The sequence below is a fragment of the Mirounga angustirostris genome, unplaced genomic scaffold (assembly GCF_029215605.1).
Source record: "Mirounga angustirostris isolate CCGP_5_RB_7025 unplaced genomic scaffold, mMirAng1.0.hap1 SCAF_2, whole genome shotgun sequence".
NCBI classification, from domain to species: Eukaryota; Metazoa; Chordata; class Mammalia; order Carnivora; family Phocidae; genus Mirounga; species Mirounga angustirostris.
Window position 1 is genome coordinate 133,519,527 of NW_026991710.1, and position 144,179 is coordinate 133,663,705.

General features: G+C 37.9%; 1 protein-coding gene and 1 pseudogene across 7 annotated transcripts; both read left to right on the forward strand.

Moving 5' to 3' along the window:
- The first annotated feature begins 40,181 nt into the window (after positions 1 to 40,181).
- Positions 40,182 to 97,209, forward strand: TMEM144 (transmembrane protein 144). Of its 7 annotated transcripts, XR_010409599.1 has the most exons (15): positions 40,183 to 40,734; positions 44,906 to 45,077; positions 47,248 to 47,370; positions 49,570 to 49,720; positions 51,022 to 51,102; positions 57,264 to 57,345; positions 59,253 to 59,329; positions 61,311 to 61,429; positions 63,828 to 63,947; positions 65,035 to 65,132; positions 68,409 to 68,462; positions 91,421 to 91,495; positions 93,109 to 93,158; positions 94,383 to 95,163; positions 96,062 to 96,195. XR_010409599.1 is itself a non-coding variant. In XM_064585210.1 (13 exons), the coding sequence occupies exons 2-13, from the start codon at positions 44,969 to 44,971 to the stop codon at positions 96,179 to 96,181; spliced, it is 1,209 nt and encodes a 402-aa protein (XP_064441280.1). In that variant the 5' UTR covers positions 40,182 to 40,734; positions 44,906 to 44,968; the 3' UTR covers positions 96,182 to 97,209. The 7 variants fall into 7 exon arrangements, 5 of the variants coding, with proteins under 5 accessions (XP_064441280.1, XP_064441282.1, XP_064441283.1 ...); XM_064585210.1 differs by lacking the exons at positions 93,109 to 93,158; positions 94,383 to 95,163 and having other exon boundaries at positions 40,182 to 40,734; positions 96,062 to 97,209; XR_010409600.1 differs by lacking the exons at positions 91,421 to 91,495; positions 93,109 to 93,158 and having other exon boundaries at positions 40,184 to 40,734.
- Positions 52,770 to 57,255, forward strand: LOC123847697 (eukaryotic peptide chain release factor subunit 1-like; annotated as a pseudogene).
- Positions 97,210 to 144,179: the final 46,970 nt, after the last annotated feature.

Here is a 144,179-nt window from a genome sequence, read left to right on the forward strand (position 1 = left end):
TCTCTCACTCACTTTCTCTCTCTCAAATAAATGAATAAAATCTTTTAAAAAATATATATTATAATGATATTATTCTTTTCACATATCAAGAAGAATAACTGACCTGACTCTAAAAATTAAAAGTACATCTTAAATTAAAAGCAGAAGCCAGGTTATAACAAGCAGAAGCCTCTGCTGGCTGTTTCTAAAGCAACTTCTTTAGAAGAAATGTTTTGGAAATTGATGAGTGATGTGTGAGTTGGCAAATTTGCTTGACTGCCCCTCACCCCAGTGAAGGTCTCTTTATTAGAAGACCAGCACATTGCCTCTTCTCACAGCTGCAAGAGGGATTAGTAGAGGCTAAAGGGTAGGATATTTAGAGAATGGGCTCCAGAGGGAGAAAGCCTGGCTCCTAATCCTCCTTTGCTTTCTAGCTGTGGTCCCTTGTGACAAGTAGCCTTACCTCTCTAGCCTCAGTTTCCCTCTCTAAGAGACAACTAATAATAGCACTTACCCCATCAGTTTCTTGTGATGGTTAAATGAGATAGCGGTGACAGAATGATAATTTGAAAGATTAGTCAATATTTTTTATTCCCCGAGCACCTTATTGAACTTCTCAGAGGCCTTTCTCCCAGCCCAGGCAGCTTGACAGGGCATCATCACTGCATCAAAGGGAAACTATCATCATATAATTAGGAACACGCTCATTGAATTATTGGTGTAGTCAATATATGGATATAACCAACACAGTGGACAAGAATAAATAAACCTAAATTCCTTGAATGAGTGATGGCTTGAAAGTTTGTTGTCACGATATGACATTCACATATAACATGTGAGCACACATATAATACTCCAAATATTTGATGTTGGTATTAATATTTGATCAGAGAGATCAAATCCTCATACCTAAAGTGCTTTCTCTCCATTAAAAAAAAAAAAATCCACGAGGAAAACAAAGCGGGAAGGTAGACAATAAAACAATGATATGGCTCATTAAAATTGTATGGTGACTAACATAAAAAGAAATAAAAGTAAATAAAAAGCAAATAAAAGAAATTTGAAAATTTTGACTATTTGGATCAAACATTTTGATTAGTTTTTGTGCAAACTGTGTGTGTGTGTGACTAAAATGAGTGGAGGCATTTTAAAAATTCTAAGTATGAGGGGAAAATCATGTGTGGGTTTTTATCCAAGGGAGTTGGAAAGTGTTACTAGGCCACAGAGCAGGTTTGAATAGGCAGTGGGGAGAATAATGAAAATTCTTTTTTCTTTTCTTTTCTTTTCTTTTTTTTAGAGAAGGAGAGAAAGAGAGAACAAGTGAGTGAGTGCGGGGGTGGGGATGTGGGGAGTTGGGAGTGGGAGAGGGGCAGAGGGAGAGGGCGAGAGAATCTTAAGCAGACTCCCCACTGAATGCGGAGCTGGACCCAGGGCTCAATCTCATGACCCTGAGATCATGACCTGAGCCAAAATCAAGAGTCCAATGCTTAACTGGCTGAGCCACCCAGGAACCCCAGTGAAAATTGTTTTCTGATCACATCAGATTACATTACAGCAACATAAGCAGGGTCAGGAGCCTCTGGTAACATGCAATTTCTTGAACTACATAGTATTTATGAAAGGATGTTTATTTTGGGACATTTTGTGGGCTATACGTTTATGATTTATGAAAGAGTTGGTAGGTAAATAAATATTCTTTTTATATTCTTTCTATCTTGCATATGTTCTACCTCTATATAGAAAGGGAGTAGAAATAATAATTTTTTACTTATTTTTATTTACAATGAAGAGTTCGTTATGTTTTCATCATTTAAAATTAAATTTAAAAAGCTAAAGAAAAATAAAATCATTGAAAATTTTTAAAATATATAGATACCTAAGCCCCATCCACCTCTCCAGGGATTCTAATTTAATCGGTCTGAGGTAGAGCCCGGCAATCCATACTTGGAAAAACTTCCAATGTGCAGAGTTATAATTCACTCTTCTAAAAGTTAAATGGCTAGTTTCAGAGCAAATTAACACCTTCTTGCAGTCAAGTGGTAAGTCTTAGGTTTCACTGGCAGTAAAATAATCTTTAAATCCTCCAAGGCTTCCAACTGTAAGTAAGCCCCGAGGGCAGTAAAGGCTGCTTCTCCTTCGGGCTGGGAGAACTCCAGGACCAGATTGGACAGTGTGTAGGGCTCCAGATTTGCCATTCACATGACTCAGATTTCTCGTTTCTCCACTCCTGTCAGGTGTACCTGTTGCTGCTACCGTGGGTTCAAGCTCAGCCACCGCCTCAGAGCCATTCAGAAAGTGAAGAGGAGGAGTATCTAAGGACTCCAGTCACTGAAACACTAAGTATCCAGCTTTTCCTTGCTGTTATGGACCCATGCTCGTTACATAGATTACAGACCTACAAATGAACACTTTGTTCCTGGCTCTGTGCTGACCAGACCCTTCCACTGGGTCCCTGATCTTTGCTCACAACCTTCCCCAGCCTGTAGGACCTCTAGCACTTCTAGAGCTATAATGCTGGCTTTAGCCTAGGTTCTTAGGTACCACCCCTGTCCTGCTTGTGATAGGGAATTTGCTGATATTTTTGCTATCCATTCTAATACCAGGCCTGGGCAGCCCCAAGCTGGCCTGTCCTGACACTGAAGAATTGTCTTATAATCTTTGAAATGTTGTCATAAAAGTGTTTGATTGGGGCACCTGGGTGGCTCAGTCAGTTGAGCGTCCAATTCTTGGTTTCGGCTCAGGTTATGATCTCAGGGTCGTTAGATTGAGCCCCGCGTCGGGCTCCGCAGTCAGTGTGGAGTCTGCTTGAGATTCTCTCTCTCCTGCCTCTGCCCCTCCCCCTGCTTGCATGCTCTCTCTCTCAAGATAAATAAAATCTTAAAAAAAAAAAAAAAGGTGTTTGATTGGTACCAAGAAGTTTGCAGTTCCTTAAATAGTGATCCAAATTATACATGTCTTCAAAAGAAGTTACAGTGTTCCATTATATTAAAAAAATGTGTGCACTTCCATCTGACACTTGATTATTCAGTCACTCTTAAGGACATCTTCCCTGTTGACCTACACCACTACATCTACTTGCCATAGATAGGAGAAGCACTTTAAAAGAAAACTAGCTGTCTTCTCAGAGCTAGCCTTACAAATCTAGGAAGTGATGCTTCATGCCAGCTCTTGATCTCTCATGTGTGACCAGAAGGGCACCAAATAGGCATATTTCCAGGGGACACAATGCCTGACACTTCATTGCGTTGGGTGTCCTCCTTTCTATTTCCTGTTATACCTGGCAGAGAGGAACACGAGCCTCCGTGCCTTTTCCCAGTATGGAAATCTCCTGCAATCATCCAGTTAGCCTCATTTCCCTGCAACTGTTTGTTCCATTTATATAAAAGGTGTGTTTGGGTCAGGATGCTTCTGCCGCATGACCAGAAACTGCGCAATGTTTGTATGCACGGAGCGTAATACAGGAAAGAAATACAATGTATGATAGCCAATTTGACGTATGTTTGAAATAGAATATTTATGGGTTGTTATTTCACTTTGGGATACTTAGATCATTTCTGCCTCTTAAAATAACCAGCATTTGTTGGTGATTAACATAACAATAAAATTTTTTTTAAAAAAGAACCAGCATTTGTTTTGTAGTTCTGAAACCCAAGAATGCATAGAGTCCTCATGGAGTAAGAGAAGACATAGGTAAGTCAGAGGCCACCTGAGTTCCCTTTAAAAGCCCCCGGAGTGCCTGGCGCCTGGGTGGCTCAGTTGGTTAAGCGACTGCCTTCGGCTCAGGTCATGATCCTGGAGTCCTGGGATCGAGTCCCGCATCGGGCTCCCTGCTCGGCAGGGAGTCTGCTTCTCCCTCTGACCCTCCTCCCTCTCATGCCCTCTGTCTCTCATTCTCTCTCTCTCAAATAAATAAATAAAAAAAATTTAAAAAAAAATCTTTAAAAGCCCCCGGACAATCTAGACAATAAAGCTCCTCTACCTCAGCCCTGGGCGCTGAAGGCCTCGATGCTCTGCCTCCCACCTCCACCCCCAGGCCACACACACATAAACGAGGCCAAACGCACTGGCCCTCGGTCATTCTTGGCTTAGGATAGGAAACCCAAGCAGCAGTGGTTTGGGGCCCATGTAAAGGCGTAAAGATTGGATAAAGCTGTCTTAATCCTTAGGCTCCTTGCAGCAAATCATGCAGAGCTACAAATTGTCTCTTTTCTCCTCACCTAAGGCATCGTTTGCATGAAAGAAAGAAGTTGCAGAGTACAGTTAAAGGGAGGAAGGCACCCTGGCTAGACTAGATTGTTTGGCATATTAGAAATGCAACAGGATTATAAACAAACACTTTCAAAGTGCAGGAGGAGAGGTAGAGAGAAATTGGGGTCCTTTTTTCCTCTGTATCTAGTAGTTTTGAGGCTTAGCTGTGTCTCCCACTGTGATTCAGGCATGCGTGGCATATCTGAGAAGTTGCCGGGTGTGAAAACTGCACATGCATGTTCATGCACTTTTAAAGAAGCTGGATTCAAAAAGACAGAAAGGGTTACTATCACATTCCCTGCCCATCCACCCATTCCCACCTTCCCAGCTCTAGACATTCAAGCCCCAGGAAATAACAACAGGCAAACCCAGATGGAGATATTTTCACGTCTTGTCCTGTAAGATATCGAGGCATCAGCAGCCCACTTTGGTTTCCAGGCAAGGAAATGTGATGCAGAGTCAGGGAGCATCCCCCTGTCCCCACCGTTCCAATCTCAGGCACACTGTCAGGCAGTGCCCCTGGCATGGACCTGATGCTTCTCATGGAAGGCAGCGGCGGCGGCAGGCTCAGCCATGAGGCGCCCTTAAGTAGCTGCACAGTCGGAAAACATCCAGGAGGAGCTAGAACATGGTAACCAGAATTGACTGGGTGACAAGCCCTGGCGTCCTGTGACACAGTTGCATACTTGTCTTAGAGGTGCTGGAGATCTTATTTTATGCAGGAGAGGGTAAGAGTCAGTGCAATTTGAATCACTCCCACTAAAGAGTGCTTGGTACCCATAGGCTGCTGAGACTCAGGGAAACGCACAGCCACTTAACGTTTATTAAAGACCCACTAAATGCCAGTAATGTCCCAATAAATATTGAATGAATGATGAGTGAATGAATGAAATAATGAATAAATGAATGAAACTATTAAGATAATAAAGCACAGTCTCTAGACCATGGTCTCTCAAAGTGTGGGCCCGGACCATCAGCATCAATTTCCCCTGGGAATTTATAAGAAATGTAAATCCCCAAACCTACTGGATTAGAGACTCTGGAGACGAGGCTCTGCAGTCTGTATTGTGACAAGCCCTCCAGGTAATCTGAGGCGTGCTAAAGTTTGGCAACCATTGCTCTGGTTGAGGAACCCCAAAAAGAATGGGGCAGGCCAGGAAGAAGATAGGACAATGCCAAAAGAGAAGGGATAAAACAAAGCAAAAAGTTGTAAGAAGATTCAAAACAGGGGCGCCTGGGTGGCTCAGTTGGTTAAGCGACTGCCTTCGGCTCAGGTCATGATCCTGGAGTCCCAGGATCGAGTCCCACGTCGGGCTCCCTCCTCAGCAGGGGGTCTGCTTCTCCCTCTGATCCCCTTCCTTCTCGAGCTGTCTCTCATTCTCTCTCTCGCAAATAAATAAAATCTTAAAAAAAAAAAAAAGAAGATTCAAAACAGCATTTGCAATTTATGTAAAGTTATCTCTACCTTTTCCTTCTTTATGAGAGTTCATTTCCTCCTTAGCACTTCATCCATTGGTTGGGAAAAGACAGAATACGCTAATATCACATGTTCTGCCCAGCTAAGCACTCTCACCTACCCGACCCTATTGATTCTAGCCCCTTTCTCAAAGCAGGGTCATAGCCTGTAGATTCTGGGAAACCAGGAAAACTCCTGGGTATGGAGGGACTTCTACAGAAAATTATAGGAAGAAATCAAATCCTCTACAGGCCATCACCAGCTCTATACCCATAAAGAAACCTTTTATAGGAAAATCACACTCTTTTCCAAAAGGCGGTTAGAGGGTTCCCATGGCCACATAATGTGTAACATAGTCAACAATTATAAGCCAAAAAGCTTTGATGAGAAGCCTGGAATGGGTTCCAAAATGTAAAAAGCAAGCAGATACAAAGCAGTATAACACATAGAAGAAAATTAAATATTTGTGTAAGAATGAACATGTCATTTCCCTAAATATAACATACCTCAATCATTTTTCCACAGGAAATAACCAGTGCTTTGGTTAAGAATGCACATTATTTTGGAGTTCTTTGGGGAATAAAGTAAACTTGATTGAGGTAGTCACCAGCTCAGAAGCAATACTCCTTTTTTTTTTTTAAACTTTGTCCTAACTGCTTATAATATAGAAATAGCCAGAAATACAGTTTCTGACAATAAATCTACATTTAATTCCATTGATTTGAGGAATTTGTAAACAAAACATTCTTAGCTGGGTGCTTTTGGCAAGTGCTGTGACCTGAATGTTTGTGCCCCCTCAAAATTCATATGTTGGAACTCTAATTACCAACGTGAGGTAAATGTGAGGTAAATGGAGGCGGGGCCTCTGGGAAGTAACCAGGTCATGAAGGTAGAGCCCTCATGATGGAAACATTGCCCCTGTTAGAAGAGACAAAAGAGAGCCTGCTTCCTCTCTCTGGTCTCTGCCATGTGAGGACACAGCAAGAAAGTAGTCACCTGCGAACCATGGAGAAGGTTCTCACCAGAACCCAACCATGCTAGCACTTTGATCTCAGATTTCCCAGCCTTCAGAACTGTGAGAAATAAATTTCCGTTCTTTAATCCAATCTAGTCCAGGGTAATTTGTTCTTGCAGCCCAAACTAAGACACCAAAATATTTCACTTTGCTCAGTTTCCTCACTGGAAAAACGTATTATATCTAGCTCATGGGGCTATTCTAAAATATGTTATACATAAAGCACTTAGCACAGTGCTTGTACACAATAAGAGGTAATGGCTCATTCACGCGCTCTTTTTTCTTGCAAGGATGATACTAGTGACTAAGCACTCTCTAAAGGGACCCCAAGAAAACACTGATGGATAAAACGTTGATCAATACATAATTTCAGGTTCAAGAAATAGTTGGCAGTCTTACCAAGTTACCAATGCAGCATATTATCCAGAATTTGCTCACTATCTCCTTCTCTACTTAACAAAGGACTTAAAATTAATCAGGAATATATTCGGCATGCTACTTTGGATTCAAATCTTTGGTCATTTTTGCCATTGGTATTTAGAATTAGTCCATGGTAACCATGGAGGCTCTAGTAAGGTGGGTTCTTGGCAATGTAATCGGAATCATGGGACATTTGTCATACAAGGTATTTAGTGTAGATCACACTTTGAAGAATTTGACCTCAGGCAATTTGACACTTTCAGCCTGGTTAGACACACTCCCTCTAGGCTTCTAACAATATTCCCAGAAAAATAATAACTGATGGTAATAGTAGTATAATAGTTTAATAATAGCACCTCATAGAGTTGGTGTGAGGATTAGATGAATCCATAAATAAAAGCCATTAGCATACAACAACAACAAAAAGTTAACTTTGTCACTACTGGGACACTGTGATAGGGAAAATAGACCTTAGAAATATTCACTTATTATGGGCAAAGAGAGATTCAGAGATCATAATGCCCACTTACCTACTGATCTGGGGAGGCCATTCAATTCTTGGCTCACTTAATCTCACCAGTTCTCCTGGCAGATATCTCCCTATTATGGAGAAACGTCTAATTTTCAGAGACTGAGTCTAATTTTCTTTAGACTCCTACATCATTCTTTTGGGGTTTTTTATTTAAAATCTTTTTGGTGCAACTACTATGTGACAGGCATTGTCAAGTCACTTTGGATGTAGCAACAAAAAAGATACTCAGTGGGCTAGCAGTGAGGAGTGTATAGGATCTGACCTTCCAGCTGGATTGCCTTCCGAAACTGTCAGCTCTGTCAGTTCTTCACCTTTTTGCCCATCTGCCACCCTTAGAACATGCCCACACCCAACAGGCACATCATCAAAGTTCAGATTTCAAGTCTTCCCATTGTTTTATAGATCACGCCTACACACAGCGTCAAATATGACAATTCTAATCTGACCAAATTTGTCATCTGCCAAATAATGGTACTAGACTGGCTTGATTAGTTTTATAGATTATTCATTTTCATTTAATGAATAATTCACCTACCAATCCATCATAAATTTCAAACTGAACCAAAGCTTATTTTCACTTATTCCCTTATTGGATCCTAGGGGGAAAAAAAGGCATTTTTCTTTTCCTTAAGTAAGAAGAGACTCCTTTAAAATTAGTTGAATTTCGGCTAACAAGTTAGTAATTTTCCCTCTCAAATACATATTTTTTTAAATAAATAAGTTTAATAAGATGGGTTTGGAATTCCTGCAGCTAAAACTTTTAAATGTCCACAAAGTTGGTGAATCTAAGTATATCATAAAACAATTGTATTGCTTTTCTAAGTTTTCCATGGAGAGCATAATTTGAGATCAAAATACATAACTTCTGCCTCAACAGTATGTCAGGCTGGTTACTCTCAAAGGCCTTCTTTCTTTAAACCTAGACCCAGGATAAATAAGAAAAAACATATAATCCACTGTTTACAAGTTTTCTAAAATGGAAGGACTCTCAAATTTATAACTTTCACAAATTGTTATCAGTTTATGAGGTGAATATAAAAAAATCACCAAGCATACAAAGAAGAAAAAAGAAAACTGAGAAATTTTAAAATTATCAGAATCTAAATATAAATTTAGTATATACAAAAAATGTTTAAAGGAAGACAAAGTGAGCATGCAACAAAAAAGAATTTAAAATAATGAGGACATATTAAAAAGAAATTTAAAACAATAGCATTTGGAGATGATAAATTGTTGAAATTAAAATTTAATGGATAGGGGCACCCGGGTGGCTCAGTCGGTTAAGCATCTTCTTTCAGCTCAGGTCATGATCCCAGGGTCCTGGGATGGAGTCCTGCATCGACTTCTTTCTCAGCAGGGAGCCTGCTTCTCCCTCTGCCTGCCACTCCCCCTGCTTATGCTCTCTCTCTCTCTCTCTCTGTCAAATAAATAAATAAAATTTAAAGAAAAATTAATGGATAAAAATTTTGGCCCTGGACCCAACAACGTAGCTTATGTTGAACTAAATCTTGTACCAAAAATAACTTTAAAACTTGGAAAAACATGTAAACAATGCTTTGAAAGCATTGGAAAACCAGTTCAAGTAACAGTGAGCATCTAGAATTCTTGAGAAAGGAAAGCACACAAGGTGCACTGCACAGTCACCCCAGAATTCTCCTGAGGGCATGCTCCCAATTGTGGCAAGAGTAGAAAGAGTTCAAGAAGAAAGCAACAGGCTCCTAGGTCTGAGGAGTCAGAGAATGAGTGTGGGGATGCCAAAGGAGATGGGATATCTCCTATTGGAGGGAAAGGAACTTCAGGAGTGTCCAAAATTCTGCATTCAAATTTCCCACGAATGGCTGGTCCGTTTCTGAGCTGTGAATGTGCAAGACAATCCTAAGGAAATACAGTAAACAGCAGACAGGAAGCTCAAGAATGGAGGTGGATTTCAGCAACCAGAGAGCACCAGGGTGTTAAAAGATTGCTATTGAAGTTGGAGGAGACTTCAGGCCTGAGACTTACCCCTATGAGTAAAGGCAGAACCAAAACAGGCATAACAGAGCTGAAAAACAAGATTTGACTGGATCAAGGTCATTAACTGTAACTCTTTGACTAAAAATCTTAGCACTTTTTGGAAGAATATCATGTAAAGCTTCTACAGTTCATCATCCATAATCTGGAAAGCAACTGAAAATTATAAGCATACTAAAAATAAAAGCAAATGACCAAAGAGAAAAGGCAAGAAATAAAGAGATATAGGCTCTATCCACATGGCTACCACAGAAGCAGGTGTGCTACTGGCCCTGGCCACCTGGAGAAACCCAGTCCAATGCTATTGGGCCACATTTGGCACCTGGGAGCACACCTCACTGCACACCAGACTTCCCTTAGCCCAGGCTACTACCTGGCCAGTCTTCTCCTCATGCAACTGTGCAAGTCAGTGCCCTCTTGCACCAAAATGGCCCCTATGGTAGGTTGCCAGTGGCATCTCCCTCAACTGAAAATTTCTTGTCAGAAGAAATTTCGCTAGCATAAATAAGTAAGTTCTGTAAAATAAGACTTGAAAACCTTGTCGGATACAATAAGATTGTATAAACTTTGTTTGGATCGGACATTAGAAGGCAGGGGGAAAATGGCTGTCCATCACACTTTTTTTTATTTTATTTTATTATGTTATGTTAATCACCATGCATTACATCATTAGTTTTTGACGTAGTGTTCCATGATTCATTGTTTGCGTATAACACCCAGTGCTCCATTCAATATATGCCCTCTTTAATACCCATCACCAGACTAACCCATCCCCCCACCCCCTCCCCTCTAGAACCCTCAGTTTGTTTCTCAGAGTCCATAGTCTCTCATGGTTCATCTCCCCATCCGATTTCCCTCTCTTCATTTTTCCCTTCCTACTATCTTCTTTTTTTTTTTTTAACATATAATGTAGTATTGGTTTCAGAGGTACAGGTCTGTGATTCATCAGTCTTATACAATTCACAGCACTCACCGTAGCACATACTTTCCCCAATATCCATCACCCAGCTACCCCGTCCCTCCCACCCCCCACCACTCCAGCAACCCTCAGTTTGTTTCCTGATATTAAGAATTCCTTGTATCAGTGAGATCATACGATGCATGTCCTTCTCTGATTGACTTATTTCACTTAGCATAATACCCCTCTAGTTCCACCCACGTGGTTGCAAAAGACAAGATTTCGGGGTTTTTTGATGGCTGCATAATATTCCATGGTATATATATACCACATCTTCTTTATCCATTCCTCTGTTGATGGACATCTTGGCTCTTTCCATAGTTTGGCTATTGCGGACATTGCTGCTATAAACATTGGGGTGCACATACTCCTTCGGATCCCTACATTTGTATCTTTGAGGTAAATACCCAATAGTGCAATTGCTGGGTCATACAGTAGCTCTATTTTCAACTTTTTGAGGAACCTCCACACTGTTTTCCAGAGTGGTTGCACCAGCTTGCATTCCCACCAACAGTGTAGGAGGGTTCCCCTTTCTCCGCATCCTCACCAACATCTGTCGTTTCCTGACTTGTTAATTTTAGCCATTCTGACTGGTGTGAGGTGGTATCTCATTGAGGTTTTGATTTGGATTTCCCTGATGCCAAGCGATGTTCAGCACTCTTTCATGCGTCTGTTGGCCATTTGGATGTCTTCTTTGGAAAAATATCTGTTCATGTCTTCTGCCCATTTCTTGATTGGATCATTGTTCTTTGAGTGTTGAGTTTGATAAGTTCTTTATGGGTTTTGGATACTAGCCATTTATCTGACACATCATTTGCAAATATCTTCTCCCATTCTGTTAGTTGTCTTTTGGTTTTGTTGACTGTTTCCTTTGCTATGCAAAAGCTTTTTATCTTGATAAAGTCCCAATAGTTCATTTTTGCCCTTGCTTCCCTTGCCTTTGGTGATGTTTCTAGGAAGAAGTTGCTGCAGCTGAGGTCAAAGAGGTTGCTGCCTGGGTTCTCCTCTAGGATTTCGATGGACTCCCGTCTCACATTTAGGTCTTTCATCCATTTTTAGTCTATTTTTGTGTGTGGTGTAAGGAAATGGTCATTTCATTCTTCTGCATGTGGCTGTCCAATTTTCCCAACACCATTTGTTGAAGAGACTGTCTTTTTTCCATTGGACATTCTTTCCTGCTTTGTCAAAGATGAGTTGACCATAGAGTGGAGGGTGCATTTCTGGGTTCTCTATTCTGTTCCATTGATCTATGTGTCTGTTTTTGTGCCAGTACCATACTGTCTTGATGATTACAGCTTTGTAATAGAGCTTGAAGTCTGGAATTGTGATGCCACCAGCTTTGCTTTTCTTTTTCAACATTCCTCTGGCTATTTGGACTCTTTTCTGGTTCCATTCAAATTTTATGATTATTTGTTCCATTTCTTTGAGAAAAGTTGATGGTATTAAACCTAAACCCAGCAGGAGAAGAGAAATAGTAAAGATTAGAGCAGAAATCAATGAAATAGAAACCAAAAGAACAGTAGAACAGATCAACGAAACTAGGAGCTGGTTCTTTGAAAGAATTAATAAGATTGATAAACCCCCGCCCAGACTTATCCAAAAGAAAAGAGAAATGACCCAAATAAATAAAATCATGAATGAAAGAGGAGAGATCACAACCAACACCAAAGAAATACAAACAATTATAAGAACATATTATGAGCAACTATATGCCAGCAAATTAGATAATCTGGAAGAAATGGATGCATTCCTAGAGATGCATAAACTACCAAAACTGAACCAGGAAGAAATAGAAAACCTGAACAGACCCATAACTACTAAGGAAATTGAAGCAGTAATCAAAAATTTCCCAACAAACAAGAGCCGAGGGCCAGATGGCTCCCTGGGGAATTCTACTAAACATTTAAAGAAGAATTAATACCTATTCTTCTGAAACTGCTCTAAGAAATAGAAATGGAAGGAAAACTTCCAAACTCATCTTATGAGGCCAGCATTACCTTGAACCCAAAAACAGACAAAGACCCCATCAAAACGGAGAATTACCGACCAATATCCCTGATGAACATGGATGCAAAAATTCTCATCAAAATACTAGCCAATAGGATCCAACAGTACATTGAAAGGATTATTCACCATGACCAAGTGGGATTTATCCCTGGGCTGCAAGGTTGGTTCAACATCTGCAAATCAAACAATGTGATACAATACATTAATAAAAGAAAGAACAAGAACCATATGATCCTCTCAATAGATGCAGAAAAAGCATTTGACAAAATACAGCATCCTTTCTTGATCAAAACTCTTCAGAGTATAGGCATAGAGGGTACATACCTCAATATCATAAAAGCCATCTATGGAAAACCCACAGTAAATATCATTCTCAATGGGGAAAAACTGAGAGCTTTCCCCCTAAGGTCAGGAACATGGCAGGGATGTCCACTATCACCACTGCTATTCAACATAGTTCTAGAAGTCCTAGCCACAGCAATCAGACAACAAAAAGAAATCAAAGGCCTCTGAATCGGCAAAGAATTCAAACTCTCACTCTTTGCAGATGATATGATACTTTATGTGGAAAACCCAAAAGACTCCACCCCAAAACTGCTATAACTCATACAGGAATTCAGTAAAGTGGCAGGATATAAAATCAATGCACAGAAATCAGTGGCATTTCTATACTCCAACAACAAGATAGAAGAAAGAGAAATTAAGGAGTCAATCCCATTTACAATTGCACCCAAAACCATAAGATACCTAGGAATAAATCTAACCAAAGAGGCAAAGAATCTGTACTCAGAAAACTATAAAATACTCATGAAAGAAATTGAAGAAGACACAAAGAAATGGAAAAACGTTCCATGCTCATGGATTGGAAGAACAAATATTGTGAAGATGTCAATGCTACCTAGAGCAATCTACACATTTAATGCCCATCACATTTTTAACTGCTGTGAGGTGCTCCAGCTTTAACCAGGAGATGACCCATACTTACAAGATCCAGATGTTTTAGAAGATTATTTGTTCACTGTAAAAAGAGATTAAAGAAATTATGAGGGAAGGCAAGAAATCTCACCAAGTATAGTAATCTTTATAGTATCCACATGACTGTTCAAAGTATAAACACATTTATCCTAAGACTTACGCAGTAGGTAAGAGCCTTTTGTAAAGTGTTGCTTATTTGTAAGATGGCATATATGAAATAGTCCTAATAAATAATGAGGGTTACTAGATGTGCTTGAAATGGGAACTTTGTGCCTATGAAAGTTATAGCAGTCTTTTTTATTTCAAGTGTATTATGGTGCTCACTTGCTTATTTTATTCTTTCAACATTAAAATATGCCATATTATAAAGGATTATAATCTTGTTACTGACCAAGAAAAAATTTTCATAACAATTCCCACTTCTATGTAAAATAAGATGTTCTACTGCCATTGTTCTTTCTAACTGTCCAGTGTATTAGTGATTCCCTGATATGCTGTGGGACAAGTCCATGAACTAGCAGACTTTCTGTGGAATTAATTTAAGAGTGATTCGAAAGTGAACAGTAGGCTGAAGCAAACATCAAGTGATAATGTCGTTATTTTTTTTCTATGGCTTTAGCTTGATAATTAAGGTATATTTCTGTTTAAAACCACATGCCATTAGTTTTTAATCTGCTTTCAAAATTGGAAATCTTTTTCAGTCAATATTTTAAAGAAATAGGAAACCATAATTATTTTTACTCTGGAGTGCTAGTTAATGAATGCAAAGAGGTTAGAGAGATTTAGAGTTACTCATCATTTAATAGTGTTTAATGTTTATTTTCAGTGTGTTTAATATGTGTAACTTTTTTGGGAAGAGGAATAATGTTTATTGATTAAATTTGGGAAATGAAAGGGGCCCCTGGATGGCTCAGTTAAGTGGTTCACTCTTGATTTTGGCTCAGGTCATTATCTCAGGGTCATGGGATGGAGCCCTGCATCAGGCTCCACTCTCAGCAAAAGTCTGCTTGAGATTCTTTCTCCCTCTGCCCCTCCTCTCTCTCTCTCTAAAATAAATAAATCTTTTTAAAAATGTGGGAAATGATGGTTAAGACAACAAATTCTATTTCAAGACCTGAACTAAGACCTATAATAACTATATTACATGTTATACAGTGGATTTCATTTTTTGTGACATGTCTTATTTTCCTGAGCTAGAAAATAGAGATAATGATTTAAAAAAAAAGGGGGGGGAGATATAAAGAATCCACAGGTGATTCAGACTTTATAATACTGAGATTAGTAATTTAAAAAAGCAAAAGATGAACAAAAAAGATGAGTGAGAAAATTTCAACAGGAAATTGGGACCTATAAAAAGGAATCAAATGGACATTCTTAATCTGAAATGTAGATAGATAGATGATGATAGATAGATAGATAGATAGATAGATAGATAGATAGATAGATAGATAGATATAAAGAATTTATTTGGGTTTAAAGGGCAGATTGGACAAAGTAAAATGCAAGGTTTGTAAAATCAGAAACAGGTCCCTAGGAAATATAAAAAAAACTAAGTGTCAGAGAGGAAAATGAGGAAAAATAAAAACAGTGTTTAAGAGATACATTGGACACAGCTCAAAGATCTAATGTATACTGGATGTCCAGAAGAAAAGAGAAAGACAATGTGGCAGAAACAATACTGGAAGAGATAACGACAGAGAATTTCCAAACTGGCAAAAACAGCAATTCAAAGCTCCAGAAAAACTCACTGAAATCAAGAAAAGATATGTCAAAGAAAACTATAAGTAAACACCTCATAGTCAACTTACCAAAACCAAAATAGATGCAGCTGAGAATTTGTAAACTGAAAGGTGGGTCAGAAAAGGACGAACTGAAGCACAGACAGTTAAAAGGATAGAAAATACAGAAAGAAGCATAAGAGACGCATTAGACATGGTGATGTGAAAGGATTTAAACTAAGAATAATCTGAGGTGTAAAAAGAAAGGAGAGAGAATCTGACTAAAGCAGTATTTGAAGAAAAAAAAACAATGGCCGTGATTTTTCAGATTCAAGAAATGCTGTAAACCTCAGGAAGGATTATTACAAACAAACGTTTTATATGAAGGAAGCAATATAAAGTTTGAACAGTTGAAGCATAGTTGTATTTTACAGTGGAATCTTAGAACTGGGAGAGGTCAGAGAGATAAACTATATAACACACTGATTTTAGAGAGGAAGCAGATCGACACCTGCCCAAGCAAATGACCTAAGAAAGGCACAGATAAGACATGGCCAGAATCAGAATTCTTGAATTCGGATTACGTGATGTTTTTACTATACAAGACTTTCTGTCTTATTTAACTTTATATGTCAGCAGCATTATCCAAAGATATAGATCATTCTATCATTTTAAAATTATATTTTCTTAGTTAAACTATGTTTAAATCTTTCTTGCTGACTTCCGTATTGCCAAATAGATTGACAATGTAAAAAAGGAATTCGAGATTTATCACTTGCCCAGGCTTCTTAATGTTAGAGGTAGAGCAGGGCAGAGATTCAGATTATTGAACTTTCAATCACAGAGCATTTTTCACATCCAGCTTGTTGTTGGTGTTGCTGGTTTTCAATAGAACTAGTGCACTGCATCTAAGATCATCAAGCTCCTGTGCTTTTACCTCTACGTTAGCAATTATTATTTTGTGATTCATACAGTTTCTGGTTTTTTTAGTGCCTTTTTCTCCAACTATATTGAGGTATAATTGACAAAACTCTACATATTTAAAGTAAACAATGTGATAATTTGGTATATGCATACACTGTGAAATAATTTGCCCACGCGTGCACATGCGCACACACGGCTTCTGCAGCAGCTGGTCTATCTAGCTCAGCCAGATTTCGCCTATTTTCTGCACTCTTTCAGGCTGGGGAGGTGCTGTGCTAAGTAGCCATGAATCCTAGTTCTTAGTTTTTAAGGCAGCGATGAGAACGGGGAGTTGTTCATACCCTTATCGTCAGGGTCAAATATAAGATCCAGGTACTTGATGGGGTTTACCAGGGCTTAACTGGAAGCCAGAAAAATAGAGAAATACTACAATAGTGCCATTAGCCCACCCTCACCCTGCCCTCAGCCCAGAGACACCGCCAGATTTTAGAGAGTGATCTTTAAGTTGGGGCAGCCAGATTGCTAATGTGCAGCTGGGGCTGCTACTCTGACCCCAGGTCCAAAGGGGCAAGTGTAAGTGAGGGGCACTTGAGCTGAAGCTTCTTTAGGCTCATGGTACATCTACATCTGCAGAGAAGCCTGGGCTAAGAGAGACCCATTTGCCAGTAGGCAGCAGTCCTAGAGAGTTAGACAATGAGGCACTATGCTGACAGAAAAGTTGAACTCTACCTCATAATACAGGAAACTTGATTTTCTTGCACTCATTTCTCCAATATTAAATCAGTTGTTACCTCTTCTTCCTCCCTTGATTTATTCTTCCTCTGTACATCCAGTAATTCCCTCTACTTATTTCTATTATTTCCACTCCTCCCAATGGTATTGTCATTTGAAATTAGTTGGATGCTCTTTTTGGTTTCAGGTGACAGAAAACCCAGACACCATACTCAAGTTTCCACAAAAATAAATGTTATTGGCTGGTTTCACTCAAACATCCAGAGGAAGAGTAGGCTTCAATGCAGTTTAGTCCTATCTGGCTGAGTTTCTCTGTGGTCCTTTTGGCTGTATCCTTGGCTGACTTTCCTCCTGATCACAAGGTGGCTTCTTGATGCAACAGACTCTGCATGATCCCTCTTTCACATCTTGATAAAAAATATTACAAGCGAAATGCCTGGGTAGCTCCGTCAGTTAAGCGTCTGCCTTCAGCTCAGGTCATGATCCCTGGGTTCTGGGATCGAGCCCCCATCGGGCTCCCTGCTCAGTGAGGAGCCTGCTTCTCCCTCTCCCTCTGCCTGCCGCTCTGCATACTTGTGTTCTCTATCTTTGTAAAATAAATAAATAAAATCTTTTAAAAAAAGATTACAAGCATCTCACAGCCATCAAACAAGATTTCTCAGCTCTGTGCAGAAGACAATCACTACAGATAAATGAATGGCATATAAGTTTACACTTTGGTTATATGCTTATTGCTGAAATAATAACTGTTGTAAATGATTCTGAATTGCCCCTGGAGCTGGGTGTGATGTCCATCCCACACAAATCCTTAATCTCCTGGCTGCTACACAATGGGAAACAAAATGGCGTTAGGTAGACACTCAAAACATCCATTATAAATGTGGTGGGTTTTTTTTTTTTTTCTATTGTCTCTGTAAAACCATGACAACCTGGAAGATAGAGACAGTACTGACATATCTCTGTATCTTCAGGCCCTACCTCAGAGCTGGCATATATAATCAGTATTCAATAGTCACCTGAATGAATGAACAAGTAAAATAACTGATTCTTCTCAGAAATGTATTTGTCATCAACAATCTTCTAATTCTTAAAACATATTGTAGTTGTAATAATATTTGCACAACACCGTATTGTTCAATCCCACCCTGCATAGTTATAATTTTTACCTATTGCTTTCTGGGTGTTCCACTTTGTTTCAACACATTACTGATTATTTTTAGAGTTGCTATTAACACAGACTTCAATTCCTGTCCTGTTTTCCCCTTGAGCAGTGAAGCAGTTGCCATGGAAACAGAATCCAATACCTCTCTCTAGAGCCTCACATCAATGCAGTTTGATGTGGGGGACTAACATACTACCTCCTACCTGTATTTCATAAGTCTGGGGATATAATACCTCAAAAGATGCAAGTCATTACTGGGGTAAGGCATACTTGATGAAGTATGGGCTTGACAGCTTGTCTAAGAGATGTATCAGAGCTCTCATCTGGAAATAATCCCCTAATCAGAGCTGAAGAAAGGTTTTTATGCTTGAATTGACAAAAAATTCCAAGCTACAAGGTAAATTTTATTTCAAGATGGGAGGAAGGATCACTTTAATTGGCACAACTCATTCAGCACAAAGTCACAGACACATAACCTTTCTCGGAGAACCATGTATAGTGATTACATGGGATGCTTCCTCCCCACCTCCATCCTACACAAAAAGTGAGGTTTGGAATCAAATCCAGGTAGACTGATAGAGGAAGAGAAGAGTACTTCCCAAGTATCTCTGGCTGAGGTAGCTCCCATCAGCCAAGGGCAATTCTCTGAAAAAGTTGTAGATCTAAGCCTTAGCTTCAGTACTCTCAGCACCTGGGAGAAGGATACATTGGCTATGTGGGAAGCTATGTGGGAAACCAACAGCATCGACTGCATATGAGCTGAAATGGTTCATCACCAGGTCCTAAACTCTCAGCTGGAACCAATTTTCATAGTGTAAAACCAAGCTTTGACCCTGTCGGCACTCCAGAATCTTTTATTTGGTGGACATATGTGTTATGGAATTTTCCATCCTGCCATGAGATGTTTACACAGTCTATCTCTATGGGTATATTTCTGAGGGTAACCTGGGCTAACCCAAGGACATGGAATGGAAGAAGCCAAGATGGGGAAGATGCAGGTGACAGCAGGGAAGCAAGAGAAGATCCAGTGGTATCAACAGTACCTAAAGCATAGAGACCTAAGCAAAGTGGGTAGTGAGTAAACAAGGCACAGCCTATTAATCATAAGGGGTATTGAATCTTAGAAACAAAGAGATAACAAGGAGCACATGGATGAGAAACAAAGCAAAAAAGTACACATACCGACTGGAACAGGGCCTATAGACTGAAATCAGCACCAGAAAAGAAGAGCCAGGGGATGAGGCTAGGCTGTAAGACAACAGTCAGGATCCACCCTGATTCTGTTGCAGGATTCCAATAGATTCCTTCGTGGGATCTTTTTCTTAGTGCCATGTTTTTAAGTTGAGAAGCAAAAGATTTGTTTTTTGGATTTGTTTTGCTTTTAACTAGCTGCTTCTTTGGTTTACAGTCCTGGCCCTACCAAGATGATATTTTAAAGATGACACACAGTTTTGTCTGCTCTTGGTCTATGCCTTCTCCATCTCAGCAAAAAAAAAGAAGCCTATCCATGAGCAAGATCAAGCCTGATTCTCCCAAGTGCCCTGTTCGCCACTGTTTTGTTCTTTGCTGTGTTAACCCTTGCCCTCATCCTAGCCCCCTCCCAGCTGCTCCCAAGGAACATTCAGTTCCCATCATTTTTCTGGGAGAGAAGCAGGTCAATATTATTAGTGGAGTGTGCTCTACATACCACCAAGTTTTGAAATATTTTTTGTCAAGACATGCATAGGATTTCTCACACTGAATACTTCCACAACAAAGCTAGCCCACATTTGGCCCATTTCTACCTAGGACTCAGGGGCATTCAAGTTTGCCAGGTTCTCTGCAGGGTATTAGTTGGGGCTGTTTTCTTGGCTCCTTCATACTAGGCCCATTTCCAGGTGGCTAGGTACAGATCTTGTCCTTACTTGATTTGCTTTGGACAAAATTCCTGACTTGCTCCTACTCTACCTCTTTGTTTTTCGCTCTGTACAACTTAAACACAACCCTCCACACCTGCCCCCACTTCATCCACTATGTCCATTTTTGCTTTCTCACCCATTCTTATTTCCACAATCCTACTCTACTCCCTTCTCTTAGTCCATTATAGAATGGGTAGGAGGGCTAGACTGGATTAAGTGAGGGAATGTCATAGAAGGAGATGTCAGAGGACAGCTTAGAGTAGGGCCTATGGACCATTGTAAAGACTTTGGCTTTTACTCCTAAAGAAATGGGGAGCCATCAGAAAGTTTTCAGCTAAGGAATGGACATGGTCTAAAAATGATGGGAAATAATCACTCTGGTTGTTATTTTAGGAACAGTCTGGGGGGTTGGTGGGGGCACAAGAGTGAAAGCCAGAAAACCATCTGTAGGTCAAACAAAATAATTCAGATTAAGATGATTGAGGCTTCATCCAAGGTGGTCATGATGTAGAAAAGATGTTAGGGTTCGAAGCCAATGTCCAAGAAAGAATTCTTGAAGTGTCTTCGGTGTAAAAAAATGGTTTCATTAAAGCACAGGGACAGGACCCATGGGCAGTAAAGGTTGCCCCGGGATCGGGAGGAGTGGCCTATTATATATTTTCAAGTTGGGAGGGGGTTAGGGATAACATAAGCCTCCAGGTGGTTTGAAAACAAGGTTTCCAGGATTCTGAGGGACGTAGCTGTTGTTAGGAAAATGTCATTTATTACTGTTTAGTAAAAACTTAGTCATGAGACTCTTCAGATGTGTATCAGTGGGTCATATGCTTGGAGGATGATTGTCAACATGTATCTTGGGAGGGTAGAGGTAAAGGAAGTTTCCAAAGGAATTTTTATATGTTAAAGTAGACTTACAGGATCCTGGGGGTTGGGCTAAGATTGCCTCTTGCCCTTAGCAAAGTAGTAACATCAAGGCAGCTGAGTTGCTAGAGGACTGTCACTCTGCCCATTTCAAGGACTTGTCAATGGGCTATAAGTAGTAAAGAAATTTAATTTTTCTTTTGCCTTTGTTTCCCACATCAGTCACAGTAGAGGTAATAAGGTGAGGTCAGGTCCAAATATATGTAGTCAAGTTGAAAGAATTTCCTGACAGTTTAAATATAGGGTATGAGAGAAAGAATGGAGGCAAGGCTGATTCTATGGGTTTTGATCTGAACAATTATTTAAACACTTATATACTATTTCAGGAAATCATGATTGTGCCAGGCATTATCCTAAGCCCTTTGCCAATCACAACCCCCTTAATCCTCATAACCCTATGAGATAGATGTTATTAGCATTCCCATTTTATAGATGAGGAATTTGCTACACAGATTGCTTAAATAACTTGTGCAAGGTCCTGGTGAATGTTGTTGCCATTAACTGATATGGATCAGTGTGGGAGTAGAATGGTTTTGGAACAGCGTTAGAAGCTTACTTTTCTACTTTTTAAAGTCTAGAGACCACTAACTGTCCAGGCTCAGTCCACCTTTGCCTTCAGCTGCTATTAGTTCATGGTATATATTTTTTACCTACCAGGTACTCTAGGTCGGCACCAGGACTCCCACAGCTTGGGCTTCCACTGGAAATGGTGGTATGCCAGTAACGTTTACCAGTTCTTCAGGGGAAAAAATAAAGTAGCATTTTCTGAGCATTCGTTGATTTCTGTGATGTAAATATTCTGACCATAGCCAATTTCAAACAACACAGTTTTATTGAATATGAAATTTGGAAGATATGTACACAATTTGCCCTCAGCTATAACACACCACTAATTGGAACATTTATAATGATTTTAAAGTGCTAGTGAATATCTAGCAATGGTAATTCAGGGCTCTCAAATGAGAAGGAGAATTTATGATTGGAGACATAGCCAAACTAGCTGGGAAAAGTAATTTCCATTTGAACTAGAAGTTGAAGTATAGATGATAAAGCAAGAATAGACAGAATAAATCCAAGAATGTGGAATAATGAAGGGGCTACATAACTATAGGAGAGGTCAGTGGTTGAAATAGCTGATTCCTGGTTGATGGCACAAGGGTCCAGAGCAGAGATGATTAGGATGTAGGATTCAGCCAATCAGAAGTCTCAGGAGTAAGTAGAGGAGTCCAGTCAATGTAGAAAAGAGGAATAAAAAAAACTTCAATAGCAGGCAATAGCAAAAGAGACTCAAGCATAGTGTTTGTCAAATCAGTGCTTCTCCACACCATGTGATTCTGAATCTCCAAAAGACATTCTAAAAATATTTCTGATGCATTGTCTCTGGGTTGGGTAAGGACCTTCTTATTATACGCAGCTTCTTAAAAGCTCCATAAGTGATTTACATATAATACTGGGTTTGAGAACCTGGTAAACAATAAAGGCAGGAGGAATCAGGTTATCAAGGCATCCCAAGACCAAATAAGAGACACCTAATTATGAGATTAGAGTTTAGGGCCAGGACAGCAATACCTGAAACGAATGGGACAAAGATAATACGGCAGCCAAGTAAATGTGATCCACAAGTAAGAACTGATGCTGAGACCCAAACACCAAGGGACATATAAGGCATCCTTAGCAAAACCACACAAAAGCTCCTGTACACATCACCAAGAAGTTTTCAGCTTCTTGGCAGTGAGTGCCAAGAGAGAATTTTATTCAGGGAAATGACACCACCATTCTACTTGCACAAAAGAGTGGAGGATAAATGCAAAGAAACAAGACTGAAAGTAAAAAGACTAATTAAGGGAGCAAATTAAGCAGATGATGATAAAGGCATGAACAATGGCTGTGACAATAGGGATGGGAGAGTGATTCCTTTTTTTTTCCCCTAAGCTAGTTAGCAAAGGGTCTCTGTAATATAAAGTATAAGATTCTCCATTAAGACCTCCAGGAGGCTAGAGATACAACTGAGCCTCAGAAAAACTACATCCAGGGACTGAAATATCACTAGTCCTCCACCTTTCACCTGCCTCTCTTTGGACATTGGTTTTATTCTCTCTCACTACAGACCACTTTCTTTTACATAGTTGGAAATGTGGCCACAACAGCTCCCTAGTTTTACTTTTCATAGGTTGTATCTCTATTTTTTGAACTTGGTTCTATCTCTATTTTTAAACTAGGTTTTATCCCTATTTTTGAACTTGGAAGCTATGCTTCCAAGTGCAAAAATTCTAAGAAAGGATTCTAATTGACCCACCCAGGGTCATAGAATAATAGATCAATCAGTTGTAACTGGGTTTTGAAATACTGTGATTGGCTTAGTAGGGGCCAGGCTGACATCCCTGAACGAATCAAATTAGGCCAGTGGGGCAGATTCCTGTAAGAAAATAGCAATACTCAGGAAAGCTCAAGGAGGAGGCACAGGAACAATCCCAAGAAGAATCGAAGTACTATTCCCAGAAGAAGGGCAAACATAGCTATCAGTGTCCAGGCTGACATCCCTGAACCAGTCAGATGAGGCCAGTGGGGCAGATTCCTGTAAGAAAATAGCAACACTCAGGGAAGCTCAAGGAGGAGGCACAGGAACAATCCCAAGAAGAATCAAAGTACTATTCCCAGAAGAAGGGCAAACATAGCTATCAGCGTCCCTTACTGGAAGGATGATGTTTTAAACACGTTGAATTTGAGGCCCAGTGCAGGGCCAAAAGGAGGCCAAGGAAATGTGGCCTGTTAAAATTATCAGTCAGGTCTATCAGGGACAGTGTCTGGATATCATAGATTCTGATGAAACAGATCACTTCAGACTATAAACTACAAATTTAAACTATAACCTATATATAAATATACCCCAAGATTCCCTAGAACTCCAATGTTCAGAATAAGCATGCACAATTTAATATGGTTATGTGCTATAGTAGAGTGGCGTTGTGAGGTAAGAGAAGAGAAAAAGTTGGGAATCACAAAGGCAGGACCTTAGGAGCAAAAAATCCTGATCTATGTCTCTCCCCTGTTGGGTAAGAGACCAAGAGACATGGTCATGGACTAGCAGAGCCTCAGGACCCCAAGATTTTTGGTCTGAACACCTAGAATAATGAGATTGTCATTGACCAAGAAAGGGAAGATCATGAGGAGGGCAGAGTTGGAGTAAGTTACAGTTTTCTCTCAGACATTTAAGTGGAGACGTCAAGTAAGCTATTCAAAATGTGACTGGATTTCAGAAGAGCAATCTGGGCACCCCAATATTAAGAGGTCACGGATGAAATGAGAAACCAGATTGATGAAGGAGCCTTCGGAGGATAGGAGAAAAACCGGGAGAATGTGGTGTTCTGGAAACCACATCAATGAAAAACATCAAAAAGAAGGGGAAAATCAGCTGCGACAGATCCTGCTGAAGGGTCACATAAATAATGACAGAGAAGTAATTGTTGGATGCAGCAATGTGGCTGCCACTGGTGATTTTGACAGTTTCCATTAAGTGATGGAAGCAAAAAACAAAAGTTACACTTTAGCCATGGATGCCAGTGGAAAAGACTGAAATTAAATGGAACACAGTTCTGGAAACCAGAGGATGCATAAGACGTAACATCTCAGGACTCTGACTTTTCCATGTTCATGATGTCCTATAAGCCACACACTTCCCCCATCCACAGAGACACCATGAGAGAGAGAAAATGGGTTTGTGGAGGTTATTTGATAAACTGAGCACTATTTGTATGGCTTTTATTTTGCTAAGAGAGACTGAGTATTAGATAAAGCTTCTGTTTAAATGAACAGATCAGACTAAGCTTTAAATTAAAGTTAATGTTTTTCCTTCTTAATAGCAGTGGAGAGAAAAATCAAATCTAGTAAAGACAAAACTAAAGGAACTACATTTTATACTCATATTGGATTTGTTGTCTGTGTTAAGTTTTTCACCTTCATGGGTTCTTTCTATTATGTTTTTTCCAGGTTTACTGAAGTATCATTGACAAATAAAAATTGTATATACTTAAGGTTACAACGTGATGATTTGATATACATACACATTGTGAAATGATTACCACAATCAAGCTAATTAACATATCCATCACCATACAAACAGTTACCTTTTTGTGTGGTGAGAATTCTTAAAGGCTCTGTAGCAAATTTCAAATTTACAGTACAGTATTATTAACTAGTCACCACACTGTACATTGCATCACCAGAACTTATTCATCTTATAACTGAAAATTTGTACCCTTTGACCAACATTCTCCCATTTTCCTTACCCTCCAGGTCTTGGCAAACACCATTCTACACTGTGCTTCCCTGAGTTTGATTTTTTTTAGATTCTATATATAAGTGGGATCATGCAGGGTTTTTTTTCTTTTCTGTGACTCTCATCCACACCCCCAATGATCCTTCTCCTTTGTCATTCTGCCATAAGTATTATGTTGACTTCCACCCTGTGAAACATTATTGAGAAAAATCACATGGTCATGCCAACCAGCAAGGTATGAGAGGCCATATATGTTCATTGGAGGGCATGTTAAATATTATTTATGCAGAAGGATATATCCTGGCTAATATTGGGCTCAAGAGATTTTATATTTCTGGTGAATAAAACTAAGTAAGACCTTTTAATTGAATGTGGCACTGTAATAAGTTATTGGTCTTCTAAAGATGTAGACTTTAAATTACCTAAATGAACTGTTCCCTTGTTTTTAGAAAATCAACAGGTGAGCCCTGTATACAAATTTAAGGCAAGTCCTTTGTTCTTGAAAAATCATGATGACCTGTAGGCTAAAGTCAAGGGTTTTGGTTCGATCAGTCATTGGGTAAGGTAGAATCAGAGCTAGATCTGTAAGACTATGGATTTCATTTCTTTTATTAGTATTATTATCATTATTATTATTATTATTATTACTGGTTGACTTAGTTTCTTTGATTTTGTTTTTGTTTTCTTTTTGTTTATTATAAGTGTTGAGGATTACTTGTAAGAGATGAGGCACAGAAGACAGAAGCATCTTTCCTGAAAGATAGCATGAACAGAACGCTCCAAGATCCAGAAGATATCACAGTGAGAAGAGACATCCTCTGAGGTTCTTATAGAACCAACGATGCCCCGCTCCCTTGGTAAGTTAGAGCTCTGAGAACATGGCTATGGTGCCACATACTCATCAGTCACAGCAACAGGAGATCTTTTTTAGACTACTTGGATGGTAGTGGTTGTTAGCCTGGGGAAGCTAGAATAAGAAAGGAGGAATATGAAGATGTCACACTGGGAGTGTGAACATCTGGGAGGCTCCGTTTGGAGACTGGCAGACAAAATTGGCAAGACACTTGGATGCTGAGGTCTTGTAAACATAGTGTGGGAGGCATTGTAATTTGGGTATTAAAAATAAAAGTGGTCTGGGCACCTGGGTGGCTCAGTTGGTTAAGCAACTGCCTTCGGCTCAGGTCATGATCCTGGAGTCCCTGGATCCAGTCCTGCGTCGGGCTCCCTGCTCGGCAGGGAGTCTGCTTCTCCCTCTGACCCTCCCCCCTCTCATGTGCTCTCTCTCATTCTCTCTCTCTCAAATAAATAAATAAAATCTTTAAAAAATAAAAAAATAAATAAATAAAATAAAAGTGGTCTAATTTTATATACAAAGACTGGTGAGGATTTTTCCCAACCTCCTTATTAAGTACAAACTAAGAGTCTTGACCAAGATTACCCAGGAAGAGGCTGCGACTTGTGCATCAATATTTTCAGTTCTAGGAAATTATAATAATATCAACTAAGAAAGTAAAATAAAGCAAAAATCTTCTCTACCCTTCATCAGTCCACAGTTGGAACTGTAGATAAAGCCAAGCACAACTTTATTAGAAAACAATATTTCTCCCAAATACATGCTGCAGGTGTAAAGTACCATAAAAGTCCAATTCTTAGTATCTACTGATTTCTTACTGAGAAATCTTCTTCTCTAAAATCATAGATTATCAGAAACACTTTTGTTGGAAATGATTTTAGTAGGGGGTCTCTGCACATAACATCTGACAAGGATTACTTGTAAGAGATGAGGCTCAGAAGACAGAAGCAACTTTCCTGAAAGATAGCATGAACAGAATGCTCCAAGATCCAGAAGATATCATAATGAGAAGAGACATCCTCTGAGGTCCTTATAGAACCAATGATGCAGGGATTTGACATCTATTTTAACACTGTCTCCAAGAAAGGTCCATTTCACAGTTCAGGACTGATGTTGGCCTCTTTACATACAGCAGTACTTTGCTTTGAGCCCATCAAAACTCTACTGCACCTAAACTCCACTATTTTGCAAAATCCTTAACTCTTTTCCTTCCTTTGCTGAAACACTCCATAATTCCTTTGATGTGCAGTCCCCCACCTCACAATGAGTCAGTAAACCTGACTTATTTAGTGTACAGGTTTGTCCCACAGGGTCTCAGGCTGATTGGGCTAGGAAAAGACCATGTCTTATATTTTAGAGTTTCCTTTAAGCGCACTAAATTATCTGTATTTTATTCTATTTCATAAGCAGAAGTAAAAAAGTGATCTGATTGCAAATCAAAGTATGTTTATAGTTAAAACTTTCCATGTGATAAACATAAAAAATTCTTAAGATCAAAGAGAAAAAAAAATCAGTCTTTAAAGTTAAAACAAAACAAAATAAACAGAGTTGGTTTCCTTTCACTTTGCTAAAAATCAGGCTGTGCCTCTTAGAATACAACAATGGTCACCAAGAGGGGGTTTTCTCCTCATTTATATGATGAAGCAAGTAATATGATGTGACCACTGCATCACTTGAGAGACACTGAAAAACTTGAAATATGAACCTCCAAAAACCTCCTTCCTAGTCTTCATTCTTGACCTATGACGTTGTCTTCTATCTCGCTGAGAAGCAGAAAAAAAAAATGAAATAAAAAAAAAACAAAATGTAAGAGAATATGCTCCAACTCCCACCACCTCTTCCCACCCTCCCTGGATTGCACCTTGATACTGTTACTATGGATGACGTCTCTGTGCACCTAACAAGGGCTATCCCCTCTGTTTTCGTGCTAGATCCCATCTGCTCATGCCCATGCAAGGGCATTGTTCCAGTACTTCTCTTCTTTTTTTCGCTGGTCATCAGCATCCAGGTCAGTCCCCAGTGATCTCCACTCCTGGTATCCATGCCATTATGTAGTCTCTTCTCTCACTGAATCAGGGATGAACCGTGTGACCCATAGAATACTGCAGAAGCAATGGTGTGTGACTTCAGAAGCTACGTCATAGAGGACAATGACACTTCCATCTTTTTTAATTTCTCACCCTGGGAAAAGCTGCACCTTGTCATGAGAACATTCAAGCAGTCCCTTGGGTAAGCCCATGTGAAGAGGAACTGAACTCTTCCACCACCAGCTAGACCCAACTTGACAGTCATGTGAGTAAGGCAACCCGGAGGTAGAGCCTCTAGAACCACATCTTCAGATGACTAGAACCTCAGCCAACATCTGACCGCAACTTTATGAGAGATTCAGTGAGAGGCTGCCCAAGATGCTCCTGCATTCTTGACTCACAGAACCTGTGAGAGATAATAAATGTTTGATGTTCTTTAAGCCAGTACATTTGGGGATAATTTGTTGTGCAGCAATAGATAACTAGTACATCTCCTGTGATCAAAATACTTTAGTGGCTCCCAATTTGCCTCAGAGAAAAAAGCCAAAGTCCTCTCGAAGACTTATATCCTGTTCTCCACCATTACCTCTCCAATTTCATCTCCTACCACTTTCCTTCTTTCACCTTAGTCCCAGCTATAGTGACCTCTTTGTCATTCCTCAAATATGCCTCAGGGCCTGTACACCCCATTCCCTCACCCCTTCCTCACCTCTTTCAGACCTTTACTCAAATGTCTCTCTCTGGTGAGGCCTTTCCTGGCTACCCTTCCAAAAATACAGCTTCCCTACGTACACTCACACCCACACACATTCTCCATTATCCCTTTCTCCTCTTTTTTTTTCCCCTAGCATATATTACTATTTAATACACTATATATATTGCTTATTATCTGGCTCCCTTATTAAGGCGAAAGCTGAGTCGATGCAGGGATTTTTGTCTACTTCCAGTGCCTAGGGCAGTGCCTGATTTATTAGAGTACATACTCCACAAAGATTTGTCCAATGAGTATATGAATGTTAAGGCTGTAAGAATACTCAATTAATAGTAACATGAAAAATGCTTCAAACGTAGACCTTTTGATTTATAAAGCTGCTTCTAAAATTACTGCTAGAAAAGGCTTTTCTTTCCTGAATAATTGTTTCACAAAAAATGCAGTTAAATGGTAAACTACCCTAACCTTTTTTTGCCTTTTTTTTTTGCCTCTTTCCTTGTGAAACTCAGACCAAAATTGAAATTAAATTACAGTAATTATATGAGTCCTTAGGGTCTGTACCTTTTGTTTCATCTTGATTTTTTTCTTTCTTTTAAGTTCCTTGTTTTTTATCTTTTATTCTTATTTCATTGTATGTTCTCATCCTACACTGCTTCAAAGACGTTATGAAATTAATATAAACAAAAACAAATAAGTAAATTGTGTTTTCTTAAACTCAGAATAGATTGAAACCATCATTGGTTTACTATACTTATAGAAATGTGAACTTTTTAAGGAACAAAGCTTTAACTTTTTTGTGAGCCCTTTTAAAAAGTCAACATAAGGTAATAGTTTTATTATTCATCAAGATAAAATTTATTGTAAAATATTTTACTGACAAATATGCTATGAGTAAAGACAAGAATATTTATTTCAACATTAAGTCATCAATTCTCAGTACCGTAGTATATTTTATCCAATTTCAAATTATTCTTGGAAAACTTTGTTTTCATTATATAATAAAACTCTTAAAAAATTATTTGTGTTAAACTGATTCCTCCTTTTCCAAAGAACCCAGGAAGAGCTCTTTTAAACACTAAAGTACATGATTACACTATCTGATGAATCAGCAGTTGTTTTTTGTTTTTTGGGTTCTTTTTGCCTTCACACAATTCATAATTTCTCATCATATATAGAGACCCTCAAAATGGGGAGCAGGAGCACACACTTTGTAGGGTCCTCTAGGATCACTTAGCAACTAGGGGAAGGAGAGAAAATAACTGAGATTTTTTTTTAAAGCTGTTATATCCATACATACCCCAAAGGGTCATAAAATGATAAACACAAGTTCAGAGATTACATATGGGAAACATTGGTTTTGATTCTATAGGAAAGAATAAAATAGTACTTGACAGTAGAAGTCTCACTTTGTAAATACTTCTCATATTTAGTGAATAGTTGAAAAGACAAATAATATATAAAATATATATATCTATATCACCATATTTTAAATTTGATGTAGTTGATATGCTTCACCTGACTGAGAAAAGAGTGTAACTAACTGCTATAAAATAATCACAAACTTAAAATGATAACATTTTCATAGATTTTATTTTTTAAAAGAGTTTTGGATTTACAGAAAAAATGAGAAGATAGGACAAAGTTTCCATATACCTCCTCTCTCCCCTCTCACCTTTCCCCTATTATTAACATGTTGCATTAGTGTGTATCATTGCACATTAATGATGTGTTGCATCATTACAATCGATGAGCCAATATTGATACATTACTATGAACTAAAGTCCATAGTTATATTAGGGCTCACTCTTTAGGTTGTACAGTTCTATGGGTTCTGACAAATGTCATATATCCACCATTACAGTATCATACAGAATAGTTTTACTGCCTTTACAATCCCTGTGCTTCACATACTCATCCATCCCCTCCTCTCCTTGAACTCTTTGCAAACACAGGGCTTTTTCTATCTCCGTAGTCTTGCCTTTCTCAGAACATCATATAGTTGGACTCATATAGTGTGTCATTTTTTTCAGATTGGCTTTTTTCACTTAGCGCATATGCATTTAAAATTCCTCCATGTCTTTTTGTAATTTGATGGTTCATTTCCTTTTATTTTTAAACAATATTCTATTGTATGATGTACTATGGTTTGTTTATCCACTCACCTATTAAGAGACATCTCGGATGTTTCTAGATTTTAGAAATTATGAATAAAGCTGCTATAAACATTTGTGTAAGCATAAGTTTTAATTCATTTGGGCAAATATCTAGAAACGTGATTGCTGGATAATACGGTAAGACTATGTTTAGCTTTGTAAGAAACTGCTAAACTGTCTTCCAAAGGAACCATACCATTTTGCATTCCCACCAACAAAGAATGAGAGCTTTGGTTGCACCACAGCCTTGCCATCAGGTCATATTGTCAGATTTTTGGATTTTAGCTATTCTAGTAGATATACAATGGTTTTAAACTGCAATTTAATTTGCATTTGCTGTTTTAATTTGAAATTGCCAAATGATATATTATTTTGAGCATCTTTTCTAATGATTATTTGCCATTTTTGTATCTTCTTTAGTGAAATATCTGTTCAGATCTTTATTTCACTTTTCAAGTTGTATTGTTGAGTTTTAAGAGTCTTTTAAATATTTTTGGATGGAAGTTGTTTATCAGGTATGTATTTTGCAAGTATGTTCTCCTGTATGAGGGTTGCCTTTTCATTTTTTTAATAATGTCTTGCAGAGCAGTAGTTTTTTAATTTTAATATAAGTCCAATTCATCAATTGTTTACTTCATTGATTGTGTTTTTAGTGTTGTTTATGAAAACTCATCACCAAACCCAAGTTCACCTAGATTTTGTCCTATGTTATCTTCTACAAGCTTTTAAGTTTTGTGCTTTACATTTAGGTGTATAGGCCATATTAAGTTAATTTTTGTGAGAAGTGTAAGGTCTGCATCTAGCATTGTCTTGCACATAGATGTCCAATTGTTCCAGCATCATTTGTTGAAAAGCCAATACTTTCTCCACTGAATTGTCTGTGTTCCTTTGTCAAAGAACAGATGATTATATATGTGGGAATCTATTTCCTCAGCTCTCTATTCTGTTCCATTGATCTGTGTCTATGGTTTCACTAATACCACATTGTCTTCATTGCAATACTTATTAGTAAGCCTTTAAGTTGGGTAGTGTCATTTCTCCAACTTTGTTCTTCTTCAGTATTGTGTTGGTTATTCTGGGTATTTTGCCTTTCCTTAGAAGGCAAACCTTAGAATCCTTAGAAGGCAAACCTTAGATAAACCTTAGAATCAATTTGTCAATATTCAAATATAACTTGCTAGGATTTTTATTGGGATTGCATTGAATCGATAGACCAAGTTGGGAAGAAGTGACATCTTAACATTACTAAGTCTTCTATTCATAAACATGGGCTATCTCTTCTTTTATATAGTTTTCTCATTTCTTTTATCAGAATTTTGTATTTTTCCTCATATAGATCTTGCTAGTATTTTGTTAGATTTATACCATTTTTTTATTTTAGTGAGTGCTAATGTAAGTGGAATTGTGTTTTTAATTATAAATTTTATTGTTCATTGCTGGTATACAAGAAAACAATTGACTTTTCTATATTAAGCTGGTATCCTGCAACCTTTCTATAAGTGCTTATTAGTTCCAGGAGTTCTTTTTGGCAATTCTTAGGAATTTTCTATATATACAATCATATCATTTCTGAACAAAGACAGATTTATTTCTCTCTTCCCAGTCTGTATACATTTTATTTCTTTTTCTTGTCTTATTATATTAGTTAGGACTTTCAGGATAATGTTAAAAAGTAGTGGTGAGAGGGGTCACCTTATCTTGCTCCTGATCTTAGTGGGAAAGATCTAGTTTCTCACCATTAAGTATGTTTGCTGTAGGTTTTTGTAGATGTCCTTTATCAAGTTGAGGAAGTTCCCTCTCTTTTCCTAGTTTTTTTTAATATTTTTATCATGAATGGGTATTGGATTTTGTCAAATGCTTTTGCTGCATCTATTGATAAGATCATACAACTTTTCCTTTTTAACCTGCTAATATGATAGATTATGGAAACTGATTTCTGATTGTTGAACCAGTTTTACATAGCTGGGATAAATCCAATTTGGTCGTGGCATATAATTCTTTTTTATACATTGTTGGCTTATATTGGCTAATATTTTGTTGAAGATTTTTGCATCTATGCATCTATGAGAGATATTCATCTGTAATTTTCCTTTTTTGTAATTTCCTTATCTGGTTTTAGTATTAGGATAATGCTGGCTTCACAGAATGAGTTAGGAAGTTTTTCTGTTGCTGTTTTCTGGAAGAGATCATAGATAATTTGTACAAGTTCTTCCTTAAATATATGATTCACCAGTGAACTCATCTGGACCTGATGCTTTCCGTTTAGAAGGCTACAAATTATTGACACAATTTCTTTAATAGATATAGGCTGATTATCTATTTCTCCTGGAGTGAGTTTTGGCAGATTGTGTCTTTCAAGGAATTGGTCTATTTCATCTAGGTTATCAAATGTGTGGGCATAGAGTTGTTCATAAAATTCATTATCCTTTTAACATCCAGGGGATCAGTAGTGATGCATCTTTTTCATTTATAATAATAATAATAATTTGTGTCTTCTCTTTTCTTTTTTTAATTAGCCCAGCTAGAGGTTTATTATTTTTATTGGTCTCTTCAAATAACCAGCTTTTTGTTTCATTGATTTTCTTTATTGATTTCTGGTTTTCAGTTTTATTGAGTTCTACTCTAATCTTTTTTTTTTTTTCTCCTTATTTTGGATATAATTTGTTTTTCAGTTTCTAGTTTCCTGTTGTATACAGATTATTAATTTCAAAGCTTTCTTTTCTGACGTATGAATTCTCTAAGTTTCCCTCTAAGCACTGATTTCACTTCATCTCATAAATTTCATAAATAGTATTTTCATTTTCATTTAGTATGAACTTTATTTTGAGAGCTTTTCTTTGATCCATGACTCATTTAGGTGTGTTGCGTATAGTCCAATGTTTTGGGATTTTTCCAGCTATCTCTGTTATTTATTTCTAGTGTACTTCATTGTGGCCTGAGAGCATACTTTCTATGATACTTATTCTTTTAAACTTGTCAAAATGTATTAAATAGTCCAGAATATAGTCTATGGTGGTCAGTGTTCTATGTGAGCTTGAGGAGAATGTGCAGTCTCCTGTGGTTGGATGAAATATTACATCTGGATGATGATAGTGCTATTCAGTTCAACTATATCCTTACTGATTTTTTGCCCACTGGATCTGTCAATTATTAATGAAGGGGTGTGGCAGATTCCAACTACAACAGTGAATTTGTGTTGATTTCTTCTTGCAGGTTTAACTGTTTTTGCCTCATGTATTCTGACACTCTGCTGTGATGTGCATAGATAAGATTGTCTTGTCTTCTTGGAGAGTCAACCCCTTTATCATTATGTTATGCCTTCTCTGTCCCTGATAATTTCCTTGTTCTGAAGTCTTCTTTGTCTGAAATTAAAATAGCTATTCCCAGCTTCATTTTGGTTAATGTTAGCATGGCATATCTTTTTCCATCCCTTTTAATCTGTGTCTTTATAATTAAAGTGGGTTTCCTGTTAACAGCATGTATCTGTGTTCTGTATTTTATTTGCTCTATCTTTTAATTGCTGTATTTAGACCACTCACATTTAAAATGATTATGGATAGAGTTGGATTAATACCTACCGTATATAGTTTCCTATTCATTGTCCTGTTCTTTGTTTCCTTTGTCTGCCCCCTTTTTTCTTCTACTTTCTCTGGTTTCAATTAAGCATTTTATGTTCCATTTTCTCTTCTCTCTTGGCATATCAGCTATACTTCTTTTTACCATTTTTTAAGCAATTGCCCTAGAGTTTGCAGTATACATTTACAACCAATCTAAATCCACTTACAAATAACACCATACCTCTTCACAGATAGTGCAAGTACTTTATAGTAGACTATTCCCAGTTCTTCTCTCCTGTCCCTTCTGACATTGTTGTCATTTATTTCACTTATGCTATAAGCTATATAACCATATAAGCTATGACCACCTAATACATTGTTGCTATTATTGTTTTTGCAGTAATCTATTAGATCAATTAAGAATGAAAAATAATTTCCCTGATGCCGAGAGATGTTGAGCACTTTTTCATGTGTCTGTTGGCCATTTGGATGTCTTCTTTGGAAAAATGTCTGTTCATGTCTTCTGCCCATTTATTGATTGGATCATTTGTTCTTTGGGTGTTGAGTCGCTCGGCATCAGGGAAATCCAAATCAAAACCTCAATGAGATATCACCTCACACCAGTCAGAATTGCTAAAATTAACAAGTCGGGAAACGACAGATGTTGGCGGGGATGCGGAGAAAGGGGAACCCTCCTACATTGTTGGTGGGAATGCAAGTTGGTGCAGCCACTCTGGAAAACAGTATGGAGTTTCCTCAAAAAGTTGAAAATAGAGCTACCATATGATCCAACAATTGCACTACTGGGTATTTACCCCAAAGATACAAATGTAGGGACCCGAAGGGGTATGTGCACCCCGATGTTTATAGCCAAACTGTGGAAAGAGCCAAGATGTCCATTGACAGGTGAACAGATAAAGATGTGGTATATATACACAATGGAATATTATGCAGCCATCAAAAGGAATGAAAATCTTGCCATTTGCAACGACGTGGATGGAACTGGAGGGTGTTATGCTGAGCGAAATAAGTCAATCAGAGAAAGACATGTATCATACGACCTCACTGATATGAAGAATTCTTAATCTCAGGAAACAAACTGAGGGTTGCTAGAGTGATGGGGGGTGGGAGGGATGGGGTGGCTGGGTGATAGACATTGGGGAGAGTATGTGCTATGGTGAACTCTGTGAATTGTGCAAGACTGTTGAATCACAGATCTGTACCTCTGAAACAAATAATACATTATATGTTAAAAAAAAAGAAGAAGAAGAAGATAGCAGGAGGGGAAAAATGAAGGGGGGGAATCAGAGGGGGAGATGAACCATGAGAGATGATGGACTCTGAAAAACAAACTGAGGGTTCTAGAGGGGAGAGGGGTGGGAGGATGGGTTAGCCTGGCAATGGGTATTAAAGAGGGCACATTCTGCATGGAGCACTGGGTGTTATATGCAAACAATGAATCATGGAACACTACATCAAGAACTAATGATGTAATGTATGGTGATTAACATAACAATAAAAAAGAATGAAAAATAAAAGATCTTATTTCCCTCATTTACTTTTTTTTCTAATGTTCTTCCTTTCTTCCTCTCGATCCAACTTTCTGAACTATATTTGTTCCCTTCTCTATGAAAAACTTCTTTTAACATTTCTTCCAAGATAGGTCTACTGGTAAGAAAAAAAAAAAAACTCAGTTTTTGTCTGAGAAAGTCTGTATTTCCTCTTTACTTTTAAAAGAATAATTACACTTAATTCAGATGGCTAAATTGATGGATTTTCTTTCAATGTGAAATATTTCACTATACTCTCTTCTTGCTTGCATGGTTTCTGAAGAAAAGTCTGATAAAATTCTTATCCTTTTTCCTCTATAGATAAGGCATTCTACCCCCTGGCTCCTTTCAATATTTTTTTCTTTGTCTGATTTTCTGCAATTTGAATATGATATGCCCACATGTAGATATTTTCTGTTTTTATCCTGTTTAGCATTTGAGCTTCCTGGACCTAAGATTTGGTATCATCTGTCATTAATTTTGGAAAATTCTCAGCCATTATTACTTCAAATACTTCTCTTCCTTTCTCTTTTTTCTTTCTGGTATTCTCATTACCTCTGTGTTACACTTTTTTTGTAATTTTCCACAGTTTTTGGAGATTCTGTTGAGTTTTTCCAATACTTTGTGCTCTTTATATTTACATTTGCAAAGTTTCTATTGACATATCTTCAAGCTCACTGACTATTTCTTGGCTGTAAAAAAGCATTCTTCATTTCAGTTGCAGTGTTTTTGTTTTCTTTTCATTCTTAAAGTTTTCATCTCCCATATTACACATCTTGTCTTGTATGTTAACTTTTCCCAACAGAGCTCTTAGCATATTAATAATAGGTATTTTAAATCTGAAGTCTGATAATTCCAAAATCTCTGCAATATCTGAGTCTGGTTCTGAGGCTTGCTCTATCTCTTTAGATGTGTTTATTCTTGCCTTTTAGTATGCCTTGTAATTTTTTTTACAAGCCAGAGATGATGTATCAAATAATAGGCACTGTTATCAGCAGGCCTTTAGTGTGAGATTTTCTTTTTACCTAACCAGAAGTTAGGTTGTGTTTAATATTTGCTATAGCTGTAGGTGTCATAGGTTTCAATTTCCCCTAATGTCCTTTCTTCTGTCTCCTGTTTTGTCTTTGGGCTTTCCTAGAAACTCCTTAAACAGTGTCTGTGTCTTGCAGCTCTCTCAGTTGTAATCCAGTGTTATTGTTGGAACACTTTTAATATGGTCATAAGGCATTGTGGAATGGAAGCACTCTATACTCTTTTTTTTTTTTATGTTATGTGAGTCACCATACATTACATCATTAGTTTTTGATGTAGTGTTCCATAATTCATTGTTTGCGTATAACACCTAGTGCTCCATTCAGTACATGCCCTCTTTAATACCCATCACCAGGCTAGCCCATCCCCCTACCCTCCTCCCCTCTAGAACCCTCAGTTTGTTTCCTGGAGTCCACAGTCTCTCATGGTTCATCTCTTCCTCCAATTTCCCCCCCTTCATTCTTCCCCTCCTGCTATCTTCCTCTTCTTCTTTCTTTTTTTTTTTTTTTTAACATATAATGTATTATTTGTTTCAGAGGTACAGATCTGTGATTCAACAGTCTTGCACAATTCACAGGGCTCACCATAGCACATACCCTCCCCAGTGTCTATCCCCCAGCGCCCCCATCTACTCTTATGAGTAAATCTTCATTTTTAGTGAGCCAGGATCCCGGGACTGTACCTTCAGAGAAGTTTCATAACCCTTTCCCCCCTCCCTCCTCATGAGAGACAGGAAAACTAGAAGGGGCTCAAATCACCCAAGTGCTCTTCTTCCAAGTCTGATAAAGCTCTGATAAAGATGTTTACCTAGAAGGCTAGTCTTTATTTCAGAAAACAGAGGCTCTGGGCATGTTTCATAATGGCTACTTTTTCCCTCCCCTTTCCAGAAGCAAGAGGAAATTTTTCTCTGATCTTTACTGTGAGAACCTAGCAGGACTCCTGAAGGTAAACTCCTGAAGTTATGGGTGCTCTCTGGACACTGGGTCCTCACCATCACTGTTGAAGAGCCCTCTACCCATTACTGGCTCTTGTGGTCATAAGGTATGATTCTCTGCATTCACCTACATCTGCAGTTTTCAGGGAGATGATTTACCTTGTGACCTCAATTATCTGGTAGATCTAAGAAGAGTTGCTGATTTTCAGTGTGTTCAGCTTTCTTCTTATCCTGATGACAGGAGTGATAACTCCCAAGATCTTCAAATGTCGTAGCAAAAACCAGAATCTTAATAATATTTTTTAATACATTTTATCTTTTGACCACATAAAAGGGTGAGGTATACAGACCTTATTATGTCAATAATAATATATATAAGGAAACAGGTTTAGAGAAATTAAATGACTTTTCCAGAGATAAATGGCTAGTATATGAAACTAACTTGGATTTTCTAGTGCCTCCCCAAACTCTTCCCATATAGACTCTTATATTTAGACATGAATGCATATGAAACAACTTGAAAGAAGAATCTTAGTTTAGTTTAAGCAGAGGATCATCCATGTTTGGGTTGGATCTGTGGCATGATGTGAAAAGCACTGGACTTGGAACATCCTGTAATAAATGTCCTCAATCCCGACTCAGCCCCCAACTCACTTTAAGATTTTAGGAAATTCACAACAATGTGAGTCTCAGTTTCTCAATGTGAATCTGAAGCAAGAATGAACCACATGATCATTGAGGTCTCCTGTAATCATGAAGTGAAACAATTCTAGGTTGGATTTAGGCCCTATATTTTGGGGGGAGGGAGAGTTTGTGAGGAAAGGGGAACTTGTTTCCTCAAAATTTTTCTGAACTCTGAATTTTTTAATTAATCTCTTCCCTTAGGTGAAAAGCCTTAGCTTCCTTAATTCTTTAAATGACATGATACTTTTCCTTCCCATCTGCTGCTTACACTATTAGGTTTTTTAAAATATTTTATTTATTTATTTACTTACTTACTTACTTACTTACTTACTTACTTACTTATTTATTTAGAAAGCATGAGCAGGGAGGGGCAGAGGGAGAGAGAGAGAGAGAGACAATCTCAAGCAGGCTTCAGACTCAGCATGGAGCCCTGTGATCATATCCTGAGCCCAAATCCAGAGTCGCCTGCTTAACTGACTGAGCCACCCAGCCGCCCCTGCGTCTTTCACTGTTGTTTATGAATATGAGTAATGTTTAAAGCAGGACTTCCTTCCAGGATACCTCATCTTTGGGCAGTCCTTTATGCTTTTTTCCTCTTGTAACTCTACAGTCATTACCAACTACTGAATTGTCTCTGTTAACTGTCACTTCCTCAGAGAGGCCTTCCTTGATCCCTTAGACTAGGACAGAACCCAGCACTTCCCCTTTTCTGAACTTATTTGTTCATATCTGTGTCTCTTGCTATTCTGGAATCCATATGAAGGTAGGACTCCTATAGGTCACTGCTGTACTCCCAGGGCTCTTGAGTCCAGAACAGTGCTGTCCAACAGAACTTTCTGCAATTATAGAAATGTTCTGTAATCTGCACGTTTGACTATTGAGCACTTAAAAAGTGTCCAGTCCAAATGAACCACTGAATTTTGATTCTAATTTGAATTCGAATAGCCATATGCAGTTAATGGCTACTTACCCGACAGTGGGGGACTAGAGCAATGTTTCTCAAAATCTAAATCGAGATGTCAGGAAATCTGTATTTTAACTCATTCTCCGGGTAATTCTTCCCAGCAATAAAATTTGACTATTGATCTAGAATGTGATTCTCAAGACCGGCTACACATTAGAATCACCTGGAGGAGAAAATGATTCCTAAGCCACATTTCCAGAGATTCTATTTCAGCTGGTCGGCTGTGTGGTCCAGGTGTTTGTATTTTAAAAACTAAACAAAACAGAAAATCTCAAGTTTCAGAGGCCTAGAATATATGTTCTTACATGGTACTCAGTACCTATTAGATAAATACACAGAAAAAAGGGTCTGGGTGCATTTAGAAAGGATTAGCGATTACAAGTGAAATCCTGTGATGGCACAGAGATGTTAGTGACATTAGTAGTTCAGATCAATCTCTTGATGTTGATCACAAGTTCAGCTTTAGATAGCCTTTTATGATTGTACGAAATTCCTTGGCCTTTTGATTCATCCATCAACAGTACAAACACTACCTAGCTCTGTGACATTTAGAGGGTGGCACGCACGGAGCTCCCTGAACAAACATCTCTTCAAATACACAAAAGCCTTTCTAGTTTGCTGATTGATTGACACACGGTCTGAGGACGCCTCCTCAGGGTCACGTGAGTCACAAGACCAGGCACTCCTGCGCTGCAGCTGGAGGAAGGCGTTTCTCAACCTGCTGCCCTGGGCGGCCTCCAGGTCTCCTTTATTGTAGCGCTCCGCCTCCTCCCGCAGGTCTGTCCGTAATTGTCCCCGCAGGAAATAATGGCTTGCCGGGCAGCCAGGTCGCGCCGAGGCACGACCTGGGTCACAGGTGCTAGATAGAGCCCTCCCTTCTCCCACCCAGTCATAGGTCATTTGTCCCGGCAGGAAGTAAAGGCCGAGCGGGCTGTCCCAGCAGCTGGGGGAATAGGCGGGTGCAGGCTCCGCAGCGGCGCAGTGGAGACTGATCGAGTGGGTGCTGAGCCCGAGGAAGTTTCAGCGTCAGCCCGAGCGCAGTGAGTACAAGCAACTCAAAGGAAACCCAGTAGCTTTGCAGCGGAGTGTCTCGTGATCTTTTTCAGAATGCGCTGATGATTAAAAAGAAAAAAATCAAAGCTCAGAATAAGTATATTCAAGCACTGAGAATTTTAGCCAAGATGCTGGCAGAGGTTGCCAGCAGAGTTGAGGAAATTAACATGAAACTAAAACTGAAAGTTGCCTTAGAACAAGCATTATTGATCAGAACGTGCCAAGTACTAACAAAAAAAGTTCTACATAGAAGTTTAAATTGACAGGAAAAATTGAGAGAAAAAAACATTTACTAATAAATGAAATAAAAGTACAAAAATAAAAATGAATGAATGTAGTTTAATAAAATCTCAGAGGACACTTGAAAGCAAGCCTTTCAAAACTACTTTTATTTAAGTGATTTGAGACTTGTTAGTTCAACAAGTCCGCACTAAAAAGAATTGGGAGTGATGCGCTAAAAGTGATATTGCTTTACTTTTGCATATAAATTTTATTGATTTAGAAAGATAGATTCTTCTTTAAAGATAGTGCATAATGCCAGCTTGCCAGCCCACACTGAAATTAGATCACTTGCTTTCTGAAACATACCAGAGCTATATGCAATAAATTTCATTTATTTGCTGGTAATAACTTTAATTAACATTGATAATGTTCAGTCAGCCGGCAAAATGCAGTTCATGCACTCTGATTAGCACTTCAAATTATTACTTCAATTGGAATGAAATCTAAGAGGTTTAGGGCTGTCAATAGTCTTTAATAAAGCCATCTTTTCACTAAAATAATTTGCCACTTCTGAAAGTTAGGCATTCTCTTATCAGTGTGCTTATACAGGTTTTGTTTCACTCTGCTTATTCTAATTTAAACGAAAAAAAAAAATTTCTTAGCTATCACTAAATCATGTGTCTTCTTAGTCCAGTGATATCCTTCCCAGATAACTCCTGTTCCTCTGACCTACTATAGTTTTGATATCTTAGCACCAGTACACCCGCTTGACTCTTGAGCAATAGTCCATGTAAGCCATTGCAGGGCTAAAACTTTCTTTGCGCCTAACAGTAAGACTATTATTTTTATTGAAGTAGTAGTATTGTGTCAGCGTTTCAATATGTCTCAGAGTCTCTTCCTCAACTACATCCCCAAAGAGGATATTGTCTGACTAGCATTTGTTTTGGTTTGTTTTAAGAAAGCACATACAATTTCAAATAGATGTTTTTCGTACGAAGATTTATTGAGTAATTTTGATGTTATCCCTGTTTTCAGTTAAATTGTTCTTAATAATGCCAAAAAATATGTATTGTAGGTAGTTCTATATTTAATATTCTCTGCAAGAACACATAAGGAACAAAACATGGAAAAATGAAACACCTTTATTTTTTTAAGATTTATTTATTTATTTGAGAGAGAGAAAGTGCACCAGCGCGAGCATGGGCAGGTGCAGGGAGGGGCAGAGGAAGAGGGAGAGAGAATCTCAAGCAGACTCCCCACTGAATGTAGAGCCCCATGCAGGGCTCGATCCCAGGACCCTGAGATCATGACCTGAGCTTAAAACAAGAGTCAGACGCTTAACTGACTGAGCCACCCAGGTGCTGCAAAATACCTTTAAAGTAAATATTGCAAAATAAAATAACAAGGAAAGGTGATTTCAGATGTACTTTATTCAACACACATCCACAAGAAGTCATCACAACATTAAATTTGGAGGGAAAAAAAGACTGGATTGATTATCTTCCATTCCAGAAGGCTTAAGGAGATGAAGTGAACCTAAAAGTCAATGTACAAAATATGATTTCAAAATGGTATTGTGAAAAGACTCTGATTACCTCCTGTGATAAAATGACTCTTTAGTGTTATTTTTTTCTCATGTAGATTATACAACTAAAAGAGTGAATTTGTTCAATAGCCTTTTCTAATGTTATGAAAAATGTCTGATTCTTGGCTATTTGTGGTTTGGGTCCTTTTCTTCACAGGGAACCAGAATTTTTTAATAAGCTTAGCAGTGCTGTCCAATAGAACTTCCTGTAATGGTGGAAATGTTCTATAATCTGCACTGTTCAGATAACCACTGGCTATATGTGACTATCAAACATTTGATATTTAATTAGTTTGACTAAGGAACTGATTTTTTTTTACTTAATTTTTTTTTAAAGATTTTATTTATTTATTTGTTAGAGAGAGAGAGCATGGGCGAGAGAGAGTGAGCAAGAGTACAAGCAGGGGTAGCTGCAGGCAGAGGGAGAAGCAGGCTCCCCGCTGAGCAAGGAGCCCGATGCGGGACCCGATCCCAGAGCACTGGAATCATGACCTGAGCTGAAGGCAGCCGCTTAACTGACTGAGCCACCGAGGCGTCCCTTTTTTACTTAATTTTAATGAAAATTTAGTTATCCACATGTGGCTAGTGGCTATGAAATTGAACAGATGGCTAACTGCCTCACATTGTTCTGCTGACCAGGTGATGGTATTGTGCATCATACCCACTGTCGATCTTGTACTTTAGGAGATTCCTTTTTTTTTTTCCTTCCAAATTTTTATTTAAATTCTAGTTAGTTAACATATAGTGTAGTATTGGTTTCAGGAGTAGAATTTAGTGATTCATCACTTACATATAACACCCAGTGCTCATCATAACTAGTGCCCTCCTTAACACCCAACCCCCATCTAGCCCATCCCCCACCACCTCCCTTCATCAACCCTCAGTTTGTTCTCTATCCTCAGAGTCTAGGAGAGGGATGCCTGGGTGGTTCAGTCAGTTAAGCACCTGACTTCGGGTCAGGTCATGATCCCAGGTCCCGGGGACCAAGTCCTACATAAGGCTCCTTGCTCAGCGGGGAGCCTGCTTCTCCCTCTGCCTGCCACCCCACCCCTCTTGTGCTCTCTCTCTCTGACAAATAAATAAAATCTTTAAAAATATATATTAAAAAAAAAAAAAGTCTAGGAGATTCCTGAAGGGATACTTCAAGGACCTAAACCTTGAAGAGATTTAAAAAATTCTTGAAGAGATCTTTAATGGATTCTTCTATCTGTTCAGTTATTTTTCTTTTTAAGTCATAAAGATACAAGGTTTCACGAACTACTTAAAGTAATACACACCATGAGGGTACTACTGATGAGGAAAGTGCCTTTGCCTCTAGGTAATCCTGAGTATGTAGCAGCAATAAAATCTACATGTGCCCTTAAGCTCCTACCTGAAATTTTTAAAAAGCTTTTGCTTTTGAGGCACTGATAGTTCTTTTTTTATGTATTTATATAAAAAAGGGGTAGAGGGAGAAAGAATCTTAAGCAGTCTCCATGCCTAAGCAGAGCCCCAAGCTGGGCTCGATCTCATAACCCTGAGACCTGAGATCATGACCTAAACTGAAAGCAAAAGTCAGATGCTTAAACTGAGCTGCCCAGGTGCCCCAGACTGGAAGTTCTGAAAGTCTTCACACATGCTCTCTCATTTGATTGTCACAACAACCAATTGAAGTAAATTGAGTCCTGGTCCATAAATCTTTTCATTATACCAATCCACCTACACAGGAGAATTTTTTTATAATATAATAAGAATTATCTGCAGGGGGCCTGGGTGGCTCAGTTTGTTAAGCATCCAGCTATTGGTTTCAGCTCAGTTTGTGATCTCAGGGTCCTGGGATGGAGACCTGCGTTGGGCTCCGAGCTCAGCGGGGAGGCTGCTTAAGGATTCTCTCTCTCCCTCTCCCCCCCACCAACTTGTTCTCTCTCTCTCTCTCTCAAATCAGTGAATGAACCTTAAAAAAAAAAAAAAATTATCTCCAGATCTTGGAAGAAGTTAGGTTTTCAAGCTCTGAAGACAAAGTTTGTTTTGGGTTTTTTTAAATTGTAGATTAATGATCAAAAACTATTTGTTGGTAAAATAAAAGAAAAAACAAATGAATAAACATGGAGTGTGAACATAATACATAATTTCATAGTGTCCTAACATTTTACCTGGAAGAAGGAATCTTAGCATACTTTCAAAAAGCTCAATAAATATGTAGAAATCAGTTTGTTCACAGATTCACAACTTCTTTTTTTTAGTTTAATTATTATTTTTTAATTTTTTAATTTTACTTTTTTAATTTTATCATGTTATGTTAATCACCACACATTACATCATTAGTTTTTGATGCACAACTTCTTAATGGTTTTGTTTTTCTTTTATTTCAGAAGCTCTTGAAAGGGACATCAAGTGTAAAGTGAACCGGGTCACTCTCAGACAGTGCTGGAACCATGAGCAGTAACGGAACAGACCCAACTATTGGTTTCATCTCCTCTTCTGTAGCTGTCCTTTTGTTCGGCTCAAACTTTGTACCACTTAAAAAATACGATACTGGTGATGGTAATTATTTTTCCTTCATGGTTAACTTTAAATTACTTTTAAATGTGAAGTTCTCTTTTTTGGTGGTGGTCTTTCTTTTTTTTAATGATGGCTACAAATTTTCTTGTACCTGGCGCCAAATGAATAGAGCTTATGATAAATCATTCGATAATGCTCATGCCAGTTGATCTGAGATTTAGTCAGTATGGAATAGTCTGAAGGTGTGTTTCATGGTAAAGCTGGGAGAGTGACTGTCAGGAAAGCTTATTAGCCTTACCTGTTATGTTTACAAAGAAGAAAGTTAGTTCTACTAATACACACTTGTTTTGAAAACATGAATTTCAAACACGCTTCGTATAATAAAGAACAGTTTGAGCACAACGTGAATTTTGTGCTTATGTGGCATTTTGACTCTGATACAACACTAGGTGAGCACAGACAACCACACCCAGATGAATAAAGATGCTTGGGAAAGCACGAGATGCGCTTGCACACACGCCCCTCAACATCCCGCAGCTCCCTCAGCACCACACCTGTTCACATCTGGTGTTAGGATCCCCCCATCCACCAGCTTCACAATAGCTCACAAGCTGCCACACTTCTGATTCCCACTCCCATAAGCAACCTTCAAGTCTTTTTCAGGTTGAGGGTGCCATATTTATTGTAATGCTTGTGAATTTCTTAACCACTTAGCCAGTGTAAAACGGTACTTTTTTTTAAAAATTAGGTTCCTGTCTTTTTTTTTTATTAGGTTCCTGTCTTTTTTTTAAATATGTTGTTGATGAAATGTTTTTTGAGCGTTGTTCCCTTTTCCCCCATAAAAGCTCTGTGGTTTTTATTATGTGATTTTGCAAAGTGCGGTGCTTTTAGGAACACAAGTGACACATTATAGTTGACCTGACCATAATGTGAACTTCAGGGAAAGAGAAGCAAGAGGCTTTTTTTTTGGTTTTTGGTTTTTGGTTTTTAATCCACCTGCCTATAATACGATAGCCAGGAGAAGGAGATGTTCCAATGTTATGCTGAACACCTGGTGGGAAGCAGTTACTTTATCACCTCATTTCCTTATATCTTGCTACTACTTAAACAATAGAATTACAAATCTTTTTCTTCCAGAGCCTTTCTTCTCTTTTTCTTTGGAGTTAGGATGGAAATGGAAACTACTAAAAGAAGAACAAAATATATACTAAGGGGTAGAGGAACTGGCTTTTAGGAGTCTCTCAACAACTGTGATCTTAGACAAGTCTTATCAGCTCTTTTGTTCTCAGTTTCTCATTTGTGAAATGGAGAACTTGTAAGATGAAGTTCGCTTTCACCTCTGTGATCTTCCTTTTTTGTCCTAGAGGCTGACAGCCATTTTTTTTTCCCTCTCTTCCACCATGAGATTGAATTGAAATAGGCAAAAATCTTCCACAGGTAGAGTCAGAAGTGCTACACTGAGTATTTCTTCCTATATCGACTTTTTCTTTAATCTTTTAATCCCTAAACCCTTGATGGAACAGAAGCCTCAGGTACACATAGACCTCATATCACCATGTCATCTTCAGCTAACTGGCAAACGGCAACCCGGAGCCCAGAAAGAAGACTGCCCTGACCCAGAATGCTAATTCTCAGGTTTGTACTGTCTGGCTCATCACAGGCATTCAACTCTAAGTGTGAGAGGTCTGCATGTGCCCATAAGTGGCTTTGTTTTTATCCCGAAGGTGGCATAAATGATCCCAAAAGGCTTAAATTACTCTTGTGCTATTCTGAAGTTCTTAATGCCCCATGTTTTGGTGAGAGATGGCGCTCGGTGTGGCATTCAAATAAAAATATATAGACTTGGTCTTGCTGGTACTCTTTGGTAGAAGATTCTAGATTTGTTTAATTAGTGAAACAAACAAAAGAACTTTAACCAGGAATGCACTATGCTTGGCATGCTTTGGAGTAAACAGCATAGGTTTAAATTCCAGCTCTACAAACCGTTAGCTGTTGAGACAAGTTGCTTCATCTCACATTCATTTTCTCCATCTTTAAACTACGGTTGACTATGACGCATAGTAGTTGTAAAAATTATAGTAAGTGTGCAAAGTACCTGCATATAGGCTTTCAATAAGTTGTGACCATTCCTATAATAACTCTTTGGTACTCCTAAGCTTTAATTTACTCAAATCAGTTTGAACCACTGAAACCAATTTCTTTTTATTTCCAGGAATGTTTCTCCAGTGGGTGCTTTGTGCCGCCATATGGTTGATTGCCCTGGTGGTCAATCTGATATTACATTGCCCTAAATTTTGGCCTTTTGCAATGGTTGGGGGCTGCATTTGGGCAACAGGTAATGCATGATATAATTTATTCTGTAATCATTTAATACTATGGTCAAAATTACTGGTTCATAATAAAAGGAGATAGCACAAACAGCAATTCTGAATAATCCTTAGGCATAGATACTAGAAATTAGTTTAGTTTCTTTCATTCAGATGCTCGATAAGTATTTTGGGTACATTTCCTGACTTTTTTCTCTTAATGATTTCTTTCTTAGTTCCTGATAGAAAATTATAGCAAAAATGTTTCAGTTGCTCTCTATCTGTTCAAGCATAACTCATATATTAGTTTAAGTGCTCCAGCCTTTCTTTCTCTATGTTAATCGGAAAATATTTTTTAAATAGTAGTCTCTACTAATATAGTATTTAAGACGTGTTCTTAAAAGTAGGAAAACAGACACATTGTCATTTCAAAAGCACTGGCAAAAAAACAAAAGCAAACAAAAATCTTCCCTTTGTTGCTTTATCAATACCTTGAATTATATCACTAGAATTTATACCTTTGTTTGACTGGTCAGGATGGTTTTCCTTCTATTAATATAAATATATCCCAGGAGAATTCTGTTCTCTTTAGCAAAAAGAATTCCAAGTATCAAGGATTTTTAGAGGTTAATTTGATTAAAAGCAAATAAATTTTAAAATGTTAAAAACTTATTGGGTACCCACTTAATTTGAATCTCTGCAGAATTAAATGATTTAGTGAAGTCCTGACTTGGAGGACAAAAGAGTTCATTTTTAAATTTCCACTGGGATTTAAATTATTATACCTCACTTGGTATGATTATGTTTATCGTGTCTACTGGGGAGAGGGAAACAGAAAGCTCCATGTAGCCTAAGATCTTTATAACAATATAGTATTTATAATTACCCAGCAGACTCCGTTGGGATTCAGTGGGGGAGGGCTGTAATTTGAGAAATGTTGCTATGGATGGATGCTATAGGTCATAGTAACTGAGTGGAAATGGGGAGTAGAGGGAAGGGAGCAGCCAATGATAATGTAGGGATTTTATCATTGAGGGATGAAAATAGAGAGAAGTATGTGTCCAAAAAGAAAAATGATGAGTTCAGTTTGGGATCTTTTGAGACTGAAGTTTTTTGGAGGTCTCTTGGTGGGAACAGAGCACTAAAACTCTGGAGAAGGTCCTGGCTAGAGCAATGGCACTGGGAGCATGTGTCTCTAATTGACAGCTGAAATCCTGAAATTAGGTCAAGTGCCCAAAGAAGACTATATATAGCAAGAGGAAGAATGTGTTCAAGGGAAAAATTTAGGGGGCACCTAAAATCCGGAGAGTATGACAAGAAAGAGTAGGCCGTGAAAGAGAGAGACAGGAGGGAATCAGGAAATGAAGGCATCTTGGAAGCCACCAGAGGAAACCTTTCCGGAGAAGGTTGTAGGACTGAGGCCAGACTGCTAAGAGGTTAAGAACTATAAAAAAATAATCATGCATTTGGCCTTGAGTGACCTTTCAGAGCACAAAGCAATGAATGCAGGGTTCTAGAAGATAAGTCAATGAGCATGGAAGAGCAAAGTCTGGGGCCATATTGGGTCAAAGACGTCTGTCAGTGCTTGGCTCTGGTTCAAGTCTAAGAGGACAGTCACTACTAATTTTATCATTGACAGTTTCTGCAAAAAGTTTTAGAATAGAGACCTATGTTAAGGATAAAGAGCATTGGTGCAATTAGGCAAAGAGCTAATTCATCATTTTTCTTTGTAGGATTTTGTTTTATGCCTAGTTCTTTTAGGAATCATAAACCTGAGTTTAATACCAAAAAAAAAACGTAATTCTTTTATTTAAAAACTGAGGAATTGTGCTTTCCTAACTTTGTCCAAATCCCATAAGCTTCATTTGAAGTTAAAAATTAATTCAATTTATACATGTATTTTTGTATTAGAAATAACATATTTTTTCCTGTATGTTACATCTCCAGGGAACATTGCTGTTGTCCCAATTATCAAAACCATTGGTTTAGGCCTTGGAATCTTAATCTGGGGATCATTTAATACCTTAACTGGCTGGGCAAGCTCAAGGTAACACAAAACAATTTCAACTAAGATTCTCTACACTGATGTAAGGCAAGTCCTAGGGATTGGGTTAGCTGAGAGGAATACCCTGGTTTTTACCCTCACAGAGATTACAGCTGGTAAGACATACACGTGAAATATGCTACTTTTAATTATTATTTGCCCTAAATTCTAATATCTGATCTAGATATTTGGTTAAGATACAGTAAGGAATTATCTCCTTGGAACAGAAGAAGGAAGAGAGGAAGGGAACTGATGTGTATTTTCCCTTTTTATTGTGTGACAATTTGCTGGACCTGTTATATGCATCATTCTCCTCTCATTTTCACAAACATGAGGTAAGCACTACCTATAATTATAAGAGAGCTGAAAGACAGGGAGATTGGGTAACTTGCTGAATATCACAGAATGAATAAGCTAGGCTTCAAACACAGGTCTTCTGGTTCTAAAGCACATATTCCTCCTGGAGCCTGGGCCAGGGTCAGCAAAATATGGCTCACCTTCCCAGCCATTTTTGTAAATAAAGTTTTATTGGAACACAGCCAAACCCATCCATTTCATATTGTCTCTGGCTGCTTTTACACTACAGTGGCAGAGCTGAGTAATTGCAAGAGACCATCTGGCCCACAAAGCCTAAAATATTTACTCTCTGGCCCTTTAAGGAAAAGTGTGCCAACCCCAGCTCTAGGGGGGTCCAGCAAGTTCACCACAAGCCCCATGGTGTCCATTTATATTTAAAGTTACATGAATAAAATTTGATAAAATTAAACATTCAGTCCCACAGCTGTACTGCCCATAGATCAAGTGCTCAATAGCCATAGACGGCTAGAAACTACCCCATTACACAGTGCACCACAGAAGACCCCCATCAGCGTAGGAACTTCTGTTTGACTGTGCTGCACTTGTTCAGCATGAAAATTAACATTCAAGTTGAGTTTGGGGAAAAGGAGTGGAAGGGAGGAGGTCACTCTTACCTTACTTTTTGGGCTCCTCTTCCCTCTCAAAGCATTATAACAACCTCAGTAAGGACAAAATGAACTAACCTCCGATCTGTTCTTTCCTGGCCTTTCCCCATGCTTCCACCAGCTTCTTACAAGTGCTATTTTCTTTTGCTTTTTCTACTTGCCTCTTTCATTCTTGCCCTGAATGGTTCACAGTAATTGTTAGTAACGATTGCTACAATGTCAAGGCATGAAAAAATATATATATATTTATAAGGTGATGCCGAAAAGTGGTGATCCTTAACCAAGCAGTTACTTAAAAGTCTGTCTCAATAAATACTATGCAAAATTGCAGCCAATTAAGTAGCATTCACTTAGCCACTAATCTATTTTGTCTTCCTTCTTCCTTAATAAGAAAGGGACACTCACAAGTACTTTTACATATACTAACTCATTTAAAATATCTTCATAAAAAGGAAGGGATATATATGTATAATAGTTATACCTATCTTATAGGTACCCCATTTTAAACATGGGGAATTGAGGCATGGTAAAGAGTTAACTTGTTCAAGTCACAATTACTAAGAGAGGGATTTAGGATTTGAATCCAGGAATCTGACCCTGAGTCCATGCTCTTGAACACTACGATGAACACGTTTTCAAAAGTACCTACTTTGATGTAACTTTCTCAATTCCAGGTTTGGCTGGTTTGGAATGGATGCAGAAGAAGTATCAAAACCGGTGCTGAATTATGTTGGAGCTGGATTATCAGTAGTGAGGTACAGAGTCGTTTCTGATTTAACTGTTCTTCCAAACATTTAGAAAACCTTTTAGAGATCCCAATGTGTTTACATTTTTTTAAACCCATATTTCATAAAAGTGACATGATTTGTCCTCAGATTCTTCATTTACATGCACAGATTAGGCTTTCAAGGACAAAAAGGGCCAACTCTGGGGTCCCAAGCCCCAGCTTTAGTTCTCAAAAGCTCTGAGACCCCCGGAAGACCGTTGAGCTGCTTTGAAGCTCGCTTTCATTTATCTGTGATCTTTAGAAAAATCATAGTACCTAGCTCATAAATTAGAATCAAATGGCACATTATTTTGCAAACTAAACAATACTGTGTAAAGAAATGTTATGCTGTCTCCCCGATGCCTCTGGAATAGCCCTTGATTCTCTCCTCTTATCGCCTCTCATTACGCACTTCCTCTTTGCCCGCCAGTTTCCACATTCCTATCCCCTCATCTCTTCTTCTTATCCCAGTCAGATAACTACTCTCTCACGTATGAAAACACGTATCCACTTAAACACGTGTTTTTGGGATGTATCTGTGTCTAGCCGTATGCACCACATGAATGAGGATGAAAATGACTTTAAATCTCTATATGGCAGTGTTCAATCAATAAAACTCCAGCAGGAATTAGGTCACTTTAAATTCAGTCCCCTTTCCCTTCTAGACTCCATTTATATTCCCTGTCAGTGCTTCACATAATGGATAGCCCTGCCTGGAAAGACTTTGGTACTTTTTTATTCTGCAGGGAAAGAACACTATATTTCTCTTCCTCCTGCAATGATGGCTTTTCCCCAGCCACATTCAGGAACAATCTCTTTGTCATGGAAATGTTGCCTAAGAGAGTGGTCCTAGGCCAACTGGAGAAGAAATAACATAGATTATTCTAAAAAAGCAGATTCCTGACATTTTTGGTTCGAGGCAATTTTATGTATTTTGCACAACTGACAGGGCATCCTAGCTTTGAATAGCACTCTCAAAAACAATTTCTTTATGCCCCCAAATTGTAATGTAGCATGCCTTCTTTTTGACTTAATAGTAATTTAAGGCCAGTTTACTCAGTCCGTCAGGCATTGTTTTTCTCCATATTTCTTCTTTCTTTAGAACGTGTACATTCTCAAAAACTGCAAATTATTCATGTCCTACCCACTTCTACCCGTATGACCTTGGGCAGATTACTTAATTTCTCCAGGCCTTGGTTTCTTCATCTGGGGCTAAAGTGAGGAAAATAATTATGCCAGCCTTATAAAATATTTTGAAGATGAAATGAAAAGAAATATGCTAAGTGCTTTGTATACTGCTAGGTATATGGCTAATGCTCTATAAATTGGGTAATTTTTATTATAATAATCATTATTTGTATCAATAGCTAGTTCATGCTCAATTGCTGGTTTCCCTTTGGGTGTGTGTTGTTCAGCTCTGTGGTAAACTAGTGCACTTGAGGATCACGCAGCTTGGTTTGGAGCTCGGTCTGTGGCACAGAAATGCAATGATCTCTTCCTGTAGTGCATTCTGGCTTCCTTCTATGTTTCTTTACCAAGAGGACCTTCTGGAAACTTTTATTTCATTATTTTAACTCCGTTAAATCAGTTTGTTCAAAGGGCATTCATTGAATAAGCTTGGAGTTTCGTGGCCATTAGTATAAGGAAATTTGGAATATGGTCACATTTGTTTGGTCACCTTCTGTTGCTTTTCTTTTTAAAATTGAAATTATTGATCTTATCCTCTGTACAGTCCAGTTTTTAAAGGATAGGCGAGACTGTTTCTAGCCTTACATTTTTCCTATATATGGTATCAGTCAGTTTCTACAACTAAAATCACTCTAAGGGGGCGCCTGGGTGTCTCAGTCGTTAAATGTCTGCCTTCGGCTCAGGCCATGATCCCAGGGTCCTGGGATCGAGCCCCGCATCGGGCTCCCTGCTCTGCCAGAAGCCTGCTTCTCCCTCTCCCAGTTCCCTCTTTTGCTGTCTCTCTCTCTGTCAAACAAATAAATAAAATCTTAAAAAAAAAAAAAGAGTGAAAAAGCGACATAACTATGTTCAGAAAGTAGCTGAGCTGCTGTTCAGCTGTTTATTTCTGGGTATAAAGTGAATATGACTGGTCTTGTTTTAGCTGAATCAGCTGACTTTAAAACTGAACTAAATCAATCTGATATGTTTGATCAGAGGTTGCAATCAAAAGTTTTAAAATTAGTTGATATTTCCTATGGTTGTGAAATGGATTCAGCCAAGCTATTATCTACTGAAGTCCTCTCCGACGTGAAATTCATTCAAGAGAAGATTTTGATGAAATCAGCTAGGACACGGGCAAGTCCTATTTTGGATCGAAGACACACTAAAGACTTTAGACATGGAAGCTGTAGAGATTCTCATAGTCTATGAAAATCTGGATATAATGAGATACAGGCTTCATTGCCAAAGCATAGAAGAGGAGAAAATTATCTAACTCTAGAACAAAAGAAGGATAAATCTCATTTCACAGACAAAGAGACAGGACAAGAACACGAGCTGATTGAGAGCACACCCCTGCTGGAATGGTTTGCTAACAACTATAACAAAATTTTGGTGCTACGTTGGAAATTGTCACAGATAAGTCACAGGAAGGATCTCAGGTTGTGAAAGGATTTGGTGGAATTAGAGGTTATCTTGCGGTACCAAGTAGATTTCCAGAGAATGGACTACCAAGGAGGAGAAGATGAATTTTTTGACCTTGATGACTACTAGGTAGTCGACGTGGGTCCGGCAAACGTGCCTCACCCTACAGCATCCAACCCAAGAAGCATACCTGTGGTGGAATCCAAACAGATCCCTGCCTTAAAATTGGGACATTTCCAGAACTTAATCCATGAGCACTGGATATTGAAAAGAAAACCGAAACAACACCAGACCCAATCCTGCACTTTGATTTGTGATGGTGTCAGTGCAACAGCCTAGAACTAAGTTCCTAAAATGCCCCTTTGGACTAATTTAGAAAAGAATCCCAGTTTTTACTTTTACTTGATGGTGAAATTGGTTGCTCTTAAGTTTTATGAAAAAAAAATGATTTTTTTAATCTTCATCCATAGAGTCAAAAATACTTTAACTACTGTAAACCTTCAAAAGTTAATAGAAATGAGATCATAAAAAAAATTTCACATCTACTTTCCCTAGTTCCATTTTTCCTCTTGCCAGTATAACCTGCTTGTATCTGCTATCAAATCAGTCATCACTCTTCTAATTAAGAACCTTGGAAACTCCCATTGAATTCAGAATAAATCTGTCTCCTTAATCTGGTATGTCCTCCACAGTCACAGATTCAACCCTTCTTCCTAGATCAGCCTTCTCCCTATATTGTCAAATCATTGATCCAGGATTATTTATCGGACCATACCCCAGACACTTCCCCCAGCCCAAAGACCTTTTCCTCAGCTTCCTTGGCCTCCCTTAAATATCAGTTGAGATTTTCCATCCTGGATTGTTTTCTTGATTTCCTTTCATTCCTAATTAGAATAAGTTGCCCCCAAATTTCCATGGCATCTTGAACTTCTTCTATTATGGAAGGGTCTGTTTTGTATTATTCATACAATTCCTTTATCCTTGAACTGTGAGATCCTGAAGGACAAAGTCTGTTATTTTCTTTGAATACCATCTCTCCTACCATCACCATCAGACTTTGTCACACAGTGTTTGACACTTAATAGGTGCTCACTAAAGCGTGTTAAATTAAGTTGTCTGGGTAAACACATACACAGAATTTCTACTAATTGTAAGATGTATAAGGTTACAAATCTAAGGGAAACTGGAAAGGTCAAAAATGTAGAGAAGCACTCCTGGGTATAACAGTTGATTTTTTAAAAACTTTCCATGCTTTTGACAATATTCATAGACTTTATCATGGACCTTTGTGTCTGACACACTGTACCAAGTTCTGTAAGTCTACAGCCCAAAAGACCTTGTGATCTATTTGGTCTTATGTTCATACACATAAGATAAATTTCATTACCTTGTCCTAACTTAGTGCCCTGTACCCCCTCTTGACCTAACTGGGCTGACTTACCTATTTTGTGACAAGCACTAGCCACACAAGCTCAAAACCACTGATTTCTTAGCCCTGATTTTTTTTTCTCACGCTCAAAACCCCCTCTCCCATCCAATAGGCTCTTTATTTCCTAACATGTTTTGAGATTTTACCAGTTCCCAAAAGTACACTAAGAATTTTGCATGCATTATTATTTAATTCTCATCACAGCTCGGTAAAGTGGGCACATCCCCATTTCTTTAGATGGAAAAAGTTGAGGCTCAGAGAGCCTAAGTGATTTGCAGGAGGGTCCTACAGTCATTTGAAGAAACACTCAAAGGCTTTCTCATTGGTACCCTTCAAGTATTTCTGACATACCATCCTGTATTGTTATTAGGAAAACACACTGGTCTATACAGGGTTGAGGGTTTTCATGGTAATTTTGAGAAGAAAATGCAATTGAGATGTCTAATAATAGCTTTGCAAATTAACATGTATATAAGCACACATTTAACTAAGATACACACATTTAGTTAGGTTTTATTGGGGTACAGTGGGTGGCTCAGTCGGTTAAGTGACTGCCTTCAGCTCAGGTCATGATCCCAGGGTCCTGGGATCGAGCCCCACATCGGGTTCCCTGCTCAGTGCTGAACCTGCTTCTCCCTCTCTTCCCCACTCGTGCTCTCTCTTTCTCTCGCTATCTGTCACTATCTCTGTCTCTCTTGCTCTCAAATAAATAAAATCTTAAAAAAATAATTAGGTTTTATGCATTCATTTTTACAGAGTGTTAAGCACTTTGAGGACCTTGAAGAAGATCTTATCTTCCATTGAATTAGAAAATCTGTAGAGAAAAAAGTTTCCAAGGACTTGTGGCAAATGGTCTGGGTTATGCGATGACTATTCTTAGTGGTGTGGGAATTCAGAGAAGAGGAAGAGTCAGTGAGGACTGAGCTGGGAGGGGGAGGTTTCTTGTCACACTCAGCACTTCAGTTCTTCTTTAGCTTGGATAAGAAGAGGGGAGTATATGCTGTGTTCAGCTAAGAAAGAGAAACAAGCAAGAGCAGGTGGTTGTGGAAGATGGCGGCGAAGAAGAGGTCGGAGCAGGGATAGGTCAGAGACGAAAGTCCCTGTAGAGAATTATGTGGAGCAGGTTATGGGGAACATAATGCAGAGGGTAATAAAACTCAAAAAGGATAGTTAAATTCGCTATAGAAGGGAATATGGAAACATACAAGTTTTTAAAGCAAGTAAGAGACTGAACTAAGGAAGCTAAGAAATTTTAAATTTGTATTCAAAAAATCACACATGATAAGCACTCGTCTGCACTTCGCTACCTACGCTATTTCAGCCTCCTCTGTATTTTGAAAACTTATATTGCTTTAACTTTTGAACCATGCAAACATGTTTTTAAAAATGAATGTCAAAGGCATACTACCAGAGTTGTTAGTCTCCTTAAGTTAGTTAATTTAATATTTTAACACATTTTAACCTATTTACATGGTTCAAAAGTCAATGGTAAGCAAAGCATTTGTTACAAAGGTACTGGACATGAATAGACAATGCATTACGTGAGAATGTCAAAGGGGGAAAAGTCATCAGGCTCATGCATGTGTCTTTATCTCTTAAAATATACTCTGAAGATCTTTCCATATCAGAGCACAGAGGGTGTCCTCATTTCTTTTTTTGTATCTGTGTAGCATTCCATTGTGTGACCATGAAGAGTGGGTCATCCAGGGGCGCCTGGGTGGCTCAGTTGGTTAAGCGACTGCCTTCGGCTCAGGTCATGATCCTGGAGTCCTGGGATCAAGTCCCGCATCGGACTCCCTGCTCAGCGGGGAGTCTGCTTCTCCCTCTGATCCTCCCCCTCTCATGCTCTCTGTCTCCCATTCTCTCTCTCAGATAAATAAATAAAAAATCTTTAAAAAAAAAAAAGTGGGTCATCTGAGTGTGGGTGTAGCAGTGTTCTCAGGCCCCAGAGTCTCCTCCATGGGGGTTGTACGGTTCTCTGCTCACCTCAGTGGTCCCTGAAGAGGCAGTGTGACAGTAATCGCCGTAGCATTAGGACTGGATTTAAGCTCTGTTTTCTCACAAAATTCAGGCAGCTTGCTATGAACCAGGGTTCTGAAAAACATCACTAAAATTTATTTTCTTTACAGTGCTTTCATATTTTTGTTCATCAAAAGTGAAATACCAAATAGCACGTGTTCTGTGGACGCCACGCCATTAATGACGGATCATGTGAGTAGAGTATGAGAAACAATATGGTTGAAACATAAAATTAAGATAAAAGGAAAATGCATAGGTTTGAAATACAGATGAGAAGGTAGTTCTTTTTTTTTTTCTTTTTTCATTCAGGGCCATCGACAATATGTTTGCATATTTATTATAGTTAGGTCTACATAGCAACCAGTCAAGACTGCCACAGAAAAGCTTCTCAGCAAACGCAAAGGTCTATTTATATCTATTAATGGTAGATCCCAACTAGAAGATGTATATACGACCCCCTATTTTGGAATGGCTTAAGGATTTCTGCAATGGGAGGATCCTAAGTACTGAAGAGGAATATGAAAGTTACTTTAGAAATAGGGAGGAGGCAGGTCTTAAAGTAGGCCTGGGAAGAGCAGTGGGGAATAGCTCAGAGGCAGCCAATGAAAGGAAAAATCAAATCATATGAAAGGAGGAGTAGGACTTAGAGTTTTTTCCTTTTTCTCTTTTGCCACATCCTGTTCCACTCAAAGGTAAAGACAAGAAATATGTAGGAAGTTGCTGTTTGACCTTGAAGAACCTTAATTAGTCTGGCGTAGCAAATCTAGATTAAACAGGGAAAACCTATAAGAGATCTGACAAAGCACAAGGCCCAGTGGCTATATATACAAAAGTGATTTCAGGGCCAGCTCCCATGACCAGGAGCCCAGACTCCAGTCCTTCCTGTTTCAAGTCTCTCTTCTATCTGCTGTGGGCCCAGTGCTATCCAGCTGCCCTGGGCAACCAGAGCCCTACACCCCGACAGACAGATGCATTGCCTCCCCGGAAGGTGCTGCTTCTACTCCTTACTTCAAAACTAACCTTTTCTTCTCCCTTTTTTCTTCCCCTCTCAAAACCCTTGTCAAATAAAGTGACTGAAACCTTAGTTAAATTGACACTAAAGTTAATAATTAGCTTAAGGATAAGAGAAAAGAGATTTATTAACCCATAGACATCTCTAATCCAGAAAATGTTGCAGAGAGAGAATGGAGGAATTGGGACAGAGTGAACATGTCCAATATTCCTTGCCTCCCCCAGGGATTCAGATACCTCCTGACCAACCACCCTTCATACCAAGGGAGAGAAAAAGAAAAATGCAACTCGGAAAAAGATACATAATAGGTTAACCACCTTGGATTTTTCTAGGCACGTTGGAAGGATATAAGCAAACCAAGTGTAAAGATACATAAACAGCGTGACTGGGTATTATGCAACCATACATTATGAGCTCCTCGTCATTGAAAGAAAGCATTATTGCTAAACTTGACTTAACACATGACAAAGAATTCAAATCTAGTTCCTTATCTCTTACAAAGGCATTAGGAGTATCACGTTAAAGAAATTTCAGCTAAAAGACAAAGATGATTACATTCAATATTAGAAATATAAATTGGCTTATAATTTTTCCTGACTTAGAATATCAACCTAAAAAAAGAATATTAACCTAATCATGAACCATGGCTGGAAATGTTTTATTAACTAATTCAGTTAAAGAAAACGAAATTTAAAAAGTACCTATCAATCTTAAGTATTCCATAGAAGAGTCTGAGTTTTCCTTGGTTCTAATTTTTTTTTTACAGATTATTAAAATATGCAGATGAAACACAAGCATTGCTAACTTCTGTTACTTTTGATAGGTGTATCAAAATAGCCATATATTAAACTGAAAAAATTTAAACAGAGAAGTCGCCAACTGCCCAACTTTTCTGAATGGAAGAGGAATAGAATCCGAAACATTTGAGTCTGGAGATATGCACAGAATCAGATTGCATAGTGTCATGTGCTCATATTTTAAAGTATGTTTGAGAAAGAAGAGAAAAACATGGAAAATCTTCTTGTCACCATGGTCATTATCAACTGAATGCTGTTTTTGTCTTGGTTTGTGCCAATATTTTCAATAGGTGATCAACAACACTCAAGATTCCTGCCCTGATTATTCCTGGGTGGATAAACTTTCCACAGTACAACAGCGCACAGTGTAAGAAGAGTTTCTGTTATTCTCTTTCATATTTGGTTAAAGCAAGGATTACCGGAGTGAAGTGATGCTCATCTAAGTGCAAGAAGCAAATGGTAACATAAGCTTTGACTCTCATAGTTCCATGGTGGACAGACTTTCTTGTGCCCTGCTGGATTTTTAGGTACAGAGGTCCGCGATCTCAGTGTTTCCAGAAATTTCTAAGTCACTCCAGTATCTCTAGCCAATAAGTAGCTGACAAAAGCATCATTTTGCAACACTTTTGATCCTGAAGTAAAAGCGGTAATACCGGCCACAGCATATAATGGCCTCCACTGGAAGTCCGTACATTCATGTGTTAGACAATTTTATAATCTCAAGATATTCATTTTCAAATATAGTAGAATATTTTGGGTCCATGTAGTTATACCCCTCACTGTCATAGAGACTGAGAGAGTTTGGCTCACCAGCAGTCCTTATATTTTCAAGGTTCTTGTGGGATGTTTTTGGATTAGCAGAGAAATATGATAATACGTAAGTGGATAGCTTGCATTTTACAATTGATGACTGTTTGGGACTTTTATGTTGTGGCACACATAAGCACTTCAAGAATATAAAGCATTTCCTCTGTTAGTATATACACTAACCTCACAGTGGGAAAGAGGCTATGCCTGGTGCATAATAAATGTTCAATAAATATTTGAGTCAATTGAATGAAAGATTGAGCTCACAAACAAGCTTTGGAAGATAAATATGTTGCTGTTTTTGCTTCAGAGTAAAACAGATCTCTCAAAAAAAAATTTTTTTTTCACAAAGCTTCTCCCTTCTAAGGGAATATTTGTTAAGAAAAACATTTTTGATTGTCTCATGATTAGCCAGACCTGGTCTATTGGTCGGTCTGTGTCTGGGACACCCCTTTCAGGACGATGGAGTCCGTTCTTCCCCATGACACAGGGATTTCCATTGTGGATAGAGCTGATTGCCAGGTTGGCCTTGTGAGTTCCTATTAAAATAGACTTTAAGAATTTATTTTTAAGCTTGGAAAGAAATTTTGTTTGTTTGTTTTATGTTAAAGATTTTATTTATTTATTTGTCAGAGAGAGAGAGAAAGTACAAGCAGGGGGAGTGGTAGGCAGAGGAAGAGGCAGACTCCCCACTGAGCAGGGAGCCCGATGTGGGACTCGATCCCAAGACCCTGGGATCATGACCTGAGCTGAAGGGAGTCACTTAACTGACTGAGCCACCCAGGCGTCCCTGTTTGGGGTTTTTTTGTTGGTTTTTGCCTAAAACTCTTTCCTGTTTCATGCCATTGCCCTTTGTATTAAGTTAAAGGGACTGTTCCAAAATATTAATATCTCTCCCTAAAATTATTGGGAACACTTACCTTATGCAAAGTCTGAGGAGTCACCTTGACTCTAGTGCTTAAGACGAAATATTTTCTTTTTACAATAGGAAGTGTTTTACCTGAAATATCCAAATTAATTAAGTCAGCACTTCTTGACCACACCCTAGTCAATGAAGGCATAGGCAAGTCCAGGGATTTCGATAGTTGTTTTGAACAAGCATGCATTTAGTACTTTGTCTCTCCTAGCCCTGTGCTGGATATTACTGAGTGTTTAAAAAAGGAGCAAAGGACATGGTGTCCCTCCACAAATAGTTCATATTTAGGGAGCCAAGTCTATTATGCCGACAGTATAATGATAGCAATAGTCACATCTATGTAATGACAATTCATAATGATAATCCATTACAATTTCTGTAAGTCGTATATTTCCAAAACTAGGCAGTAGGGGGCAAAAGTTGCACTTTTAGTTCTGATGCCACTCTGACCCTGCAGGTATTTCTTTGACTTTTGACAGTCACAGAGCTTGAGATAGATGTGTGATTTCCTCATAACTGCCTGTGATTTACACTTTGAAGCATGCTTAAGCTATGATTCCATTTGTGTGTTTGTCAGAAATATTGCTGTGGGCCAAGATTAACAGTGATATATTTGTTTTTTAAGGGGCTGCAGTCTTGCAGTGATATCTGGAATACTCTATGGGTCTACATTTGTGCCCATCATTTATATCAAGGACCACAGCAAAAAAAATGACAGCGTATACGCAGGGGCAAGCCAGTATGGTAAGAGTAAAACATTATTTTACTTTATAAATAAATTTAATACCTGTTTTTCTACTTAAGAATATAAAAAAAAAAAAGGAATGTGATCACAGTAAATCCTGGTACATAGATTTGATCTTATTTTTCATTGTAAGTGGTGAATTAGAAAACCACTGAAGACTAAAAGTAATAAAGGACCGTTTGAGTCTTTTCATATGATCATCAAAATACAAATATAATCAACTTTATTCTAGTCAGGGTTTATATAGGCTACTTAGATCTGAACACATAGTTCCTGGCTTTACAGTAAGATTTGGAGATTATTTTCCAGTTAGATAATCTCTGAGAAAATATGTATTCTTCTGCTCTTTTAAAAAAAGCTAAAGTGCAGTACATATCACTGTCAAATCAAGTAAAGGTCAAAGTATAACCTTCCTAAAGGTCAAAGTATAGCCTAGTCAGAGGATATTGTTTTTAAAGCATAGAGTACTGCATTGAAAAGCCCAACATAATGCTCCCAGATTATCTCAGTTTCTAGTGATAGATTGAGTCTATCTGGTATAAACTCAACACTCCGTGCAATCGCCCTTGTACAGGCTCATCAGGAGATGAAAGAGGGTCTACTTCAGGGGTCCTATCATTTTGTTGAAGCATGGCTTCCACCCATGAACTCATAGAAGAATGAGATCATAGGTAATAAAGTTCTAAATTGGATGATACAGAAAATTAATGTGACCTCCCTTATGTTCCAATAAGGGAGAAATTTGGAAGGCAGAAGTCATGAGGGAGAGATTGATGACAAAACTGGGATTTGAAAGACTTTGAGTGGATAGACTGCATAGACACCATTGTTTCTTCCTCCCTTTTTATATTCAGTCCAATTAGCATTCAAACCTTTTACTAACTTCTATCTTTTTTTAAAGATTTTCTACAAATACTTTTTGTGTTTTTATTGTTTTCCTCTGTAAAGGATAAGAACCAATAAAAACAGAATAACATAGGATAAATTAAAAGACAAGGAAAAACAAGAGTGAAAAAATAAAATGGAACCAGGAATGAGTCTAAAAATTATAACATATTTGTACACTTGCTAGAAATGAGCCATAAATTTGGCTCTAAGATTTCTTATAGGCACAAGGGAAATCAAATCAGTCCCACAATTCAGTGAACACAAGATAAAAAGAACTAATCATCCAGGAGTACGGTTGTTCTTGGTCCTGGGCTATAATAAATAATGCCAACAATCTCTTCACATAAATAGTACAATCAATTCTTAGAGACCTTTCTTATGACAACTTTAATGCCATCTAATAGGAACACATTTTATTCCACTTTATTAAAAAATAATTGTAGGGAGATGCAGTTTTTTATTTCGTTTATTTAACAAACACATAAGTATTACATGCCCTGTGCTAGACACTATTCTAAGCACATTTCAATAATAACTCAGTTGACCTTCATAGCAACCTTATTAGTTAGATACCATTATCATCCTTGTTTTACAGTTGAGAAAATTAAGACTGTGAGAGATCAGGTAATTGGCCCAAGTCTCAAAGTTAGCAAGTAGTGGATTGCAGATCCCACCAGATGGTCTGTGCTTTTATTAACTATGCTGTGCTGTCCCTTGTGGTAGTTCGTACATGTGTTGCTCTTATATGATCCAGAAGTAGGGTTTAAGATTTTTAGAAGAATAGACACACTCGTTGACCTTCAAGCTTTTCTCCTTAAACATGACCACACTCAACCTTTGTCAAAATTTTAGTTGAGAGAAACACTGAGTCCAATGTGACCTTCCCAGCCAAGAACCTGTGGGATACCCATCTGTATGACTAAAGGACGACCTGTATAAACAGTCAATGGGGTTGGGGTTTCTCAGATATCGGACCATCATCATGTGTCGTTAACTCCCCCCATGTAATGAGGCCTATAGTAAACAACTAAATAAAGCCCTCTTTGAGATAACTTCCTGAATATCCTTCCATGTAGCTGTCATCTGCAACAGAGATGCTGGTCTCCACATAAAATCAGCACTCCCCCATATTTTTCACATCATCCCCACTACAGTCTACTTGGAGATTTGCTACAATTGCCATTAGTAAAATTAATTCTGAAGCCTATTCTTAAAAACAAGATCATATTCACGTAATATTTAGTTTCTTATTTATCTTTCCAAGATAATCAGAAAAACCAGCCTTTTAGATCTGATTATGGTAACTAATTTACTACTTAATATTTCTAAGTTTTAAATATGTTAATTAAAAGTCTGTATAAACAGCATGTAGAAAACTAGGATGATAAAATATAATGGTTCCTTTACTTTTGAGATTAATTTTGGTGAGTTTGTTTTATTTTTAGAACCTAAATATATTTGAAATGAATAAAAGGATACATTTGAGAGTTTTATGATCTGTATTTTCAGATTTAGACTACGTTTTTGCACACTTCAGTGGCATCTTTTTTACAAGCACAGTCTATTTTCTGGCCTACTGTATAGCCATGAAAAATAACCTTAAGTTATACCCTGAAGCAGTCTTGCCAGGTAAGAATATTTACTACAGAAAATCTTCTTACTCTGTGAAGGTATTCTCTACTCACTTAGCTTGAATAATCATCTTCTGGAAACCAAGCCATCCTCTGTGTCTGTGTGTATGTTCATTCCCTATTGCTTTGGCCCAACTCACCACTAAATATGAAAGATTTAAAATCCATGAAACTTGATATGAAATGCCAGTCATTACAGAACCTGAAACTTGAACAGTGAATCTAAGATGATTTCCTGTGCCAAAATACATTGTATATTGACCATCAGACTTTATTATTTCTTCTTCATTATCTAAGGATGCTTATTAAAAGTCAGAGTCAATAGAACTTTGTAGTTACTTAGGTAAACAAACATTTTCTCTGGAAAATAAGGAGAAATTGTTTTAGAGTTTGAAAAGAGTATATGATAAATGCACATGCTTTGGACTTAATCCATTCGGCACTGGTGGTGAAAAATACATATAATTTCTCACTTATTTAGGAGTTTGCCATAAAGCAACTTGGTATATAAGTCCACAAGTAAAAAATTTTTAAGAACAAAATAAAGCATATATCAGAGATTCATTTTGAATACCTGATTCATTTAGGTCAAAGTATGCCCCTTTATACCATTATAAAAAATGATAGGGTATTTATCGAACACCTAGCTAAAGTATCCTGAAAATTTTATCTGGTATTTTCATTCAAATTCTAGGAGCTTTTTTTTTTTTTTTCCCCTTAGCTATAAGCACTCTTCTGAATTTCACATATTTTTATGTTGAAAGTTTAAAGTAAATGGTGTTCACAGAGCATGCCCAGATCCAGTATCTTCCCTAGGTCCCTCTCCACTACCCAATCTTTACATCACCTACAACTTTGGGTATTTTATTTAATGTCAATAAAATGAAAGGTTTGATAATTATACCCACAGGAGTCAAGAACAAAAAAAATGACTTGGTTTCCAAAATGATCATAAAACGATGTTGGCCAAATATGTCGATGGGAATGCATTGATATGAGCACTTTAATATTCCTACTTTATTTGGAGTGGATTTTTCAGGAGAGGAACGTGAGTTGTAAGTGTCCGCTGTTTGCGTGTGTTTCAGGATTCCTGTCAGGAGTTCTTTGGGCAATAGCCACCTGCTGTTGGTTCATAGCTAATCATGCTCTCAGTGCTGTGGTCAGTTTTCCAATAATCACTGCTGTAAGTAGCTGAATGTTTTTCCAAATTTTTGTTTTTCAAATGTAAATCTGATTTTTCTGAAGCATTCTTAGTGAATCACTGGGGACTGTCATGGAGTGCGATTTTTTAGGAGTACAATTTGTGTAACAGATTCACGTAGCTTCACCAACATCCTCTCACCTCATGTCCCTGATTGCTAAGGGAACATCACTAGCCTCGTTTAAGCAGGTCTGTTCATCTTTGATATCCTTGCAGTTTTTGTCTGGTCATTTTACCTAATGTCATTTTGGATACATTGTAATTTGCTGTTTATATATAACATACTTATCTCTGTAGAACATTTACAAATTAAAAATGCTTTTGAGTATATTCTGACAACCTTGTGAGACAGAAAGTACTTCAGACTCCTCATATGGTACTTTGGTATTTTTAAAGGCTTTCAGGAAGTCCTAAAGCAAACTGTTGTCTCTGGATAAGTTATGTGATTAAACCTTAAGTTTTGCTTTGTGCTTACAAAAGGGAGTAATACAATGGGCTAGCTAATTCTTTGTAACTCGTAACATATTATTTCCTCAGAAGAGACCAGTTATTTTCTAGTACTACATTCTTAATAGAATGTATCATATGGGGCCCTTTACAGGGGACATTGAGTAACAATAAATAATATTCCTCAAAAAAAATTACAGTAGACAGAGATTTGGTTTTTCTGTCACTGTTTCTTGTATTAAATTATGGTAAAGACTTAGGATAAAACATTAAATCTTAATTCCGTGGAAATAAATTGCTGAGGTAGGTGAGGTATGGGCAGACGGTCGATGGGAGTAATCACTATGGCTCTTGGAAACTTGCCTGTCAGAAGGATTATTCTTGAACCACTGTGATATAAGCAAAGTCTTCTCACCCACCAGGTATAGCTAGCTTCCTCTGGTGCTTGGGGGATTTTTACCTGGGAAAAACAGGTGTTTCTGGGACTTGAGGGAATTGGGCAAAATTGCTACTAGATTCTTGCTTGGTGTCACCTTTGTTACTCTAGTCAAAACAACCTTTTCCACATACAGAAAAGATTCAGTCTTTTCCTCAAGGATCTTACATTCATCTTTATTTCTTGGAAGAACTGGATTTTTTTTAACATTAGCTTTTTTCATGGAAAACTTCAAACATACCCATCACCCAGCTTCAACAATTATAAATATGATCAATTTTATTTTATCAAAAGAGCAGTTTTATAAAAAAAATTCTAGTAGCACTGTTCTTCCCAGGTACCTATATTTCCACTGTTATATGCCCACTGGTAACTAGACTGTGAAATCCTTGAAAGCAGCATCTATAGTTTATTAGCAAATAACATTTAATTAAAAAGGAAAGAGAAAGAGAGCAGGGAAGGATGGAAGGAAGGGAGGGAGGGAGGGAGGGAGGGAGGAAGGGAGGGAGGAAAAAGAGAAGGGGAGAGAAAGGGAGGAGAGATGGGAGTGGATGGGAGAGGAAGGAAAGAGAGTGGGGAGGGAGGGAAGAAAAGAAAACTGAAGAAAAAACCCATGTAGCAGGAGCAAGGGCTTGTTACCTCTGCTCCATGTCTTCACTGATAAATCTAAAAGCTGAATCATTTTATCCAGAAGTTCAGCTTCTCAGCATAGCTCAAGCTCACCTTGTTTTCAAAGGCTGATTTACAAATATGTAATTTATATTCACTTTACGAAAGGAAAATATGCAATCCCAATTGCCAAAACAGCTATGTCTCTTATCTAAGATGTCCTTCCTATTTGGCTCTCCGTTGCCTGAATCAAAGAGTATGTACACACTTTGACTTATGCTTGCGTTACTTTTGGCAAAGCACCACTTCCTATAACCACATTACTCCTGGCAATAACCCTTAGACCATGTCTAAACTAATATTTAGGAAATCATCAGCCAAAAGCCTCAAAGGTCAGTGATACCTTTTGGCATTGTTTTCTATCATGTTCTCTGAAGGGAAATAAATTTCCAGATTAGAGAGGATAAAATTCTTGAGTGATTGGCCTGATAACATTAATATTATATCCCCTTTTTCTGTTGTTTCCTTTCATCCTGTCCAATGTCAGTGTGGAATTGCCTAAAGGACCCAGATGCTTCTTGTTTGGTTTGGATTTTGAGGCTTAGGACGTTACGTCATTGATAAAAGACAGTTCCTTTGACCTATTTCTCTGGCGCTTTTGATGTTGAGTTTTCCAGACACTGATAAACAGAGAGTAATATATTTTTATTGCTTTGCTTACATGCCTGGAGTGGAGTCAAACTTTGTTGACCCAGTCATGTAGACAGTTGGAGTAGTGGAGGGGAAAAAACATGTTGGAATTGTTTATGAGAAACTCCTCCAGAGTTTGTGCAGGGCTTGAAAAGGAATCATAAAAATGCTGATACAATACACCTTCTCCACAAACACCATGATTAATCCAAATTCCAATTTTTTTCCTTCTCAGCTAAAAAATGTTAATAAACTTAAATAGCTTCAAGTTTCAAACTACAAAATCATCCTTTCTTTCCACCTCATGTCTTCTCCTTTCCCTTTCCTAGATTATTTCATTCCTGTCTGAATAAACCTATTGTTTATTTTTCCTTACATGCTTTTCTATCTTCCTATAATACTGTCGTTAGCATCCATTGAAGTTTAATGTTAGACATAGTTCATCTTGAGATTGCCTCATGCTGAAAAAAGTTATAAATTATTACCACACTTTCAGGGCGCCTGGGTGGCTCAGTCGGTTAAGCGTCTGCCTTCAGTTCAAGTCATGATCCCAGAGTTTTAGGATCAAGCCCTGCTCCAGGTTCCCTGCTTGGCCAGGATTCCACTTCTCCCTCTCCCTCTGCAGCTCCCCCTGCTTGTGCATGCTCTCTCTCTCTCTCTCAATAAATAAAATCTTAAAAAAAAATTATTCTTACACTTCCTCCTATTAATCCCATTTCTAGTATCCTAAGTTCATTAGAAAAAAATAAACCACTTGCTTATTAAAATTTTATTATAAGTAGATCACATTTATTAAAGTAGATCACATAATAGTATAGCATCGTCAATGTAATAAATATGAAAATCATAAAGAAACAAAAAATCCTCATTTTTTACCAAGTGCTACCTTAGTTTAATGTTGAGTTAGGGTTGAGATTATGAATAGTTTTCCCTGACAATACTGTTATACTGTTTTTACAGTAGAAGGTTATTCAGTGAAAGAATTAGGGCAGCTCTCCAATATACTATATTTATGTAGAGTACAAGTCACAGAAAAAATAACCAATTTAATAGTTGTTGTTTTTTTTTTATTCAAGGGCCCAGGATTTATAGCTGCAATGTGGGGTGTCTTCATGTTTAAGGAAATACAGGTATGTACAAGAAAGGGCGATTTAGAAAGCAGGTATAGAGCCAGGTAAGAAAGGTATTTCATACTATGTTTGTGTCATTTTCTGAAAACTGTATGTGACCCCTAAGCCCAGGGCAGAAAACACATGAATGGATTTGACAAACTCAGATGTTCAAAATGTTATCATCCCTAACAAGGAAAGAAAATACTAAAGATATGATAATTATTATGAAACATGTTTCTCTCCACCCCAGCCCCCAGTGGGAAAATGCTTTAGTTGACTTTTTTTTCCCTTAAGAGATTTTGGTTACATAATCCACTAAAATATGATAGAGGGAAATTTTATTTAATGTAAAATATGATAGATAAACAAGATGGAAGACTTTTTTATCCTAAAGATTAAAATATCCCTGAGGCAAATGGAATTTGAGAATAGATTTTTCTGTCGGTTCTTATGCCTCCCAAAGGCCTCCACATCAAACCAGCAATTTTATAGGAAAATAGTATGGTAGCAGGTGACTACTACCACTTCCCTTTCAAGTGTAAATGATAGTGATTTAAAACTGCATTTATTAAATAGCTGTAGGATGTGTGTGTGTGTTTTCATTAAAAAACATGTTTTAGGGGCACCTGGCTGAGCGTGGGACTCTTGATCTCGGGGTTGTGAGTTCTAGGTTGGGTATAGAGATTGCTTAAAAACAAAATATTTTTAAAACACTTTTTATTTGTTTTAGAATTTTTCCTATTTACCTTTATTTGAGGAATAATGTGAATAGTATTTTGTAATAGTTTTTACTAAAAATATACATAAATCAAAGACACTCTGTCAAGGTATCATAGATTTAATACTTGCTGTCTTCATATGCAGCTGCAATAACAAATAATTCCTGGTTCTAAAAAGATCTGATGTTCCTAATCTCTGGCAACCAAAAAGCAAACTGTGTACTTAGATAATCCTTAAAATGATTATCCAATTTTAGATTTAAAATATCATTTTATTTATTCTAAGTGAAATGTTTTGATTTAGAAAGCCATAATTTGATAATACTGGATTCTCAAATTTAAAAAATAATAAATTTGTTTAGGAGATATGCACCAAGATCTTAATTTTTGTACTTTTTAAAATACCCAAGACAACTGAAATTGCTTCCATACACATTTCTCATTTATTTTAGTCAGGGTTGCTTTCCACAAAAAATATTTCTATGTCTAAAGCATGCCGTAATCTCTTTGCAAATATTTCATCTCCCTCCTAAAGGATAATGATTGCTATTTAAGAATTGGGTATTTATTATCCAGTATAACATCCTGAAGCCTTAGAAAATCACAAGTGAGCATAGCTTATTTGCAGTTAGAGGTAAAAGGAAGCACAAATGAAGAATAGATTTAATGTAAAGGATCTGGAAAATTATTTTAGTCACTACTACTTTAATAATGATACGAACTTAAAAGCCCTCTTCCCTAGTTATAAGAACTTGAGAGAGAGAACCCTTAGCCATTGAGCCTAGTGATAATTCCTGAGTCCTCTAAAATGATACTAAAAGACATTCAAAGAAAGCTTTTTTTAAAAGACACCTTTAAAAAGATAGCTAAGATCAAATAGAGAAGAATTTTTTTTTAAATAATAAGCCATGACCACGTAGGGCTTAATTCAGGAGTGCCAGGAAAGTTCATAATATGCAAATTAATCAGGGTTATATAATATTAGGTAATCAGAGAAAAACTATGTGATAATATATATTCAAAAGACATGTGCTGAAATTAAAAACCAGTTTTGTTTTGTTTTTTTTATTTGAGAGAGAGAGCACAAGCAAAGGGGGAGGGATAGAGGCAGGGGGAGAAGCAGACTCCCCGCTGAACAGGGAGACCGATGCAGGACTCCATCCCAGGACCCTGGGATCATGACCTGAGCTGAAGGTAGATGCTTAACTGACTGAGCCACCCAGGTGCCCTAAAAACCAGTTTTTAATTAAGAGAAAACCTCTTAGAAGTGCTACAAATAGGAGAAAGCAGTCTATCAAAAAACAATAGCAAATACATAGTTAAAGTGAAAACTAAAATTCTCTCAATTATCCCTCAATAAAAGAAAAAAGAAAAAAAAGGAGTTCTCTGTAAGTTGAAAGAGATTTCTCCATCACTGTTATTATTCAGTATTTTCTGGAGATCCTAGCCAGTGTGGTAAAACAAAATTAAGAAAGAGAAATAGATGTAGGAAAGAAAATGAGAAAACTGTCATTTGCATGTAACATTATCTTCTTTAAAAATCTAAGTGAGGGGCGCCTGGGTGGCTCCTTCGTTAAGCATCTGCCTTCGGCTCACATCATGATCCCAGGGTCCTGGGATCGAGCCCCGCATCGGGCTCCCTGCTCGGTGGGAAGCCTGCTTCTCCCTCTCCCACTCCCCCCTGCTTGTGTTCGTTCTCTCGCTGTGTCTCTCTCTGTCAAAATAAATAAATAAAATCTTTAAAAAAATTAAAAAATAAAAAAATCTGAGTGTATCAGCTGAAAATCTTGAGATCCAATAAGGTCATTTGGTAAGCTGCCAAAATATAGGATAAATATAAAATCAATAGCTTTCTAATATGACACCAATAACCAATTAAAAAGAGGAAAATAGGGTTACCTGTATGGCTCAGTCGGTTAAGCGTCTGGCTCTTGATTTCAGCTCAAGTCACAATCTCAGGGTCCTGGGATGGAGCCCCACGTGGGGCTCTGCATTAAGTGGCCGGGATTCTGCACTCTGCTTGAGGATTCTGTCTCCCTCTCCCTCTGCCCCTCCCCTTTCTCGTGCTCTCTCTCTCTCAAATAAATAAATCTTAAAAAAAAAAAAAAAAGGAAAATAAATGCTGTTAAAAACTACAAAAATTATAAAATATAAGAAAATAATCAACAAGGAATTTCTAGATTTATAAAATCATTCACTTTACCACAGAAGTTTACTATAGAACATAAGAAAATACCAGAACAAATGGGGAAACTCACCACATTCCTGACGGAGCAACTCTCCGATGTGAGTAGGCGTTTGTTTTCCAGTACATTCAGTGTGATTCCTACAGAATTCCAATGGAGTTCCATCTGGAATTTTGAGAGTGAGTTCTGAAGTTTGGCCAAGTATGTTTGTAAAAATAGAGAGAGAGAAGACCAAGCTGGAAGCAAAGAATGACTTTTATTGACCTTCTGGACTTAAAAAGAAACAATTTACAAATCTGTCTGCAAACAAAACTTAAGAAGTATCCAGTGAGACTTATCATTCAGTGCAGGTGCCTAATTGCCTCTTCACAGGTGGTTTAAAGGCAAGTTTTAAATGTTTCACATGCCAACTCGTTTAAGAAAGAGCTATCAACTAAACCCTGAAGCCAAAATCCTATTAGAATTTTTTTTAAGATTTTATTTATTTGAAAGAGAGTGAGAAGGGGGGCCACTAGCAGGGGGAGTGGGAGAGGGAGAAGCAGGCTCCCCACCAAGCAGGGAGCCCGACGCCGCACTCGATCCGAGGACCCTGGGATCGTGACCTGAGCCAAAGGCAGACGCTTAACCGACTGAGCCACCCAGGCTCCCCTTGTCAGAATTTTTAAAAAGTATTTTTCTTAGAAACAAGATAAGACCCTAGAGGAAAACAAAAGCAAAACACGTCTTTACGACTTTTAGGTCCTATCAGTTACGTCTTGAAGCAGTACTCGAAGACACATATTTGAAAGTCTACAACCTACAGCAATAAGAATTTAATCCAAGAGCCAAGTGCTTTTTGTGCTAAAGAGTTTAATGATTTCAGTTAGTCTTAATGCCATCCGGGCACCAGTTGGAGGCTTTCCACTTCCAATACTCCTCTATGTCTGGTACCTGTTCGTCTTTGGGAAGTTTGCTTTAGAATTTTACTCTTAGCTATTTTAAGCTAGATGTACATTATTATCTTTAGAAACACACTTTAGACACAATGTCTACAGAAATACCAATGCAGGGAATTACAACCACAACAATTTGTAGGTCAGTACCTACTCCCAGATAAAAAATAAGATGATCTGTTATCTTAGTAGCTGTTTTAAAGATCCAAGTTAAAAACTTTGTGCTTTGGGAAGAATGTTAGCATGATCTTTCTTTTTTTTTTTTTTAAAGATTTTATTTATTTATTTGAGAGAGAATGAGAGAGAGAGAGCACACGAGAGGGAAGAGGGCAGAGGGAGAAGCAGACTCCCTGCCGAGCAGGGAGCCCGATGCAGGACTCGATCCCGGGACTCCAGGATCATGACCTGAGCCGAAGGCAGTCGCTTAACCAACTGAGCCACCCAGGCGCCCTAGCATTATCTTTCTAAGCGTTAATACTCACCTTTGACAAAGAGAAACTGTTGCTATTGCCCAAATACAATCGGTCTTTGTCTTTAGGAGACTAGGCAGTTTGGACAGATTCTTAACCTCAAAGGGGAAAAACGCTTCTCTCTGAGAACATCATTCTTCTGACTACATAGACAATAAAGGAGAGAGCTCAGCAAAGTAGTCATATAATTAGGTTGCATAAAGTGCTGATAATTGTCTTATTTAAGTCATTGTAGCAACTGTCTAATTCACAAAGGACATTTGGAAATCACCTGATTGTATTCATTCTTTGAGCAAATATTTGAGTGCCTACTCTTCATCAGTACTGGTATCTAGGTAAAGGTTGTAGAATTTAAAACTGACAAGATGTCAGGGAACCTTAAAGCTTGGCAGGAGAGAGAGAGTGAGTGTGTGTGTGTGTGTGTGTGTGTGTGTGTGTGTGTGTAAATAAGCTACTCTGTACTTGACAAAGCTTTGTGGTGCTTTCATTTGTGGAACTTGTAATAGAGTGACTTCTGGTAGTATTGATCCTCACAGTGAATCAGAAAATTCAGTTGGCCCCAGCCCAACTTAAAAGACCTCTCTCTGGGGCGCCTGGGTGGCTCAGATGGTTAAGCGTCTGCCTTCGGCTCAGGTCATGATCTCAGGGTCCTGGGATCGAGTCCCACATCAGGTTCCCTGCTCAGTGCAGAGCCTGCTTCTCCCTCTCCCTCTGCCACTCCCTCTGCTTGTGCTCTTCTATCTCTCTGTCAAATAAATAAATAAAATCTTTAAAAAAAAAAAAAAAGACCTCTCTCTGGTCATCAAATAGAGGTCATTTAATCCAGTTCTTCCCAATTCTTTATGAATTTGAAGAAAGAGGATATATGCTTTTTGGAATTTGGACTATGTATTAATTGGCATTAATCTTAATAAGAGATAAAAATAATATTATCGGGCGCCTGGGTGGCTCAGTTGGTTAAGCGACTGCCTTCGGCTCAGGTCATGATCCTGGAGTCCCGGGATCGAGTCCTGCATCGGGCTCCCTGCTCAGTGAGGAGCCTGCTTCTCCCTCTGACCCTCCCCCCTGTCATGTGCTCTCTCTCTCTCATTCTCTCTCTCAAATAAATAAATAAAATCTTAAAAAAAAAAGATAAAAATAATATTATATGATTTGACTGTCAGGAGATCTCAGTGTTGTTTTAGAATTTATATCTAAAGTTAGGGAGGTACTGGTCCTGTTTTACTTTGTGATGTTCAAACCTTGCCTTAGAGCATCAGGACTTATATTTAAAGGGGGACATAGACAGCGTGGCAACCGTTCAGATGGGAACAGCCAGGGAGCTTCAAAGTATTTCATATGAAACATGGTCAAAGGAGCTAAAATACTGATCCGGAAAAAAAAAAAAAAAAAAGCTTTAAGAACATAAGACAGTTACTTTTTAATGTTTGAGGGTTTATCTTGTGGGAGAGAGATTAGAATCAATCTATCTGTACCCCTGGAGATAGATAGAACTTATAGTAAATAGGGGCACCTGGGTGGCTCAGTTGGTTAAGTGTCTGCCTTCAGCTCAGGTCACAATCGCAGGGTCCTGGGATCGAGCCCCACATCAGGCTCCCTGCTCAGCGGGGAGTCTGCTTCTCCCTCTCCCCGCTTGTGCTTTTTTTCTCGTTCTGTCTCTCTCAAATAAATAAATATTTTTTTAAAAAAGGAACTTACAGTAAATAAAATCTCTCTACTTAACACAGAAAGGTACTTCTTTGTTAGGGGCACCTGAGTAGCTTAGCCAGTTAGGCGTCGGACTCTCAATTTTAGCTCAGGTCATGATCTCAGGGTTGTGCGTTGGAGCCTGGTGGTCGGTCAAGCTCTGCACTCAGTGAGGAGTCTTTTTGAGATTCTCTCCCTCTGCCCCTTCCCCCTCTCTAAAATAAATAATATATCTTAAAAAAATAAGATATTTCTTTGTTAATCAAAGATGGACTGGCTACATTGGGAAGTGGTTGTTAGTGTGTCCCATCTTTAAGACCAGTGCACCTACCCGTAGCTGGGCAAGACAAATTTAGTCTCTCTGTTTCTTCCTCACCCTTCAGATCCATCTCTCTCTCTCCATCTGCACCTTATCGTCTGTGCCCAGGAAGGCTGTAGTTGCCTCCTTCATTATCTCCTTGCATCCATCTGGACCCCTCCAATCTGTTCACCATCTGCAAGAGAAGAGTGGGTTTTATGAAATGTGAATCCCATCTTTTCACCATATCTGGCTGCCTGTTTCTTTAATGCCTTCCTATTACTTGGAAAAATAAAACCCCAAAGTCTACGTGGCCTATGAGACCCCCATAAGCTCGGGCCATAGCCCTCCAACCTGGTTTTGCTCCACTTAACTCTCAGAGCTGTGGTCACATTGACTTCCTTTCAGTCCCTGGCAAGTATCACACTTCCTCTTACAACAGAGCTTTGCACATAAAATGCCTTCTACCTGGAATCCCTACTTGTTTCCCTGCCCGATTAATTGGTACTTACAGTTAGAAGCTTAATTCCTCACCCTCCAAACCAGCCTCGCTAAGATTCCTTTGAAACACCCCTCAGAAACAATAGTGGTCATTTACTTATTAACACCCCTCTCGCTTTGTAACATTCTTTTCTGTGATGATTAACTTCTGTCTCCCATGTTACATGATTATCTCAATAAGGGCACATTTTGCTCACCATTTTAACCCCAGCGCAGGTTGATGCAAAGTGGGTGCCCACATGTATTTACTGAGGGGGTGAATTAGGAAGGTTCTAATGGGTTGTCAAGAGAATCTGGGTGATTACTTGGAGGGAGAGCAAAAGGCATACAGGTGGCTGGAGCAGATGGTTAGTAAGGTCCCTAGCAATTTTGATATCCTGTGCTTTCTGCATGTTTGATTCAAATTTTCTTAATTACACTTACCCTGTTTTATCATCCAGGGTCTGCAAAACTACCTATTGATGATATTTGCATTTTTCATCATCTTGAGTGGAGCATTATGCACTGCTTTCTCTAAACTCTAACAATACAAGACTGGCAGATGGCAGCAGTAGGTAAGAGAACCCTGCTGCAGGGCTCTGAGTGATCATGCTGAGAAGAGAGTTCATTTTCTTACAGCAAATGGATCTCAACCCGTCTTGGACTGGATAAATGATTTTTTTTTTTTCCACAAATGTGAGAATAAAGGAAAACTAAGTTTCGGTCAAATATAAAAATGGAAAATTCTTCTAATGAACTCTTTATGATGGTAGGACTTTACGGGGTGACGAAAATGTCCACCTTACAGTATTACAGCTGAGAGTGCTCCTTTTACCACAATATTGCTCGGTGTTGCATAAGCAGCAAAACAGTGTGGAGTTCATCTACACAAAGAATTTTGTGTAGATGAAAATTTCCAACATATTACCAAGTTTCCAACATATTACCCTCGTTAATGAAGAGAGGCAGAAAAATGTTGGGGAGAGAAATGGGGAGAAGACCTTACCTTATAATGGAATTAGATTCCAAAGCTATCTAGATCCTTGGCCAGAAAAAGTAAACGTCAGAGTCGGTAACTGAATATGAAAAAGGCCATTTCATTTTTTGCCCAAACTTATTTTTACTTCAAATTAATATTGCTCAACTCTACGTCACCCCCTCATCTTAGCTCAAAATGTTTTTGATTATCTCCAGATAAAATCCATCTTCAGAGAACAAAAATTTCCAACCATTGAGAATATGTGTATAATACATATACAGACATATACAGTTACACATAAATACACACATATATGTCTGTATGATTCCAAACTTGGGGGAAATTCTAGAGTTGCTATAGTGAGGGTCTAGCTTATTAGAGTAAGAATTTGCAGGGATCAAACACTTCTTTGTATGTAAAATTTATTTTTTTTTTTCTGAAATACACTTTTCTAAAATCCCTTTTTAAACTGGAAGTTTTCTTCCACTTTTAACTGGTGGTTTCCATTAGGGAAAAAAAAATAATGGACATGTTATTTTTATATATATATTCAAAAGAGACAGAATACCACTAACCCGAATGGATTTCATCTTCATTGTATGACTTTGAAGAAGTTCCTGAGCCTCCTGTATCAGATTCCTCATCTATAAAATGGACATAATGATAATGATAATGTTATTGTAAGGTTGGGATTAATTAAAATCTGTAACATGTTCATGAGTATCTGGCACTTGGCAAACATTGTATAATTCTTAACTATACTTGTTATCTACTGTTTGAGAAAGAAAATGTGTCTATAGATTGGAGAATATTTTGTAAGAGCTATGCCCTCACCACCAACCCATCTAAACAACTAATTATTATTCATTCCTCTATTTGAGTGCAATTTAAGTAATGATACTGGATTCTCTATTTCATTATTGAATTCTTTGTAACACCTTACCAAAACTCATTTTAATTTTAACCTGAAATATTATTATGTTGATAACTTTAAATAAATTGACATGACACAAAAGCTATTTTGCTAACTTAAATATATTTTCAAATTTCATATTGATAGCGTTTAATTATTCTGTAGTGGAGAATGCCAATTTATATGCAAAATTTTAAATGTGAAGTAAGGCAATTGCAGAAGAAAAATGAAAAAAAAAATCTTATTACCACTATACAGTTTCTGCTACCACACAATGCTTTTATTGTTAGTAAGAGGTAAGAGTAGTGTGCGGGGGAAAAAAACAAGCTTTTCAAAATGGTTACCATGCAGAAAACTTATTACGTAGAGGTTAGTCTAAACAGGTGATTATCAAATCTCCACTTTCCTTGCTCAATTTAAGAAGTTAACACCTGTCTCTCTAGAAGTTTTTTTGTTTTGTTTTTTAATGGGGATTTTTTATTATTATTCATTTGAGACACAGAGATAGAGAGAGAGAGACAGCATGAGCAGGGGGAGAGGCAGAGGGAGAGGGAGAAGCAGGCTCCCCGTCGAGCAGGGAGCCCGATGCGGAGCTCGATCCCAGGACCCCGGGACCATGACCTGAGCCGAAGGCAGACGCTTAACCATCTGAGCCACCCAGGCGCCCCTCTCTAGAAGTTTTGAGGCTTTGTTTTTCCTTGTCTAGTATGGTCAAATTCTTGTGTTTTAACTTTTTCTTGCTGGCTTTCTGTCTCTATTTATAGAGAAGGTACTACCTTAAGTAGGGAAGTGGTAGCCCAACTCATTGGGCTGGCATCCAGATTATGGGAATTGTTTATTATCAAAATAAAAACTCCTAATTTCTCAAAATTCCTAATGAGTTTTATGGAATTATTAAGTACAGCATTTCCCTGGAGTTACCAAATCTCCATGTATTCTTCTTGTATTCATTTATTTGTTCTTAGAATTGCTAACTACTAGACCTGTATGTATCAGTATTGGTGAGCTGAAGAACACATTGAGTTAAAAAGGCAAATTGTAGAACCATGTGCACAGTATGATACCATTTAGGTAAATTTTTAAGAATCAAAGTAATTTATATTTTTTCTATAAATACCTATATATGCAAAAAATTAGAAAAATACATATACAAAGTTCATAATGATATTTGACTCTAGTGAGGATGAATGAGATAAGAAGGGCAACACTGGGGTCAATGTAAACTTAAGCATTATCTGTAATACTCTAATTTTTATAGCAATGAATTCATATATTCTTTAATATGTGTTAAAGAGTCAATAGCAAAAGAGCTCAGGACATGTGCCTAATGTTAAAGTAATTAAGACTAGGGGCACCTGGGTGGCTCAGTCATTAAGTGTCTGCCTTCAGCTCAGGTCATGATCCAGGTCCTGGGATCGAGCCCCGCATCGGGCTCCCTGCTCAGCGAGAAGCCTGCTTCTCCATCTCGCACTCCCCCTGCTCGTGTTCCCTCTCTCTCTGTCAAATAACTAAATAAAATCTTAAAATAAATAAATAAGTAAGTAAGTAAGACTAAGTAAGGAAAATATGGGTGTATTTTATTTTCCTCTTCATTTTTTTTAGTACTTTTTAATTTCAAAGCAAGCATGCACACACACATGCACACACAAATAAAAGAGATCAAGGCAAAGTTGAGAAATTTCCCAACTTAAAAGTCCTACCGTCTAAAGATAGAATCTAGAAACTCACTTTTCTAGCCTCCATTGCAGTAGGATGTGTCGTTCCTGATTATGTAGCCTCCTCCAAATAGACAAAAGTAATCTAAAATGACAGAAAACAAATTATGGTGGCCTGAGGCATGAGGGTTAACTACAAAGAGTATAGGGAACTTTATGGGTTGCTGGAAGAGTTCTGTATCTAGGTTGTAGTGGTGATTACATGAGTGTATATCTTTGTTCATAACACTGTCCACCTAAGTGGGAGAATTTTATTGGATGCAAATTATACCTCATTAAAGTTGATTAAAAGTCAATTAAAATAGGCTATATTTGTGTGTGTGTGTGTGTTTTAATGAGGCCAAATTTCTTTTTTTTTCACTGTTTAAGGAATTTTTATTAAAGCAAGAATTTTATAATCCAAATTACGTTTCCTTGCTCAGTTATCAATTCTGTTATTTAAAACAGAAGTGACATTCTGAGCTATTCCACAGTAAAGAATTACAAAATTAAAGAAAGGAATGCTTTAAATTTTTGCACTTTACTTAAAAATTCTTTTTCCCAGGGTCTATAAAACATTAATTTGTTTTTATATTTTACTATTTTTTTTGTTGTTTTTAAATTAGTAAGTAATCTAGGACTAGCATTATGTTTGCTAGACCTGGCATTTGCTCGGTACATAAGATTCAAAGTTTTCTTTCCTTTTTTTATTTATTTTATATTTTGCAATTTTTTTTTCTAAAATGTTTAAGTCTTTCAATGTTTAGATATTTTTCTTCGGTGAAGCACGAGTTTCTTCTCGTGGTCCCTGATCAATTTTAAACAGTTGGAATACCAGTGGCACTGTTAGCTGCTTTCTGGGCAGCGTCTTTAGCTCGGTGGGCTTGTAGTACAGCTACAGCTTCATCTACTTTAGAATGGAGAGACTCTAGAGACTCAAGCAGATGAAGAAGTTCTGAATTATCAATCTCCAACAACATGCCAGTGATTGTACCAGCAAGAGTAGGGTGCATGGCTTGAATTAGAGGAAAGAGCCGTTCATGGTGAATGAGGCCAAATTTCTGAAACAAGGGTTTTAGGTAGCTCACAGAATATCCAGTAGGACCATGGAATTGACCTTGGAGGCTACATAATCAGGAATGACACATCCTATTGCAAGAAAGGATGCTATATTTTGCGAAATTTTTTTTGCATCTTTTGAGATGATCATGTTTTTCTTTTTACCCTGTCAATATGGCAGATTACATCGATTACTTTTCAAATATTAAACCAATTTTGCATTCCACTAGTAAACACTACTTGGTCATGATGTGTTTTAGCCTTTCTCTAAATTGTTGGATTTAATTTGCTTTTGTGTTCATGATGGATATTGGTCTGTAATATCAGGGTAGTGGCTTTAAAATGTTTGCTAAGAATTGATACTATTCTTCCTTAAATGTTTGGTAGAATTCAAAAGTAAAGCTATCTAGGTCTCATTTTCTTTAACATATATAGGTTGATTCAAGTCATCTATTTCTTCTTGAGTGAATTTTCTTAGTTTTTGTCTTTCAAGGAATTTACTCATTTCATATACATTGAGACATTATTAGTATAATATTATTTATAATATTCCGTCATTCTCCTTTTCATATCTATAGGATCTATAGTGATATCCACTTTCTCATTCCTGATATTGGTAATTTGTTCTCTTTTTATGAACATTCTAGCTAAAAGTTTATCAATTTTATTCATCTATTCAACAAATTAGCTCTAGATTTACTTGAGTTTGCCCTACCCTGTTTTCCTCTTCAATTTCATTGATTTGTGTTCTTTTCTATTATGTATTCTGTTTCTTATAAGTTTTTAACTTGCTCTTATTCTCCACCCCTTCCTCTTTTTCTAGATCTCCAATTATACATACATATATTCTACCTGCCTTGACCTTCCCAAATTCTTATTTCTATCTACTCAATTCAGGGAGCCTGTCGGGCCCTGTGTTCCCCCTTACAGCACTGCAGCCTGCAAACTCTATCTAGGCAGTAAAATTAAAAAATTACAGTGCTCAACTTATTTGTTTCCCCTTCTGACAGGGATCATGGTCATGTCCTGCCTATGGTGCAGTGTTTCATACATTTTACCCATTTTGCTATTTCTTTAATGTATAAAGATTAACATGGTTCCTATTACTCCATCTTTACCAGAAGTAGAAATTCTCTGATTAGCATTTTGTTACATTTTAATTTCAACTTCTCTTTTGTCACATTTTCATGAACAGCAACATCAAAGAATAATTAGTCATTGTAGTTGGTTGAATATGGCTCCCCAAGAAATATGTCTAAGTCCTAATTTCCAGTACCTGTGAGTATGACCTTATTTGGAAATAGGGTCTATGCAGATGTAATTAAATTAAGGATCTCAAAATGTGATCATCTTGGATTTAGGATGGACTCAAAATCCAATGACTAGTATCCTTATAAGACAAAGGAAAGAGATTATTTGATACAGAAACACAGAGAAGAAAGCCACATGAAGATGGAGGCAGAGATTGGAGTGATGTAACTACAACCCAAGGAAGGTCAAGGATTGCGGGAAGCCACTGAAAGCTAGGAGGCAGGCATGGAAAGGGGTTCTCCTTCAGATCTCCTAGAAGGAACCAACCTTGCCAGACTTTTAGCCACTAACTGTGAGAGAATAAATTTCTGTTGTTTTAAGCCATCAAGTTTGTGATAATTGTCCCATCCCTAGGAAACTAATCCAATGAGCATACAAAATAAGACGCACGAATGCAACCCATAACCTTTAATACTGGCAATACTACTACTCAGATAAAGATGTTGGCTAAGCTGCAAAGCAAACGTAGAGTAAGTAGAAAAATTACATGGTATGAAGGTCTCAAAAAGTGGCTTTTTGTCTTTAACAGAGTTGAGTATTTCATCTTTAGACAGTACAGGATGGGGCGTACCTCTCTTCCTCTATAAAATGAAATGGAATATGTGAGGTGATTTTTGTTTGTTTGTTTGTTTATTTTTAAGGGAAAAAAAATGACCTGGAATGTTGTATAAAGCATTTTAGGCACACATCTCTGTATACAAAAAGCAGTGACAGGAATTCGATAAAAGGAGTAGGATCTTTTTTTTTTTTTTTTAAGTTTCTTGATATTGACAGGAAGATTCTTCTTGCAGACAAAGGACATCAGAGCTAACTTGGTTGTTTTTTTAGCTACTGAAGTCTTCATGTGGGAATGTATCTCATTTTCTGTTGAAGACAAACTGTCTCTCTGGACAAAAGTTTAACTCCTATCTTTTTAAGCATCCTGAGGAAGTGAAAAATAAAATTGAACAGAGAATTTTAATATGTGTTTTGTGGCTTACTTATCACTTGTTTACACTGATGCTAGAGTAACCTTTATATACTTGACTCACATGATTATGGAGGTTGAGAAATCTCAAGATCTGCAGTTGGCAATCTGGAGCCCTGGGAGAGCTCATGATATAGTTACAGTCCAAGTCAAAAACCTGAGAAGGAGAAGCACTGATGGTGGAAACTGCTGTCTGCATCTGAAGGCCTGAGAACCAGGATAGCCAATACACTAAATTCTACTCTGAGTCCAGGTCCTCCAAAGGCAGAAGAAAACTCCCATTCCAGCTCAAAGACGTTCAGGCTGACAGTGAATTCCCTCTTATTCAGCCTTTAATGAATTGGATGAGGCCTCTGACACGGGAGAGGGCAATTTGTTTTACTTAGTCTACCAATTCATGTGCTCGCTTCGGCAGCACATATACTTAGTCTACCAATTCAAATGTTAATCTCTTCCAGAAACACTCTCATACACACACCAGGAATAATGTTTAACCAAACACCTGGGCACCCTGTGGTCCCGTCAAGTTGACACATAAAATTAACCATCACACGTATGGTAAGCCATTTTGTGTAATTAGCTCTTTAACCATAAAAAGAATTTTGAGTTTAAACCCTTAAGTACACTGCTTGGTATTACTATTCCATGAAGATTGTTTTATAATGTGTCTGAGACTATAGTAAAAACATGTTTATTATAAACACACAAAAGAACGTGGAATTCTTGGGAAGTTTTCCTCTGGGTTCTACCTGGTCTGACAGTAATTAGAATTTCACTTGCTTATATTGAGCAAAGGCTTTGGAGTCAGGGAAGTAAGGAACCTAAAAAAATATGGTTAGAACTTTTTTAAAAATTACGCAGTCTGAAGAAGGAAACTCAATATATTCTCTCCATATACATAGTGTATTTCTCAATTGAAACACGACATATAGCTCTTGAAAGAAAAAGTAAAGAAAAAAAAAAAGACTAAGTTGTCACTTACTTGAATGGACACAGCATTATGAGATTGGTGGTCAGTTCATTCATGATAAATTTTAAAAATACATAAAATGTTTTATTTTGTATAAAATTCCATAAATTTTGAGTGTAAAAACATGTTAAGACTATGTTCAAAAACTTTATATTTGGTTCAAAATATGATATAGTAAGACAAAGAGGTTTTGGGGGATCTTTGAGGATTAGTTTCATTGAGGCAATTTATTAAATTTGCATGTTGATAGAACATGGACAAGAAGCATTGAAGAGACAGTAATAGCCCAACAAATAGAAAAATTGTAATTGAATATGACATTTACTTTATTGAGGCACAATTTATATACAATAAATGCTCACTCTGATAAATTTTTACAAAGTTAAACATTTGACCTGCCATGACACAAATCAAGTTATAAAGCCTTGCTTCTATCACCCAAGAAATTTCCCTCATGGCTCTTTGTGGTCAATTCCCCAGGCCTACACCTTCTACATCACCCCACACCCCGCACACATCATTTTAGGCGATCACTGTTCTTCCACCATTATAAATTTTGCTTGCCCTTACAATATATATAATGGAACCATAAAATATGTTTCCTTAGTATCTGGTTCTTTTCCCTCTGCGTAATGTTTTTGAGACTCAGATGTTTTGTTGTATGTCAATAGTTGGTCTCTGTTAATGAGTAGTATTCCATCGCCTTTTATGAATATGCCACAATTGGTGTATCCACTCTTCTCTTCATAGACTACGAACACTCCTGCACTAGACTTTCTGTGGATATATGCATGCATTTCTTTTAGACATATACTGAGGAGATGAACTGCTGGGTGGAGGTGAGTGAACATTGAGAAAAGAGGCCCTGATTGATATTCAGGAACTGACTGGCCCAGTACTCTCAGGCCTTGGGGTTCTGTTGAATGGAAGCAACTTCACAGAACATCACCATCAGACAAGGCCACCCTGTGACCAAGATGGATCAAGAGAAAAACAATCATGTCTGAACATAGACAAAACAGAAATACTGTCTGAGCCACAAAATTCTCCTTCTGGATGAGATGCTCATGACAGCTATGGCCTCTCTCTCGTCTTCCCCCCTCCTAGATAAGATTTATAAAGACAGTCACAGAATTACCCATTTCCTGAGAGCATCCAATCTGGAACAAAGCCCCACATCCTTAAACCCACTCCAAAACCACCTAGCAGAGTCTCAATCCTAATTGTAATTACCAATATACACAAAATAGGGAAAGGAGGAAGATGTTAATGACACCACAGGAACCAAATCAGTAAAATAGTAAGTGTGGGAAACTGTACGGGACAAATGATGACTTGATTCCTTCAACAAATGCACGTGTGTGTGCACGTGCTCATGTATGTACATATGTATTTCTGTACATCTATATAATATACATTTAGCTGCTTATATATACACGTGTGTGGAGGTGTACATTCAGAGAGAAAAAGAGAGAAGGGTCTATAGATTTAAAACAACTTCATAGACATGTGAACCAAAAGCAATATCTGACCTTATTTCAATCCTTATTTCAATAATAAAGCAATTAAAATTTGAAAACTGTCCAAATAAGTTATCTTGAAATATGTTTAGGTTTGATAACAGTATTTTGATTACTTTTTAAAAGTGTCCTTTTTTAGAAATTCAAACAGAATTACTTATGAATGAAATCAAATGAGGTCTGGGATTTGTTACAAAATGCTACAGGGGTGGGGTTAGGTGGGTGGGCTTTTAATAACAAAGTTGGACTTCATCGATAGTTGCAGAAAGTGGTTGATGGGTGGTGTTATGTTATCATTTGCACATTTGTGTATGTTTGAAATTTTCCCTAATAAAAATTAAAAACATTTTTTAAAGTTAATATCCAGTGGACTAAAAATAGCCTGTCATTTACTTAATTTGCTTTTCCTTTATTACTTGTTTTAACATTTTTCTGTTGAAGTTTTCACCTAGATGAATTGACATTTTGTACTACAATCCTTTGATCTATTAAAATATTAATATTTTCGGGGTGCCTGGGTGGCTCAGTCGTTAAGCGTCTGCCTTTGGCTCAGGCCATGATCCCAGGGTCCTGGGATCGAGCCCCACATCGGCCTCCCTGCTCCGCGAGAAGCCTGCTTCTCCCTTTCCCACTCCCCCTGCTTGTATTCTCTCTCTCGCTGTGTATCTCTCTGTCAAATAAATAAATAAAATCTTTTAAAAAAAATTAATGTTTTCTTCTGGATTTGCATGCATTCCATATATATTTTTTTTAAATGTGGGGCCCCTGGGTGGCTCAGTCTGCCTTCTGTTTAGGTCATGATCCCAGGGTCCTGGGATGGAGCCCCACATCGGGCTCCCTGCTCAGCTGGGAGCCTCCTTCTCCCTCTCCTTCTGCCACTCCCCCTGCTTGTGATCTCTCTCTCTCTCTTTCTCTGTGTCAGATAAATTTAAAAAATCTTAAAAAATAAAATAAATAAATAAATAATGCTCCTCTTTCTAGTTTCCCATCTGCCCATCTCCTCAAAAGGAGCTTTTATTTCAGCTTAAGTACACTCCAGTCATTTCTTTGATACAATACATGTCTTCACCTTCTTCTTTACAGTCTCACTTTCCTTAAACCCTTCTTGTCTCTCCCCAAAGCTACAAGCATCTTAATCTCAAGATACATTTCTGATTTATCTTTGTAGTTTCACCTTACTGATTTAGGTAGCCAACGCAATATTTTTTTTTTTAAAGTACACAATGAATGTTTATTGAATGAATTAAAATAAGCTAAATCCCTAAGGCCTTGTTTGGTGCTAAAATTATCTTCTATCACATATTTAGGTTTTATATTGAAAGAAGTTTATTGGAGAAAAATTAAGATACTAAAATTCAAGACCATTTATAATTTCACTGTGTAACTTCTTTTAATAAGAGCTAGCAACCAATTAATACAGTTGATAAAATTTACAAAGTTTAATAGGAAACCATTTTAAATCCTCGATCAGAAAGAACAAAAGTAAAACATAGTTTCTGTCATATCTTCCTTAGTTAAAAACATGTCTTATGATTAGAGTAAGAAGAGGAGCCAAATAAAATTATTTATACATTTTAAGGATTGTTTTTTTGTAAGACTCAAGGAATATATTAGTAAAAAATTTTGTTGGCTCTCATAAGAAATTATCCAAGATGATGTTAAAACTAAACAGCCAAGAAAATACAGGCTTTAATTTTCTCTAAATAAAAAAATTAATATTCCAAGTAATCTCGGAATTAAAAATCTTGTATTTCTTAAAGCTGTAATGAAGTATACATATTTATTTTATTTACTTATTTATTTATCTTATTTATTTATTTATTTATTTATTTATTTATTTTGCTTAAGGATCAATACTCTAAGATATGTCTAATGTTTATATACAGTAAACAAAAAGCACTAGGTTTGGTTGCTGGGTTAAGATTCTATATCCTGATATTCTTTGACAATCATGTATGTGTCTGTGTCCCTAAAATTTTCATTTTAATGTGCATGATAAAATAAGGCATTAAATAAGTCATAGCCTACTTCCCTAAAAGGAAGTAGCCTAAGAAATCTAGAAAAATATTCTTTCCTATTATTTCTACATAAATTGTAACATACATGAAAACCTAAATCCGAAGTATATAAACGGTGTCATCCAACACAACTTACTACTTACAGCCCCTGCATTATAGTTGAAAAGTTTAGAACAATTATGACCTCTCCAAAGAGGAGCCATTCAACTTTAATAATTAGGAGAAATGTCGTAGTCAAGTGAGTTGGTTAAAACGAAATATTCACTCAAAGTGAAGCATCTGTTTGCCTCGCCTTTAGTTATTAATGTGTATTAAATAATCATTCATTTAATTCATCTGTAAAAATACATTTTCAATTTTGACCACCAGAGGACAGTGCAGGCTTAATTGTGATGGTCTTTATGTTTAAAAAAAAAATGTTTACTTTTTTTTTCAGTTTGGGCTGCCTTTCTCTTCCCTCACCCCTCCACCCGCATCTCTCCTCTGAAATGACTGTACTTTGCCATTTATGGATTTTTTTTAAATCTGAACTAAGAAAGAAAACTATTTTCTATCTCATACCCCATACATCTCAGTTGAATTCTCAGTGTGACATCTGTTTTTCAGTCTTGGGTTTTTATTACTTTTTGACTCTAGTATTTAGTCTTCATCATTTAATTTCCTAGAAGTGGAACGCATCACAAAATAAATCCATTTTTAGAGTTATGTAAACAGAAGAGTGTGTTGCCTGAGAACATTCAGGACATAGGAAAATTCTCAGTCAGTGCTACCCGCAGTGGTGAATGTGGCTGAATAAATACTGAGCTAGCAGCCACATTATTCTCTGACCTAGTGACAGAGACATTTACTAAATCATTAGGCTGAATGGCTTCAGGTTTCTCTAAGATGCTCTAATAATTCTTCCTCAGCTTCATTAGACATTTTAGGTCACAAAGACCTGGGACTATTTGCCCTGCTATTTTTGAAGACCTTTTGGCAACCCAGAGGCGGAAATGTTTTCCCAATAGGCTTTTAAGTAATCATTTGCTGTAATTGGATGGATTCTGAATATGGATTCTTACGGCTTCTTAACATCACGGGGTGGACTGGCTAAAGGAAAGTGTGTCCTCAATTCCTATTTCCTGGGTACAGAATGATGTTTTACTAAGGTAGATGTCTAAGGTAAAGTCAGGTACCAAACGATCCTGTTTGTTTCAGCTCTAAAATGCCTAGTGGAAAATTACCAAGGAGCAAATTCCATGGAGATAGGAAAGTTGGACATGTCTAAAATACTCAAATCATAAACTGAGATATTTTCCAGAACCTTCTTCATTTCTATTCATTTACACAACAAAAGTCATTTCGAATCCTGTCTCTTCACTTGTACCATCTTAATTGTGATGCCTCTTATTGAGGACCTCAGTTCTGAAATTCAAAATCACATATATGTGTTGTCTTGGTAATAAAACCATCAACTTTAATATGGGAATGTGACAGATTTCTTAAATATGTGGTAAGAGAATATATAAAAATCTAAATCTCACAATATATTCCAGGAGATTTTTTGTGCATTTTATGTGGGGGGTGGGGGAGCAATTGGAAGACAACTTGGAATTGAACGCTTTCCAGTAGGGGGGATTTTCTGCAGAAACCAGGCTCTCTCTACATGCTGCGCCATTTTATGTAAATGTGGATCTCTTTTCTGTGGCTTTTGCAAAAATTCAAAATGCCTAATTATTTCTGAACTTCAGTGCTTTGTGGAATTGATTTCTCCTCCTGAAAAGATGTTTCAAAATCATAAATCAAAGGAAGACAACGTAATTTCCCTCAGCTTTTGTGTGGTTTTACTGGATTCTGTAGCACCAGCTGTTTGACTTACTATTCATTCCAGCGAACTTTTCAGAAAAGTCTCTCAGAATCCAACAGGGCTTTTCTTTTGGCCCATTCTTAGGCAGTTTAGCTGTGGAAGAGAAAGACAGAGAGAGAGAGAGAGAGAAAGGAAGGGAGAGGGAGAGAAGCACATCAACATAAACTGTTATTCATATTGGCTGGAGTTTAAACTACACTAAAAGAAATTTCTTTATAGAACAAGAATTTGTTGTTTTTTTAACATAACTTATGATGCCCATCTTCATTCTCACTGAAATGGACATAGATTTTGTTTAAATTGGTTTACCAATAAAATAAGTTTATTTTAAAGCAATAAAAAAAGTATAAAACTGAAAATTAAATAGCACCTTGATTCATTCTCTCATTCTCTCCCCATCTCTCAGTTTCTTTCTTTCACACACACACACACACACACACAGGCACATGCACACAGTCTTAGAGATTATTTCTTACATTTGTTACTAAAAAAATAAATAAAATGCTGCCATTAATATCTTTGCATGATATTTTGTGCATTTCTGTGTATATGTTTATAAGGCATATTTCTAGTAGAATTATTGTATCACAAGACAAATACACATTTTAAAATTTGACATATATTGCCGTAATACTCTGCAGAAGTTGTAATTGTATTTTAACTCTGCTAACAGATTTCTCTATATATTGCCAAAATGATTTTTATCAGTTTCTTAATTATTTACCAATGTGAGTTGATTAAAAATGGCATCTAAACATCTAAATGTCTAGGTGTGTATTAGTTTGTGAGCAGAATTGATCAATTCTGTCTACGTATTATCAACTCCTTATATTGCCTTCCTTGTGATCTTTCTTCTTGTTCCTATCTCTTGACAATTTTTTCTGGGAAGTTCGGGGACTTAAAATGATAATTAGTAGGATCCTTTTATATATCAAGGGAATGAATCTCTTTGCTTGTGGTGTACTTTTTGGTAAATACTTTTCCTAGTTTATTTTTCATTTTGCTTTTGTTGATGATTACCACCCATACATTTACTTCTTACAAGGTAAAACATATCAAGTGTTCCCTTTTAGCAAATTTTGGTCACAGTATCAAAATAATTCTTATGTATCTCTGTGATTTTTTCCTAACACTTTTATTTTCATGTCTTATATTTAAAGTGTTAATTCATATGGAGTTAATTTTAGAGCAAGGGCTGAAGATTTACCGATGTTATTTTTCCAAAAACCTCATAAGTTTTCTCAGCACCATTTGTTGAATAATTCTGCTTTTCTTTGATGTTCTGAAATGTTTTTAATGTACGCTAAATTCCTATAGGTACTTGAGTCAATCTCTGTATCATGTAATCATTTTTTGTGCTAGGACCAAGAGTTGTACTTACTATGTCTTTTTTTTTTTTTTAAGATTTTGTTTATTTATTTGACAGAGACACAGCAAGAGAGGGAACACAAGCAGGGGGGTGGGAGAGGGAGAAGCAGGCTCCCTGCAGAGCAGGGAACCCCATGCAGGGCTCGACTCCAGGACCCTGGGATCAGGACCTGAACCGAAGGCAGACACTTAACGACTGAGCCACCCAGGCGCCCCTACTGTGTCTTAATAGTACATCTTAAAACTGGTTAGCTTATTCACTGTTACTCCTCTTCCCTTTCAGGTTATTTCTGGTTATTCTTATATGTTTGTATTTCAAGATAAATTTAGAGTAAGTCTGTCATGTTCCATGCAAACAAACAGCAGCAACAATACATCTGTTGGTTTGGTTTTGTTTTTAGTTTTTTGTTTTGGGGTTTTTTTAAGAGGGGGGAGGGGCAGAGGGGGAGAGAATCTTAATAGTCTCCATGCCCAGCATGAAGCCCCACATGGGGCTTGATCTCACATCCTTGAGCTCACGACCTGAGCCGAAATCAAGAGTTGGTCACTTAACCAACTGAGCCACCCAGGGGGCCCCCATCTATTGGTATTTTGATTGGATACCATCTAAATCTGTAAATTTAATTCAGGGACGATTGACATCTTTCAAATTTTTTAGTATTTTCGTTGTGTAACTGCATGGTTTTATATTTTATTATTATTGGTTTAAAGTGCCAGTTTTGGGGAGAAAAAACAGTTTTTGGTTCTATTTATCAATTCTATTATTTATCTTTTATATTTCTGTTTTTATTATTTTAATCCTCTTTATTTTTAATCTGAGTTAAGTTTTTAATTCAATATTTTATTCTATCTCAAAGTATAAATACTTACATCTATTAATTTTTCTATGAATATAGCTTTAGACAAGTCACCTAAATTTTGATATACTAGTTTATATTTTCATTTTCTAGATATTCTGCACTATCAGTTAAAATACTCTGTTTTACACAAGAATAATTAAGATAACATTTTAAAATCTCCAGGTGGTTAGAGGCACGTGGGTGGCTCAGTCGATTAAGCGTCTGACTCTTGATTGCGGCTCAGGTCATGATCTCAGGTGAGATGGAGCCCTGCATCTGGCTCTGCGCTCAGCGGGGAGTTTGCTTGAGATTCTCTCTCTCCCTCAACCTCTGCTCTTCCCCTATGCACTCTCTCTCTCAAATAAATAAATAAATTTTTAGAATTTCCAAGTGGTTAAAGTTTTTAAATTTTTATTTTTACAATTTTTATTCTTCATAAAAGCAATGTAACCCATATTCTTTCTAGTTATTAAAATTCATTGAAGCAGGTTTTCTGCACTAAGATAGGATCAATTTCTATAAACGCTTAATGGAAGCTTGAAAATAAGATGCCATGACTGTTCTCAGGTGTTTAAATTCTGCATATACAAATCAAATCAACCTTATTTATTGTCTTTTTCACATCCTTTAAACCAAATAATTATTTTTAAAATTTAATCTATCAGTTAATGTTTCCTGAAAGGATTGTTTTTCTGTTCATTTCCTTTTCTATTTCTTGTAGGTTTGCTTCTTGAATCCTGATGTTATACTACTTAGTTCAGAAAAATTTATTCCAGTTAGATCTTTGTTACAGAAGGTAAAGTTTATCTTTATAAAGTTCCGCTGTGTCTTTTGAATGCACTTTTTGACCTAACTTTAGAGGGGTTGTTTGTGAGCAGCTTATAGCTGAGCTTTGCTTTTTGATCCAATATAGTCTTTTTATCTAACCAACTAGTTTATCCTATTTATTGTTATCCTTATAAATGCTGTTTGGTTTCATTTCTTCCATCTTATTTTATGTTACCTTTTCATTTTTCATAATTTCCCTTTCCCCGTCTTTTTATTTTCTGACCCTCTGTCCTTGTAATTATAAAGTGTATGGGCCCCTCTTCACTTTTCTGGTGTGCTATGGGTGAACCAGTGTGAACCAGAGTCTAATAGAGTCAGCTCGGTTCCTGTTACACAGACAGATCCCAGGCCCCCTGAATCAAGGATCTGAGAGGTGGAAAAGCCGTGGGCTTGCTCTTCACAAGCTTGCCAGGGTTCTTTCGAACTCTACCAAGACTTATTTTGCAAAGTATCAAACATACTGAAAATTTGTGCAACAAACCCAGGTTTGAAAATTTGAAAGAACAGTAATAGAAACACCTGTATACCCCTCACCTAACTCCAATAATTGTTAACGTTTTGCTCCCTTTACCTGCTCTCCCTCTCTCTTATTGTCTCTCTATCTCTCTCGCCTCCCTCCCTCTTGCCCTCCCTCCCTAGAGTTCCTGAAAAGTAAATTCCACCAATCATGAGACAAATCATGTCATATTATTTTAACTACTTCAGCCTTTATTGTTGAAGACTAGAATGTTGTGCTTCACAATCACAATATTATTAACACAGCAGAAAAGCTTAACATTGATCCAAAACTGTTATCTAATATGACATCTGTGGTTGATTGTTACATTGATGGCCACTGCAAGCCTCTGAGGCATCAACAAAAGGATCCACTGCAAGCAGAGACTAGATATGCGTATGCTGACCGGGGCCTGGCCTCATGGAAGGCCACTGGTGCCGCCAAGGACACTCGTCTGGCCTTCTAGAAAATAAAAGAGCCTATGAAGAGAGGGTTCGAGGCATCCAGTGGTTCCCTCCAGCTGCATGAGCGAGTGCTAACAATATCAACAGAAGAACCTCCCAACCCATCCACGGAACCCTGAGAAACAATATTTAAGCCACTGAATTTTAATTCGATACAGAGCAACAGCTCTTAGTCTATATTTAAATTCCTCTGGTGGTTAAAATAATGTCCTTTATAGCTTCTTATCACTTTTTTGATCCAGATCCACTCAAGACTTACACATGGAATTTAGCCATCATGTTTCTTTACTGCCTTTTTATTTATACCTGTCCCCTGTCCTAGCTGTTTTTCTCTTTAATGATATTGACTTTTTTATTAAAGAATCTAGGCCTGTTGTCTTATAAAATAGTCTATAATCTTGATTTGTCTGATCATTTCCTTGTGAATAACTGCAGTTTAGATGTTTTTGTCAGAATACAATAGTTAATGTGGTAGACTTCCCATTATATTATATCAAGAGAGATGCTGAGTTTGATAATTTTATTAAGGTGTTTCCTACCAGACTTATACATTATTAAAAAAATATTTTGAAAGTTTGTAAATATCCTGTTCCCCAACTAACTTTTACCCATTGGCTATAGCACCCAGTGATGACCCCTGCTGAATAAATTATATCAGTGACTGCAAAAAGGTGATTTTGTAATTCTATCATTAATTGTATATTTTTTACCCAGTATTCTTCTGTGAAAATGAACTTTTCCTGCTTCCTCCCTTCCCTCTTTTTCTATGGACTTAGGAACTTGTTGTTGTTGTTGTTGTTCAACGTATCAAAATCTATTGTAAATGTCATTGTTCTTAATACTTCAGTTCCTCAAAGTTGGCCAGCTGGGAAGGCCCCTCAATGTGCACTTCTTAGCTTTCTGGTACATTAACTCGCCCTGTATTTCTCCCATCCAAACCATTATCAATCCTTTCTTCAAAGAGATTCGTTCCTTTTACTGGGAAATGACATTTAGAAACCAAGAATTGTCTAATTCTCTTGCATACTGGAGAAATCATTTTACTTATCTGTATTTTTCATTTGTAATTTATTTCCCACACTTTTTTCCTATCTAAGGAAAGGTCATGTGTTAGACCTTTTTAAATATCATGGTTTTAATGAGGCTGTTATATTTAGACATGCAATTTGCTTGAGAATATTGTAGGGGAGGGGCTGGGGCTAGTAAATTATAGCTTTAATTCCAGCAATCACTTTCAGAATTTTTTAGGTCTACTGTGTTCCTGTCCCAGTGAGTTACCTCCTTTCATCTTCCATTGTTTCCTGTTTGGAGGGAGAAGACGCCCCCAGCAACAGATGGACATGGCTCAAAGGGAAAGCGTGTAGCTCATAGCTGTTCATCTGATTATTAATCTCTAGTTCCTCCAACTTCATTCAGCAGCCTACTTCTCTGGATTAAGAGTCTAGATCAGACAAAATAAAGAGGACACCTGTGCACTTTTCCGTGCTCTTCTGCGGCAAAGAAGAGGCCCCACAGATGCATTTCCAGCTTTCTCTGTGGCTACCCTCACTCTATTTCTCGGTCTTTCTAATAAAGGATCTGGGTAGAAGCCACAGGATAACTTCTACATGGCTTCACCTAGCACAGCTTATATGTTAGTTAAGTCTCTCTTGATTTCAAGGGAAAAAGCCCAACACAAACCAGCTTGAGATAAATAGAAATTTATTCATTTATATAAATGGGGAGAGAATAAATAGAATGATATTCAGGCATGACTCCGTTCAGAATCGGTGGGTCCTCTGTCTCTCTCCCTCCTCCCATCTTGTTCCTGTCTCCTCTGCTCCCCTAAGTTTTCTATGACTCGCTTTCAGCCCTACATATCCTTGCTTACTTTTATTTTCCTTATTCTTATAAAGGCTATCTCCACATGGTAGTGAGACTTCACAAGCAGCTCCAGCTACCTACCATTCTAGCTCCAACATCTCTTAAGAAAAGCACCTTCTACATCAGCTAGAAACTGAAGAGTCCCAAAAGAGAACGTCAGCCCCATGCTTGCCCTTGGAGCAATCACTAGACTGGGGGAATGGGATACCAAGAATGGGTGGACTGTTAATTTCCACATGAGGAGGGAGGAATCTGTGAGTGGCACTCCCAATAGAACACGAACGAAGAGAGAAAAAGACCACTTCATGAAAGAGGGAAGAGGCACATCAAACAAAAATATCATGTACCCACTACAGCTCAGCTTTTATAACAGCAGCACCTCTGGCCCAGAAGATATGAGGCAAGACATTTTGGTATCGTTATCGCTATATCAAATGTTGCAGCATCCGCTAATCCAACATATCGGTGGCTCTTCATGTAGCTTCATGGCATTAGAGACTGACCATGAGAGAGAGCTGGAATAGAAAAAGAAATGGAAAGCTCTGAAAACCGTATCATTCCGTTTAGACTAAGTCACGCTGCCTCTCCAAACAATCCCAGAACCACAGTGGCTCACTCAGCAGGGTCTTTGTCTTGCTCTGAGCTCTGGGGTTCCACATCATCTTCATTCCAGGACCAAGGCTTAAGCAGCAGCTTCTATCTGAAACCTTCTGTTCTCCTGGAAGAGAGAAAAGGGAGAAAGCAGAACCACGTGATGGTGCTTAAAACTTCCGAAGTGACACCATTATTTCCACTCACATTCACCTTTCCCAGGTCAGTGTCCTGGCCAACCCTGATATCAACAGGGCAAAAAGTATACTCATTCAGCAGAGACAGCTGAGTAGAGAAATGCCTGGTAGAAAGTGGTTCAGTAGAGAGAGGCAGCAATTATTTTCTCAGTAATACAATTGACCACAATAATTAGAAGGACAAAGAGAACTGTCTTTTTGAGGAAATGTAAGCTATCTCTGAAGACTCCTAGGACTAATGTGTCAGTAAATTGTAAGGGGATATCATGGCTAGAGTTTCTCTGAAATACCATCCATTGGACCCAAAGAGATATTGTTTATATGCTTGGCCTAGGGAAATATCGAATATACTGAGCTAAGCAAATGTAAAAGGAAGAAGGAGAAGCTGTATATATCCTCCCTATTTCAGGAAAGAATGACCTATGCTTAGGGTGGCCATATTATTTAACCACATAAATTGGGATACTTTGGAGAATAAAAGGGGGAATTTTTGATACTTTACATTGGGCCAACTAGCAAGCCTTAGCAAGTCAGGACCTATAATCACTCTACTTTTATCCCATGATTGCCATAGATTGTAATAATAAATTTTTGTATGTTCTAATTTATTTATTCCCAGACATGGGTCCCCTCATCGGACTCATCAAAATTTTAAAGAGCACTGTTAAAAGTACAGCTTCCTGAGCCTTATCTATAGAATTTAAATCTCCACATCTGGGTGAATGTGGCTGAATGTGATAACGTCGAAGTATCCCATCACTTCCACTTCTGGCCTCTCCTGTAGAAATATTCTACTTCCTACTCTTCTGGCATGAAGTTTAGCCATGTGACCTGCATTGGCCAATGAAATGTAATTGGAGTGAAGCTCTGTCAGAGCAGAAGCTTTAAGGCCATTAATGCTTTCACCTTCTCTTTTTTCCTAGGCCAGAAAGATCAGCAATGTTCCATATGGGGCTCCTTTTTCACCCTCGGTCCGCAAAGTGAAGAGGACATGGATCATAGCTACAGCCAGCCTAGAAGGGACTCGCCACATGAAGAAATAAATCTTTTTTGTAAGGAACTATGATTTGGGGTGCATTTGTTTCCACAGCATAACCTAGCAGGATATGTCTGTATCTCACTTGAAAACCCTAATCAGATTAATTATTCATGCTCCATTAATTTTATTCATTGTTCAGTTCTATTTTTTAACTTAAGCATCTCACACAGGACAAAGTACAGATGATGTGTCCAATTGTTATTGACTGTTTTCATTTGATTAGTTGTATTTATAGTACTATTAGATTCCCTACCATTAATTTATCCTAAATAGTTTTGAGGTACTCTTGCATTTTTTTCTGAAAGAAGGAACACATGTACACTGTAGACAACTCGAAAGTAGAGAGTATAAAAAAATCACACACATGCACAAACAGTGAATCATGGAACACTTCATCTAAAACTAATGATGTAATGTATGGGGATTAACATAAGAATAAAAAAAAAGAAATATAAAAAAAATAAATAAATAAAAAATCACACACTATCCCATAAAACTTAGATTAACTACTTTGATATTTTAATTAATTTTCAAGCACTTCCCAAGGATATTTTAGTTATTTGAGCATACTATACAGTATTAAATATAATTTTCTCATTTATTTCTACAAAAATATTTCCTACATTGTCAAATATGCTACAAAAACATTTTAATGAATATACAGTTTTCCAATATGTCAAAGTCATAACTGAGCTAACCCTCTCCCAATTGGTTGTTTCCAATTATTACTAGAATTAATACTGTTGTGAGCACCTTTGTACTGAATCTTGTAAGCATCTCTATTTCCTTATATGAAAGTCTGGGAAGGCGAATTACAGGGCCAAAGAGTATAAACAATTTTAAGACTTTTAATATGTATTGCCAAATTGTTTTAAAGAAAAGTTCTACTAAAAATATATACCCACGTGCATTTGCCCCACTGCACACTTACCAGCATTTTACCTGATAATTATTTTAATCTTTCCAGTCATATAATCAAAACTAGGCTCATTGTTGCAATTTCCATTTCTAATAAACTTGAACATTTTCTTATGTTTGTTAGCCATTTGTCTCTTCATATGCTTTCTGTTTCTGTAATCTTAATGTAATTGGTCCACAGAGAGTTTTATTCAAGGTCCCTATCAACTTGCGAGTGAACTTTCAGAATACATCTCATTCGTAAGTTAGAAGCTATTTATGTTAGCTACATGTTAGAATGGAACAAGAAAGATAACACACTACCAAACTCTCTATCAGCACTATCCAATAGAACTTCCTGCAAAGTTAGAAATGTTCTGTATCTGCACCATCCAGTATGGTAGCCACTAGCCACATGTGACTATTGAGCCCCTGAAATGTGGTTAGTGTGACTAAGGGACTGAATTTTTCAATTTTATTTTATTTCAATTAATATAAATTTTAATTTTAATAGCCACATGTGGTTAATGATTATCATATTTGACATCACAGCTCTAAACAATTTACCCATCTCAGGGAATGGGTCAGCTTAGGCTTCATACTTGACCTACTAAATCCATAAGCAAGAGGGAAAAAAAACAAGATCAAGGGGCAAAGTGCATAGTGTGAGGCAAGCTCAGTATATATAGTTATATACTCAATGCATTTCTGTAGGGTTTTCTTTTTTTTTAATTTTAATTCAAGTTAGTTAACATATAGTGCAGCATGGGTTTCAGGAGTGATTCAGTGATTCATCACCCACACACAACACCCAGTGCTCTCTGTAATGCCCATCACCCATACAGCCCATCCCCCACCCACCTCCCCTCCAGCAGCCCTCAGTTTGTTCTCTATGGTTAAGAGTCTCTTATGGTTGGTCTCCCTTCCTGTTTGTATCCTATTTTATTTTTCCTTCCCTTCCCCTATGTTTGTCAGTTTTGTTTTTTTAAATTCCACCTATGAGTGAAATAGTATGATATTTGTCTTTCTGACTACCTTATTTCACTTAGCATTAAACTCTCTAGTTCCATCCAGGTTGTTGCAAATGGCAAGATTTCATTCTTTTTCATGGCTGAGTAATCCATTGTATATATATACCACCTCTTCTTTATCCATTCATCAGTCAATGGACATTTGGGCTCTTTTCATAATTGATAATTCTGCTATAAACATTGGGGTGCATGTGCCCGTGGGTTTTTCAGTTAAAGTGGTCATGCTACCCTTGCATATTCAGCTTACCATATTTCCCATGTACCAGTCTGTGTCCCAGATGCTTTCACATATTAACACGTATCCTCACAATAAGCCTATAATATAGCTACTATCAACTTTTCCTCCATTTTACAGGTTAAACAACTGAGTCACAAAGAGGTCAGCTTGCCTAGGAACATAGAGCTAACAAGTGCCAGAACCAGGGTTCAAGCGCAGCTAGTCTGGCTCCAGAAGCCATGCTTGTAGTCCATCCACTCACTAATATTGCCTGCTGGTATATAATCACCAGGGGAACATAGTATGTATTGTACTTAATGAAATCAGGTATGCTATTGCCTGAAATGCCTCTAACAAGAGGTAAACCTTTTCTCTCACAACTTAGCGTTAATAGGCTCACAATCAAATCCCTGCCTAAAAAACAAGAATTGTTTGTGAATGAAAAAACTCACTACAAGAAAGGCAGTCAACCCATACATGAATCGAACTAGCTCTCAAATCATGTCAAGTATTCGCCTTCACAGAAGACAAATCTAAAAGACTTCACAGTTGGGCCAAAGAATGGCCTTGTTTAACTTCTACTGGGTGAGCCAAAAAGAAGCCGAGCTTTGGCTATTTGTCCTTCTCAGGAATTCTGCTCTACAAGCTTTACGAAATTTGTATTTCTTAATCATTTAAAAGCTTTGCCCTCGAGGGATTGTTTCATTAAAGTTATGTCCTTTCTCATGTGAAACATGTGTTTAATGATTAGAATAACGTATCAACGGACTTTTTTAATCTGTCATTTTCCAAAGCACAAAATTAATCTACCTTAAAGTGGCTCAACAGGAAGCCAATCACAAAGGGAATCAAAGTTTTCGAATGGAGATTAAACTTCTGTGAGTGGAAAAATGATTTGAAGAGAGGTCTACCTTTCTTTAATATATAATTCGAAAAGCGGTACCAGCAACATTTTAAAATTTAAAAGATTTCGAGCACTGGGGTGGCTCAGTCGTGAGAGCGTCTGTCTTCGGCTCAGGTCGTGATCCTGGAGTCCCGGGATCGATTCCCACGTCGGACTCCCTGTTCAGCGGGGAGTCAGCTTCTCCCCCTGCCTCTGCAGCTCCCCCTGCTTGTGCTCGCTCTCTGTCAAATAAGTAAACTTAAAAAAAAATCTTTAAAAAAAAATTTTTTTTAATTAAAAGATTTGAAAAAAAAAGAGTACAGTGTCAGAGGAAATTAATATAATTGATTTGCAAACAGCTTGCTTCACTGTGATCACACCTATTCCTTCAGGAGCTGGGCTGCCTATGCCGTCCGCCTATGCAAACTGCTAGGCAGAGCTCTAAAATAGTGCATGCTGTGATGATGTTCCAACTTCTACTCGATGGAACAGGTAGCTGATGAGGGACAACTAATGAGAATGCAAATGATTCTTGGCCCACTTGGACTTAGAATGTTGCTTCAACAAGGTACCAAACCCTACTAGTCTCCTAAATGTGGACAAGTTACAGTTGAGGTTTTGCTTGAACTCTGGAAGCAGAGCTTTGTATTAGAACTTTATATTAGAATTTGTATTAGATTTAATGCAAAGCATCGTGCAGATACTCATGTTCAAGACTATGAACATAACTATAATTTTCAGTACTAGCTAATAGGAAGAACGTACAGCTTGATGCCAGAGAGGTAAAAGTTAAAATCCCAATCCTGCCACCTGGATAATTTAATGTGGTACCAGATAATTTAATTAACTTCTCCAAGCCTTGGTTTCTTTATCGATTATGAAGACCCGCTATTCGCCAGACTGCTGAAGAGCACAGAAGTGGGAATGGCAAAGTTCCCGAGATTTGTCACAACAAAAGGCAGAGGATGAATGCTTAAACTGGGAGCCTGGAACACTAGGTGATATCAGCAGTCATTAGAACCAAGCTGAATTCAGAAAAAGACCAAACTCCAAATTGGTTTAACCAGGTTGCAAGGGACAAAGCAAACAGCAACAACAGCTAGGATGATGAAGTAGTGTCAGATGCATGTCAAAGTCACAATAGAAGAAACATAATGTACCTGTCAGAACTCCAAATAATTTTTTTTTTCTGACTGCCTTGTGCCAGATTCCACATCCTGGACTTTTTAAAGGGTCTGAGAACCATTTCTGACAATCTGAAACTCAGTTTTCACAATATAAAATAAAAATTTTAAACATCAGCCCTGCCTGGCACTTGGTTATTTGGAGGAACAAGGGAAATAAGGCAAATGAAAGCATTATCATGTAAACTAATGTGCTAGAACATTAAGTGCTCATTATTATGGTTCTCATTGCTCTAATCAAGTATACTTAAGAGAAAGGCTTTGCTTACAACATTATCCTAGAAAATATAAATGCAAGTAGCAGTCAAATTAATAGTTATTCTGAGTATCCTTGCTGCATAAGTTAAACAGGATTAAGACATGAAATCATGCACTTGTGTTTATATTGTTTAGGATTTTTATATATTCTATTTCCTCTGATGGATATTTACTTTTATTTGTTTGTTTCATAATACATAGCAACTGAGCTTTCCTTATACTACATCAAAGGTCAACAATCATGTATGACAAAGTTGAACATGGAATAATCATTTGTAGTGACCTACCTGCCTATTGCTTCTAGATACCTCAGTACTGCTTATGAAAGGGTACACGATGTAATGACTGATAAGAATAGGCTCTGATACTTTATAGACCTCGTTAAACTCCAGTCTTGCCGCTTATCATCTGAGTACATTGTAGCATATTATAGCTTTTGAGCTTCAGTTTCTTCTTCATTTGTAAAATGGGGAAAATCATCCCTACCGAAGTTCAAAGAATGAATGAAATACTAGAAAGAGGGTGTCATCAGGTCAATGCTCATGAGCTGCCCCACCTTGTAGGTGTCCACAAATGGCATTGGTCTCAGTGATCCTACAACAGTTGCATTCTGGATTTCAGTCCTGAAAGTGCAGAAACTAAAAGTCGTAGGGACCTTAGACAGACTGGCCTCAGCAATTCTGAGTTAACCTATCAACACAGAAGAAACTAGTATACACAGTTGTATATTGGTTTTAATGAAAGCCTCTGCCATGTGACCCTTCTGTGGCATCCTGTCCCTGGAAGTGCGCTACACAGAAAGCCAGCTGAACAGAAAGGTTCTTTTGAGTGAGGAATCAGATGAGGAAAGTGGGTTATTTGATTTGGGCATACAACATAACTGGCGTATCTTTCTCCACCATGTGTCTATGAAAGGGATCGAACATACCACCCCCAAAATGCCACTTGGGTATATTATTTTGAGCCTAAGGCAACTGAAGAAAAGCAGATGCAGAAAAGGCTCTCTGATCTCCCCTTTCTACCTAAAAAGTGGGGCCTACATTTCCTGTGAAAAATATTTCCTCTCCCAGAAGAGGATATTCTTATCAATTCTCATCATCTATACGAACAAACCTACCATAGTAACCCTTACCTTCCATTAGTCTCCCCCTATACTTGCCAGGCACTTTCCCACAGTGTAACCCCCCAGCACACACACCTTTTCCCTTTGTCATGTCACGTCACCACAAGATATTGCTCTTTGTTAAAATGGTATATAAGCTCTCAGGTCCATCTGCTTCTTTGAGTCTTCCTTTCTTACATATGAAAGCTCTGTGTACATGTACAAATATTAACATCAAATAAAATGTGTATGCTTTTTTCCTACTAGTCTGTCTTTTGTCAGTTTAATGAGCAGGTTTAGACACAGAACCTAAAAGGGTCTAGGAAAATTCTTTCTTCCCTTACAGCTGTATTTGTCATGTTGTCATACTATTCCAGTCCAGAGGGCTCCTGATTCATTCATAGATGGGCATTCTCAAAATTGGCCTCCACTTTTTGTTTTTCTCTTAAGTCTCCACTACGTTTTTTGGTTTTTTTTTAAGATTTTTATTTATTTATTTGACAGAGAGTGCGAACACAAGTGGGGGGTGGGGGGAGCAGGAGAGGGAGAAACAGGCTCCCCGCTGAGCAGGGAACGTGATGCAGGACTCCATCCCAGGACCCTGGGATCATGATCTGAGCTGAGGCAGACACTTAACCAACTGAGCCACCCAGGCACCCCTAAGTCTCCATTACTAAACCATTACTAACAGCTTCCCTGTTGATTGATACAATACATGAAGAAAGGCATTTTAACCTTCAGATATTTTATAATGGAGTCTTCTAGGCCTAGAGCTCTTCTTTCTTTTTTAGGGCAATTTTTCTGATTTTATAGATAAACTCTCAAAAGGCAGTCTTATTTCACAGTTTTTTGTGCAATCCTCAGGTCATGGTCAAGCATTAGCTAAAATACCTACCTCATACTACCTGGTATTTAGTAAGTATTTGATAAATGCTAGGGTTTTTTTTTTTTTTTTAATTTTTCCTCATCATGAGTTTATCTTTATTTATAACCATACTGTACATCAAAGAAATAAAGTCAAATTTTGTCTGCAATCTCATTTGCTTACAATCTAATTATAATCTCTCAAATGATGTTAAAACTAAAACTACCCAAACTGCTTCGTAGCTGCTACTCAATCAGCCTATAAGACAAACCTCCTCAGTGTTAAGAGCATATTAAAACGCAGGTCTCTCTGGGGAGCCTGGGTGGCTCAGTGGATTAAGGGTCTGCCTTCAGCTAACGTCATGATCCTGGGGTCCTGGGATGGAGCACCACGCTGAGTAGAGGGGAATCTTGTTTCTCCCTCTCCCTCTGCCATTCCCCCCAACTTGTGCTTACTCCCTTTAGTGTTCTCTGTCTCTCCCTCTCTCTAACAAAAAAATCTTTAAAAATTTTAAATTAAATTAAAAAATAAAATAAAATGCAGGTCTTTCCTACTATCCGAAAGTAGAGCATTCCGATGAAAACTTCCATAAATTAAAATGGCATAAAGTGAATAAGAAATCACCATTAATTTATATGAAAAATGTTTGAGCATTCCCGGACCCCCAAAAAATAACCGTTCTTAGGCTTTTCTGATACCTTAGAACACATCGTACTAACAAATGTACAAAATAAAATTGAGATAAAGCACGGATGCTCACAGACACGATTCAGGGCTCTGGCAGCTTGAGGCTGAGACGCTCAGTGTCGTTCCTGAGCAAGAAGCTTGGCGGGGCCGCTCTTGCTGATCCAAGCCCCCGCTGCTCCTGTGCATCTGGGGCAAAACGCACACGGAACGCAGTTTTGGCCTTTTGTCTTTTTTTTTTTTTTTTTTTTTTTTTTTTTGGTAAAAGTTAAAATCCCCTTAGATTTCGTTTAGTTGCCAAAAACAGCTTAGTCATACAGGTCTTTTATAAAAGTGAAGTGGGGAAACATGAACTTTCAAAAAGGTGAGGATAACCTGTAGTTTCACTGATGGCAGGTTTAGGAACGTGGAGAAGAGTATTCTCAAAGGAGTTGTGGAGGAAGAGCAGGAAAGAACTCAAGAGCAGTTATATTCATAGTATTTGTTTAATACTTTGTTTCTTCTCCTTCGCTACTTATGTTAAACAGAGAAAAACAAAACGGGGTATGGAAAAGAGGAGGCCCAAAGAGAAAGGCATTTTTAAAATTTCAAAATCGCAGGTAAAAACTACTTACCGTTTTCATCTGGAGACCTCCTCCGCGGCGGTGGCGAATAATGGTCCCCCTCACCATTTCCACCTACTTGTACAGCTACCTGACCTCCTCGGTCGGCGGCTCCCCCCCACAAACCATGCCTCTGACCCCCTTCAGTCTTCTAAGTGAGAACAGTTTCTTCTTCTAGCCTTCGGTGTATTCATAACTAATTAACTAATTAACCCCATGGCTACTCTACAGGCAAGAAACTCTGTGAACCGAAGACCACTAATCCATCAACAGGGGAATAAGTCTCAACAAAAGAAGCAAAGCCTTTGAGAGGAGCTGGGAGAGCTCCCAACTGAGTAGGCTTCAGCCTCCCACCGCAGGTATTTGAGGGGCAAACGCCCCAGGCCGTGGACAGACTACATTAAGCCGAGTTGCAGAGGACAAAGTAGATGCAAATCTGCACAGTTTGAAGCAACCACATTAGGGAAGGGTGGCAAAGAGGTGACCTTAGTGGAACCGAACAAATGGGAATCAGCAGAGGAAACCGTTCACACCTACAGAAATATGAAGTCTTTCCTCCTGCAGTCACTAGAGATACTCATTACGAAAAGGGGCTAGACATTGTTCTCCCTACGTGGGCAACCTTTGAGGCTACTTGTGAGCGAGCGAAATTTCTAAACACCTAGCCTAACATTTTTTGATTCTCTGAAAAAAAAAAAAAAGCCAAATTTTCATTTGGACACTTATAAATATAAAACCCTGGAGTATAAACTCTGAATTGCTTATCTCCCCTCTGGGGACATTTATTTAGATTTCCATAGGCAAGAACCCAGAGACCTTTCCTTTTCTTCCCAAATGGAATTTGTTATATTAGGGAGATGGGGTTTCTCTTTGTCTCTCTAGAGACTGTACTCCTCCTGTATAAGCTCCTAGGTTCCCAGTTTTGAGGTTCCCTTCCTATAATGACCTAAAAATCCCTTTGCACATGCTGGTCTGCCCATGTGGTCCCCCTCACATTGCTACAGAAAGGGCAAGAACTAGTGCAGTTATTGCTCTAAGTAATAATAATCTACCTTGATCCAGAAATGCACAATATGAATAGATACAGAAATTAAAAGCATTATCATAGATCTCTAGATGGAAAGACAGGTAGATAATATAGAGATAGATATAAATACATAAAATGGTAATATGTATTGTGGTAATACTCCTTATTCATGCTCCGTGAACATGCGCAATTTTCAGTGATTGAACTTTGCACCATTACTATTTGAGGGTAGCATGTGATATAGAAAATAGTACTAAAACCACAGTGGTTCTAAAAATGCGGTTTGATTCACATATACAAGCTTTTGCATTGGAAACCAAAGCTACTTAGGCTATAAAAGAAAGCCCTTACCACCCAAGATAGCCATGAAATTTCAAGAAAAATATTTAGTTTCTTCCTGGTGTTATTAAAATTGCCAATCATGTTTATGCATAGGTCACTAAATTCTAACTTTTTCCTCCACTTTTTATAGATATTGGCATTATCTACAAACAGTTATTGTCCCATTCCGGTGTTTTGCCCAGAAAGTCCTTACTGGTCTGAGTATCAAGACATTCAAGGTTTTTCTGGACAGAACATTCAATTGGAGAGAGATCACAAGCTCGACTGGGACTTACTTGATATAGCAGCATATTTTAGAGACTTATTTTCACTGTTGACCAACCAAAATATCTGTAGAGTGATCCATTTCCTACAAGAAGTACAAACTGAAGGTGATAAGGTAATACCAACAGTGGACACATTTTCTGATGATGTCGTGGTAGATCCTGTTTTTTCAATGACTTGATAGAGAACAACTTTAAGGAACTGCCTGAAAACATTTTGAATATTATGAAGAAACATTTAAAAGACAATAAAACAAAGTATCATTGAATTAAATGTTTAAATCATTTGAATAGGTGTCCCTGACAATATTACCTTGCAGATTCTGTAGGCATTTGAATTCAGAGCCCTTGTTTAAAGTGTATGAAAGGAAAAGAAAAAGAGTATTTCAACACCAATAGACTATTCTTAACTGCTATCACTCCCTCCTTATTTTGCATAACTCAATTCAGTCTTCAAGGACAATTTCAAATAGAAATATTTTTTCTGAAGAAAACTTTCCCTAGGCACTAAGGGGAATTAATTGCTCCCCCAGTAATGCTTCATTTACTCCGCTAACAGGGACCATCTTTCTTATGCCTGTTGTTAATCACCAGAATACAACAGATATTTAATAAACATTTGTTGATTTTTGAAAAGTGTAAATGCATTTTTTTTAGCATTTGTATTTTTATCTGTGGCAAAAATGCTCTCAGACAGTATTAAACACATATGGAAATACATTAATCTTTGCGAGTTAGAAAAGTACAAATTAATTTGCAGACAAGAGGTCATGCCATTCATGCCACTCTGTGGTACCTCCGGCAATTTCAGGAACATTCGAACCAACTCCTCAAGGTTCTATATTCTTTCTTTCTTACCTCCACCACATACTCTTCATGATTATAGCCCTGCATGTTATAGTTCTTTCCTTTCTCTCCCTGAGTCCTGATGGTTGACAGCAGAGAAGAGCATCTCTTGGGTGGCGTTGAGAGCCACAAACTTCTGAATCCTGATTTGGAGCATGGCATTGGTCTGGAAGAATTAATATAGCTTTCGTTAGGAGTGAATTAGACTTTGGAAGGCTATCACCCAACATTCCCTGTATGACATTTTTCCTATGCTTCTCTGTATTTTTCTAGAAATATGTCCTACCAACCTGTAATTCATTACTATGTATAGTGTTCACTTCAGCAAAACATATGATTGTCTTTTAGTGTGGTATGAAAGATCATTTTTCTTTTAAATTTGTATGATTATAACTAATCCAAGTAATTTCGTTTCTGCAAAACATCTCTGATGATAAATAATAAACCATTCACAGAAGTAGCACCGTTTCCAGAATGTTGGAAAAAACATTATGTGGAATGAAGACTGATACTTTTTTTTAATTGTTCTCAGGAGTTTCAACACAAAGCAAGTTGTATGTCTACATTTAGACAGACCATTAGAGCTATCTGTTCGCAGTATAGGAACACTTCACAAAAAATGGACATTATTATGGATAATAAGTTGGGCTCCATTATATTTGGCAATAATTAAGTTGAAGTTGGAACAAGTCTTAAGATAAGCGATTGTCCTCTGGCTAGAAACTAGAGACATATTCATGCTGAGTGTTTAAGGGAGGAATAAGACTAAAAGGAAGTCTACATTTTAAACCTTAATGTCATCAAAAATTTCCTTTAAAATCCTGCTGAAGTTTTGGATATGAGAACATACCACTCTATATCTTGTCACTCCTTTTCATTATTCTAAGACCAAATTTATTAAAAATCCTATGGATTGCTTCAGTAGTAACTTGACATCTTTAAATGTTTTCTCAGTAACAGTATGTGCAATTGCTATATTTTCATTTTAAACATTTTCACCAATTGTTTTATTTCCATAAATTTTGATTTATACAATATGGTCTGAGTTACTGACATGAAAAGAGGTATTTGAAAGAAGAAAACATAGTTGATTTATTTTAATTTCCATCAGATTTTCAAAAAAAAGTAGGTTATAACTACCAGAGTTTTGTGTTCAGTTCAGTTCAATTTTTTTATTAAGTTTTTTAATTCTAATTTCAGTATAGTTAACATACAGTGTTATATTAGTTTCAGGTGTACAATACAGTGATTCAACAATTCTATACATTACTCAGTATTCTTCATGGTAAATGTACTCTTAATCCCCTTCACCTATTTCACCCACCCCCCACCCACCTTCCCTCTGGTCACGTTCTGTTTGTTCTCTATAGTTAAGAGCCCATTTTTTGTCTCCTTTTTTTTCCTTTGTCCTTTTGTTTTGTTTCCTAAATTCCACATATGAGTGAAATTATATGGTATTTGTCTTTCTCTGACTGACTTATTTTGCTTAGCATTATACTCTCTAGCTCCATCCATGTTGCTGCAAATGGCAAGATCTCATTCTTTTCTATGACTTAATACTCCATGGTGTGTATATACCACATCTTCTTTATCAATGGACACTTGAACTCCTTCCAAAATTTGGCTATTGTAAATAATGCTACAATAAACATGCGAGTACATATGCCCTTTTGAATTAGTGTTTTCATATTCTTTGGGTAAGTATCCGGTAGTGTGATTACTGGATCATAGGGTAGTTCCATTTTTTAATTTTTTGAAAACCCTCGAACTATTTTCCACAGGGACAACACCAGTTTGCATTCCCATCAACGGTGCACAAAGGTTCCTTTTTCTCCACATCCTTGTCAACACTTGTTTCTTGTGTTTTTGATTTTAGCCATTCTGACAAGTGTGAGGTGATATCTCATTGTAGTTTTGATTTGCATTTCCCTGATGATGAGTGATGTTGAGCATCTTTTAATGTATCTGGAGAAATGTCTATTCATGTCTTCTCTCTAATTTTTTAATTAGATTATTTGCTTTTTGGATGTTGAGTTGTATGAGTTCTTTATATACTTTTGAATACTAACCCTTTACCACTTGTGTCATTCGCAAATCTCCTCTCCCACTGAGTAGGCTGTCTCTTGGTTTTGTTGATTATTTCCTTTGCTGTACAGAAGCCTTTTATTTTGATATAGTTCCAGTAGTTTATTTTTGCTTTTATTTCTCTCATCTCAGGAGACATATCTGGAAAAAGTTGCTATGGCTAATGTCAAAGAAATTACTGCCTGTGCTCTCTTCTAGGATTTTTATGGTTTCAGGTCTCACATGTAGGTACTTAATCCATTTTGAGTTTATGTTTGTGTATGGTGTAAGACAGTGGCTCAGTTTCATTCTTTTGCACGTAGCTGTCCAGTTTTCCCAACATCATATGTTGAAGAGACAGTCTTTTTCACATTGCATATTCTTCATTCTTTTGTCAAGGATCAATTGACCATATAATCATGAGTTTGTTTCTGGGCCTTCTATCCTGTTCCATTGGTCTATGTGTCTATTTTTGTGCCAGTACCATAGTGTTTTGCTTTGTAGTATGACTTGAAATCTGGAATTCTGGTACCTCTAGCTTTGTTTTTTCTTATTCAAGATTGTTTTGGGGTAAAAAAAATAAAAAAAAAAAGACTGCTTTGACTATCCAGGGTATTTTGTGGTTCCCTACAAATGTTAGGATTATTTGTTCTAGTTCTGTGAGGAAAGCTTTTGGTATCAGTTCAGTTTTCTTTAAGGTGGGTATATTGTCTTCAGAGCTTTTATATGTTAAATTAAAATTACCTTAATTTAAATTTTTTAATTAGCTTCTACATTGTTTTAATTGCAATCAATCAAGGAAGTAAAAAAGCAAAGCTTAAACTCCTCCCCCCCACACACACAAAATGCTTCTTAGTTCCAAAAAGTTTAAAAGATTGAAGTAGCATAAAGAAAAAATTATAATAAAGAATAATAGAATAAAGCAAAATTCCAAAGTGTAGAAAAAGACTGAAATTATTGGCAAGTAAAATTAGTAAGAATGCCATTGAAATTAACTAACGCTATTGAAATTAATTAAAAGAGAAGAAAAGTGAACAGAGAAGAACAATGGAAGAGAAGAAAATGTTTACTTACCTGCATGATGAAACATTACACCATAAATCAACTTCTCTAAAGCTGGTTGATTTATAACTTGAGGGTTACTTTATACTTTACTGAAAAGAAATTAAGAGTTGGTGAGTTGTATAATAAAGTTTTATCTTCATTTTATCTACAAATCTATAATGTGAGGAAATTGAACTATACTGTGTCTAAATCCCTCCGGATGAAACATACCATTTATTGATAGATTTTCTTCATGTATATCCACAACATGTGAAAATGTTCAGGGCATGCCAGCCCAAAATATGCCACTTTGATATATTGATTATTTTTAGCTGAAGGCATTTGTGAAAGAACAAATGCAGAGATTTCTCTGAATTCCTTTTAGCTGCTTAAAGACAGAGCCTCGAAAAGGAACTCAGTTGTCATAATCCCCTCCCTGGGAGTTTCACCAACCAGGGAAGACTCACTCTTATTACAGGAGAGGATGCTAGAAGTTGACACCACACCCAGATGAACTTTGGCCCAGATGATCCTACTTCCCATCTATTCCACTAAGGGCCCTACATCGTTCCTAAAAATCATTTACTCTCCCTCAGTGGCCTACATCCTCCCTTCTCCTGTCTCTATTAAGACAAAGATAAGCTCCCAAATCTCATTGTTTTTTGCCAATTCATTTTTGTTTTCCTGTGATACCCCAAGCACATACTATTAAAATTAGTAAATTTGCATATATGTTCTATTAATCTACCTGTTGTCAGTTTGTTTCATAGGCCCAGTTATTGAGCCTAGGAAAGTAGAGGAAAAGTTTTTTTCTCCTCTATACATGCAAACTTTCATATGTACTCTGGAATTCAGAGATAAATTTTTCACACTCAAATCTGCCCAAATATTTTAAAAATATGTTTAGTCTAAGTTATTGACATTTATATTACTATAGTGATGGAAGAACTAAAAAAGATTCAGCACTGGAGACAAGAGAAGTATCCAGTTAATAGACCTGGCAGGTTCCTATTCTTAAGGCAGATATTGGTTAGAGCTGCCTCGGCAGAAAAGCAGATACAATGAGCCACTGAGACCCTCTTGTAGGACTCACAAAGCCTCTGATCACCCCAGAGGCTTGGGCTGAATTGAAGTTAGAGAGAGTCAAGTGGCCTGCACTTAGTTAAAAAGGTCAAAACAGCACAAAGTCAAGAAAATTTTCACATGTACTCCACTTTCCATAATTAAAATCAAGAATTTGCTTGCGAAATTTGAAAATACATTTTGGGAGAAACTGAGATTTACCTTTGTCAAAAATACTCACTTGAAGAGCTAATCTATTTTTTTGTATGTCTAAACAGATGTCAAAGATGCCTTGAGCCACGTTAGCATAATTATACTTTTCAAACACTTCGAAGTATTAGTCTCCCATAGAAACACACTTATGAAAATAGATGTTACAGCAACAAATATAAATGGAACAGACAAGTCTTGCCTGTCAATTTTAATTATCAAATGTTTATTATTAAGTTGGTAGTTCATTTTGCACATATTAATGTAGAATAAATTGTAACTGGCAATTATTTTAGAAGCAAACAAAGTGTATGTTTAATTGTTCTTATAACTTTAACTTACTTTCTAAATACACAATGACCTGAACTTTTTAATTGATGGAAAAAAGTATGCTGTGCCACTTTCCCCCCTTGATAAGTCATGATCCCCAAAGAAATGTATATTACTAAGCTAATTAGGGATTTAAAACAGGATTTTGAAATGTAAAGCATTCTTATTTTATGGGTTATTTTAAATATTAATAATTACAAAGAATGTAAGTTTTCTTAGAGGTTGTCTCACATTCAGAAACGTGCAAGGAGGACAGATGTGAGATTAATCATACACAGTAATTCTAAAATAAAATTGACACCTTTGAACTGACCAATGATAATCACAAGACGTTTTCTAAATATCCTTAACCACTGAAAGGAACCAGGTATTATTAAAAAAATAGCTGATCCAGAGGCTGAGCAGGGAGAGTACATGATGATCCTAGACCAACTTGTGCCAGAGAACAAGGAAATTCTCAAGAATGATAAAAACCTATCAAAAAGACCCAGGAGACAATTTGAAGAGGTGTTAAGTGGCCAAATTTATAAAATTTTAGAATCGAGTTAAATAAAGACATAAATGAATTAGAACTTACCAAACAAGAATACATACTGATATAAATAATAACTAAACTAGAAGAAAAAGCTCTATCTTAGAGCTTTACTAATAAATATTGAAGGAATAATGGAATTTAAAAATTACCATTTAGCAGCCATGACAGTAACACTTAATTCAAGGCAAGAAGCATCAAAGAGTGAAATTTTAATACATATTATATACACATACACATACACAAAGAGAGAAAGAGAAAGAATGGCAATGGAAAATGTGATAGAAAGCTAACAATTAAGGGATTTAGGCAATGGGTATATAGATTTCTCTAACCTCACTTTCCAGCTTTTCCACTAACATAACACTGTATCAAAAGATTAAAGTTACTCAAAACCTCATTATTTCAGACTCCATTAAGCCAGCCCCAAATATAGTATTTTCATTTGTTAACAATGTTTTATTCTTAAAATTATTTGATTCAGGATTTCTGTAGATTTCCAATAGCTATATTTGAAATTCTCAGGAAGATAATTTTTAAATAGTTTCAATGTCTGGTAAAGATGAAAAACACTAATAATAAAGATTAGAGTTTGATGTTTTAAATATTCAACAGATATTTATTGCAAATTTGCTATTTACAGAGTCAGACAGTATTTAGGCTCTGCGTTCAAAATGAGGTTTGCCAGGAAGAAATGACCAAGTGGCTATGCATTCAATAAAGAATGAAGACCACTGCACACTTATTGCATGGGGGAAGAACCAGTCCTTTCTTTAATGCACACCAATGTGCCTCTTCTATCAATTTAATCTATGAATCCTTTGTGGAACACCTTTAGTGGGCAAAGCCTGTTCTCTGATTCTCAAAGACCATTCAAATAACACATAGATCTTGTTTTTCATGAATTCAAATTTAAAAAGAGGAGATAAGCAGGGGGGAAAGATATATACCTAGGTAATGCTAATATAATGGAGACCAAATAATGGATCTATGGAAAGAAACTTTCTCTCTTAGGTAGAAAATCTTTCTTTTCTTCTTTTCAGAAATCTGTTAAGGTTTCTGGAAGAAGGGGAGGTGATCTGCCCTTTTAAGGATGCATCTATGCTACCTATGGGTAGGTTGGTCTAGACAGAAGGAAAAGCTTTTTTAAAAAATCTAGAAATGGTACTAAAAGAGAAAAATATGCAGCCAAGAATACTATAACCAGCTAGGCTGTCATTGAAAATAGAAGGAGATAAAAAGTTTCCAGGATAAACAGAAACTAAAAGAATTTATGATCACCAGACCAGCCCTACAAGAAATATTGAAAGGGGTTCTCTAAGCAAAGAAAGAGCTGAAAAATAACATAGAACAAAAAGGAACACAGACAATATACAGTAACAGTCACCTTACAGGCAATACAATGGCACACAATTCTTATCTTTCAATAGTTACCCAGAATGGAAATGGGCTAAATGCCCCAATCAAAAGACAAAGGGTATCAGATTGGATGAGAAAACAAAACCCATTGATATGCTGCCTGCAAGAGACTCATGTTAGACCCAAAAACACCTCCAGATTGAAGGTGAGGGGGTGGAAAACCATTTACCATGCTAATGTACATCAAAAGAAAGCTGGTGTGGCAATCCTTATATCAGAAAATTTAGATTTTAAATGAAAGACTATAATAAGAGATGAGAAGTACACTATATCATACTTAAAGGGTCTATCCAACAAGATCTAACAAATGTAAATATTTATGCCCCTAACATGGAAGCAGCCAATTATATAAGCCAATTAATAACAAAACCAAAGAAACACATCGACAATAATGCATTAATAGTAGAGGACTTTAACACACCCCTCACTGAAATGGACATTTCAACTAAGCAAAAGATCAACAAGGAAATAAAGACTTTAAATGACACACTGGAGCAGATGGACTTCACTAATAAATTCAGAACATTCCAACCCAAAGCAAGAGAATACGCATTCTTCTCTAGTGCACATGGAACATTCTCCAGAATAGATCACAAAGCAGGTCTCAACCAGGACCAAAATATTAGGATCATTCCCTGCATATTTTCAGACCACAATTCTTTGAAACTCGCACTCAATCACAAGAGGAAAGTTGGAAAGAACTCAAATACATGGAGGCTAAAGAGCATCCTACCAAAGAATGAATGGGTCAACCAGGAAACTAAAAGAATTAACCAGGAAATTAAAGAAGAATTTAAAAAAAATTCATGAAAACACAGCTGTTCAAAATTTGGGGGATACAGGAAAGGTGGTCCTAAGAGGAAAATATATAGCAATACAAGGCTTTCTCAAGAAACAAGAAAGGTCTCAAATACACAACCTAACGCTACACCTAAAGGAACTGGAGAAAGAACAGCAAATAAAGCCTAAGCCCAACAGGAGAAGAGAAATAATAAAGATCAGAGCAGAAATCAATGAAATAGAAACCAAAAGAACAGTAGAGCAGATTAACGAAACTAAGAGCTGGTTCTTTGAAAGAATTAATAAGATTGATAAACCCCTGCCCAGACTTATCCAAAAGAAAAGAGATATGACCCAAATAAATAAAATCATGAATGAAAGAAGAGAGAACACAACCAATACTAAAGAAATACAAACAATTATAAGAAGATATTATGAGCAAGTATATGCCAACAAATTTAACAATCTGGAAGAAATGGATGCATTCCTAGGGATGAATCAACTACCAAAACTGAACCAGGAAGAAACAGAAAACCTGAACAGACCCATAACCAGCAAGGAAATTGAAGCAGTAATCAAAAATCTTCCAACAAACAAGAGCCCAAGGCCAGATGGCTTCCCAGAAGAATTCTACCAAACAATGATCTACCTCATTTTATGAGGCCAGCATTACCTTGATCCCAAACCAAAGATCCCATCAAAAAGGAGAATAATAAACTAATATCCCTGATGAACATGGATGCAAAAATTCTCACCAAAATACTAGCTAATAGGATCCAACAGTACATTAAAAGGATTATTCACCACGACCAAGTGGGATTTATCCCTGGGCTGCAAGGTTGGTTCAACATCCACAAATCAATCAATGTGATACAATGCATTAATAAAAGAAAGAACAAGAACCATATGATCCTCTCAACAGATGCAGAAAAAGCATTTGACAAAGTACAGCATCCTTTCTTGATTAAAATTCTTCACAGTGTAGGGATAGAGGGTACATACCTCAATATCATAAAAGCCATCTATGGAAAACCCACAGCGAATATCATTCTAAATGGGGAAAAACTGAGAGCTCTTCCCCTAAAGTCAGGAACACGGCAGGGATGTCCACTATCACCACTGCTATTCAACATAGTACTAGAAATCCTAGCCTCAGCAATCAGACAACAAAAAGAAATAAAAGGCATCTGAATCGGTAAAGAAGAAGTCAAACTTTGCAGATGATATGATACTTTATGTGGAAAACCCAAAAAACTCCACCCCAAAACTGCTAGAACTCATACAGGAATTCAGGAAAGTGGCAGGATATAAAATCAGTGTACAGAAATCAGTTGCATTTCTATACACCAACAAGACAGAAGAAAGAGAAATTAAGGAGTTGATCCCATTTTCAACTACACACAAAACCATAAGATACTGAGGAATAAATCTAACCAAAGAGGCAAAGGATCTGTACTCAGAAAACTATAGAATTCTTATGAAAGAAATTGAGGAAGACATAAAGAAATGGAAAAACGTGCCATGCTCATGGATTGGAAGAAAATATATTGTGAAGATGTCTATGCTACCTAGAGCCATCTACACATTTAATGCAATCCCTATCAAAATACCATCAACTTTTTCCAAAGAAATGGAACAAATAATCCTAAAATTTGTATGGAACCAGAAAAGACCCTGAATAGCCAAAGGAATGTTGAAAAAGAAAAGCAAAGCTGGTGGCATCACAATTCCAGGCTTCAAGCTCTATTACAAAGCTGTCATCATCAAGACAGTATGGTACTGGCACAAAAACAGACACATAGATCATTGGAACAGAATAGAGAACCCAAAAATGGACCCTCAACTAATCTTTGACAAAGGAAGAAAGAATGTCCAATGGAAACAAGACAGTCTCTTCAACTAATGGTGTTGGGAAAATTGGACAGCCACATGCAGAAGAATGAAACTGGACCATTTCCTTACAACACTTACAAAAACGGGCCATCATTTTCATCAAAATGGATTAAAGACCTAAATGTGAGACAGGAATCCATCAAAATCCTTGAGAAGAACACAGGCAGCAACCTCTTCGACCTCAGCCGCAGCAACTTCTTCCTAGAAACATCGCCAAATGCAAGGGAAGCAGGAGCGAAAATGAACTATTGGGACTTCATTAAGACAAAAAGCTTTTGCACAGCAAAGGAAACACTCAAAAAAAAAACAAAAGACAACGGATAGAATGGGAGAAGATATTTGCAAATGACCTATCAGATAAAGGGCTAGTGTCCAAAATCTATAAAGAACTTATCAAACTCAACACCCAAAGAACAAAGAACAAATAATCCAATCAAGAAATGGGCAGAAGACATGAACAGACATTTCTTTTTTCTTTTAATTTTTATTTATTTGAGAGAGAGAGACACAGCGAAGAGAGGGAACACAAGCAAGGGGAGTGGGAGAGGGAGAAGCAGGCTTCCCGCGGAGCAGGGAGCCCACTGCGGGGCTCGATCCCAGGACCCTGGGATCATGACCTGAGCCGAAGGCAGCTAACGACTGAGCCACCCAGGCACCCCATGAACAGACATTTATGCAGAGAAGACATCCAAATGGCCAACAGACACATGAAAAAATGCTCCAGATCACTTGGTATCAGGGAAGTACAAATCAAAACCACAATGAGATACCCCCTCAGCCCAGTCAGAATGGCTAAAATTAACAAGTGAGAAAATGACAGATGTTGGTGAGGATGCGGAGAAAGGGGAACCCTCCTACACTGCTGGTGGGAATGCAAGCTGGTGCAGCCACTCTGGAAAACAGTATGGAGGTTCCTCAAAAAGTTGAAAAAAGAGCTACCCTATGACCGAGCAATTGCATTACTGTGTATTAACCGCAAAGATACAAATGTAGTGATCCAAAGGGGCACCTGTACCCCAATGTTTATAGCAGCAATGTCCACAATAGCCAAACTATGGAAAGAGCCTAGATGTCCACCGACAGACGAATGGATAAAGAAGATGTGGTATGTATATACAGTGGAATATTATGCAGCTATCAAAAATGAAATCTTGCCATTTGCAACGATGTGGATGGAGGTAGAGGGTATTATGCTAAGGGAAATAAGTCAGTCAGAGAAACAACTATCATATGATCTAGCTGATATGAGGAATTTGAGAAACAAGGCAGAGGATCATGGGGGAAGAGAAGAAAAAATGAAACGGGACAAAACCAGAGAGGGAGACAAATCATAAGAGACTCTTAATCTCAGGAAACAAACTGAGGGTTGCTGGAGTGGAGGGGAGTGGGAAGGATAGGGTGTCTGGGTGATGGACATTGGGGAGGGTATGTGTTATGGTGAGCGCTGTGAATTACGTTAAGACTGATGAATCATAGATCTGTACCCCTGAATCAAATAAACATTATATGTTAATAAAATATAAAATAAAAGGAAAGGGAAAAATAAATAAATAAAAAGTCTAGAAAATGTAGGTTATGTTTTGAAAAAAGAGAGTAATCATAGGGCCAAGTCATAAACAGAGGCCAGTCAACTGCTCTCTCCTGCCTTGCCATTCTTTGGAAGCCAAAACCTGTGAACTCAGGGAGATTCTGTGAGATAATAGAAAATGTATATATACTGGTCTCTGCCTGCAGTTCCTGGCACAGAGTTCCTAAAGCCTTGTAATTTCCTAAATGATAAGACCACTAGGATCATCTTTTGTTCTAATGAGGCAACTCTGAGTGAGCTCCTGAATGACTCTAGATGGAGGCTGGTCACCTGAAAGGCCAAGCCATGATTCAAAGCTTGGGATTTTCAGTTCCACTCACCTTCCTACCCATCCTTCAGAGAAAGGAGAGGGGCTGAAAATGGAGGTAATAATTGATCATGCCTATGTGACAAAGCTTCCATAAAATTCCAAAAGTAGGGAGTTTGAGGGGGCTTCCAGGGCAGAGAACACATCCACACTGGGAGGGGGATGTACTTCACTTCCATGAGGATAAAAGCTTCTGTGCTCAGGACCTTTTGAGACTTCACTTTATGTATCTCTTCATCTGGCTGTTCATCTGCATACTTCATCATATCTTTTAATAAACTGGTAAATGTAAGTAAGTGTTTTGCTCTAACAAATTAATTGAACCCAATGAGAGGGTTTTGGAACCTCCAATCTATAGCTGGTTGGCCGAAAGCACAGGCAACAACCTGGCTTGCAATTGGCATCTGAAGTGTAAGGATGAGGGTGGGGTGGTCTTGTAGGACTGAGCCCTTAACCTGTGGAATCTGATGCTGTCTCTGGGTAGATAGTGCCAGAATTGAGTTGAATTGTAGGACACTTAGCTGGCTCACAGAGACTTGCTTGTTATTGGGGGGAGGGGGATGGGTGGAAACCTCCACACCTTTGGTGATCAGAAGCAAAATATTTCATGTGACTAGTAAAAGAGACACACAGGAGAGAAAGTCATAGTTAAGGAGAACTGGGTGTTTGGGGGGGGGGAATCTGAGATTTTCCATTTACAGCCTCCTTCAGCCTCTGGAAAAGTACAACACAAGCCATCTCTACAAATTAATATGAAATCATTTGTTTTGTTTTTTTCCCATCATTCCAGGTTCAGAGCCATCAGATAAAATCCTGAGATCATAAAGATTGAGTTCTGCTGATTATTCTCACAATACAAAGTGAATTTTATGAAACCTGAACCTGGAAATTATATCTGGCATTAAAAATAATTGTTGACATCAGAGTTTTTAAAAATGACATTTTTGTCTATTTTATAAACCAAACCAACACGTGCATTTCTAACCTTTATTAAGATAACATTAACTGTAAAGATAATGTTTCATTAAATTACTTTCTGCCTTGCTTACTAAAATGTAAAATGATTTCTGATTTTGGTAGTAGCCATTCATAACAATCTATTGTAAGGAAATATTATCGTGTGAAACTGTAAAAATATCTAAGCATAGACAATGTGCTATAAATAGGTGAGCATGTAGGTTTTAATTTGGACTCAGAGTGGTTTGTTAGCATTTGAAAAACTAATCAGAAGCCCACATTGCACAGATAGCTCTTGCAAGTGTTTCAGCCTTCTTTTTCTCTGATGCTAAAGGGATTGTTATTTAACATAAGGAATATAAGACTTTTTTCCCCATTGGTGGAATAAATTAAATGGTCAAGATGTGGGTCAACTAGAAACAGTATACAGGTACCTCAACTCTTGCAGGAGAAGAGAAGGATTTAGCAAGGCTAACAGCGAATATCTTCCAGAGCCATTCCCTAAGCCTAAGGACTCTTCTGAATCTTTTGTATACCCTTTCTAAAAGATCATGCCACCTGATCTGACTTGAAGTTTAGCTGAACAAAGCTGTTGGCATACTGTTGCAATTACCTTATGAACCTTTCATTCATGGTGCTTGACAGAATGCCTACAATGACAGTGAGCTGGGACTTCAAGCTTACGGACTCTTTGCCCCTTTTTTCACCTCTTTGGTAATAAATGTTTATACATGTGACAGAATTTGACCTGAGACAACAGGGGTTGTCATACCTCACCTGTAAGCAAGATTGTGGACAACTGGAGCCCTCAGTGACCATTAACCTCTAGAGGTTACCAATATCTACCAAAAAATGTCATAATTTTGAATGACCAAATTGGCTTACAGCAGTTTGTAATAGATGGTCTCCTACTAAAATCTTTTCAATAGCCCTGTAAACACCATAGTATTGGGAGACAAGTAATAATATTTCAACAAAGTCTAGAGGAGCTTCGCACTGAATGCTTATTGATGGCAGGCAAAGTGCTAAAGGCCTGGGGGTACCAATAGAGGGTGTAAAGGTAGAGAATTCGAGGAATTTATGGTCCAGTGGGAAAACAAATGCTTAAGTATTTAAGTATAATACAATTTGATGGGTATAAAGACAGAGATATGCATGTAGAATTGAGGGTGAGAAGGTTCTTAGGATGAAGAAAAACTCCCTGGATAAAGTAATCTTTGATTTGAGTCTTCAAGAAAAAATAAGATCTAGCCGTGAAAAGTCAAGCAGGAGGAAATGGGTTTATAGTGGCAAAGACATCTAAAAGACAAATAGCATGTTGTATAATGGGGACCACAAAGAGTTACGTGTCCCTGGATTGTAAAATACCAGAAGAGGTAGCTAGGAGTCATGGAACTGTGAGTCTTTTTTGAGAAGCCTGGTGCTTAGTCAAAGGTTACCAACTTTTTCAAATATCAGCATCCATTTTGAGTTTTTTTTCTATTATGTTATGTTAGTCGCCATACAGTACATCATTAGTTTTTGAGTAGTGTTCCATGATTCATTATTTGTGTATAACACCCAGTGCTCCATTCAATATGTGCCCTCCTAATACCAATCACCAGGGTAACCCATCCCCCTCCCCACCAAAACCCTCAGTTTGTTTCCCATTTTTAACATGGATGAATTTAGGGCTTCCACGTGATCATCAGTGTATTTTTACTATTCATATACATTTAAAAATATACACTATCAGAAAGTTACTACAAATTCACTGCCATTTAGGAGTTTATTATTTATATTACTAATCATAACCTGTATCTATATACTTTTGAGAAATAGTCATGGATACATGTGTAAGAAATATTATTTGTTCAGCCTGTAATCAAAGATTGCAGTGGTTATTAAGGAGGGTACTTGTTGTGTTGAGTACTAGGTATTACATATAAGTGATGAATCACTAAATTCTACTCCTGAAACCAACATTACACTATATGTTAACTGACTAGAATTCAATAAAAATTTGAAAAAATAAAGATCGCAGCCAGTATAGATCTGCAAACATTAACCAAAATTTTAAAATAAAGGTCTGTAGACCACAAACTGTGTACCACACTGCAGCTCATTAAGTCAATGAAGGATTTCAAACCCAAGAGAGAGGTGGTCAGAACTGCATGGTAGAGCCAGATCCCAAAGAAGGAGAGCAGGAGGCTGGGAGATCCTGCATGAGGGCAGTGAAAAAGTGAAATGCTCAAGAGTTAACTGACTGGATAGAAATGGTGAAGGAAAGAGAAGACTCAGAGCTCAATAAAGGAATGACTTAGGTGAATGATGGTGACATTAACAAATAGGAGGAAATTTAGAATGGCAGGTGGCCATTTGCAATGATGTGGATGGGCCTAGAAGGTATTATGCTAAGTGAAATAAGTCAGTCAGAGAAAGACAAATACCATATGATTTCACTCATATGTGGAATTTAAGAAACAAAACATATGAACATAGGGGAAGGGAAGGAAAAATAAAATAAGTTGAAGTTAGAAGGCAAGGCAAACCATAAGAGATGCTGAACTCTAGGAAACAAACTGAGGGTTGCCGGAGGGGAGGTGGGTGGGGGGAGATGGGGTAACTGGGTGATGGGCATTAAGGAGGGCCCCTTGATGGAATGAGCGCTGGGTGTTGTATGCAACCGATGAATCACTAAATTCTATCCCTGAAACTAATAATACAGTATATGTTAACTAACTTGAATTTAAATTATTTATTTAAAAAAAAAAAAAGAATGGCAGGTGGTGAATTTGTTTTGGACATGCAGATCTGAGCTGATGTGAAGTAAGAAAATGTACAGCAGGCAGTTAAACACTCGTAAAGTTAGAAGGGTCCACAGCACATAGCTAGTAATAGCCTAAAATTTATGAGACCACACAAGGAGAGCAGTTATAGGGTAAGAAAGAAGGATAATACCATGAATTGTAGAAAATACCCAAGTTTGAAGGGTTAGAAAAGAAAAAGGGAATGAGATAGAGAAGGAAAAGGGGCATCAAGGAAAACCAGGAAAGTCTGGGACCACAGAGATCACTGGTAGAAGAGTTTGAAGTAGGAAGGAACGGTGATATGTATTCAGTGCGGTTCATGCAGAATCATATATCACAGTGGGCTGCCGCTAGGAAGTGAGAAAATGAGAAATAGAGCCAGAAGCGGCTTTAGAGATCGTCTCGTCTATGCTAAACCTCTCATTTTGCAGATAGGAAATTGAAGTTCAGAGAGATTTGGTGTCTAATTCATAATGAACTGTTAATGGCAGAGCTGGAGTTTGAGCCAAATCCCCTAATAGAAAGCAAGCTCTCATAAAACTGTTATTAAAGTGTGATAATTAAAACTACCTGAGGCCAGTGTCCAACCTTTCTTAAGATAACAAATAAAGAGAGACGCCTGGGGTGGCTGAGTCAGTTAAGTGTCTGCCTTCGGCTCAGGTCATGATCCCTGGTCCCAGGATCCAGTCCCACATCGGGCTCCTTGCTCAGTGGGGACCCTGCTTCTCCCTCTGCCTGCTGCCCGCCCCCCACCCCCGTCCCCACTTGTGCTTTCTCTCTCTCTCTGACAAATAAATAAATAAAATCTTTAAAAAAAAAAAAGTAAAGAAGGTACAGTCTTTACAAAAATGCTGCAGTTTCCAGGGGTATATTGGCCTGGGCATCTCATCAGCTTCAACTCATTGGTATTCCCTAATTTGCAAATCTGTAAAATTTTCATAAGGTATTTTATCCCAACACAGAGATGCAGCATGTCCTTCCATTCCTCTGTGCTGGGGGCTGGAACTCTGGAATTAGACTCTGGCATGGATCTACCTATAGTTCCTTAGCCCCCTTCCAGATCCAACCATGATGACCCCTTGCTGAGGAAAAAGACTTTTGTATCCATGAGACAACTAATGGACAAATGCAGACACCTGCCAAGTAGTTAACCATAAGAGACGCTGAACTCTAGGAAACAAACTGAGGGTTGCCTGAGGGGAGGGGCTTGGAGGGGGATGGGGTAAGTGAGTGATGAGCATTAAGGAGGGCACTTGATGGAATGAGCACTGGGCATCTCATCAGCTTCAACTCTGTGTGGGTGTGTGCGTGTGTGTGTTTACTCTATATCAAATACTTTTATATTGAGTAAATCCTTATGTGGAATAATCCCATGATAAATATAAATGGTTTGGTTAGGGAAGGCCAAGGTGATTTCCAGTTTTCACGGCAAAACCAGTGGAGTAAATGTATTGCAGTCTCTCAGTTTATACCTTTTGTAGCTTTGATAGATATTACAGAAATTTTAATTTGAAAAGTTCAAATATCCCAGGTTTCATAAAGTTGAAACATTTTAAGATCTTCCTTTTGGGATAGTGTTTGTGGCCTTTTTAAAAAGGGAATTATATGAGTTCTGTTTTCAATCTGGAGTAGAATTTTAAAAAATATACTATATACCGAAGCTTTTCTATGAATAGTCCTTTTAGAAAAGAAAGTTTTTGTTTTAGTTTTCATTTGTGTGTGTGTGTGTGTGTTTTTTTACAAGAAAATCAGTTCTTGTCCCACAGATTCTGAAAACTTACCGAACACAACTTACAAAAATAAGCAACCTGGTAATTTTCAGGGAACAAAAACATTAGAAAGCTAGTATAAAGGATATTTTGCTTTTGGTTTCCACTGTTATAGTGAAAGAAGAAGGAGTTAATGGTTTGTTTTCTGTTATGTTGGCAGTGGTAATTGTGGTATGGTTTTCAGAGAACGCGGGCTCTTGCTGACTTTAGTGTAGTATTTACTGTGAAGTAGTAATGATAAACACAAACATTTGTTGAAGTTCCCCACATTCTATCATATAACTCCAATTTCTCTATTGTTATATTTTAAGATAACTATGAGATGATAAAACACATTATAATCAGGATTTATGGAGCCATTGCGCAAGCTACTTCCAATCTCCCAGGGCTTTTTTAGGCTTAATAAAAAATAGCTTTAATTCAATCAAGGAGGAGAAAGATGTCAAAACGCTCTACCCATTTAGATGTGAATTTAGTTAGGTTTCACAACTATATTAAAGATACATAATTTAGTTCCATACGTTGAAATGCTTAAGATCTAAAATTATGTTCAGCTTTTAGAGGAACCGGTGTGCATGGCAAACTTCGAAACCTCGTCCACACAGAGAAAAGACAATGGCTTTAAAAATTGATTAAAATACACAGATCAAACCAGACATGGCAAATAGCACTTTATTTTCACAATGTTACCTCATTTTGGCATGAAATGAAATAAAGTCCCAAACGTAAATGGTCAACTACATTGACCTCAATGGTCAATGTGATCAACGTCACTCCTGAACATTTCTCTGTATTAGATGGAACTAGTCAACTAGTGTTGACTCCTTACTCTGTAAGAGGCACCGCATTGGTTGTTATGGGATACAACATCCCCACCCTGTATTTAGGGGAGCAGTCACGGCGTGTCCTAGGAGCTAAGGGGCACTGTGAGCCCAGGCTTACCTGAGCTGAAAAATTCAACCTCCTCTAAAGTCTTTTCCAACTGTACAATTCAGTCCTATGCCCAAATCATGGCAGCCCAGGGCTGATGTACCAGGTCAGATCACTTTGCTTCACTTACTTGTTTCATTTTCTTAAAAAAAAAATAGTAGTAGTACATTACTGCAGCAAGTGCTCCAAATATAACTCAAATTCACTGAGGGAAGGTACAAGTTCTCTTCGAATTGGTCCACTAACAGAATTCTCCTAATCTCATTTTATAAAAGATAATTTCCTTATGGACCACTAGGAAGATGTCTTGGAAGGATTAGGGATTTACCTGAAACTTTAGGGAAAATTTTCTTTCCAAAGACAATTCGTTGATAATTTTACAGGATAGTCAGTCTATTTGAAAAGATAGATTTAGTCAAACTGAGGTAGTTGTCTTAAGTTTAAGGCCATCCATGAAATTTTGTTAAGAACTAAGCAATTTATGGGTGCCTGGGTGGCTCAGTTGATTAAGCGTCTGCCTTTGGTGCAGGTCATGATCCCAACGTCCTGGGATCCAGTCCCACATCGGGCTCTCTGCTCAGCGGGGAGTCTGCTTCTCCCTCTCACTCACCCTTTGTGCTCTCTCTCTCTCAAATAAATGAATAAAATCTTAGTAAAAAAAAAAAAAAAGAGGGGCATCTGGGTGGCTCGTTCATTAAGTGTCTGCCTTCGGCTCAGGTCATGATCCCAGGGTCCTGGGATGGAGCCCCACATCCGGCTCCCTGCTCAGCGGGAAGCCTGCTTCTCCCTCTCCCACTCCCTCTGCTTGTGTTCCCTCTCTCACTGTGTCTTTCTCTGTCAAAAAATAAATAAAATATTTAAAAAATAAAAAAGAATTAAGCAATTTATTTCTCTTGAGGTACAAAGTCCAATATCTGAGCTAAAGACTATTCAGTTACATTTTTATAATGCAATGAATGAGAATAAACAATAGCAATTAATTATCATTGTAATTTCCTAAGATGATAAAAATATAACAATTTTTTGAGGAAAATTTTAAGTTTAAATATTACTGGAAATAGAAGCTATTGCCAATCGCAACAGCCTTATTAAGAAATTTTCACCTTCTCAGTTAATTGACTAGTCTAAATTATAACAAAACTCTTGTTAGTAGCTATCACCCCTACTAAGATATTATATATTGAAAAATAGATGTATCAGGAGGAATAAGCTCTAACCTGGAGAAAACAAGCACCATTGATCTCAGTGAATCTGGTTTCGCCTTCATCAGTGAATTTCCTATTGACTTGGTGAGCACGGTATCCTCCAAGTCTTCCTGAGGATAAATATTCACATTCCTACTTCTCTGAACCCGTCCCCTCCTGCCCCATCTGCCACAGCAGTTCTGCCCTCTTACTTCCTTTAGTGCAGCTCAAAGACTTCTAAACTTCTAGGTGCCAATCCAGAAGGTATTTCAACTGCTCATGTGCAAGTATTGATACCTGCACCATGGAAGGATGCCCCATATTGAGAAACTCTTGCTTATCTATCAGGGGCCTCCAAGACATGCTTCATAGTCTCCTGGTTCCTGCCAATACAAACTAACTAAGTTCTGAAGTTCATTTGGTCTCTATCTTTGCCTCTGTCACAGGCCCATTACTTCTCTCTCTAAACTATGCTGGGATTTGACTCCAGTTATTGTTTTGGCGATCAGGAGAGGATATAAGGGCCAATGCTGAGAACAAGCACTTTGTTTGTGTCTTTGTCCTCAACTATGAGAAAATGGGCCCCTTCTGCAAAGAGTTTGAGGGAATCTATGGACTCCAGGTTCTCAAATACATCTATTCAAGTCTATCCATTTGAAGTCCTGGGGTCGCACCTCTCCCACAGCACACAGCCTTGACTTTGACATGGGAGACTTACCTGAGCTGAAAAATTCAACCTCCTCTAAAGTCTTTTCCAACTGTACAATTCAGTCCTATGCCCAAATCATGGTTTACGAGGCCCTCTGGTTGCAGAAGATGAGTCTCTTGACATATTGTCAAAAAGTTTCTTTGAACATCACACTGAACTTCAAGATGTTAATTAATATATCTAAGCTTGCCACTTCTCCCTGACAATAAATGATTTGCAGTTAGCAGTAGACCTCCAATTCCATAGTCCTTAGAATTACTCTTCTCCCCAACCCTTTCAAATGCTCAAGAAATCACACTATCTAGTGCATCCTCTCTCACCTCTATCCCATCCCAATCCACCACAAGTGAAAGTCTCTGCAAATGTTATCAATACAGCATTCTAGTGACCATCAGCCTTCCACCTACCATCCATAACAGGATCCGTTTTTCAACCCAGTTGAGACTAAGCAAATCCTATCCTTACGGTCTGTTTCATAGGCCCACTCCTGGCACCAACTCTCTTAGATGTGGTTCCCTAGAAGCAGAGCCTGAGAAAAGGATTCTTGTTCAAGATTTACTGAGTGAACTCTCAGAAGAGGACAAAAGGCAGGCTAGAGCAGGGGGGAAAAGCAAAAAAGAAAATATAGTTTCAGCTGAAGGCTGATTTTCAGCCTGATCTCATGGGGAAACTCCAGGGCACAAATCACCATAGAGTCCCCCCCTCACAGTAAGAAGACTGGCCTTTTGTGCCCTATTGCCCTTCAGATACTGGCTGGGGACCACCCCTGGAGGATGATGCATAAATCTCCAGGTAGCCTAGATCCTGTCTTCTGGGGCATTTCTTTAGAGAAGGACATCTAGGAGCTGCTAACAGCCAACACTCACGGCAGCCAGGGCATGGGTGTGTCAGTGAATAAAACAACTTGGGCACAGCACTGCAGCACACACTATGACTACACTTCACAACTGGGTACTAAGACTTAGTACCTCTTCCATGTACAGGAAGTCACTTGTTCAAGAACCGTCCTTTCCCAACTACAACCTTTCCCTTCGATGAGGAAAAGACCCCACACACGCAGCCACCACAGACAGAAATCCCTGCAACTCTGCTACTATATGTCTTGAGATCCAAGGCAAACTGCTCCAACTACATCCAAAAATATGGGTGTTCTCCACACTGCCTCTCTCTATGGACAAAAAAAAGTAGCTCGTGGTCCCTAGGGCCTCTGCTAGCACTCCAGCACCGGGGTGAGAGTTTCACTACTCAGCTTGCCAATAGAAGCAACACAAACAGCAAATGCAGATCCTGTGTGAGTACATCTGACTGAGCATAAATCACCAAGGGAATCTAATTGCAAGGATCCTGGGAAACATAGATGATGTATAAGAATCCTGCTTTGGGGGGTGCCTGGGTGGCTCAGTCGGTTAAGCGTCTGCCTTTGGCTTAGGTCATGATCCCAGGATCTTAGGATCAAGCCCTGCATCAAGCTCATCAGGGTCCCTGCTCAGCGGGGAATCTGCTTCTCCTTCTGCCTCTCCCTGCACCCCCCACCACTTGTGCTCTCTCCCGCGATCATTCTCTCTCTCTCAAATAAATAAATAAAATCTTAAAAAAAAAGAATACCACTTTGGCCACTTCATCCTGGAAGGCACCCTAAAAGGAGAGAGCAATGGATGGTCAGCACCTGTCCACTGAATCCATGTCTGTCCACTCCTGTTACTCAGCATCTATCTTGAAATACCTAAACTTCTAAAGAAGAGAACATCAGTACCAATAACAGGCTGACGCCCATGCCTGGAAACATGTCTTCTCTATATTTATATGACTCAAAATATCTTAATTTTGCCTTCACTCTCAGGTCATAGTTAAGCTGTATAGAGTTCTAGGTTGACAATGATTTTACATCAGAACATTGAAACTATTATTTCGCCGTTTTGTATCTCTGGATTGCAGCTGCTGAGAAATCTGTTGCCAATTTAATCATTGTTCCTTTAGAAGTTAGCTGGCTTTTTTCCTTTGATTAACTAAGTTTTTCTCTTCTTGATATTCTGCAATTTTGCTGTGGTTTTTCTGGGTGTAATTTATTTTTCTCTTTCCTTTTGGATCTTGATGTACTTCTTCAACCTGAGAGCTGTTTTCAATTCCAGGAAGTTCTTCTGAGCTATTATCTCTTTTAATACCAAGCTCTGCCGTATTCTCTCATTCTTTCTTTTTCCTGGAATTTTATCAGCATATGTTGATGGATATTTTTATTTTATCCTCTACAGATCTTAGCATCTCTTTCATATTTTTCATCTCTTTATGCTTAATTTTTCTCCATTTTTTTATCAGTCTTTCCATTCACTTTTCCAATTCAGTGATTACACTGTTTACTTAATTAGTTGCACTTTTCAAGCTTCAGTTTCTGTAAATTTTCCTAAAATTCCTAAATATTCTTTTTGGTTTGTTTCCAAGGTTACCTGTTATTTTATATATTGCTTGGCTATTGCCCCTATGGTCTATCAGATATTTTATGTCTACAATATTTGTGCAGGCAAAGTCTCTCATTTATTGCATTCTCTGACTCCTGGTGGCACTTGTTTCTACTTGTCGCTTGTCATTTTTAGCTACATATCGGGGAGGAGTTAATTTTCCAACGTTCCCTGGGTTGGAGAAGAATCCTACTGAGCAATTTTTGAGTGTTGAATTTTGAGCCCTATGGGTCTCACAAGTCTAGGACCAACTTTGTGTGCATTTTTTTTATCTTGGTGCTCTGAGTCTTATGAGGAGTTTAGCTCCAGCCTGCTGGAGACACAGAGCCCACTTCAAGTCTCCATTCCCTTGCCAGGGCCTCATGTCACATCTAACGCCCTGACCTGAGTTTCAAGTCCCTCTTCATTCATTTACCTGAGGAGTCCACTTTCTTTGGAGCTCAAGTATATATTTAAGGATTTTTCATTTTTGCTGTTGTTATATTTTATTTATAATTTTTATGTATTGAAACTTGAGAAAGATTTCCCTTATCCGCTCAGGATAATCCTTCATAGCAATCAAAAGTATTCTGTCAACGACTTATTTGTCTTCCATATACCTAAGAAGAAAATAAAAAAGCAGTGTTAGCATCCCTCTGGCAACTTGGTGAAGCAGAATTAACAAGCCATAAGCTAACTTAGGTAACTAACGAGCAATAAGACACTTTCTTTAGTTGATATTAATCTGTCAGTTTGTGGGTAAGAGATGGATGCTACCTGAAGAAGTAAAAGGATCCTCATTATTACCTTATTTTCCCTTAACACACCCATGGTTGTTACTGGTAAAATCTTATTTGAAATGGGGAGGGAATAAAAAGTCTATTTATGCCAAACACATCTACACGTTAAAATACAGATGTTATACTATCTTATGGTAAAGAAACTAATTTCTTTTTATTATATGACCAAAGTCTTTGATTAACAAAAAGTAATAAGGATAAGCCCAGTTGCTGGAATTCCCTAATAAATTGAAAATATATTTCTCACATGGAGAATCCTTTCATCACCCTTCAGCACTCCACCTGAGCCTTCTCCATCCTCACCTATTAACACAAAAGACACCTTGCGACACTGCTTCATCTTCACAGAGCCTTGTCAGCCCAGCCCCAAAACGGCAGCTGATCAAGACAAAGCAGGCAGCTATAGTGCGTAATGACTAAGGGTGTTAATTGCAGGGGCCACTGGCCTTCCTCATACAACTGCACTGAGACTCTCCCCTGGCACTGTCAAGATGTCTAAAGCTGAGATATACAGCCCTACCAGCTGAACATAGACTTCTCTGTGGTGTTGAAAACTAAGGAAGAGGACCAGTGGGAGCTCTCCCTCCACATGATGTCAAGTGGGCATTACTAGTTTCCCCTTTGAAAAGAGTTGAAAGAGTCAATAAGTTTGGATTCCCATGGGCCCAAGTGTCCCTTCTACCAGCTAGTCATATGCATACAGCAGGTTATATAAGGTTTTGAATTCTAAAGGGTTTTTTCTCCTTCATTTTCTATTCTGATTTGGTTTTAATACCATTGTTTTCATTCTTTGTAGAAGTTAACTCACTAGCTCTTCTTTAGTCTTCTAAAAATACTAGGATCAAGTAAAAGAGTAAGGTTCTATGAGGGAACTGGAGATTCATCTTCCAAAATTAGTTTCTTGAAACAGACAAAAAGCAGAATCAGACCTATAAATACAGAGAAAAAACTCATGGTTGCCAGAGGGAAGAGGGATGGGGGATGGGCAAAATGGGTGAAGGGGAGAGTGAGATACAGGCTTCTGGTTATGAAATGAATAAGTCATGGAAATAAAAAACACAGCATAGAGAATTTGGCCAATGTATTGTAATAGCTTTGTATGGTGATAGATGGGAGCTACACTTGTGGTGAGCGTAGTTTACTGTATGGAGAAGTTGAATCACTACACTGTAAACCTGAAACTAATGTGATATTATGTGTCAACTATACTCAGACTTTAAAATATTTTTTAAATTAGTTTCTTTGTTTCGACTTTAATCAGTTACAGATGCACTACAGATGTGCTGACATTCCAGAAAAATGTTCCCAAATGTAGTTTTAGCTACTGCTATATAATACTAACTTAAGGAAGCCACCATTAACACAGATGCCTTTGCCATTAAAATGAAACATTTGTTGTGTTGTTAATATCAGCAATTACGTGAAGAATTCAGGAACTTTTTAGAGGAAATAGTAGTCTTGATTGAGAGTGGAACACCACAATTTTTTCCTATAAAATATTTTTCTGTATCTTAAGATTAAACTTTGAAGGTAAGTCCTTTCTCCCTTCTGGGTAAAACACACTAGAACTTGAAAGTGGACAACCTGCTGGTGTTTCAGAGGGACTATGTGTACTCTTTGAAAAAGGCAATTTGAAAATATGTCTCCACCAAGCTCTGACTCTGTTGATTGTTTTGGAGATTTTTTTACTTGCAAGTGGATTTAACTGTCCTGGGACTCTACACTAAATTTCACCTCCTTGAAATGTGTGTATATGATTGGCCAAGAAGGTTTCAATAGATATCAATCAGAAGCTGAATCTCCCACCTGACTATTGATTCAAGCTGGACAGCAAACTTCAGGAAAGCACTGGATTGGATTTGGCTATATTTAGCATGTATGACTCAGAGGTGGTTCTGAATAGAGTAATAAAAACTTCCACATGCCAAATTCTAGGTTCTGGGGTGAGCTGAGGTCTCACATATCTCACAGAGCTTACCTTCCAGTGAGAGAGACAGAAAATAAACAAGTCAACAAAGGAACACACACACACACTAAACAAGAATGTCACATAACTCTACGATCTAAGTCTAAGGTACTGTGGTGGTGAAAAGATAAGTGGAAGTAAGGGGCTATTGGAATTGGATAATCAGGGAAAGACTTCCAGAAGAGGGGCTATTGTGCTGAGACCTCTCGGGAAGAAGTCAGCCATGAGAGAACCCAAAGGAAAAGTATTCCAAATAGAAAGGAGCATGGGAGCAGAAGCACTGGAGCAGAATCAAGCTTCAAATAGTAAGCAATAGAAAGAAGACCCATGTGAATAAATTATGTGAGTGTGGGAGAAGGGGGTTACAAATGGAAACGGGACAGGTGGGCTACAAAACCATGCAGGGCCTTCTGCGCATCAATGAGCCCTTTGAACTTGATTTTAAAAGTGACAGAAAGTCATTTGGGGGTTTTAAGTAAAAGATCATGATTGTATATATATGAGCCCAATGTAAATTAGAATCGACTATAATCTTTTGGTTTGTGTCTTCCTCCTAGCAATTATTACAACATGTGTTTATCTATCTGTTTGTGAGGCATCTTTTTCTGTTTTAACTGTCCTCTCTTTGTAAACTCTGTCAGGGTAGGGAAGAGACTGCTCTCTTTGCCATTGAATATCTAGACACTAACAGAGAGTGTGCCGCATACATGATGGGTACTCAATACACTCTGGGCGAATGAGTGGCTGACTATTAAATGTTTATCTCCAATTCTTTTTAAGGTCACAGGATACCAAAATAACCCTCTCCATGCAGTAGCTATAAGATTGTTGTACGAGGTGAATCAGTTCCAGGCATTATCCCAACTTTCTCAGCACGAATGTGTCCACTGAGCCCAAAGAAAGACATATTTTTATGTATTTTTAATATTCTAAATTGGCATACTTGCTTCTAATAAAACACAGAGAACCCGAAGAATAAAAAGTTTCTCAACACAGGGGTGCCTGGGTGGCTCAGTCGTTAAGCGTCTGCCTTCGGCTCAGGTCATGATCCCAGGGTCCTGGGATCGAGCCCCACATCGGGCTCTCTGCTCCACGGGGAGCCTGCTTCTCCCTCTCCCACTCCCCCTGCTTGTGTTCCCTCTCTCGCTGTGTTTCTCTCTGTCAAATAAATAAATAAAATCTTTAAAAAAAAATTTCTCAACACAGAACGAAAACAGTATCAGGAGCTCCGCAGGTAGGATTTCAATAGCTATTGTTCTATATGGTAGGAGCTCTGTGATGGTTTCTGTTGTAAGCTGCAGTTCAGTGGATTGAATGGTGTAAACTGCATTAGTAAATAAAAGAACTAAAAGGATTTTACGGCCATTTCCTTCAGGTAATTCTGCTGGATGGAACCATTACAGCCTGAAACTCTGAAACAATAAACCCACAGTAGTTCTTTCAAGGAGAGACTGTTTCTGTTCTAAAGATACTTAGAATCGTTCTAGTGAATCAAACCTGTGCATGCCTTCCTAGAAAGAGAGCATTATAGTAACCATTTCCAGGGCCATTGCCCAGCCTCCCTCCTCCAGTGGCTGTGTGCTGACTCCATCCAGACCTCCAATTTAAGTGTGTATGTCTGTGTGTTTCAGGGTGGGCATGGAGCATGCTTTTTCAGTTCCTGGCTTTAGAAGTACTACCAGCTTAAACAAGGAATAGGGACAGCATAAGGATATGCACATAAGGGGCGCCTGGGTGGCTCAGTCGTTAAGCATCTGCCTTCGGCTCAGGTCATGGTCCCAGGGTCCTGGGATCGAGCCCCGCATCGGGCTCCCCACTCAGCGGGAAGCCTGCCTGCCTCTCCCCCCTCCACTCCCCCTGCCTGTGCTCCTCTCTCAATGTGTCTCTCTCTGTCAAATAAATAAATAAAATCTTTAAAAAAAAAAAAAAGGATATGCACATAAGCATTTATCTTTTGTGGTTTCAGGGAAGGAGGGAGAATTTTTATCATCAAAAACATATCTTATTGGTGGAAATTCTCTTAGACTCACAACTTTCCATTTGTTCACTAGAATCAAGACAAATTCAGTGGAAGAGGTGATATACTCTCATATATTCACAGTCTCACTAGGGTGTAAATAATCATGTCATATCGTCATGTCTGAGACTTCCCTGAAAGGAAATTTAGTGATAGAGAAAGGGGGTATCCTGAGTCTCTAAAAAAGGGTCTGCCTGGGATAAAGGAGAGTTTTAGGACAGGGGAAATGGAACCTTCATTCCCTCCTGACTTTCCTGGGATCATCTCCCCTTAGAAGTTAACCCTTCATCCTAGAAATAGCAGCATGATACCTGGACTGCTCAGGAAAGGAGATAAAGCAATATAAATGCAAAGAAAGAAAGAAAAAACATCATATAGAGATTGCTTTAGGGCACAAGGTCATTGGACTATGTTAAAAGGAAAACTTGAAACAAGAATTTTGAAAAAGAGTCTGTCCTCTGACATCTACTACTTTTCTCCTTGATTCAACTTGTCCTTTGGAAACTAAGGTTATTCATTAAATAATCATAAAATTTTGCTCAGTTCCTGCTTGGGACAGGAGCTGTGCTTGGTGCAGAGGATACAAAGATCATTAAAATGAATACCCTGATCTCAAATCATATACTAACTAGTGAGGAGACGGAGGGTAAATTAACCATTGTGGTAGAACTCATCTTCTCAGGAGCAGAAACTTTTTATATTCTTATTTAATTCTCTATCCCCAATGCCTAAAAATGGCCAGGCATACGGTATCTGTTCAATAAACATGTGCTGGATGTTGAATGTATATGATCATTGCTCTAAAGGAGATAACGCTAACAACTGCACCCACAAGATGGCATTTGGATTGAGACTTGAAGCATTAATAGGAAATTGCCAGGTAGGCAGGACACAAACACAGAGGGGGCAGAGAAGAGTTTGCCCAAGGGCACAGGAGTGTGAGAGAGCATAGAATATTCAGGAATAGAAGTAGGTTTGTAGGGATGAAGCATTAAATTCAAAAGAAAGTGGCAAGAGATGAAATTAGAAAGGTAGGCAAGAGCCGTATTGGGAAGGGTCATGTGATTCCTAAAAAAGACCTGAAATTGAATATGCACACAATGAAAAACACCAAAAAACTTTGATCAAGAGTAATATATGGGGCACCTGGGTGGCTTAGTTGGTTAAGCCACCAACTCTGGCTTTCGGCTTTTGTCATGATCTCAAGGTCATGGGATCGAGCCCCATGTTGGGCTCCAAGCTGAGCGTGGAGCCTGCTTAGGATTCCCCCTCTCCCTCTGCCCCTCCTGTGCTTGCTCACTCTCCCTCTCTCTAAAAGAAAAAAAAAATCTATAGAAAAGAGTAATATATAATGGTTTATATGTATTAAATGTGGCAGGCAGGAAAGAGGAATGGGTGAATCAGAAGGTGTCAATACGTGAGGTCAGGAGACCAATTAGGAGCTACTGAAGTAGTGGTCATAGACCACAAGGGCCTGAACTAGGGCATCAAAGGTGGGAATGAAGATGAGTGGAGGAAAACTATAAGCATTTTTAGGTGAGACCAAACAACATGGAAATTTGATATGGAAACGAAGAACAGAAGAGAAATCTAGGGGTTTTTTCTCTGATTTTGGCTTGAAGTACTGGATAGATTGTTGTGCCATTTGTAGAGAGAAAAAATAATAGAGGCCCCTACACCAGAGATAAACAAATCTGACAGTATAGTAAGATCCCATTCTCTACTGGTGGGTGGAGTGTAAAATGCATAGTGCTTGGCATGAACACACCCACCAAGGCCATGGCCACCTTACCCAACTCTCACATGTGTTTTCCTGGTCAAGATGAAAAGGCTCCTATACCTCTTTCAGGTTTTTGCTCAATTCCAGGTCAACCCTGGATGCCTGCTTCAGTCTGCTTGTCTGGGGTCCTGACATGTTTCTTCGGCAAAGGACGTCATTTCTCTATCTCAGCCACTGCGTGGAAGTCCTTTGTTGATACAAAATGACACAGCTCCTGCTCTTCCTTATGACTTGCTTAAGAGGACAATCGTGGTAGACTCAAGAAGTCCAACCACTTGGATATTGACATTAATCTAGATAAATTTCAAAATGTGAAACATCACTTGAATATGATTTGGATTGCTGGTCACCTTTCTTAGGGTACAGGTCTATAACAAGAATATGACCCATATTCTCCAAACTCTCACCATAGAGGTGTTCAGTATGTCAAGTTCACACAAAGAATAGAAAAAATATTCATAGCTTGACAGCCATACAGGACAAACCTTAGTCTTGAAAGAACCTAAAAATTCTCATTAGAATGGCCTCAAACTTCAAATAATGAAGGAAATATCACATTAAAAAAAAAAGTTCAGGTAATAACTAAAAAAAATCCCAGTCATCTATGTATATGCATGATTCATTTATTGAAGTTCTTACTATATTTTAGCATAACTTCATTTGACATAATTTTGAAACTTACATAATTTTTTATCATAGTTCTCAATTTGCTCCTTTCCAACTGGACTGGTGATTTATAAATAAAGACATCTATCAGAATCTCCTGAGAAGTCTTTTTGTTTGGTTTTGGTTTGTTTAGTTGTTTCAAAATACACATGCCTCCCTGCACTAAACCTCTGAAGGTAGAGTCTGAGTATGTGTACTTTTAACTTCCATTTTGATATCATTGTAAATCCTGAGAAAGCTACAAGAATAGTATAAAGAACTGCCATATACTCTTCACTCAGAGTTCTTGCTTTCTATTGCTACATAATAAACATTTCAAAAGGTAGTGACTTAAAAACAAAAACAAAAACACAGTTCTATTTTAACTCACAGACCTGACCTTTGGTGTGTGTCAGAGGGAAGGCTTGCCTCTGCTCCGTGCAGCACCAGGAGCGGTACTGGTTAGAGTAGTTTGAGCAAGATGGCTCTTCCTTTGACTGGCAAATCAGTGTTGCTATGAGATCCGTGCTCAGCCAGTGCTGAGAGCTGTGGACCTCCGTTCCTTTCCGGGGGATGCGGGGTGGGGGGACTCTCCACACGGCTTCCAGAGAGGCTGCTTGAGCTTCCCAGAGCATGGCAGCCGGGGTCCTAGCGTGGGCGTGCAGGAGAAGCAGGCAGCAGCTCTATTGCCTTTTATTATGTAGCCTGGGAAGTCATACAGCATCACTTCTGCCATAGACGTGCCCACCCAAATTCAGAGGGGGGAAATACACCCCTCATCCTAGTAAAAGAACTATGGGATGAAAGGTATTATTGTCAGTATTTTCACAAAATGCAGTGCTTCACACCCAGAATTGTTTATATCTTGCCCCATTTGTTTTGTCATTGTCTCTATCGATTTGTTCATCTCTCTCCACATAGATACAGATATAGAATATCTATCTATGGATGTATATTTAAGTGTGTATTTCCCAAAAACAAGGGCATTATTTTCACAGTACAATTACCAAAATCAGGAAATTTAATATTGATAAATCACTGTTACCTAATCCATAGTCCACGTTTAAACTTTATCAATTGTTTCTCCCTCTCCTTTCAAATCCATCAGGGATACTATCAGGCATGCGTATTTTTTCGAATCTCCAAAGGTGCTTCTGGTGGGTGGTCTTAGTCTAGAATAATGTAAATATTTGGGGACAGATCCAAAGTCAAATCTCAGCTTTGTCACTGATCAGAAGCATAATCTTTGGCAAATTACTTTCGCTCTCTCTGTCTCAGTTTCCTCATTACTAAAAATAGGGGTAGTTTGGGCTACATCATAGAATGGAGAAAAAAATGTAAGGCGCCAGCCTCTCAGCAAACGTTAGTTTTGTCCTCTTTCGCTCCCTAAAATTACTCACAGAGAACGTGGTGCTGTAAGTGATGGTGATCATGCCACGTTTGCTCTGCTCCCCTTAACTCGAACTGCATAGGGATGGCAATTGAGTAGAAATCCAAGATGCTTTCCCGAGGCTGCAGTCACTTATTGGGGGCATATCGTTTTGAGTCTATTTCATAAATTAGAACCCATACGAGCCAGTTCGCTTTTGTCTTGCTCCCTGCTCTCAAACAACACCAGCTTCCTGGCATTCAAGGGCAACAGGGGAACCGGCAAGAGTGGTGGTATGAATGGCGAGGAAGTCAAGCCTGTTCTAGCCCTTTCCGTGCTTCTCCAATAGCACCATCCTCCAAACAGGAAGATGGTTTTTCATGGTGTGATTTGATAAGTACTAAAAAGGAAGCACAGGGACGACTTCCTCATTGGGTCTTTCATTATTACCATTCAAATGTAAGCTAAAGGAAGAAAATTCTTACTGCTTTTTGTTTCTTACCTTTAAATATGCCCCCAGGATACCTGCTATTAGCTCTGCTATTTCATCCAATCTCATCAGAGTTCAGTGGGTTTGTTGGACCAGAGATTTCATTGAAGGTGACTTTACTAATTTTTACAGCTTTTGTAGCTTTCCTTCTCCCTTGATGATGACACCACTAAATAACCCTTTTTACAATATATAAACAAACATTTTAGTTACGAAGTCCTAAGCAACTTGGTCCAGTTTATCAACAGCCACCAGATTTTTGAATGCCTTTGATCTATCATTTACCATGCTTTATTGGGACTTTTAAAACCTGGTAAATAATTCCTGGCACATTGCTTCAGTCTGGTTCTAATAAGGCTGAGTCCATTCCCATGCATGTGTTTAGATTGCACAATACATAGCAACAATTCAGGCTCACCGCCAGGCTTCATTGCTAGGAGACACAGAGGACCCGTGGGACAGACCTGACTTCTGCTTGTTGTCATAAAGGACAACAGAGATAAATGTGGCCGGACGGGTCATAATGTCACTAACAGATCCCCTTAGCAGTTGAACCAAAAAAATCAGGCCAATCCTTTCACCTAAACATGTATGAATTTTAATAAAGCATGTATTATTGTCAATGCTGGTCCAGTCTGCAAGTCAAAGATTTTTATGTCTTGGCTAATTTCACAAAGTCACAAATTGGTACAAAAAAAAGAAAAAAAAAAGCACTCAAAAGACTTGAACTCTCACACAAAAAAATCACAGGATCAAGACAGAGTGTGCCAGATGAGGCTTTGTTGCTGATTTTTTTTTATTCTGTCCCAATGTATCTTGAGGCCATAACCCGCCGTTGGTCCTGAACACAGTCCTGTTACATACAGAAGTCAGTTTTCTCTTTTAGCATACAAACACTGCAGGATAGCCTAAAACATCTTTGTAAAGATCCACAGTGGTTCTATTACCCCCATCCTGGGTCAGGTTGCACACCTCGGAGTTTGTATTACATAACTAATAATTTGCTTCAGTCTAAACTGAAGCTATACTGTATGCTTGAGCTGGAAAGGTTAATTGTTTTTGCAGAGCTGATCATAGCTTAGTATTACACTTTGTGTTTCTTCTTAAAAGAGACTATAATCCTTTTACAGGTAAAAGCTGAAAGTCACATCATCAATAAAGTTTTTATTGCAACTTTTAGCAATAATCTGTACTACAGATTTTAAGTCACTTATAATATTGTGAAATATTTATCATTGGGTAAAGCCAGTTGAGATTAAAATATTTTTCCAAGTGATAAGTATAAGTCCATTCTAGTCACCAGTTAACTAGAAGTTTGATATTTTAAAATTCCAAAATTTTAATTCCATCCAGGACATTTTTAACACTTGTGTGACTTTTTATTTATTCTTAGTTACACTATAACAATTGGAATATATAGGCTTTCAGAAACAAGTATTTTATTTGAGCCACCTACTTTTTCTTTGAATGGCTGCAATGCTTTCACTAACCTGCAAACCCTAGAATATTTAGTACATATAATAAGGAAGAAAAGGAAAATATAAATATAAGAAAAATAACTTTTTCATCCTTTATCTGTTTTGAAGGTTTTTCTCCAGCCATTGCAAAATCATAACACAATAGATAATTTGCTAAGCAAAAGCAATGCCAAATGATTCTCCTAAATTACTTTTTCTATTAAAAAAAAAAGTAAATTCTAACTCTTACATTTTAAATAAATGTTTACACTCAAGCTAATTTAGTCACATGTGAGCAGTTTTATCCTAAAGACAAAGTTTTAAAATCTTGACTAAGGCAAGGTACCAGTTGCAGCTGTGAATTAAACTATCCAGAACAGTCTGAGGAAAAACACAAATATTACATCAGTCAACTCTAGCTTTCAGATACTATAAAATTTTAAGGCCAGAAAACTTTTATATTTACAAGAAATGTTTTGAAAGTAAGTGGAAGCTCTAAAATTCAAGAAACATTATATTGAGATTCAAATTGCCCTCTGGTGAAAAGGGCACACTGTTTAGAACTTTGTGCCTTAATATTTGCTGGATGAGCTCATTCCATGTTCTGGATAGACCAAACAAGCTGCTAGCCGATTGTATTCTCTCTTCTAGAGAAGCCACAGAATGCCTGCCATGTCCACAGCCTTCTTCAGCTCGTGGCATGTGATGGAATCACAGCTCACTGGGTGTCTTACCCGAAAGAAGCCCATCCATAGGGTGGCCAGTAACCTCTGAGGTAATCTGATGATAAAAGTCAGCCAAGAGCTCAATCAAGTCTTGTAATTTTTTTTCTTTTGGGGTGTGCCTTTGTATTACCTGCAAAAGTGAGACACAGCAGCTGGTAGTTTTGAAGCATTTCAGATGACCCTCATTTACTAGATAAAATAAGACACTGCACATGAATGGCCATGTACTCCACAGCAAGGGAATCATCCCGCAGCAAATCTTTTTCCCTGATTTACTATCATTTGTAATAAAAGACATAGTCATTTGGTGTACAGACTTGGTACACAGAAAGAAGATACATGCATAAAGTATATACATTAGAAAACAATGACATAATGAACACCAATGAAGCCATCAGCCAACCAGGAAATAAAACGTTATTTGCCTCTACTCATGTATTTCTCCTCATCCCATTTCCCTGCTTCCTGTCCAGATCAGCACTAATCACTATTTAAATTTTGTGTTTAGCATTCCCTTAATTTTTAAAACTTCTTTTCACAAATATATGCATGCATTCAACATTAAGCATTCACAAATCACAAATCAGATGGTTATTTATTTTATTTTATTTATTTTCATGATTTTATGCTTTCTCGTGTTAAACTTCCACAATTTATTAATCAATTCTGTTAAAAACTGTAATTTTCTTTTTTATATATATTTTATTTATTTAGTTGAGAGAGAGAGACAGAGATAGTGAGAGAGAGCACGAGCTGGGAGGAGAGGGAGAAGCAAGATCCCTGCTGAGCAGGGAGCCGGACGTGGGGCTCCATCCCAGGACCCTAGGATCATGACCTGAGCCGAAGGCAGACAATTACTGAGCCACCCAGGCCCCCCAACTACCATTTTCATAACAGAAAAAGATACATATCATGATCTGTGCTGCCATGAACTTTCTTCTAATTGTTCCTGGTGCATAGGTACAAAATTTTCTCCATGGCATACCTAGGAGTGAAACTGCTAGGTTGTACTATATGCAAATGTTCTGCCTTTCAAGATAAATCCCAGTGGTTTTTCAGTAAAGAAGAGAGCTCTTCCTGGTAGATGCAGAATTAGTATCATCAGAAATCCAGAGATATTGCTAGATCCTGAAATATTCCAGTTTCTGAGGGCTGGCATTGGGGAGCACCACCAATAAAGAGTTGAATAGGAATGTTGGTATTAGGCATTGTTCTCCCCTCCTCAGTTGTAAGGGTAAAGCTTTTATCACTTTACCATGAAGTGTGTTGTTTCTTGCAGGTTTTTGTACATTAAGGGACTCCCCATTGAGCCCTACTTTCCCAAGGGATTTATTTTTTTTAAGATTTTATTTATCTATTTATTTGAGAGAGTTAGCACGAGTGGTGGGAGGGACAGGGGGAGAGGGAGAAGCAGACTCCCCGCTGAGCAAGGAGCATGACTTGGGGCTCAATCCCAGGACCCTGAGATCATGACCTGAGCCGAAGGCACATGCTTAACTGACTGAGCCACCCAGGCGCCCCCAGGGGATTTATTTTTAGGTCAAATTTTATCAAATGGTTTTTCTGCATCTAAATATTATTGGATTTTTTTCCTCTTTTTGCTATGAATGTAGTGAATTTTCTGTATGTTAAAGCAACACTGCACTCCTTCCCAAAATAACTTTACATGTGCTGGGTTATTTCCTTGAGGTTTCCTGCATCTACGCATATGCGACAAACTGGACTTCCATTTTGAAATGTCCTGGACAGGGTTTGGGACCAGTGTTAACAATGGCTTTGTAAGATGAATTGGATGCTTTCCTTTTTTTTCTCTATTCTAGGAAAGATTTTGTTTCAGATATTAATGAGTCTTACCTCGATGTTTGGAAGATTTTATTTGTGAGTTCTTCTGGGCCTGGAATTTTCTTTTGGGGAGGTTTGTGTTGTTCCTGTTTCATCACAGTTTAAAAAAACCCAGCTGATGTCCGTGTCACATCCTCCAGGAATACTGGCCCGTGGGCTGTGCTGAAGTTTCCTGCTGCCATCGAAGCCACTCCTATCATTGGTCACTTCACTCCTGGAACCTTCATCAATGAGATCCAGGCAGCCTTCCAATGGTTACTGATCCCATGGCTGACCACCAGCCTCTCAGAAAGGTGTCTTATGTTAACCTGACTAACATTGCTCTGTGCAACACAGACTCTCACCTGCAATAGGTGGACACTGCACTGAGAGAGCTCACTCAGTGCTCTCATGTGGCAGAAGATAGCCAGGGAAGTTCTGTGCATGAGTTGGCACCATCTCTGGTGAATACCCAAGGGGGCCACGCCTGACCTCTACTTTGACAGAGATTCTGAACAGATTGAAAAGGAAGAGCAGGCTGCTGCTGGAAAGGCTGTGGCCATGGAGGAATTTCAGGGTGAATAGACTCCTTCCAGCTCACAAATATACTGCTATACAATCCAAGTTCACTAGCTGGTCTGAAGGCTTGGAGATGCTCTCTATGCCTACTCAGCATTTCCTCATTAAAGACTGGAGTGCTCAGCCTGCCATTGAAGACTGGGCTGCAGCCCATTAGTAGGAACAACAACAACCGGGTGGTCTTGAGCTGTTCTTTTACAAATTCTTTTTTTTGTTTGTCTTTTTTTTATGCTGAAGTACAGTTGATATGTTACATTAATTCCGTGTACAATTTGGTGATTCAACAAGTCTATACATTATGCTATGCTCACCACAAGTGTAGCTAGCATCTGTCACCATACAACACTATTACATATCATTCCCTATACTGTACCTTCTATCCCCATGGCTTATTCATCAATAAGTGGAAGTCTGTGTTTCCTGCTCCCCCTCGCCCATTTTGCCCATCCCCTCAATCCCTTCCCTCTGGCTACCAGCAGTTTATTCTCTGATTCTGCTTTTTGTTTATTCCTTTGTCTTGTTTTTTTAGAGTCCACATATGAGTGAAATCACATGGTATTTGTCTTTCTCAGTCTGACTTACTTCACTTACCGTAGGTTCATCATGTTGTTGAAAATGCCAAGATCTCATCCTTTTTCTGCCTGCATAATATTCCATTGTGTATATACACCACATGTTCCTTATTCATTTGTCTATCTATGAACATTTAGATTGCTTCCATATCTTGCTTATTGTAAATAATGTTAAAATAAACATGTGTGCATATATCTTTTTGAACTAATGTTTTCATTTTCATAAATAACCAGTAGTGGAATTATTGGATCATATCGTATTTCCCTTTCACAGATTCTTAAACAGAAAATGGAAATAAGGGTGATGGGGGAAAAAGTTTCCAAAGAAAAAAAAGAAATGTATCGCTTATTTTCTAATTATTTAGGGATTTTCTCTATCTTGTTATTCATTTCTAACTTAACTCCACTATGATCAGAGAACATACTTTGATTTAACATGGAAAAGTTGTTGTGATTTCCTGTATAGTCCAAATATACGTATGTGATTTTGGTAAGTGCTCCATGTGAACTTGAATAGCATACGTATAATACAGATGCTAAGTACTATGATTTAGCAGTATGTTTTATGCACACAGACGTAGTAAAGTTAATCATATTGTTCTAAATTTTTATATCTACTGATTACTTTGTCTGTTCTGTCAGTTCGTGATACAGGTATTTTAACTCTTCTATGATCTTGGTTTTGTCTACTTTTTTTTTTTTTTAGTTCTGTCAGTTTTGTTTTACATGTTAGAAGACTATGTATACAAAATTAGGAGTGTTATTATTTTTAGTAATAATTTTTGCTCCAAAGTCTACTTTGTCTGTTACTAGTATAGTTCTGCAAGCTTTCTTTTTGTTGGTGTTTGCATAGAATGACTTTTATCCTTTTGCTTTCAACTTTCCTGGGCCTTTTATTTAAGGTGTGTTACTGATTAGTTTCTTTTAAATACAATCTGACAATCTTAGTTCTAGTGTTTTTTCCCTAGAATAGAGAAAGAATTTTAACTAGAACATTTGGTCCATTTACAGTTAATATAATACTAAAATATTTGAGACTGTATCTACCCTCTTACTCCTCTTTTTCTCCCATCTTGCCTTGGCCTATTGGCTAAATCTGGCCAGATCTAGGTCCTCTGGCCACACTCATTTGTTGATATATTGTTTTCAGCTGGTTTTGTACTGCAGTATCAGAGCTAAACTAAGAGCTAAGTAATGAGCTATTTAACTGTAGAGTAGTATTCTAATACATGAGATAGTTTTCTGAAAATTCTTTAATACATAAAATCTTATGGAAAGTAAAATATTTGGAGTACCCATATACAACAAAGATCTCATATTCAGAACTCCTAAATTCAGTAGGTTAGAAAAAGGAGATAAGAAAAGAAACTCCAAAATAAAATGAACAAAAAATTTGAACATGTATTTCATAAATAAGGATATCCAAATGGCCAGTAAGCATATAAAATATGTACTCAACTTTATTAAACATAGGAAATTACACATTATAGCCACAATTCTATAAGGCCTTTCTCCTAGAATGTCTAGATTTTTTGAGTCAAAAAATAACACGGATTAATAAGGCTATGGAGCAACCAGAAT

Bases quoted from the DNA above. Each gene is read 5' to 3' on its own strand.
- TMEM144 (XM_064585210.1), top strand. From the start codon at position 44,969: ATGAGCAGTAACGGAACAGACCCAACTATTGGTTTCATCTCCTCTTCT. The intron at 45,078-47,247 runs GTAATTATTTTT...TTTTATTTCCAG, and splicing joins AAAATACGATACTGGTGATG to GAATGTTTCTCCAGTGGGTG. The intron at 57,346-59,252 runs GTGAGTAGAGTA...TATTTTCAATAG, and splicing joins CGCCATTAATGACGGATCAT to GTGATCAACAACACTCAAGA.